A 144,179-nucleotide genomic window follows, 5' to 3' on the forward strand; every position below is an offset into this window, starting at 1 on the left:
TTTAGACTCTAAGGGCATGGCTACACTTGCAGACGTAGAGTGCTGTGAGTTAAACCAGCCAGGGCTGGCTCCAGGCACCAGCCCAGCAAGCAGGTGCTTGGGGCGGCCAAAGGTGAGGGGCGGCACGTCTGGCTCCTCGGCGGCAATTTGGCAGTGGGTCCCTCAGTCCCTCTCAGAGAGAAGGACCAGCCGCTGAATTGCAGCCGAAGACTGAAGCGGCAGCTGTAGAGCTGCAGATCACGATTGCGGCTTCCCCCCGCATCTTTTTGCTGCTTGGGGCAGCAAAAACCCTGGAGCCAGCCCTGAAACCAGCCCTCGGAGACCACTGCAGGGAAAGCACTGCCATGTGTTCACACTGTCAGCTGCAAGCTCACTGGCGTGGCCACATTTGTGGCACTTGCAGTGGGATTGGGAGAGGTGCATTATGGGCAGCTATCTCACAAAGCACCTCTTCCCATTCTGGCGCTGTGGCTTGTGGGAAGGAGGTCTGGGCGGGGGAGGGGGTACAAGGCATTCTCGGTCCTGTCCCAATGTCCTGTGATGCATCGCTTCGCATTCCAGCAATCCCTGTGCTTCCATCCACATTTGGGGACATTCCGGCACCATCTTTCAACCTTTTTTGGTATTACGTGCTCTGTCTTCCCTTTCGGTCTGCGGGAATGGATCCCAAACTGCTGAGGAATATGCTGATGGGTCTCGCCAGCACATCACGAATTGCAGTGGAGTTACTTCTTAAGCTACAAACTGACAGTGAGGAGTCTGATGACTTCGACTCACATAACGCATACAACACGAGATTGCTTGTGGCATTCACGGACATGCTCACCACAGTGGAACGCCGCTTTTGGGCTCGGGAAACAAGCACTGAGTGGTACGATCACATTGTCACGTAAGTCTGGGATGACGAGCAGTGGCTACAGAACTTTTGGATGAGGAAAGCCACTTTCATTGGACTGTGTGCTGTGCTTGCCCCCACCCCGCAGCACCAGGACACAAGACTGAGAGCTGCCCTGCCAGTGGAGAAGCGGGTGGCTATTGCAATTTGGAAGCTGGCAACTCCAGACAGCTACTGATTGATCGCTAATCAGTTTGGAGTGGGAATGTCGTCCACTGGAATGATGTTGATGCAAGTTTGCAGGGCCATTCATTGCATCCTGCTCAGAAGAACTGTGACTCCAGGCAACGTGAGTGACATTGTGGCTGGCTTTGCACAAATGGGTTTCCCTAACTGTGAAGGGCGATAGATGGGCCACATATTCCAGTTCTGGCACCAGACCACCTAGCCTCCGTGTACATAAATCGGAAGGGGTATTTCTCTATGTTTCTCCAGGCACTTGTGGATCACCATGGGCATTTCATGGACTTTAATGCAGGCTGGTCTGGAAAGGTGCATGAGGCATACATCTTTCAGAACACAGGCCTGTTCAGGAAGCTGCAAGCTGGGACTTTCTTCCCAGACCAGAAGATCACCATAGGGGAAGTCGAAATGCCCATTGTGATCTTTGGAGACCCCGCTTATGCTTTAATGCTGTGTCTCATGAAACCCTACACAGAGAGCCTTGACAGCATCAGGTGTGACAGATTTCTGTTAGCAATCTGCCTGAGGTGTCAGGTGATCACGCTGAGGCCACAGGATCATTGGGGAGGAGATGATGAAACCCACCAAGTGTCTAAGTTTTAAAGCTTTATTAATAAAATAATAAAATAACAGTGGAGAGTGATGGGTGCTCCCCACATCACTCAGAGGAAGGAAGAAAACGTTAGTGCCCCAAGCCCTAACCAACTTTCATACTCACACATGCTCTATCCAAGGGTGGCCAAGGCTAGGTGTAATGTAAGAAGGGGTGGATGGGAGTTCTTGCCCCATGCATGGGTCATCCAGGGTCCACTGCAATCTCCGATTTGCTTTGGCTCTTGGGAGGGTTTTTAAATCCTGGGTTCTTTTGGGGGTGTTTTTGTTCAGGGCCCTTTGTTCCTGGTGCTCTTTCTGTGACCTTCTCAGCTTTTCCCAAAACACACAGGTGGCCATGAGATGGTTATTTTTCCCTCGTTGACCTTGTTGTCTCATTTCTTTTCGCAGCCCCCGCAATTTATTCAGCCACTCTCCTTTTTCAGGGCTGGCTAGGGGTGGCGGCAGTGCAATGATTAAAAGAGCATTGCTGAAGGTGGTTTCACCCAGCAGAATGCTCTGGGACCCAAGTCCCAAAGTTGGTCCTAGCAGAGCTATTTGTACCCATACTGCCAGCAAAAGGCCAGCAGCGGGTGCTATGGCATCGCCCCAAGTCATTTTCGGAAATGGGGCAGCTGATGGAAATGTTCTCAGAACTGATGGATCACTAGAGATGGGGCCCACGTGGCCTTTGCCACTCATCAACTAGGGCCACTGATGGTACTGGCTGCCTGCCAGGAGATGATAACCCAGAGCATGATGGAAAACATGTACAAATCCCACCCCAGCAACCTGAGCTACTCACAGTGAGAGGCAAAGACCTTGCCAATGCACGGGGCTGAGCTCAGATGAAGTATCACCCAGATAAACACCCAGTGATGTAAACAAGTAGGCTGGTATCCTTGAGCTCAGACACAGGTTCCCTCTCATAGTTGAAACCTGCTCCCTGCCAGGAAGGAGTCTGCAGGAGGGAGCTCAGTTACCTGCTACTCCTGTGGGCAGCAGAGGCATATGAGGGAAGAGTGGCCAATGGCAGAATGCAAATACACAGAGGGCTGCTCAACCAAGCAGAGGACCCCTAGGAGGACTCCCCCAGGTTGACAATCTCAGTTTGAACCCAAGGGAAAAGTAGTACTGGGGCTTTTAGATTCATGATGTAGACAAATGGTGATGCAAGCTGCCCTAGCAGGTGAGACAATCGCCCTGGAGGAAAATGTTTGCTTGCAGCATATACATGTAGATGACTGGAACTGACAGTGGGGACCCACACTGACTCAATTATAGTAGCACTAGCAGACAAAGTAGTGTACCCGATGATAATGGACCAAGATTGTCCCTCCTTTTGGCAAATTAATAACAAACTGAACTCCACTACCGTTGAAACCCATGACAGGCCCTGGGTTGTGAACCTTGCAGGCCTGAGGGATTCCATAACGGACATTCCAGTGACCAGGGCTGGCCAGATTGATGCAGGAATGGCTGGTCACTGTGGTGGACCTCAAGGACTTACTGAAGGGGGGTGGAAGGAACTTCATACAAAAGCAGCATGATGACACAAGTCTGAGCACGCCTATGAACAAGTGACATACATTAATGGGAAGGCAGCAGACCCCCAGTGCCTAGGATGGTACCCCCACTTCATGCTGGAGAAAGAGCAGCAGTATATTGTTGACATAACCCACAGCTCATCTACTGGTACCCCACAATCCTGCTGACACATGGTATTTCCTCCACAGGGCATCTAGGGCATGAGAAGACAGAGGAGCAGGTATTGGCTCACTTTTTTTGACTGAGTGTGCACCGTGAGGTTAGGGGCTATTTCTCTTACAGTCCTGAGTGTCTGTATGTGGCAGCTAAGAATGTCCTGAAGACCCCCTTGGTCCCAATACAATTAGTGGAAACCCCATTTGACAGAATAAGTATACACATGGTGGGGCCTTTAGAAAATCGCTCCTTGGGAAACCAGCATATACTTATAGTGCTGGACTAGACCGCTCACTACCTGAAGCCAGCCCCTTGCATTCAGCTAAGATGGCAGAGAATGCTCCTGAGATTATGAGACTGTTTGCCCAGGTAGAATTCCTGCTGCAAATACTGACCGATCAAGTCTCCAACTTCATCTCACAGGCAATGCATGAGCTATGCTTGTTCCTTAAAATCAAGGGCCTGATAACATTGGTGTACTATCTGCAAATGTACGGCCTTATAGAAACATTTAACAAGACATTGAAAGAAATGTTGAAGTGGTTTGTGAGGACCAAACCTAGGCACTAGGATCAACTCATCACTCTGCTGCTATTTGACATGCAAAAGGTGAAACCCAAGCCTCCACAGGGTTCTTTCCCTTTAACCTTCTCTATGGATACCACTCCCAGCCCCAGGGAATGTTGGATGCATTGTGAGAAGGTTGGGAGAAGCAAGGCACAAACATGCTGGATTCAAGCCAATACATTATCTGACTATAGGAGCATTTTAAGATGTTAAGCATTTTCTCAAAAAAGAACTTCATCTGGGGTCCTGGTCCCCAGGGAGGATGGCACAATCTGATTTTTGCATCAACTTTCATAAGGTCAATTCCATCCCAAAGTTTGATGCTGTCATAAACAGATAAGTAAGAGTTAATAGAACAAAAGTGCTTCGTATCTCTTTTGCCTGGAAAGGGTTAACAAGAACAGTGAGCTTGGCTGTCACCTGACCAGAGGACCAATCAGGGGACAGGATACTTTCAAATCTTGAGGGAGGGAAGTTTGTGTGTGTGCTGTTAGATTTTGTTTGTTGTTCACTCTGGGGGCTCAAAGGAATCAGACGTGCAACCAGGTTTCTCTCCAATACAGGCTCTTATAAGTTCAATAGTGAGTACTAGGTAGATAAAGCAAGTTAGGCTTATGTTTGTTTTCTTTATTTGCAAATGTGTATTTGGCTGGGAGGAGTTCAAATTGGTATTTTGCTGAAAAGATTTTAATTTGTACTTGTATACTTAGGCTGGGAGGGTATTCCCAGTGTCTATAGCTGAAAGACCCTGTACCTATTCCATTTTAAATTTACAAAGATAATTTTTACTGTTTTTTCTTTCTTTAATTAAAAGCTTTTCTTGTTTAAAAACCTGATTGTTTTTTTATTCTGGTGAGATCCCAGGGGACTGGGTCTGGATTCACCAGGGAATTGGTGGGGAGAAAGGAGGGAAGGGGGAGAGAGAGGTTAAATTTCTCTGTGTTAGGATTACTGTCTCTCTCAGGGAGAGTCTGGGAGGGGGAGAGAGAAGGAGGGGGGAAGGTGCATATTCCTCTCTGTTTAAGATTCAAGGAGTTTGAATCTCAGTGATCTTCCAGGGTAACCCAGGGAGTGGAAGCCTGGGAGAGGCAACAGTGGGGGAAAGGGTTTACTTTCCTTGTGTTAAGATCCAGAGGATCTGGGTCTTGGGGGTCCCTGGGCAAGGTCTTGGGGGGACCAGAGTGTAGCAGGCACTGGAATTCCAGGTTGGTGGCAGCGCTACAGGTTCTAAGCTGGTAATTAAGCTTAGAGGAATTCATGCTGGTACCCCATCTTTTGGACGCTAAGGTTCAGAGTGGGGAATTATACCATGACAGATGCTTACACAATGCAAGGATGGATGAGCTGTTAGAGCAGTTGGGTCCAGTGCAATACCTCAGCATGATTGACCTTACAAAAGGTTATTGGCAGATCTCCCTGTCTCCATCCTCCCAGTAGAAAACCATATTCTTGACGCCTTTGGCCATTTCCATTGCAAAACCATGCCTTTCGGCCTGCAACAAGCAGCAGCAACTTTCAAGTGCCTGATGAATTGACTCCTCAGACCCCATCAGCAATGTGCTGTGGCTTACCTTGACAATGTAATCTATAGGCACATGTGGGAAGACCATCTATGTCACCCAAGAGTGGTACTGACATTCCTACAGGAGGCCAGCCTCACAGTCAAGTCTAAGTTGGCCATGACAGAAGTGATGTATTTAGGGTATTGGGTAGGAGGAGGCTTCATGAAACTGCTGTTAAAGTCCATGTGTTAAACTTCTGCCCTACATGCTGGACCAGAAGACAGATATACCACTTCCTGGGCCTGACAGGATATTATTGCTGGTTCATCCACCAGCTCAGGGCTGTCCTTAGGATTTATGGGGCCCTATGCAGTATTATTAAACTGGTGCCCCTATGCCAGATGGCAGCCCAAGCTCACAGCTTGGTGGGGGAGAGGGAGGAGGGACTTGACAGCAAAGGATAATGAGATGCCCAGCCTGCCTCATGGTGGCGGAGAGTCACAGTTCCCCGCAGAGACTTCCATGCCCTCTCCCTCATGCAGAATGGACATGAAGAAAGTACCTAATTAAAAGCACTAAAATTTGGGAATAAAAAATGTCAATCACAGGTTTTTTGATATGCCCTTGTCATAAACAGATAGCTAAGGGTTAATGTCTCTTTCACCTGGAAAGGAGTGTCAAAAGGCCTTTACCCAACTTAAGGCAATGCTCATGTCTGACCCTGTGCTCAGGGCCCCAGACTTTTGACAAGCCATTCCTAGTAACCATGGATGCATCTGAGCGTGGTATAGGTGCAGTTCTCATGCAGGAAGCAACGGATCACAACTTCCATCCTGTCGTGTTTCTCAGCAAAAAACTGTCTGAGAGGGAAGGTCACTGGTCAGTCAGTGAAAAGGAATGCTATGCCATTGTGTACGCCCTGGAAAAGCTACGCCCATATGTTTGGGGACGGCGGTTCCAGCTACAAACTGACCATGCTGCGCTAAAGTGGCTTCATACTGCCAAGAGGAACAACAAGAAACTTCTTCGTTGGAGTTTAGGTCTCCAAAATTTTGATTTTGAAATTCAGCACATTTCAGGAGCTTCTAACAAAGTAGCTGATGCTCTTTCCCGTGAGAGTTCCCCAGAATCCAGTAGTTAAAAAGTGTTCTTAAAATGTAAAAGTCTGTTAGTTATATACTTAGTGGTATATGTAAAGGTGCATGTGTTGTATTAATCTGTTTATTTTAAAGCTCTAGGAGGAAATCGCAGCCAGTGAGGTTCCCCACTGTCTGCAATTTGGGGGGTGTGTCATAAACAGATAGCTAAGGGTTAATGTCTCTTTCACCTGGAAAGGAGTAACCAGAAACACCTGACCAGAGGACCAATCAAGAAACAAGACTTTTTCAAATCTGGGTGGAGAGAAGTTTTGGGTGTGAGTTCTTTGTCCTTTGTCTGACCCTCTCGGCTATGAGAGTGATTTTTCTATCTCCAGCTTTCTAATCTTCTGTTTCCAAGTTGTAAGTACAAAGATAGGAAGACCATAGGTTTATATTGTTTTCTTTTGTATTTACATGTGTATAGTTGCTGGAATGTGTTAAATTGTATTCATTTTGGATAAGGCTGTTTTTTCATTTTTTTCTTTTAAGCAAATGACCCTGTATTTGTCACCTTAATACAGAGAGACCATTTTTATGTATTTTTCTTTCTTCTTATAAAGCTTTCTTTGTTAGACCTGTTGGAGTTTTTCTTTAGTGGGAATTCCAGGGAATTAAGTCTGCAACTCACCAAGGAATTGGTGGGAGGAAGAAGTCAGGGGGAAAATCTCTTTGTGTTAGATTTACTAAGCCTGACTTTGCGTACCCTCTGGGTGAAGAGGGAAGTACTTGTGTTTCCACGACTGGAAACGGGGAGGGTGGAGTCCCTCTGTTTAGATTGCTTCTGTGTATCTCTCCAGGAACCCAGGGAGGGAACACCTGGAAGGGAGAAGGGGGGGGGGGAAATGGTTTATTCCCCTTTGTTGTAAGACTCAAGGAATTTGGGTCTTTGGGGTCCCCAGGGAAGGTTTTTGGGGGGACCAGAGTGCCCCAAAACACTAATTTTTTGGGTGGTGGCAGCTTTACCAGGTCCAAGCTGGTAACTAAGCTTGGAGGTTTTCATGCTAACACCCATATTTTGGACGCTAAGGTCCAAATCTGGGAAATATGTTATGACAGCCCTGAAGTTTGTCAGAGATTTATTTGCAAAAACTCCATAGTAAGGGTGAGTCAGCTGTCCTGCTGAATACAACATTACATATAATGGAATACATGATGCAGCTCTTCTCTGTTTTACATTTTCTTCATCATTATTTCTAAGTTGAATTTATATTTTAAATGTACTCAAATCTTAAGCCAGCATTCCAGATTACTACATATTTAACTCACTGAAACAAAGACATTCTTTTAAATTAATCAGAAAGGTTTAGTGTGTTCATAACAATGTTCATTGCTTTTAGAAAAAGGGAACAGTAATTTACTTTGTGTAATCTCCATAACAAGAGACATGGTTATGAAATTTCACCAACTTTAAAAAAAATATGTTTCCAAAGATTTTAGATATAACAAGGATTTTGTCTTACTAAGGTACTGATTTTGCTGGAGGGTTCTTTTAAAACTAGTTTGTTGGATAGTCAGAAGTAAAGAAAGGGAACTCCTTGTCCAGCTATCTGGAAGGGAAGGACTGTTGTCCCTTTAAGGGCTCTCTTCAGTGGGGAGTGGGAGGAGAGGTGGTGAAGGGATGGACAGAAAGGACAGGAAGACTTGGAAGCAATTTTTTTTTAACTATGGTAATTAAGATGTGTATTTTAGATAAGGGAGGTCTTTTGAAGGATTTATTTAAAGATGCGCGCATTTAAGGCTAAAGATGATTCTGCATCTAAAACTCTATGCAAGCATTTTTTAGAAATGTGATTTTATAATCTTCACCAGCTCACTAATGAAATATTTTTAAAGCAAATTTTAAACTAAGGTCCTGTAGACCGACATGTTCTGTGTAAATATTACATTAATGCACAACTGTTTTTGTCAGTAAAGTCAGAAACTGACAGTATAAAAATTTATTTGGGCATAAGCTTTCGTGGACATCTGATGAAATGGGTTCTAGTCCACAAAAGCATATGCCCAAATAATTTGTTAGTCTTTGAGGTGACACAAGGACTCGTCCTTGTTTTTGCTGACACAGACTAACAGGACTACCACTCTGAAACCTGTCAGTATATACCTTGGGGTTGGCAAATGCCTGTTAAATGGCTTTATTACCCCTTGAATGTCTCTTTAACAGTTTCAATGTTGTGCTAATAGGTCTGGCAGGCTGGAGGTTTTTTCACTTTTAACTACTAGATTCCCTCCCAAGGAAGACTCATCAGGCTAGAGCAGCCATCTGTGGGAGCCTGCAGGAAGGGTCAGAACAGGGATAGGAAAAGAAGAGGGTGGACACTAAGAACCAGTGGTGCCCCAAATTTTCAGGTGCCCTACGCAGCTGCCTATGTTGCCTATGCCTAAGGACGGCCCTGCACCAGCTTCACATTGTTCAGGGAAGCCATGATCCATCTATGGGGGGCAGGGATAGCTCAGTGGTTTGAGCATTGGCCTGCTAAACCCAGGGTAGTGAGTTCCATCCTTGAAAGGGCCACCTAGGGATATGGGGCAAAAAATCAGTACTTGGTCCTGCTAGTGAAGGCAGGGGTCTGGATGCAAGGTCCTTTCCAGTTCTAGGAGATAGGTATTTCTCCTATTATTATTATTTATTTACTAAAAGGCAAAGAGACAAAAAATGTCTGGTGGGACAACCAGCACAATGAAGCGTTTAATAGCCTGAAGACACCTGTTCTTGCCAACCTGGACTTCTCCCAGGAGTTCATTCTTTATACTGATGCCTCACACATTGGCCTGAGAGCAGCAATCTCACAGGACTTTGAGCACAAAGAGCAGCCTGTCCTCTATTTAAGCAGAAAGGTGCTCCAGAGGGGGAGAGCATGTTCTATTATTGAGAAGGAAGTTTTGGCTATCAAGTGGGTGGTGGACTCTCTCAGGTATTTCCTGCTGGGTAGTCTCATTTCCATAGTCACAGACTACATGCCCTTGTGGTGGCTACAGTCTATGAAGGACTCAAATCTCCAGATTATGTGCTGGTATCTAGCACCCCAGCCTAAGAGAGTCCGTGTGCAGCACCGAGCATGGAAAGAACATACAAATGCAGTTCCTCCCCCAAAAGAGATTGGGATTGCAGAGATGCTCGAGCAAGAAACATTTCTGGTCTTGAAGTGGATGGTATGTGAGGGGACATGCGCCTACCCCACTGATAGAAAGGATGGCAAGCATTCCTGTGCTCAGACAGCGCCAGTTAGGCACATCTGGAGAAAGGGAGATTAAAAAGGTGAAACTTGCCACACAGAGGGGGGAATGTCTCCCAGGAGGAGATGCTGCTCGAGCAGCAAGAGGAGCCCAGCCTGAAGCAATAGATAGCCTTTCCTTTTCTGCTCCCTTGTATGGGGATAGACTGACACTACCAACCTGATATGGGTGAAGGGCCCGGGAGGGCTGCTCCCAGCCAGCAGCTTGTGGCAGGACTTGGGGACTGCAGCCAGGGACTAGAAGTGATTGGACCTAGGATGAGCTGAACTCCTGCTGGGAACAGAAAGATTGCCCAGGATTAAGTGGCTTCTGTAGGGAACCCAGGGGCAAGAAAATCAGAGAGACTATAGCTGAGCCCAGGCTGAGGGTTGGCCCACAACAGAGTGAAGCTGAAGATGTTTGTAAAACATTTGCCATTGCTCAGGGATATAACAGAATAACTACGCTGTGACATCATTCTAGCAGAATTATGAACAGTTCATTTCTAGTATGAATAATGCTTTTTCTACAGGGACAAAGCATGGAATCCTTTATCAGAGCCCTACCTGAACAGAAGTAGCATTGGGACTTTGATATCAGTGAGGCAGAACACACAGAAGCTTGTCTAACAGTTTGGATTTTTAAACACGAATCATTCAAAGCAATTGCAGTTAATGTCTGAGTTCAGAGAATAGTGAAAGCACGTTACAGAGACTAGCAACGAAAAAAATGTCATGGGAAAAGGAGAAGCACCATATGAAAATATGGAGTACCCAAAAGTGTGGGAGCATACAGGAGAGATGACATCTGTCCAGCCAGTGGAAGGGTGTGCAGGACATGTCAGACTAATGGATAGTGGGAGTGTATCTGTAAGGAAGAAAGGAATCAGGGAGACTGTTCATGCAAAGCTAAATGACATCTATTTCCTGGGATACGAGTCTAAAAATAGTGTTTATAATCAGAACGGAGTGAAATTGGGACTTTCTGTCCTGCATGAAATTCTGATATTTCAATTTTTGTTTTTTATCCAATCAGTAACATTTGGACATTATAGATTGAAACAAAACCAGGGCTATCCTTAGGCATACACAGCATACATGTCTGCATAGGGCACTTGAAAATTTGGGGCACCACTGGGACAACAGGTAAGAGGTGGGTCGGCTCCCGTACACCCAGCGTGCGCTGCAGTCTCCTTAGGCAGGGATCGTATGCACCAACACACAGAGTCAAATGCACCAGCATAGCACTTTCCGCATGAGGGAGAGGTATGGGGGTGTCTGCAGGGAACTGTAACTCTCCACTGTTCTGAGGCAGGCCGGGGGGCTTGGTACCCTTTGCTGTCTCCTCCCTCCTCCCCCCTACGCTCCGGCTGCGAGCCCGGGCTGCTGTACGAAGCTCAGTGTGTCAGCAATGGGGTGGGGCATTCTTCTGGGGGTCCAAGGGCAGGGATGGTCACTGTGTCCCAAGTCAGGCATAGGGGCACAAGTTTAATACTGCATAGGGCCCCATAAGTCCCAAGGATGGCCCTGAACAAAACTTCGACATTCCTGAAATCAAAATGTTTTGGTTTGCTTTATTGACCTGATCCAAAACACTTCATTTTGAGTCAGAGCAACATTAAATTTCATTTCCTCATTGTGGTGCATAACCTCAGAGGAGTGGAAACTCATGAATCTGATGACCCGATTCTCCCGTTTCAGGTAAACTCCCTGTCCAGATTGTATTTCATGATGAAGCCAGAGTCACGTCACACCAATGACGCACCAGCATGGTCAGAAGGATTCTGTGTTGCATTTCAGAAGATGTGGTTCTCCAGGGAGTCTGTCTCACAAGAAAGAATTGGGCCCTGAACTGTAATGCCCATGAATTAATGTGCTGATAGGCAAATGCACTTTAATGCTTTGCTGAATTGATTTGAAACAAAACACTTCAGGTCAGTTACACAAACCAAAATATTCAGATTTGGACTAAAATGACTTGAAAACAATATATTTTGTTTCCATTTTCTAAATAGAAAATAAAATTTTCAGCAAAATTGAAATGTTGATTTTGTGGAAACTGCACTTTCCATTAGAAAAAAAATCATTATGGTAGAGAATTTCCAACCAGCTTTAAAGAATGGACTTGGATAACTAATTTCAATAGTCAGATTAATGTGATCAAATATAAGTTAGATTTAGGGTCAGAAACGACTGATTTGTAAAGTGAATTCTAAGGAGATAATCCCTAGCTCTAAACTGGAGCAGTCCAGGGTAGTGCTCCATAGCCCAAGGGGGAAGAATAAATTCAATTCAAAGGCATATTACCAGAACAGGCAATGCATGTGTATGACATCTTCATTATGAATGAGGCCACTGCAAGTAGCCTCCTAGACTGAACCAAAGCCATTGGGGTGGGGCTTACGTAACTGACAATGGGACTGTGTTCATCTGCTGTCCTGCGAGCGAAAGGAGAATTCCTTTACTTGTGAGAATATAGTAGTTTATATAGCCACTGGGCCCAGCCCCTAGAGCAGGGATGACCAACTTGTGGCTCCGGAGCCACATACGGCTCTTCAGAAGTTAATATGTGGCTCCTTGTATATACACCGACTCTGGGGCTGGAGCTACAGGAGCCAATTTTCCAATGTGCTCGCTGCTCAAGCCCTGACTCTGCCACAGGCCCTGCCCCCTGTCCACCCCTTCCCATCCCCTCCCCTGCACTTGCTCCTCCCCTTCCCCCCAGAGCCTCCCACACTCCACGAGACAGCTGATTGGCAGGGCTACTGGTAAGTGGGAGGCACTGGGAGTGGTGGGGCAGGGCTTGTGGGGGAGCTGATACGGGGCTGCTGACTTATTACTGCAGCTCTTTGGCAATGCATATTGGTAAATTCTGGCTCCTTCTCAGGTGCAGGTTGGCCACCTCTGCCCTAGAAGGATACACAATCGCACAGACTAAGCCACTGTATTACCATGCCACACACATAAAATCTCCAGTCTACCTTATGCTGAGACACAGAAGTAGTAACAGTGATAACAAATATTTATACTATGGTAGCCCCAAAGGCCCCAATCGGGATGGTCCTCCCATTCTGCTGGATGTTGCACAAATTTAAGAAAGACAACCCCTGCTGTGAAGGCTTATAATCTAAAGACACAAACAGATTAAGGGCATGGAATGGGGATACAACATACAAGCAAATGAATAAGGTAAGAATTGATATATCATAGCCTTACTATCCACTGCTCAAGCATTTACAGGATGCAGATCAAAAGGCGTCTCTGGATTATAGAAAGCAAAGTAAAAAGTATGTTTCAAAATAAGTTCAAAGTAAACTAAGCCCAAAGATGGAGATTCATATCTACACTGTACTGAAACGAGAGGAAGAGCAGCCTTCCCCAGGCTTCTGTTTGCTTAGAACATCCCCCTTTTTTTAGATTAATCAAAGAAGAAGCCTCACCTAAACAAGCAAGAGGATGAACTACAAACATAAGCAATGAGGGGAGATGAAAATTTACCTCCAGAAAAATTTGCTCAGCGGCGAGGGGAAATTTTGTTGTTCCTTTCAAATGAACAGAATTATCCATTCTTCAAGTAATGTTTTCTTTCTGTATCAAACAACAACATGTGTTTTTCTTTGGAGAGTAACAATCTTTTTAAAAAGCAATCATCTTTGGGCACAGATCAAGCATGGAAAAAATTTAGCCCAATAGGTGAATATGTCAGAAAGTTGTGGGCATTAAAAAAGGTCTATATTTATATATTGGAAACTGGTTTTCAACCTTAGCTAAAGCAGATCCAACCAGCTCTCTCTAAAATACCGCATAAAGCTATCAGGACCCACAGATTTCACCTTAAGTTTATGAACTGCACTTCTACTCTACATTTTTTAAAAAGAAATATTTTTCTTCTTTTGAAGTTTCTTGATTATAGTTCCCAGTTATGTGATCCTATCTTAGACAACTGCAGAGCCGACAAACATTCCTAGACTAATTAAATATAAAATGTCCTCCATTTTGTAGCTTCCATCTGTCACGGACATTTAAAAATATTGTTTTTACATTAAGCCCCCTGGCACCCATAGCAAGTGTTTGGCAGTACTGCTGTTTAACTTCATGCTATTCATCCACAGTTTTTGTTTCCTGGGACAGGACCTCAAGCCTAAAGGGCAGAAGAAGAAATTGCGCTAAAAATACTACACATAGGCCCCAGGTCTGCAGCTGACTCTGCACCAGTTGAAACTTGTGAGCCCTACTAAAATAATGAAATCATTAGGGCTATAAGCATCCATGCAGGCCCGGCTACAGAACTGGGGCCTAAATGTGTGATATGTTTTAATATTTCAGACACAGGACTGATGTGGGGTTTTGGACATGCTGTGACAGAATTACCATGTCCTGAGGCTACCAGGTCCTGTGACCCCTATTTTACATGAAAGAAGCTCATATACTTATTTGATCAGACTGGAGGGAAGTAGTGAACATTGGTTGTCATGTGGCCCTGCCTCAGCTAACTGAAGTTTCCTTTGGCAATCAAAAGAGGGCAACAAGCAAATATAATTACAGTATGCATATGTAATACGTCATCACTAATACACACAGTATACACAGATATTACTAAAATAATAAATCTCTAGTCTAATATATAAATAAGATAGCAAAATAAATCATGGTTTAGCATTCCAACTGTGCAAACATAAGCCATGAAATATTGAATTTTAATAAAGGAAATGTAATGGGTGTGGAAAGGCCTAAACCTTGATAGTCCTGGAGCCACAGAAGAGGTACAGCCTGGGCAGCAGCAGTGCAAGGATTTGTGATGTCTCCCCGTCCTACTCTCTCATGTTTCAAATGTGTTCTGGAGGGACCTCCTGTAGATATACTTAGATTGTAAATTCCTTGGGGCAGGGACTGTCTTTTAGTTCTGAGAACAGCACTTAGCACAGTGGGGTCCCTGGTCCATGACTAGGGTTTCTAGGTGCTTTGGTAATACAAATAATAATTAATAAGAACAATTCCAGATTCATTTAATCTCCATGTTAATTCAGGATGGAATTTTCCTGAAGTGTCTGTGAGGTGCAAAGTTCCCTCTTATTACTTATTGTTTGCTATGTACCAGTCTAGGAAGGAATTCAACTCTATAACATTGGTAATAGAGCTAGTAGAAAAATAGAGGGGGTGGGTATGGAAAATATCAATGAAAATACAAAACAATAACAACAAAATCCACATTTTTATCTAAATTTTCATGAGAAAGCACTTTACACAAAAACATTCATTTAATCAAAAAACCAATTTCCCACAGAATTACAGTTTTGACGGAAAAATATTGGCCAGTCCTAGTGGCTAAAAATCCAAACAGCCTTCCCACTTTCTAAGTGTGACTCTTCTATCCCCCAATAGCAATTGTTGTAATTTTCTCAAATAGTCCACACAATACCTATACCAAAGCTCCAAATCTGTTTCTGTCTCCCCTTCTTACCCTTCCCAAGTTATAAAGAGTATTATATGAGTTTGTCCACATTATATAACTAATAACAAAGCACTGACTGCTGAGGACACACACATTCTGTATAGACCTTTGGAATTTGTCCTGCTGGTTACATTTTCCCTGTTTATTTTATATTTACCTATAGTTTTATTCTCTACCATTTCTTCTTTCCCAGTGTTGGGTTGTGGATCAATGGAGACAATTCAGGCAGGAAGTATTCTGAGGGGCGGGAAGTGCCCCTTTAGCTTCCTGAGACATCATCTTCTTAAGGAGGAGTTGGCAGTTAAGCTAAGAGAGGGCTGGATAAATTTGGACAGGGGCTATTTCAGATAGTTCCAGGCTCTTGTGACCGATCACCCCAAAACTTAAAGACCTTAATTGACTAGAAGCCAGATAAACACTGCACTTTTCCATGCAGGACATTAGCCAGCCACCGAAGAGTTGGGAAATAGCCAATGAGAAGTGGATTTGGGGGGGTTATGAAAGCTAATCCTTCTCATCTGTATAATATAGCTATCACATTGTATTCACATGTCACAGTATATCTGATGTGGACATTTTAACACATATAGTTGTAACCCTTTAGCCAGGTGTTGTCAGCAGCAAGAAGTTCTGGGTTCAATTCTCTAAGAGTTCCTTCTGAAAATTTAAATAGCAGCAGCTTGAGCCTGCATCCAGAAACCTGGCAAACGATATATAAACCACCTTGGGTGCCCTTGAGAGGCAATACCTCCCCACTTGCCAGTGTTAAGTCCAGAGGGTTTAAAAGAAAGAGAACTTTATTAGGGGGATGGGAGAAGTGGGGAAAATAGAATAAACAAGGTGTCTTAGTGATAGTCACCATCCTCCTCTTACAGCTGTGACTCATTAATACATTCGAGCCACTTCCCTCCTCCCAAGGTTCCCCACTCACAGTTTGTTGTCTAGGGTGGGTGGAGTTCAAGAACTCTGGCAGAGCAGTCTCCAGCCCCTCAGGGAAGAGTCACTTGGGCTCTACCACCTGACCCAGCTGAACTGATTTCAGCTTTGATTGATGGTTAGGGAAGTCTACACTAGAGTTCCTCAGATAGGTTGCTGATCTCTGCAGTTTCAGTCCAAGACACTTCAGTACCACTCACTGTTTGGAAACTGCCTCTGTCCTGCATCTTTGAAGAGAGCTCAGTGGTGTTTATAACCCTTTACATAGTCCTTGCTACCACAAGGTCATTCCTAGTAAAAGATAGAAGTATCTCTTTTGCACCACCCAGGCTCCTTTACCCAACTAAGCCTGAACTACGGTCTCCATCAGGGTGACCCCAGGTACATTCGGTGTAGTTCTGTCTTTTCATTTCCCAGTAGAGATAATAGCATTTCATTGCCTCCAACTCAAAATTTCACTGAATTTTAACCAAATGCCCCCAAACTGTGACACATTTGAAATGTAAATGAGGTTTGATCCGTTCAGTTATTTCCCCTTGCTTACCAGCATATGCCAGCAGAGAGCTCCCTCGCCTATGGACCCCTGTCCACCTGAAGTTTTAAAACAGCTTTAGGCTGCTCGTCTCCCTTTTTACCAACAGGTGTCAATAGTTAGCTCCCTACAAAGGGCTTATATAGGTTTCTTTTTCCCTTTTTTTTTTTTTTTTTTTTTTTTAAGTTTGGCACTTAAAGTCTGCTCTGAAAAGCAACTAGTTACATATAGTATTATGGGGCTCCACTTTTATTGTGTTTTACTGATTTCCATATCAAACATGCTGAGTTCACAAGTACACAAAGATTTATTTTTCAAACTTCTATCCTGGCAAACTCAGGCTGAGCACTAAGCTGCAGGTCCACAAAGGTATTTAGTTTCCTACGTTCACTGATTTCAGGAGATCTGAGCCTATGTTTTTGTCAGACAGTGTGATGATTTAAAAACAAAGCATACTTTTCATGCATCAGTAATGAAAGTTTTGTAGGAAACATTAGATCCACTATCATGAAAATCCTGCTTCAGTGGGTTTAGCAGAGGGAAGCTCAGTAAAAATTCTGATGCTGGTACAGAAGAACAATTAAAATTCAACTAGCTCTCTCTTACTTATGCTAACTGTTTTACAATGAGAACTTGAGCTCCAGTTTTGCATTTCATCTCCTTTAGCTGCCCAGAGTTGAATCTGGCCACTTGTGTTATAGGTGGCTGCTTGACTTATACACCAATCTCTGGTTTGAAGCGCACATAGTTTTGTCAGACCTTTAACAAGACACCATTATTGTTAAGTTTGCCTGGAGAGCTGTGACACATTAAACCAAACGATTATATCTCTACTTGACTTCTACCCCATTTTCAGACAGGAAACAACACGCAGCAACAAGCTGAAGGACTGCTCATGTTCCAGGGAGGAATCCCACTCATGTTGTCCAGATGTGACACCACAGTTGATCTCCTGATACATCTTTGCTACTGCAGTTCACTCAGTCATGGAGAAGAGTACTACTGGCCCTTTACTGTGAACGGGTGATCAGTGCTTCCAGGGAACTGAAAACTACTTTCTTATAGAGTGGAAGGATTAGTGGGAAAGAGCCTACCACACTAAATAAATTCAGGAGTCTAACAACAGCACGTGACTCACTTGATCATAGATCCTGGTCTGGGTTCCACAGGCTACAATCTGGCTTGGCCAGAGTTGCTGTAACTATTCACTGGACTGGCCTGGTTTCTGTCCCACTCTTTGACAGTGGAGCAGCATGGAAAATGTTGACCAAAAAACAAACAAAATGTTCTTCTATGTTCTTTTCTTTTCTTTTGGAAGGATAGGGGGAGGGTGTCAAAAATCAAAAAGATTTTGGCATCCGAAGACCAAAACATTTCAGCCAAAAAGCATGTTTTTGGTGTTGGGTTCTTCCCTTTTTGTGAGGAGTTGTGCTTTTTTTTTTTGAAGGAAAAAACAAACAAGCCTGAAAAATTCAATTGAAAAAAGCCATTTCCCACAGGAATTTCCATGTTGACAAAAAAGCTATTGACTGGCTCTGTTGGTGCGGCTGGAGCTGTGGTACACAAACACTAACTCTTGGTAAGAGGAAAATGACTTTACCCCAAGCATATTTGGGACACTAAACCAGCAAAGCAAACCAGCATCAGCTACAGCATTATACAGCAATGCTTTCTCTAGTGCAGCTCTTTTGTCATCAGACAGATGCTTCCAACAGCTCCATGCAGCTGTAATCTCTGGTTTATTCCTAACTCTACTGTCACGTTAAAACATGAGTTATTTCTAAAAGGCTTGGTTTGTTGGTAGGTATTGAATTCCATACCCTCCTGCATCCTTATTTCACTACATCAGTGGGGCCAAAATGTGGAAAATCAATAATTCTGTGGTCAGTTTAGCCTGATTTGCTAGTGGTTACTGGGACCGTTCTATACGAGCAGGAAAAGAGAAGGCTGTGGTGCCTTTAATGCTGACCTCATGTAGGAAGACTGCCAGCACCAGCTGTGCAGTGATGGATTTGGAATGCCACCATCTTATGCTAACTGAACAATGGCATTATTTGCTTGTGCATGTGCAGATATTAAACCACCCTGCACAAGGGCGGCAGGAAGAGAGAAACATTGAAATAAAGAACCTACACTTCAGCCAGAAAATGCAAGAAAATACAGAGTTATGGCTGAAGCCCTGTTTTTAAATCGCTGACAAGGTTAGGATGTGCTGCTTGGAACAGAGCATTATATGGTCTTATATATAAAGCCAGTCTGTGGACTGATTGACAGACCAGTGCAGATCCATATTTTTGCTTCTTTTATCCAATTCCATTCAGATTCTTATGCACTAACCCTGGTACCTAAGTTCCTCAATAAAGGCCAAAATGGTGGCAGCAAAGTTTTGGAGTCAGATCCTCAGGTGGTGTAAATCAGCATGTCTCCATTCATTTCACTGAATCTTTGCTAATTAACACAACAGCTCTTAATTTTAATTTCTTTATTATAACAATCAACAAATCTTTGCAAAACATTTCAAAGTTAGCTAAGCTGCATTTTTCAATGGAAAATGGTTCAGTCAACATTTATTTGGCTGGCTCTCATTAAGAACTGGCTAAGTGACAAATCTCAGAAGTACTTGTTGATGGGGAAACATCATCAAATGGAGGTGATCATAGTGTTATCGGTTCAAGGCCTGATGCCATACAGAATTTTCACCAGTGATCTGGACATAAATCTAAAATCACTGCTCATAAAATTTGAAGATGACATCAACACTGGCAGAGTGGTAAATAATTATGGGGGCAAGGCAGTTATACAAAAGTATCTAGATTGCTTGGTAAGTGAGCCCACTCAAATAAAATGTGTTGTAACACAGTCAAGTGCTAGGACGTACATGTAGGAACAAAGAATGCAGGCCATATCGACAGAAAGACTGCATCCTGGACAGCAGTGTCTCTAAAAAGGATTTAAGGGTCATAGCAGACCAACAACTGCACATGAGCAACCAGCGTGATGCTGCTACAAAAGGGGCTAGGAGGACGATCAGCAAATATGCATCTAACTGTCCATGAATCCTGAAAGCTTCACAACTTTCAGCAGAAACTATTGTTAGTATAAATGCTTGTGGTTAGGACACTGGAGTGGGACTCATGACATTTGGGTAGGGCTGGCCAGATAAAAACAGCTCTATTTGTGCAAAAAAAAATAAAATAAAATTCAAGGTTTCAAAATTGGTTTCATTCTGATGGAGAAGGAAACTGAGAACTTTAAAATTTTTTCACAAAAACAAAAAGAGAAACATTCCAGACCTCAATAGTCTGATAGGATAGGGCATTCCCCTGGGGGTGGAGACCACGTTCATGTCCCTGCTCTGCCTGTCTGAGCAAACAAATGTGTATGCCAGCTATTTAATGCAGGCAACCTGGCATACATATTTGTTAACAGTGCAAAGGTGTGTGTGAATCAACAAAAATATCCCCATTCAGTCTGGCAAAGTCAAGAAAAAATATATGAATATTTCCCTACTGAGAACTGAAATGAAATCACTCAAGTAAAATTTAACGTATTGCATATTTCTGGCACTTAAAGTACTTTTCAATTTGCAACCTCCTAACACAAGCATATGACTTTTAAAGTGAAGTAGCCATAAATCAGGCTACTGTAAGACACTCCTTACAGAAAGCCTGACATGACAAATGATTACACTGTCCTTGATCTCATCAATTTAGTGCTGCATTTCATTTATTTTTCTTTAATCTGAATTACTCAGCCTCCTCCCCCAGCTCCCTTCTCCCACCTCCCTCTTCAAGGACTCAGTGACATGGACTAGACAGTGACAGGGAATATTTACTGCCCCACTAAAACCGAATATGCATTAACCAGCACCTCATTGTAGTCTCTACCACCCATCCTGATCCACAATCCACTGAAGTCGGTGGTATGCCTCCTGCTGATTCTGATGGGCCTTGCCCCAAATACTCTTGGTTTGTCTTCAAACTTTTCAAATGGCGCTTACTGGTGTGTGTTTGTTGCCTTTCCCCATCGCCCTCCAAACATAACTGACTCATTTTAAATAAGTAATGTCCAGTTGGAGAGGCTGAATGGAAATCTTCAGGCTCACACCAATCTTTTATTGCAGAGCATAAATACCAGTGTCTGGTTTTTATTTAACGGGCAGTTCTGTCATTAAACATGGGATTATCCTGCAGAAATTTTGAGGCACATTCCAGTAAGAACTTTAAAAATGTGAAGGAAAAATGCCAAAATAACCTAAACTACAGGATCCTGGGTAGCCAGAAGTATTAGTGTAACAAGTGCCAAAATCAAGAGGCTTCTCTGTCCCCAACATTTAGAGATAAAGGGACATCTTCCCAAGCTACCATTTTTGGGTGCCCAATTCAGGACATGTTAATATTCAGTGGGTTCTCAGCACTTTTTGAACATCAAAGCATCAAAGCACCCAGACAGCAGGGTACCCACAATCATTAGTCACTTTGAGAATGTAAGCTAGGGAACCACCATGAAATTAAGAAATGTTAAATAAATAATTTAGTTCATTTATTAATTTCCCCTCACCTAGGGTGACCAGAGAGCAGGTGTGAAAAATCAGGACGGGGCTGGAGGGTAATAGGCACCCATAGATCACAAAGCCTCAAATATCCAGACTGTCCCCATAAAATCAGGACATCTGGTCATCCCACCCCCACCCTTTTTTCCTCTGACTCATTCTTTTAATCTTTGTGCAAATTTCTCTTCTCTTTCATTTCCATCTACTCTTTTCTCCCTACACTCTCCTTAGGTCTACTTTCTTCGTTAGAGAGCAGCATCTCCATTTCTCACAAAGGTTCACTCTTCCTTTTTCTTCACCCCATTCCTGTGAGGATGTTGCTGCCCAGGATAGGAAGGCAAGCTCCCTTCTGCATATGCTGCTCCCTAAGCCAGCAGCTAAACCAGTTGACCAACATTTGTAGTTACAAAGGCAAAAATGAAGGGAATAAAGTCTCCTGAGTCAGCATATAAGATGCAGAAAGTCAAGAGGGACGGATTTTTTTCCTCGCTGTGGAGCACTGTAGTTAGATAGGTTCATTATTGTTAGTTTTGTTTGTTTTAACCTTCTGAAATCATGGGTTCCAGCCACTATCTGAGAGGATATCATACAGAGTGGGTCACTGATTTGGTTTATCATGCCAAATCCCATATACATCATGGGAGAGCAAGGCTTTTGTTCTAGAAGTTTCTCAAGTAGCATTAGCAAAGAGTCCTGCGGCATCTTATAGACTAACAGACATTCACCCACGAAAGCTCACGCTTCAATACATCTGTTAGTCTATAAGGTGCCACAGGACTCTTCGCTGCTTTTACAGATCCAGACTAACACGGCTACCCCTCTGATACTCAAGTAGCATTGACAGTCAAACCCACATCACGAAGTTAACATGTTCATATAGACAAACTAACAGTAGGTTACACGGTAGTTAGGGATGAACCTCAGATGATCTGTTACTGATAATCATTCATGGGCAGGGAAGCTTTTCTGAATGGACTAGGGTGTGAATAATTGGGCTGGAGAACAGACCTTCTGTGTTCTGACACCCCCAGCTTCAGAACCCAGAAATGCAAAAATGATTTACAAAAATTAAGTTATTCAACCATTTTAGAATCTGAAAAAGGTGCAGCTTTAAAAATGCATGAAGGCTCATGTTGGAGGTCAGGCGAGCAGAATGGCTCCTCTCTAATTGGCTGAGCCAAAACCTTGCCTTGCAGCAAGCCTAAACAGCGTGTTATTAGGCCCAGCTTTATTGCAGACCAGCTCACTCAACTGTACTATAGATACAGCCCAAAGGGAAAACAGGGCAGCAGCTGCTAGGAGGCTAAGGCATCAAGCCAATTTTAGAAGAAAATCTCAAGTATTTAAAAGGTCAAGTAACTGGTTAGTTTCCCTCTTTACATAGCCTTTTTTGTTGTTTTATTGAGAGAATATTGCAGGCAGGGGGAGAGAATATGCTGCTGTTTTTATAGTGCAGCACAATTGGCAAACCCTCACTTTAGAAAAGTGTAGGTTGTAGCATGCATGACTAACGATTAATGATGCTCATTAAAAAATGAAGTTCTGGTGAAATTCATTAATGCTTGGCTCAAGTCTTGCTAACAGTTACACAACATTAAGAGCAAGGCAATTACAGATCTTGGCAGCAACTTGTTGAGAGATAAAAGAGTACCTTTTCCTGTTAACACAATGTGGGACATGCTGTATTGCAAAAATAGGCTGGGTTGGAAAGTGACTGGAACAATGAGACACACCAACTACAACTCCATTGCCACCTATGGGTTAGTGCTGGCGTTTGCTCTCTCAAATGCCATCAGCTTCAATGGCAAGGAGAAATAAGCCTCTCGAAGAAAATAGCGGGTTTAAAATAAGGGCTGGTTATAAACCAAACTGTTTAGAGAGGGAGATAACTGTGTCCTTCTCCTGCCCTGTTTCAAGTGCTTAAACATTACAGGGGGTTGCCTGACATTTGAGGGCTTTGTGAAAAAATAAGTGTAGAAATTTTCATCCCAAAATCTAGTATAAATCCCTCTGCTCTCCCCCTCAAACAGAACAAAAAACCAAGCTTCATCCTCTCAAGGAAAATCCTTAGTGTTACAGAAATCTTTTGACATTGTGCCCTATTCATATCACTTTATCACACAGATCACAGCAGTTACTAACTGAACTGCCCTCACACTGTACCTTTATCAAGGTACCTCCCCCAACTTTTGGCTCATTAAGGGCTCCTGCATTTTGTGCGCACCTAAGGCTATATCTACACTACGGGATTACTTTGATTTTACAGAACTCGATTTTTGGCAACAGATTGTATAAAGTCGAGTGCATGTGGCCACACTAAGCACATTAATTGGTGGTATGTGTCCATAGTACCAAGGCCAGCGTCAACTTCCGGAGTGTTGCACTGTGGGTAGTTATCCCATAGCTATCCCATAGTTCCTGCAGTCTCCACCGCCCACTGGAATTCTGGGTTGAGATCCCAGTGCCTGATGGGGCAAAAAGCATTGTGACGGGTGGTTCTGGGTACATGTCATCAGGCCCCCCCTCCCTCCGTGAAATCAACGGTAGACAACCGTTTCACGTCTTTTATCCTGGGTTACCTGTGCAGACGCCATACCACGGCAAGCATGCAGCCCGCACAGCTGACCATCACCATAAGTCTCCTGGGTGCTCACAGACATGGGACTACATTGCTACACAGCTGCAGCTTATTGCCTTTTGGCAGCAGATGGTGCATTAGGACTGAAAGCCATTGTCACCATACAGAGATGGGAGTGACTCAGCCAAGCCATTTCCCATCTTCTGCCAAGCACCCAGGAAATGATGATGGCTAGTAGTCATACTGCACTGTCTGCTACTAGCCGAAGATCTAAAAGATAGATGGAGTGGATCAAAACAAGAAATAGACCAGATTTGTTTTGTATTCATTTGGTTCCCTCCACCCTCTGTGAAATCAACAGCCTGCTAACCCCAGGCTTTTGAGTTCAGTTGTTGAGGGGGCCATTCTGCCTTTGTAGATTTTAATTCCCTGTAAGCCATGTCATCAGTTGCCCTTCCCTCCATCAGAGCAATGGCAGACAACCGTTTCACATCTTTTTTCAGTGCAGACGCCACACCATGGCAAGCATGGAGCCCGCTCAGCTCAACGCAGCAGTCAAGAACATTGTAAACATCTTGCCCATTATTGTGCAGTTTATGCTGAACCAGAATCTGGAAAACCAGGTGAGGAGGCGGCAACAACAGCGCGGCGATGAGAGTGATGAGGACATGGACACAGAATTCTCTCAAAGTGCGGGCCCTGGTGCTTTGGCGATCATGGTGTTAATGGGGCAGGTTCATGCTGTAGAACGCCGATTCTGGGCCTGGGAAACAAGCACAGACTGGTGGGACTGCACGGTGTTGCACGTGTGGGACGATTCCCAGTGGCTGCAAAACTATCACGTGCATAAAGGGCACTTTCATGGAACTTTGTGACTTGCTTTCCCCTGCCCTGAAGTGCCAGAATACCAAGATGAGAGCAGCCCTCACAGTTCACAAGCGAGTGGCGATAGCCCTGTGGAAGCTTGCAATGCCAGACAACTACTGGTCAGTCAGGAATCAATTTGGAGTGGGAAAATCTACTGCGGGGGCTGCTGTGATGTAAGTAAGCCAAAGCAATCACTGACCTGCTGCTATGAAAGGTTGTGACTCTGGGAAACGTGCAGGTCATAGTGGATGGTGCTGCTGCAATGGGATTCCCTAATTGTGATGGGGCGACAGATGGAGCCCATATATCCCTATCTTCACACTGGACCACCAGGGCAGCCAGTACATAAACCGCAAGAGGTACTTTCCAATGGTGCTGCAAGCCTTGGTGGATCACAAGGGATGTTTCACCAACATCAAAGTGGGATGGGCAGGAAGGGTTCATGACGCTCGCGTCTTCAGGAACACTAGTCTGTTTAAACAGCTGCAGCAAGGGATTTACTTCCTAGACCAGAAAATAACTGTTGGGGATGTTGATATGCCTATAGTTATCCTTGGGGACCCAGCCTACCTTAATGCCATAGCTCATGAAGCCATACACAGGCAGCCTGGACAGTAGTCAGGAGCTGTTCAACTATAGGCTGAGCAAGTGCAGAATGGTGGTAGAATGTGCATTTGGATGTTTAAAGAGTCGCTGGCGCACTTTACTGACTCTCTTAGACCTCAGCGAAACCAATATTCCCATTGTTATTGCTGCGTGCTGTGTGCTCCACAATCTCTGTGAGAGTAAAGAGGCAACGTTTATGGCAGGGTAGGCGGTTGAGGCAAATCAGCTGTCCCCTGATTACCCTCAGCCAGACACCAGGGCGATTAGAAGAGCACACCAGGAAGCGCTTCACATCACAGAAGCTTTGAAAACCAGTTAAATGACTGGCCAGGCTGCGGTGTGAAAGTTCTGTTTGTTTCTCTTTGATGAAAACCTGCCCCTTTGGTTGACTATTCCCTGTAAGCCACCCACCCTTCCCCCTTCAATCACAGCTTGTTTGCAAAGGAAAAGTCACTATTATTTAAAAACCATGTATTCTTTATTAACTGATTATAAAAATAGGGAGATAACTGACAAGGTAGCCTGGGTGGGTGTGGGAGAGGGAAGGAAGGAAAAGGCCACTTCAAAAGTTGTTGAATGACAGCCTTCTGTTGCTTGTGCTGTCCACTGGGGTGGAGTGGTTGGGTGCCCAGAGCCTCCTCCTCCAGGGCCGGCTCCAGGCCCCAGCAAGCTAAGCGCGTGCTTGGGGCGGTACGCCGCGGGGGGCGCTCCAGTGGACCCTCTGCAGACGTGGCTGCGGAGGGTCCACTGGTCCCGCGGCTCCGGTGGAGCATCCGCAGGCACGCCTGCAGGAGTTCCACTGGAGCTGTGGGACCAGCGGACTCTCTGCAGCCACGGCTACGGGAGATCCACCGGAGCCATGGGACTGGCGAGCGGCAGAGCGCCCCCCGCGGCGTGCTGCCATGCTTGGGGTGGCAAAATGGCTAGAGCCAGCCCTGTCCTCCTCCATGTTCTTGGGCATCTGGGTGAGGAGGCTATGGAACTTGGGGAGAGGGGAAGGTGGTTAAACAGGGGCTGCAGGGACACACTGTGATCCTGCTGCCGTTCCTGAAGCTCCACCAGACGTGGGAGCATGTCCGTTTGATCCCACAGTAGCCCCAGCATTGCATCCTGATTCCTCTGATCTTCCTGCCACCATCTTTCATATCAATCGTCCCTCCTGTCCTCAGGTTTGTCCTCCATCCTTGTGGTCAATGGCCGCTTTCCTGTACTGTGATACTGTGTCCCTCCAGCTCTTTCATTGCAGGTCGACTGCATGATCTCGGAGAACATTTCATTGCGCGTGCATTTTTTTCGCTGCCTAATCTGAGATAGCCTTCAGGACGGAGGAGGGAAGCTTAAAAAATTTGCAGCTGTGGGAGCGAAAAAAGAGAGAGAAGTATTTAAAAAGATACGTTTTATAGAACAATGGGCATACTCTTTCACGGTGAACAACACTATTCACATTACATAGCACATGTGATTTCGGTACAAGGTCACATTTTGCATCTTAATATTGAGTGCCTGTGGTTTTGGTGTTAGAGATCACGGATGCAGGTCCAGGCAACAGAAATCGGATTGCATGTGGCCATGGTAAGCCATAGTCTTTCGGCTTCTGCAACCTTCATAAAAGCAGCACCCTCCTTTCTCATACCAAGCAAAGCCTGTTGAGTGCTGCGGTTTTCTTGTTTACGTGCAGCAGCAGAAACCAAAGTAACCCCTCCTCATCCAATTCTCTGGGATGATCACTTTACCCTTCCTCACACCCCGTGGCTGGCATCAGGGAAGATCCTTGCTAGCCAAACGTGAACAGCTCAGCGCCAATGCTCCTCCCCACCACCGCTTGGCTAACTGTGGGGAGGATTTCTTTTCAGCCACAGGCAAACAGCCCAGTAGGAACGGCCACCTCTGAATGTCGTCTTAATTAAATTCCCATATTTCAACCAGGTTACCGTGAACAATATCACTCTACTGAGGATAACACTGCGAGATAAAGATGTTGCTTGAATGCCAGCAAACACCGGGACCATATGCTGCCAGGCTTTGTCATGCAATGATACCAGATTACTTGCTACTAGCATGGTGTAGTAAAGTGTCTCACCATGGAGGATGGAATAAGGCTGCTCTCCCCAGAAACCTTCTGCAAAGGCTTTTGGAGTATCTCCAGGAGAGCTTCATGGAGATGTCCCTGGAGGATTTCTGCTCCATTCCCAGACACATTAACAGACTTTTCCAGTAGCTGTACTGGCCGCGAATGCATCCCAAGTCCTCAGGGCAAATTAATCATTAAAAAACCACTTGCTTTTAAACCATGTTTTATATTTACAAAAGGTACACTCACCAGAGGTCCCTTCTCTGGCTTCATGGTCTGGGATACCACCTTGGGAGGCTATTTCAGTCAGGGTGAGAAAAAGATTCTGGCTGTTGGGGAGAACAGTGTGTTGTGTGCTCTCCTCAAGCTGCTCCTCCTCCTCCTCATCTTCCCCGTCCGCAGAATCCTCAGGCATGGCTGAGAGTATCCCCTCCTCAGAATTCATGGTCAGGGGTGGGGTAGTGGTGGCGGCCCCCCCCTAGAATTGCATGCAGCTCAGCATAGAAGCAGCATGTCTGTGGTTCTGTCCCGGAGTGTCCATTTGCTTCTTTGGTTTTCTGGTAGGCTTGTTTGAGCTCAACTGTCACGCAGCACTGTGTGGAGTCCTTGTTGTGGCCTCTCTCCATCATGGCCTTGGAGATTTTTTCAAATGTTTTGGCATTTCATCTTTTGGAACATAGCTCTGCTAGCACAGAATAGTGTCCCCATACAGCGATCAGATCTGGTACCTCCCCTACGGTCCATGCTGGAGCTCGATTCTCAGACTGCATGGTTACCTGTGCTGATAAGCTCTCCACACTGGGCAAACAGGAAATGAAATTCAAAAGTTTGCGGGGCTTTTCCTGTCTACCTGGCCAGTGTATTGAGTTCAGACTGCTGTCCAGAGCGGTCACAATGGTGCACTGTGGGATAGCTCCTGGAAGCCAATACCATCGAATTGAGTCCACACTAACCCTAATTCGAACCGGCAATGTCAATTTCAGCGCTAGTCCCCTCATCGGGGAGGAGTACAGAAATCGATTTTAAGAGCCCTTTATGTCAAAGTAAATGGCTTCGTTGTGTGGATGGGTGCAGGGTTAATTGGATTTAACGCTGCTAAATTTGACCTAAACTCATAGTGTAGACCAGGCCTAAGGCACAAGTTTGGGGAAGGCCTGCTCTGCAGAAGTGGGCCCTCATTCTAGCAGTTTTAAAGCTTCCTCTGGTCCACAATGAAACTCACTTTTAGTAAAATCATGGAAGTCAATAGAAGACAAGGCACAACTGAAGGATTATAGAAAGCCATGAGGATTCCAGATGAGAGGAAAAAAATCAGTTACTGATTTCATAAAGCCCTTTCATGTGTAGATTTAACTCTAGTACTTAAGTTTATTATTAAACATAATAAACTTAAAACTAAAGTTAATAGTTTATACTACTTAGAATAAAATGTTCAGTGTTTATAAAAGTTATCCACTAGGAAACTGCAATATCACTACATTTGCAGCAAAGAACTGGAGGTAGTAAATGGTTTGTTCAGGTCAATAAAGGCCCAAGTGAAGCTGACACAGTTGATAATCTAAAACCACTTACTTCTGAGTATTTATTACCATGAGCATTATTATTGTAAAAGATGAGGGGAAATTCATTGTCATGTGAGAACAGTTAGGCAGCACTCCTTTATTGTATTCTTGTCACTGATTTGCAAATTGCATTTCAGAACATTAAACAATTCTCCCTGCGTGTTAAGCCCATTGTACAATGGGTACAGCTGCAACTATAGCATTCACTAGTGTGAACATACTACCACTATTTTCCTAATTCAAAGAAATATTCTGAGTTTATGTTCTTTTTGAGATCAGATGAAGGGCAAATAGCATAAAATATACATTTAAATTAAGTTTAGTGTCCACTGTAGGGTCATACACACAGCTCAAATACTGGACTTTGCATTTGCACTTTTTTTTTTTTTTAAAGACTCAACTGTTTTTTATATCTCCCCCTATTGGCTATACATAGGAAGTGTCAGACATTATTTCAAATGTACATGCATCTAATCGGAGGACAAAATGTTTCCCTCTTCAATCTTATTCTAAATATAAATCCCATTGACAGCAGTTGGCATTGCATGTACAACATAGATGGCAGAATTTGGCTCAAGGAATAGTCTTCTCTCCCCCCCCCCCCCAACCGCATATGCTCATTGCAGAGTTTGATATAAATAATTTGGCCACAACTGAAAAAAAATCATGCTTCATTTTTAGGATGAAACAATGACAGGGTGTTATTTGGTGTGTGAGGGGATGCCTCTCCAGTAAGATGATGTCAAGCTGCATTTTAACATGTCAACTGCTATTAAAGCCTCAGAACACAAAGGGCCAAGATTGTGTCATCAGTTTGGGCAGTAATCCCTACAGATATCAAAGGGGATTTAACACGGGTCTGATTTTTTTGGTGATAATCCAGCCCTAAATATGCATAGTGAAATCTACAGCATGTTTCTTGGAAGGTAGTTAACTATTGTATGTGCACTAGTCAGTTGCTCGACTGCTACTAGCAACAGCGGAAGTTATGAGGTTCATTCATACCTTCTCCACTCCCTCCCTCTTTTAAAACATGTACTGGTTAATGGCCCTAGCAATGTTTAATTTGTAAAATAGAAATGTTAATAGGCTTATAGTTTTTGTAAGCCAAGTACCAGCCCCAGGGAATTTTTACTTCCAGATGAGTCATGAACACCTGGAAATGAGTGTTTATAATAGAAATATGTAGCCTCGACAATAGTTAAAGATAGCAGCATGCGGTAGCTCAAGTGAGAAGCAAAATCAAAATATATGCTAATACTGCAGTTAGAAACCAGCTTTATTGTTACAACCAGTTTTAAATTATTTACACAATACAAATCTTTGAAAGATATATTCCTTCATTTAATCAATGGTAGAAGGCCTTTATTATAACATAGCTCCAACAACGTTTCATTCAAAAGAAACAGTTCACTCCAGTGAAAACTGATGAATGAACAGAACATATGTTAACTCTATGACAAAGAAATGATTTTTTTTTTAAAGATTGGGAGCATTTTATTCACAGGACCCATGACTTAACAGAAACCTAAAAATGAGAAAACAATGAAAAATGTTGTGGAACAATGAAACGACATTGGAAAGTATTCCTATAATCCCATAGTCCTATCTTTGCAAGTGTTACAGGGCTTTGGATAGCTGGCTAATACAAATTTGTGAACCAACAAATCTACTTCAAGTTATATTTGTTTAAGATACTGATACATTCTCAGTGCTGAGACTAATCAAAGCTCTTATGTACAACACTGCGTTACACTACCACAGACTGTATCTGAGATACACAAATGAAAGAAGGGTCATTGCAACAACAAAAAAAAAAAAACCACACTTCTGACTGAAGATTTCACAGCGATCAGAAGTAAACAACTAATATTATAAATTATAATGTTTGTTTTCCAGTTTATTTTGTGCATTTGACAATATTGCATTTGGTAATTTACACGTTTCCCCCCTGTAAGTCAGTTTCACATTTCAGTTTGTGTGCGTTTCTCCCCAGTTGCGTGAAAAAAAAATATATATATACACACACACATAAAAAGATAAGTGATTTTTAAACAAAAATAGTGAGGGCATTACATGAAACCACAACTCCTATCATTTTGCAAACATTAAGTTAATGCTTACACCATCCATGGGAGACATGTAAATTCTTCTCCATTTTTACAAGTTGAGGACACTAAGGCAGAAAAGCTAAACAGCTTTCAAAGGCCACAAAGGAAATCAGTATCAATTCCTGAATTAGGTGGTATTCATGGCTCTCAGTCCCATGCTCAGACCATTCCTCTGACACTACAGGACTCTTTTCAATCAACTTTTCTCTTGACAGTGAATGAAGAAGCTATTATTAAAGCATCTGAAGTAAGAGTATCTTCTAGACTATTCAGCATTTTAAAGAACCAAATACTTCATATTATGCAAACTAGCCAATTGTGCACAGACAAAAATACAATACAATAGTTTTAGAAGATTCCCTCTGTTACTGTAACTAGGAAACTGAAAAACTACACAAACAGCTCATTTGGTAAAGCCACTTGAAGTCAGACAATGGAATTTCCAGTCTCATCACACCACTAGACAGCACCACATAACTGGCATGTGAAAGCAATTTACACATTTTCTTTTCCATTCGAGAGGTCTGTAGGTCACAAAATTAGTCATGTACCCTCTGGACTTGTGCGGTTCTACCATCTTGAAGAGCCTCCCTCATTCTAGTTGTGCAGTTAGCAAAAGGAACACCTATATGGCACAAGAACACGGTCAGCCTTTTGTCATATCCTTCATAACCAGCAAATCCACAGTAGCAAATGTATAAAAAAAGTTTGCTGTGATAATGCACACCACCAGCACTAGAATCTCTAGAAATATGATCCAACTCTTACTGTTCAGCAACTGTAATTACATCCTGCATGGTATGAGGAATGGTGTAGGACTAGGTGCTAACTCTGCAAGTACTAAACTGGTACATTTTTAAGAGCCTTTAACAAAAAAGCATCTAAGAATCTATTAATCAAAATATAAAACATTAAAACCCACTGAAGAACCCAACTCAAATTCACAGCCAGGTAGGATGCAGCCAACCTTCCTGATAGCCTTCAAAACAAGCCTCCCCACCAAAAGGAATTACATTCCAACTGGTACAAAACATGAAGGTTTTACCAGGAAAATGCTGTTCTATTTCGTGACTATGTCTATTTTTTTTAAGTTGTTTTGGTGGGAAGGAAATAAGGGTGTACTTTAACGTCTCTTAACCACCAACTACCTTCTTAAAGAAATCCAGACTTCATCATGCTGAAATGAACTCCCTTTCCTTTATAAGCTGATCCAATCAATAAACTGCCTAAGTATAAGAAGGTCAAAAAACAGAAGTCTAAACACATGCTTCAATTGGATTATTTCCTCTTTCCTGTATTTATTCCCTTCCCCTCCAATATTGACCTTTAGACACTTAGGCCTTTGGGATCTAATTACCATCAAACGGCAACATTGAAGATCCTAGACAATACTAACATATATACCTTTTAAGTGTGTATGTGTCTTTTGTCTGGTATATTTCTATTTGATAAACAGGATAGAAGACTTGCACCAAGATGTGTTTGTGAACTTGACAACCAAAATATTTGAATACTCTTACCCTCCATATTTTATGTACCAATGTTTTCCAGCAAATCTATTACACATAGCAGTGGCAAGAGGCTCAAACCTCTTCTGTTTTCACTGTAGCTAGCTAAAGAACTTAGTCTAAAAATAAGATTGCAGTTTGTATATAATAAGATGTTCGAAGAAGCTGGTGTACAGAACTTTACACTTCACTTCTGAGATTAATTCTCTAATCTCCAGGGGACTGCCTAAACCAGAAACTGATGATGATACTAAGTCTTTATTTCTTTGTATGGTGGATACAGTGGCCATTAATTATTTGAATAAGGTTAAGTTTGATGGGACTAGTTCTGACTTGCAAACAGTGAAAGGATACTGCATCAAGAAAAAAGGAATTACTGTCCAAGGGAATTCAGTTAATAGATTACAGTAAGCACTCAAAGGGAACCAAGATACCTGTAGGTTGCCATAACTTCCCCTCAAAGTTGAAATACTGGCATCAACAGCTGATTATTTTATTAAAAGCGGTACCAAGTCTGCTTCAAACTATTGCTTTTGTTCAACTCGCATGCAAGACATCAATAAACTGTTTAATTTTACTACAAGTCCAGGGAAGGCTGCTTGTACATTGAGAGAGAAAGTTGTGTACTAGTCCTGTATTGTATCCATTTAGGCTTGGAAAGGATTTGGTGGAAGAATGTACCCAGTGGACACGTTTCCATAAATATGAATGGGCTACTAGTTAGTTGGTACCTTAGCTACTGTAGCATTCTGGAAACTGATAGTCAGAAGTATATTAGTGATTTGGCCTTTTATTATACATACACAGTTGCACAACACTAATTAATCCTCCTGTCATTACACAGCTTATGTACACTGGAAACTTCTAATTTAGGAATTTGTCTACATGTTCCCTTAACAAACTTCTCTCACAACAGGAACAACAATACGTCTTAAAGAAGTGTACTTAAATTGTCCATGTGTGTTCAGCAGATACTACTGGCTGCCAATGACACGTGATGTATGACAATGTTTAAGATATGAGTATCCGATTTAACAGTTTCCCTATGCTGAAAGACAATACATTTACCACTAATTAGCATTTTTCATTTGCCTTGTTACTAGAATAGCTTTTCCCCACAACTAAGTGTATTACTATTCATTTATCCCCAAAAGCAAGGGAACATAAAAACATATGGAAAGACAATGGCGGCAGTAGACTATAATGGATACCTTATTAACATGAAACATAAATATGCTCCATTAAAGGTAATGAATGTGATTATCACACAACACAGATGCCTTGAATATGGTCAATTTAACAAAAAAGTCAGCACACACAAAGTTGGACCTTTTTCTTTACATCAAAATTTCTACAAAATAGGAGAGAGTACAATGCAATACACAAGTCCAAATGCAAGATACGGTACAATTCACATTAATTTACAAATGGTTATTTACACTGTTGTATATACATATCCAGTCAGACCTGCTTAATGTGAGTCAGTTTGACAATTTCTTTTTCAAATGCAGAAGAACACTAGATGAATGAGTTTAAAATTACATGACACTGGTTATTATTTAATAAGCTCTGATGCTTAAGTGTCTTATTGAATCAGACATGGATTAACCTGGTCTGATTGTAGAAATGTGTCAGAAGAAAAAAATTCAAACAATTCTGCTTTACAAAAGCAACCAGGCCACTATAGGCTATTGACCGATGCTGCACATGCATGAATGCCATTGCTAACAACCTTCTTTATATTTACAATATAGGTTTAACTATACAGTAAAAGTTATTAATTTTGGCATTCAAGCCTTTAGCTTAACAGAAAGGCAACAGAATATCTTCTTGGCAACACAAAGCCAGGATGGATGTTTCTAGAGCTCGGAGACATTTTCCTTCTTTTTAAATAGCCTCAAATTACTAAGAATGAGGAAATGAATTAACAAAATGGGAGTTCCCTATTTTGAGGCTTCAATAGTTCACTCATGTTTAGGCGGTAGGGTATTTGCAGTGACAAACTCAAGTTTGCACCCTGCCATCCCAAGTTCCCACTTGAACATGTTTGCAGGATACCCTCTAAAGGAGAGGAAATTCTGAGTAGTTATGGATAAAACCGTTGAGGTGTGAGACTCCAGGTGACAGGCATTTCATTTTGGAAAAAGTAACTACTTCCTAATAACATCTCTCATGAACAACCTGATCTAGGAATTTGAAATTTGTCGCATATGCTAGGCTTAAATGAAAGCCATTGCACAGCTATGTTTTCTAAAAGGGATTTTAAATGTGCAATATGAAAATGCAAGTCTCTACTATACTGCAAAGTCTCCTATTATAACTTTGTGATCAGTCTCGTGCTTCTTAAAAATGGCTCAAAGATTACTGTATTTATAATATCTTTGCCTCAAAGTGTTTTTGAGGTCTGTGAAAGGAGTTCAGTGGAATTTAGCAGCTCAACATGACTGAGGCTGAGATCCAGTCACAAAAAGCTTACTTTCTTTTCCTCTGCAGAGATTGTTAGCTGCACTATATAAACAAACATCTCCTTTAAAAAAATTACAGTACAATTCCAAACTGAAATAGTACCAGCACAGGAAGAGCTACTAGCGCAGGGAGACAATGGAATTTGTAAACTGCACAGGAGACACCCTAGGTCTGCCCTCTCCCTCTTGCAGAAGGAATGATCTGCAGTGTCACCCTCTTTTTACCTGAATGGTTAGCCAATTTTCAAGTTCAAGCAGGCAGTTTCCAATAGGAGGAGAGATTGATGATGTAATCTGGTATTTCTTTGATGCCATCCTGTTTATAAAGTCCTGCTTCCCACAATAGGAATCGAACAGCAGCTGTTTCTTTGCTCACAGAATTAACAAGCCTCTTTCAGCCAGCACTTTACTCAAGAAGCTCTCATTCAGCTGTTTTCTCTGGGTCAAACTACTAGGGCTTCCTTGGACCTTGTGGTTCTCTCAGAGAGTATGGGACACCACTCTTGAGTAGCCAAAGAGTTTGAAAAGAATTAGGGCTAATAAGAGCTGGACTGTACTTCAGAATAAACAGACACTGCTGTATATATTTTAAAACAGTTCCCTCTGGAATAGTTAGAAAGGGGGATCTGGTAAGTGTTCCAATTTACCAGGTTAAAAATACAATTTTGAAAGCTCACTCTCAAATATGTATGTGTTAACACCACTAGAAATTAAGTTGTGACTTTATCAGGAAAAGGAGTTGTTGTTATTTTTATTTTGAAATAATTTTTTTCAGGATCCAACACTGGTACTCACACTATATAGCACCTTACTCCAAGAGATGTCTTGCTGAAATTAAAGGGACAACTTATGGACCAAGATACTACTAAAGGTGGGTAAGTGTGGCAGAATAATACTCTTAGCGAAGAGAGAACTTTTCGGGTACAAAGATTGAAAACCTGTTCCCTGTCTGTCACTTTCATGAGCTCTAGCAACATCCTTGATAATGCTACAGAAGGAAATGCCATTTCAGTTGGTCAGTTTTATTTAGACTATGAAAAGAATCTGTCCAATATAACAAACTAGTTTAGTAAGTACTAAATAAGACTGACTCAGTTTCAAGTTTTTTTTTATGACAAGTTTATCCATTTATACTAAAATTTTAAGAATGTGATTGATTGTAAGAAATCCACAGCTGGAACGGAACCACCAGGTGATGAATGCAAACTAGTTTTAAGGAATAAAACTTGCTTTTGTAAAATAACAGAGCACTATTTAAAATGGTGTATACGGTGAAACCATGTCATTGCTTTAAGCATTCTGAAACAAGCTATGCTTTTGTAAAATCCATTTGCATTTGACAATATGCTATAAAGCAATTTTGAATAAATATTCTTGCCAAGTCTGCAATTGGCTCCCCATAAAATCTACTCCTAAGGTGAGTGTGTGTTTGCACATACTGTATGTGCATACACGCAGATTTTGTATGTTTGGGCACTTCAGTGACCAAAGTGCAAAGTTTTTTCAGAGTAATAATCAGAATTGATTGACTGCTCAACGACATAGCAATTTCCAAGATTTAAAGCATCATCCCCTCTCTCAACCTCTCTCAACATACAGTCACAAAGTAAACATTTTCTTTTCCATTCACATTTTGTACTTCAAAACATTCTTGGTATAATAGCTTTTTAAAAAACATTGAGGATGATCAAAGCCCCACTGTTCAAACCTCACACATTTCAAGAACATCCTTTGAACTTTGGGCTACTAATATTTTTGTCATTAGTACAGCAAGAAAGCCAGAAAAAAATGTAACAGAATCTATAACTACTGGACCTAAGTATTTAAAGACAAGAATCCAAGTTGGAAAGATGAGGAAGGAAGGAAAAAGGTTTAAAATCTATGTATCTTTTAACTGAAGCGGTACTGTTTTGCTCCCAAGAGCAACAGGATTTCATGTTCACTTTTAAACTCAAGAGTCTATCTTGCTGCAGTAATATATATATAGTTCAGAACATAGAAGAGTTAAAAAAAATTGAAGATTTATTCCCTTCCATAAGGAATTTCTTGAGATTCTGGAATAGCAGTCTTTAAAATAAGTGGAAAAATTTAACAAACAAGAAACTCCCCCATACAAGTTAAGGTTGGTACATTTCCTGTCAGATACTATGCACGTTCCTAAATAATCAGGTGGCGATAAAGCCTTCAGACTTCTACTATGTAACAGTAGCAGAAGGAAAACCAAAATGCTGATATTTAACCCTAATAAGTAGATAGGCCTTGCTATAAAATGTAAAGTACTGTGATGTGGAAAACTGCTTTTATCCTCAGCTTCCTTCCCTCAATTACTTGGTACCAGTGATTGGCATTTCAAGAGTAAATTACCACTACTCATTTATTTTTTTTGTATACAGTTAAAGATTAAGATTCCCTACTGACCATGTACAGTCTTTATATAAGTTAATGTCACTTTAATAAAATAAGTTGTGAAAAAAACAAACCCTTTGGAACAGTTTCACTGCCTGAACTCAACCTTTACAGAAATTGATGAAAGCAGTAATGGAATCATGTTAAACTCATAATAAATAAATCACATACAACATATGTTAAATTACTTAGGTAAGGATTAAATTGCCATCTCTACAGCCTTATAGATTTAGCAAATTTCTAATCCATTCTATATCAACAGTAGGTATGCTCTTCTTATTAGATTTAACATTAAGACTTGTTTAGAGGCATCATTTGTAAAGCAAAACAACCAAGTGAACATTACAGAACTTAAACAAAATGTTTAGCTTTTTCGGTATCTGTTCTCAGAAAGGATTCTAAGGATTGCTTATCCACTTGAGGATAACTGAAGTTCTTTATTACTCAGGAAGCTTTAATGCTGTGACCTCTGGCTTCATTTTGAAATACTGGTTAAAACGAACAATTGCGTACCTATTAAAAGGACAGAATTGAAACAAAGTTACAAAGAGCTGAGAATTCCTTAAGAGTCTGATCATGTTTATGGCAAGAGTCTTGAAATCTTACTGAAAAATTTCTCAACAGCAACTTGCTTTTGTGGAGTATCATGTGATGCTTTTGTTTAGTTTATTGTGCCATCTACTGGTTACTATCCAGTGTCTTTTACATTTGAGAATCTTATGACTGATTCACTAGTTCAGTGTGTTTCAATACCACATTCAAGTGAACAAAGTATGATCTTAACATAGTATTTCATCAGCTTAGTCACAAGTTACTAGTCTGAGTCATATTAAGTATGAACTATGCTAACATCTTAACTGCTACAGCAAAATTTCCAAAAAGATGCACAATCTTGTCATGATAAACTTAATAGGTTCTTCTTCACATTGCAAGGGGCATTCATTTGACAATTTTAAACATTTTTCTTTTGATGAAACCCTACAATAACATCAGCTAGTATCTCAAGAAAGGACACTAAAAAGAAAAATATTCAGAATTTATTAGACTAAGTGTCCCTTGCTATTTGGAAGGAAAGATTTTTATTTATTTTTTAAATAGGAACAGATCCTCTGGTTCTTAAATCTGAGCTCCATTCCTTGTTCTGCCATAAACACAGTGTATGACCAAGAGCAAGCCACTTAACTTTTGTGCCTCTACTTCTCCCACACAAATGCCACCTACCAAACACATGCTCGTGTGGCTTAATCCATTAATAATTTTCAAGTGCTTGGATAAGGCATGTGTGGAAGACACTATATACTGGAGAACAAGATTTTTATTTTATTTTTTTAAATAAAATACAGGGTTAACTTTTTCCCCACAAAAAGCACAAATAAATTTTAAAAATCCAGACTTATGGATGAACTGACATTACCCAGGCATCTTGATTGTCTTAACAGAATCCCACTATAAAAATAATTGTGTACGGTCATCTCTGGAGCATCCTGCTTGAACAACAAAACAGGATCAATTCGCTCAGACTTAGTGTAGTTCTGAAAGTCAGGATTTCAATGGAGGAAAATAGATTAGCTATTTATAGACAGTACAGTCACTTACCCTAGAAAATCAAAGTCAATGGTGGAATATTTTGCTTGAATCAGAGCCCACAATCCCCAAAAGAAATGAGAGGCCTAAAGAGAAAATAATCGGTGAAAGATTATTAGCTTAATGTTCTGTAAAACAAGTATATGTTAAAAGGAATGAGCAAAATGTGCTTGTCTGAAGGACTATTCTATAATTACGAAAATAGAGCCAAAAATGTAATTTTATAAATTAAAGATTTTGTTCTAAAAATGTAAGTTTTCTGAAACCAGATACCAGCAAGTCTGTCTATGAGTCTAATGCTGTCAATGAGATGTGTAGAAAAAACACCTTGACGTGGAAATCACTTTCTAGAAAGGGTCTTGTTCAATAGCATTAACAAATGACCTATGCTTCAGTCTGATAAAGAGAATTCCAGCAGCGTACAACCATTACAAATCAACACACTTGTTTGATTGTTTCAGATATTAGATATTATTTGGCACCAGAATGCTTCACTTTCCAGTGCTGCTAATGAGACTAACCATTTAAAACTCAGCATTTCCATAAGGTTCAAATCTATTCTTCCTGTTAAAGTTTAGATAAGCAGTTTGTAAGCATATGTTCAATGTCAGACTGAAGCTATGGATTACATGAATTATACGGTTGCTAATGTGTTTTAATAAACATTGAAACTTGCATGCTGTGGCCATCAGCTTCACAATCCCCTTGTGAAAGATGCATATGATTTCTGGACCACCCATGTTGCAAGTGACACATCATACCTCTATTTATGTTCTGTAAATAAAAGCTTACAATAATGACCTAAATTGTTTCCTGAAGCATCCACATAATCCAAGTATCGTACTTAAATTCCTTTACTAAGGCTGTACAGTGTGAGTGCACATCTGAAAATATCTCAAAGCACAGGCATGTTAACATCTCACTAAGACATTTATTTAAGTTTTGATCAATTTGTCTAATGGTAGCAGTTTGGAATTTTACACTAATACTCATTCATTCTAGTTCCTGTTTTTTCTAACATGACCCCACACATTAATGAAGTTTAGTCAACATTAAAGGAACCCTTATTTTTTAACTTTTACAGTATTTGTACAACTTGTGTGGTCTACAGATCGGTCTTAAGCTGTTCAGTAAACAGAAACTCCCCCCCTCACCTCCCCCAGCATTAATATGTACAAAGTTTAGAGCTCATGAAACAATGCTATATAGTCTCGGGGGGGAAAAAGAGTTATATAGCTGCAAATCTAGCTTTACTAATTGAAGTGAATGGGACAGCTGAATATAATTACCACACGTGGCACTAACAGCGCTAACAACAAATGAGCAGTATTTTCTAAAAAAGACTCATCTAGTGGAACATCCTCTCGGAAAGCCAACCAAAATTCCTCACTGTAACTACCAGCCTTTGCCAGAAAATTGGAGAAGCCATGTCTAGATTAGTCAGATATATATGGGCCAAGAAGTCAGAAAGAGTACTGGAATCAGAAGGCCAAACCAGCTGTCCAGAGTTGCACATCCACTGGCATACCAGGCATTATAACTACACTTGTAAAGACTTTATTTTAGCCTAAGTAAACGCAGGGTAAGAGGCACTACTGCCATGACACCTCATGCTGTCATCTCCTATACATAGCATGAACAAGCCTGGACAGTACTTAAACTGGACCAGGGATAATTTAGAGCTTTAAGAAGTGGTGTTGGGAAGTCAGTTCTAAGCAATATTTCAGCACTGTGATAGCAGATACAGCTTTTCAGAGGCAAATCAGTGGAAGGAGAGGAAGGATGGAAGAGCATCTAGGACCAGAGAGCCAAACATTCAGCTTCTTGCTATACATCAAGACATGAGTGTCCTATGTACAGTCTTCAAAGTATGTTTGATGCAAAGAACTTCAGTGTTCCTTTTATTTTTCAAACACAGAATTTGTCTTTGACAAATTTTATTTACTGAAAAGTCCTATATACACACACTTACGTTACAAAAAACCCCCAAAATCAACATCAAACTCTTGAGGCAAAGCCACATTAAACTTTCCTCAACATTTACAAACCAGAGTGCTAAAATTATAGAAAAATCAAAAACTGATGTTGATTTGTTGAGGAGGAGGAATAGCTCAGTGGTTTGAGCATTGGCCTGCTAAACCCAGGGTTGTAAATTAAATCCTTGAGGGGGCTATTTAGGGAAGTGGAGTAAAAATCTTTCTGGGGATTAGTCCTGCTTTGAGCAGGGCGTTGGACTAGATGACCTCCTGAGGTCCCTTCCAACCCTGATATTCTATGATCAACACAGGGTGACTGATTTCAAACTATCGAGTTAAACCTTAATGCTATTTAGAAAATTTCTATGGAAAGACACACTTACTGCTCCAGATACATGTTACACAGTTCAATATTCTATTACTCAGATTCTTCAGTTCTCAAATTAAAAATAATCTAGGATAAGGTCTGGTAAGGCTCATTTCACTCCATATGGGGTCAGTTCAAATCCTGATATCTATTCCTCCAAAGCCAGGAGGACTGGGGTGTGTTGAGAATCTATCACACCAGCCCACCTTTATTGGCCAATATGAAAGATCCCTCCATGACTTAGGCCTGGGCTACACTAGTGGGGAGTGGAAGGGGGTTGAACTAAGATATGCAACTTCAGCTACGCTATTCACGTAGCTGAAGTCAAAGTATCTTAGTTCGACTTACCCGGCCGTCCTCACGGCAGCGAGTCGAGCGCTACGGCTCCCCCATCGCCTCCACTTACTCCTCCTGCTGAGGTGGAGTACAGGCATCAATTGATCACATCTAAACGAAATGTGATAAATCGATCCCCGATGCATCGACCACTACCCACTGATCTGGTGGGTAGTATAGACGTATCCTTCTTCCTTGAGACTGAGAAATCTCTCAATCAAATTGACTTTACTTATACTACTGCTTGAGGGAAGCTATATCCTATGAAGAACAGTTGCTCCTCCACAGAAGATGATTAAACATAGGAGTGAAAGGAAAGTTTGCAGTGAACTTAAACATGTTGCTTCTAGATGATGGATTTTAGTTGGCTTTACCTCGTCTCAAAGGCCCTGCCCTACGGAATAAAGCCACTAAATGTATCCAGATAGTAAAGGCCTAGCAGTGAGTCCATTTACTTTCTGAAGATCTAAACTGAGTTAGTCTAACACATAAACAAATAGAAATTGAACAATATTCATTGCATAATGGTTTCCATCAGTAATAGTAAGAAAAGCTGACACTTCTATTGTATTGAAGATTTCCTGCAGGTACTGCATAATCTGAAAACTGCAAGTTCCTTGGGACAGGGAACTCCGTATCATTTGGCTGGAAAGTCGTAAGCATACCTGGGGTGTTGTATGTACATTAATAATCTTGAGAAACTTACCAGTGCAAATTGATTGACTTGCACATATAGGACTTCTACCTCTTTCTCAGTAACATCTGTACCGAAACCTTTATATTCCTTGTATGCCTCAAGGTAAGATCTCAGCCACTGCTCTTGTAATTCTCTATCTGGATAAAGACTGTAGTCTACCTCACTCACTCCTTCAAAAACAAAAAACAAACAGAAAGAATTAACATTTTTTTTTTTTTTTTAAAAGTCAGACGTTTGACTTCAATTATAACCTATGACCTATGCTTTTCAGAAACTTTGCAAATGTGTACCATATGTAAACTAAATATGAACAGATTCGGATACGCATATCAATGAATATCCCTCAAATCAAAATGAAAAACTAAAGAGGACACGAAGATTCTGTGCTTAAATATTTGACCACTGCTAACATACATGTATATTTGTGGTCCGGTATAATCTGAACATCAGAAAGTTACAAGTGTATGGGGAAAGTCTCATGAAAATAAAGCATCTGTATTATGAATTTTTTCCCCAAAATCTTCCCAGGGAAATTCAAAGAGAGCTATAAGTTCTAGTGAAAGAAGAAAATAGATTTGGATGCAATCTGAATCCTTGTTACAAAACATGAGACATTCAGGTATACTTATATTTCATCACAAATTAAGCTAATATTTCAGAAAGAAATGTATTCCTTACACAAAAGGAACCGAACCTACTCAATCACGACCCGATTCCCTTTCCTTCTCTCTCTTTGGAAAAGACCGTTACTCACCTTTGTAACTGTTGTTCTTCGAGATGTGTTGCTCATATCAATTCCAATTAGGTGTGTGCATGCCGCGTGCACGTCCGTCGGAAGATTTTTACCCTAGCAACACTCGGTGGGTCAGCTGGGTGCCCCCTGGCGTGGCGCTGCTATGGCACCGAATATATACCCCTGCCGACCCATCCGCTCCTCAGTTCCTTCTTGCCGGCTACTCTGACAGTGGGGAAGGAGGGCAGGTTTTGGAATGGATATGAGCAACACATCTCGAAGAACAACAGTTACAAAGGTGAGTAACCGTCTTTTCTTCTTTGAGTGCTTGCTCATATCCATTCCAATTAGGTGAATTCCAAGCCTTACCTAGGCGGTGGGGTCGGAGTGAGATACTGCAGCGTGTAGAACCACAGAGCCGAAGGCTGCGTCCTCTCTGGATTGTTGCACCAGGGCATAATGAGAAGTGAAGATATGTACTGAAGACCACGTAGCTGCTCGACATATCTCCTGGATGGGTACTCGAGATAGGAAGGCGGCCGATGAGGCCTGAGCCCTGGTAGAATGAGCGGTAATATGTCCCAGAGAGACATGAGCTAGATCATAGCAAGTACGGATGCACGCCGTTACCCATGACAAAATTCTCTGAGAAGAGAGAGACGGGTAGGTCTTTCATCCGATCTGGCACTGCCACAAAAAGTTGGGGCGTTTTGCGGAAGGGTCTCATTCGGCAATGTAGAAGGCGAGCGCCCTACGGACGTCAAGGGAAATGCAACTGCTGTTCTCTACGAGATGTATGCAGTTTGGGAAAGAAGACCGGGAGGAATATGTCCTGGTTGAGATGGAAGGCCAAGACTACTTTAGGGAGGAATGCTGGATGTGGACGTAACTGCACCTTGTCTTTGTGGAACACCATGTATGGTGGGTCCACCATGAGAGCCCGAAGCTCAGAGACTCTCCAAGCCAATGTGATGGCCACAAGGAAGGCTGTTTTCCATGACAAATACAGGAGCGAGCAGGTCGCCAATGGCTCGAATGGAGGAGTTGTAAGTCTCGTCAGGACCAAGTTGAGGTCCCAGGAAGGGGCGGGGCGTCGTACTAGGGGGTATAGACACTCCAAACCTTTGAGGAACCTCGAGACCATAGGGTGGGAGAAGATGGAGTAAGTACCTTCTCCGGGGTGGAAAGTAGAAATAGCAGCCAAGTGCACTCGCAATGATGAGATAGCGAGGCCTTGCTGTTTAAGATACCAGAGATAGTCCAATATAGTGGGAATGGGAACCTCTGTGGGCATTACATTTAGTGTTTGACACCAGCAAGAAAATTGCTTAAACTTGGCCAAGCATGTAGACCGGGTAGAAGGTTTCCTGCTACCCAGGAGTACTTCTTGCACTGGGGCAGAGCAACGTAACTCCAGCTGGGTTGATCATGCAGGAGCCACGCTGTGAGATGGAGGGATTGCAGGTCCAGGTGGTGAAGCCTGCCATGGTCCTGAGTTATAAGATCCTGAAGCAGGGGCAGAGGGATCGGGTTGGCTATCGAGTGGTCCAGCAACGTGGTGTACCAGGGCTGTCGGGGCCACGCAGGGGCGATCAGGATCAGGTGAGCCCTGTCCCTGCGGAGCTTTAAAGAGAACCCTGTGCACCAGTGGGAAAGGTGGAAAGGCGTACAGCAGCTGGTTCTTCCATGAGATTAGGAAGGCGTCCGATATCGAGCCTGGGGCGAGACCCTGGAAGGAGCAGAACTTCTGGCACTTCCTGTTGTCGCGGAAAGCGAAGAGGTCTATGTGGGGAAAGCCCCACTTCTGCAAGATGGAATGCAGAATGTCCAGGCAAAGCGACCACTCGTGAGACCGAAAAGATCTGCTGAGATGGTCTGCCAGGGCGTTCCGGACTCCCGGGAGGAACGATGCTACAAGGTCTATCGAATGAGCTATGCAAAATTCCCACAATTGACAAAGGGGGGAGGATTGAGTCCCTCCCTGCTTGTTTATGTAGTGCATGGCTGTTGTGTTGTCGATAAGCACTGAAACACAACAACCTTGCAGATGTTGTAGGAACGTCTGGCACGCCAGGCAGACTGCTCTCAGCTCCCGGACGTTTATGTGCAACGCTAGCTCTTGAGATGACCAGAGGCCCTGCGTGCAATGATGGTCTAGATGAGCCCCCCAGTCGAGAGACGACGCATCCGTTGTTAGGGACAGCGAGGGCTGCCTCGGATGGAACGGCAGTCCTGCACAAACCAGGGAGGGTGTTAACCACCAGTTGAGGGAGTCTAAGATGCTCGGAGGAATGGTGACCACCATGTCTATGGTATCTCTGCCTGGACGGTACACTGAGGCGAGCCAGGTTTGAAGAGAACGCATGCGTAGTTTTGTGTGCTTGGCTACAAAGGTACATGCGGCCATGTGACCAAGGAGGCTCAGACAGGTGCGAGCCAAGGTCGTCGAAAAGGTTTGGAGGCTTTTTATAACAGAGACTAGTGCCTGAAACCGGGGCAGTGGCAAGCAGGCTTTTGCAAGTTTGGAGTCTAGAATGGCCCCAATGAATTCTATTCTTTGAGTGGCCACGAGAGTAGACTTCTCTAGATTGATCATCAGGCCCGGTCTCTTGAATAGGTCCGTGATGATGGCTACGTGCTGGGTGACCTGGGCCTCGGAGGTCCCTCGAATAAGCCAGTCGTCTAGGTAAGGAAACACATGTATTCGTCGACGACGGAGGAAGGCGACCACTACCGCCATGCGCTTTGTAAAGACATGAGGGGCCGTAGAGAGGCCAAACAGAAGGACTGCAAATTGGAAATGTTGGTGGTGCACCGTAAACTGTAGGTACCGTCTGTGCGAGGGATAAATAGCAATATGGAAATATGCATCCTTCATGTCGAGAGCAGCGTATCAGTCTCCGGGATCCAAGGAAGGGATAATGGTCCCCAGGGATACTATGCGGAACTTCAACTTCTTTAAAAACATGTTGAGTCCTCGCAGGTCCAGGATGGGTCGAAGACTTCCTTTTGCTTTGGGGATTAAGAAATATCGGGAGTAAAATCCCCTGCCCTTTAATTCCTCTGGTACCTCCTCTATAGCTTCGATCGAGAGGGGCGTGCGAACCTCTTGCCAGAGGAATTGCTTGTGACAGGGGTCCCTGAAGAGGGACGGGGAGGGGGGGTGAGAGGGAGGGGGCGAAATAAATTGGAGGTGGTATCCAAATTCCACCGTGCGTAGGACCCAATGATCCGAGGTTAATTGGGACCACGCAGAGAGGAAGGAGGAAAGGCGGTTGGAAAACTGAAGGGGATCCTGGGGAAGGACTGGTGCTCTGCTCTTGGGCGCACCTTCAAAAGTTCGCTTTCAGGCCCGTCGCTGGTTTGGCGGGACCGGTATTGTGTCTGCCTTGGGACCCAGGTTGTCGTCTACGGTTCCCACGACCGCGCCTTCTGCCAAAGTCTTGTCGCGGTCTGGGTGGGGGGTAAGGGCGCTAAGGTTGGCTACGGAGGGACCTCCGTTGGGTTTGTGGAGTGTGCAACCCAAGGGAACGCATGATCACCCAATTGTCCTTAAGACTCTGTAGCCTAGGGTCTGTTTTCTGGGAGAAAAGACCCTGGATGGTGTGTTGCAGTTCAGGAGGTAGACCTGACACTTGCAGCCACGAGATCCTCCTCATCGTAATTCCCGAGGCCACGGTTCTGGCTGCCGAATCCGCAGCATCAAGGGAGGCCTGCAGGGATGTCCACACCACTTTCTTTCCTTCCTCGAGAAGGGCTTGGAATTCCTGGCGAGAGTCTGGTGGGACCAGCTCAGTGAACTTAGCCACCGACTGTCAGATGTTATAATTATATCCACTGAGCAGGGCCTGTTGGTTCGACACTCTGAGTTGGAGGCCCCCTGCAGAGTAGACTAAGTCCCAACAGGTCCATCCGTCTAGCCTCCCGCGATTTTGGGGCGGGGGCTTACTGGCCATGGCGCTCTCGCTCATTGATGGATTGAACCACCAGACAGCATGGAGGAGGGTGGGTATATAGGTATTCATACCCTTTGGAGGGTACCATATACTTTCCACCCCTCTGGCCGTAGGAGGGATAGACGCCGGGGATTGCCAGATTGTGTCCGCTTTAGCTCGGATGGAGCGTATAAATGGCAAAGTCACGCGGGTTGGGGCATCCGCCAACCGTATGTCTATCACCGGGTCTTCAACCTCCGGGACCTCGTCCACCTGGAGATTGATATTTAAGGCGACTCGCCTCAAAAGGTCCTGGTGAGCTCGGAGGTCGATAGGGGGCAGGCCCGAGGAGGATGTACCGGCCACTGCCTCGTCGGGTGAAGAGGACGATGACAGACCTGGTACCAGTGGTTCCTGTAGGGACTCTTGGTCCCGAGGTACACCAGGGTCTGGGAGGACCTGAGGGTCCGGTGCCTGAGGAGAGTGATCTGTACCCGCTGGAGGGGGGGCGGCTAACAGTGGCCTCCGGTGCGCAATGTTCCGACGGGGAGGAACGTGATGGTACCATGGTTTCGCCTTGGGCCTGGTGATATGCCCAAGGTGTCCAAAAGGACCACTGATGAGGATCTTGGTCTGGACCTTGAGCCTCATGGAGAACCCGGCTGTGTGGCTCTGAATCGGGATAGATGGCACTATCAGTGTGCGATGATTCAGACGCGTGCCTCGATGGCCATGGCGGAGCGGAGTCCGTTTGAGAATAAGCCCTGTCTCTAGGGTACCGTATTTCGTGCCGCACCAGAGAGCGGTACCAGGATCGCGACCGGAGCAGTGCCGGGAGGTCGACAGGGATCTTGACGCTCTATGATGAGAGCGGCTGCGGTGCGAATGGTGCCGGGAGCTGGACCAGTGCCTGGAGTATCGGTCCGGTGAGCGGGACCTCAAGTGGTGCCGCGAGTGCGACTGGTACCGAGGAGGAGATCGGTACCAGGACTGTGAGCGGCGCCTGGATCTGGAGCGATGACAAGATCGAGAACGTTGGCGGGACCTCGATCTTGAGTGCTGTCTGCCTGAGGTGCCGATGGAAGGTGGTCTTACCATGGCAGGCTTGCCTGTCGATTGAATAACCCGCACTGGCAGTGCCGAGGGTTGAGGCAGGGCGGGCTCTGTTAACGCAATAAGTTCCCTCGCCGTAGCAAATGTCTCTGGCGTAGTGGGAACGAGAAGCTCTACCGAGGCATGTGCCGGGGAGCTGTCATGCACTGGACTCGACAGCTCTTGCACGGCCGGAATCAACGGTCCAGACATTGTCGGTGCCGTGGCAGTTAGTGGTGCCAGGTGGCTCGACTTAGATTGCTGCTCAGACTGCAGTGCAGATAGTGGGGCCGCAGGAGCTTTAAGCCTCTTGGCACGCGGGGAGAGGGAGCGGTGCTGGGCCGGTTTCTGGGCCGGTGACAGCTGGTGCTGAGCTGTCTTCGCAGTGCCGGTGCTCTCCGGTGCCAATGAGGCACTTCTCCCCTGCGCGGATTGTCCGGCAGCCGGTGCCGAAGGTGGAGGAGTGAGGGCTGCCTAAGACAAAAGTCCTGTTCCTTTTTCGTCCGTGGCTTGAACAATTTGCAGATCCGGCACTTGTCTGCAAGGTGGGATTCCCCCAAGCACTTGAGGCAGGAGTCGTGGGAGTCTCCCGTGGGCATCGGCCGGCGGCAGGCCGAGAATGGTTGAAACCCGGTGAGCCAGGCATGGGCCTGGGCACGGGGAGAGGGAAAGGGCTAATCCCCGAGCCTCTGAACTATATACACTAACTATGTTTACAAAAATCTATTAACTAGAACTACAGAGAATAAACTATATATACAATAAGTATTAGAACGAGTGAAAAGCTAGGGAGGTGGAGATCAGCTAAGCTGTGCTCCACTGTTCCAACGACCGACACGGGCGGTAAGAAGGAACTGAGGAGCGGACAGGTCGGCAGGGGTATATATTCGGTGCCATAGCGGCGCCATGCCAGGGGGCGCCCAGCCGATCCACCGAGTGTTGCTAAGGTAAAAATCTTCCGACGGACGTGCACGCGGTGCACACACACCTAATTGGAATGGATATGAGCAAGCACTCGAAGAACTGTGAAGTTTCATTTGTGTCTATTGTCTAACCTTATCATCATCCTTGATCCAAACCCTACAATTTTGCCTTATATACTACTGCCTCTGCCTCAACTCCTCCCCCACACCTTCCTCTGTCCCCTTGACTAAGTTCAAGTTCTCTGGAATTCGTATTCTGCACATGGTAAAATATACTCTTCTGTGTATAAGAATGACACCACAACACTTCCATTTCAGGATCCAGTTCAACCTTTTTAAAGCCCTCCTTGGATTTGCTCCTGTTAAGTTCCTGACCTTTGTCAATCTCTGCTCACCCAGCATTAGCCCTATGCAATATTTACTCACTGGTGGTAGAAAGCGGTTCTCTGCATTTTTTACCATGTGTTAAAAACGTCTCCCTACAGCACTCCTTCACCTGAAATCTTGCCTATACCTCTTCAAGAACAACGGGCAAGATTAACTCTAAAGTGTTTGGGGGACAATTTGTATAAAATGCTCAACAAAACAAATTGTACAAACAGGTTCTAAGAGTAAGCTACATTGTCATCAAGGAATTAAGAATTCTGAAAGTGAATTACCATGACCACTTTAGAAGTACACAACCTGGAAAACACTATGACAAATAGATCAAGATTACTTAAACTTTTTGAACTGTATTTACATTGCTGTACTGTAATCATTATGGTGGAATTCCCACTATAACCCCATTCCCAAAGTAAATAGCATACAGGGTAAGAAAAACAGGAGTACTTGTGGCACCTTAGAGACTAACAAATTTATTTCAGCATGAGCTTTCGTGAGCTACAGCTCACTTCTTCGGATGCACAGAATGGAACGCACAGACAGGAGATATTTATACAGAGTCTACTCAATTGAGATGAGCTAGCATCAGTGGATGATAGCTCATCTCAATTGATTAGACTCTTCCTGTTGGTATGCATACTTCCACCTTTTCATGTTCTCTGTATGTATAAATATCTCCGGTCTGTGTGTTCCATTCTATGCATCCGAAGAAGTAAGCTGTAGCTCATGAAAGCTCATGCTGAAGTAAATGTTAGTCTCTAAGGTGCCACAAGTACTCCCGTTCTTTTTGTGTATACAGACTAACACGGCTGCTACTCTGAAACCTGATACAGGGTAAGGTATGTCAGGCACACCTATTTAAACTCTCCAAGATGAGAGTACTGTTGAGGGACATTCAATGAACTAGACAAGCCACTTTTTTTGCAAGTATAGTCTTTCCTATGTTCTTAAACCTTAACTTCTCCCTATCATACAAAAATCTGCACATTAGCTTTGATTTCTGTTCTGCTCTTCTCAGTTTGTCAAAAATCAAGTCAAAGCCAAGACTCAACTGCAAGTTGTGCAAGGAATCACAAGACTGTCATTTGGCAGTAGAGCTTATTACATATGAAGGCCACTGTGAATTTTCCACACTGTATCTGCACTGGGAGGGAAGGAGCATCAGTGCCCCTATGATATTGTTTTTAATACCACAGAGAAAGGATGATCTCACAGTTAAGGCAGAACTCAGGAAGTTGGCAGTTCTAAGTCTATTTTTGGCTCTGCCAGACTTCTTACATGACTTTGGCAAAGTCACAGCCTTCCGACATCTTAGGCTGTGTCTACACTACACAGCTTTTATCAACATGGCTTTGTTGCCACAGCCATGCCACTAAAAGTCGCATGTTGTAGCTGCTGTTTGTTGACTCTCCTGCCGACAAAAAACTTCTACCCACAACGAGTGGTGTTTGCGCTGTTCACACTGGCATTTGCTGTGGCAAAACGTGTGTCTTTCGAGGGGCACAGGGGCTAACACTTCTGAAAGACAAAAGTTTTGCTGTTCAATTGCCAGTGCAGACATAGCCAAAGTTTCCACAACTGCAAAGTAGGGACATAACTAGCCCACCCCACAGAGATTTTAAGTTGAATTCATCAGTGACCGCAATACATTTTTGTGACACTTTCCTAGGGAGCCCAGGACTGTGAGTCGCCTTGTTATCTGCTTGCCACCAGCGAGAACAAGATTTGCCTGTGCTCCCTGACCTCACCAGTCTGTTAGGAACCCAAAATATTTCCTCAGGCTATACCAGCCCTTACTTTGTCTTGCCAGTTATCAGTAGGTGTACCCAAGCTCCACTGAAAGAGTCCCTCTGTAGTATCCAGCCCTTATCATAGGACACTCACAGAAACTACCAGCTAAGATGCTCCCAAAGGATCAGTGTATACCAGGTTGGCTGGTATACAGGATCAGATTCTTTATAAAAATCACAGAACTGAAATATAGGCACAGTGAAACAATCATAAGTATATTATCAAAGATTAAGATTTAAGAGATAAGGCTAATAAGTGTAAATGGAAATGGTTACATATAAAACAAAGTCTAACACACTTCTTACTAGACTTAACTTAACTTTAACAAGCTAACCAGCTGTCTAAAAGCTTTTGAGTGAGATAAGATTGCTATCTTGCAAAGTTTCCAACCAGGACAAGTTGGGATCCTGTTTTCATGAATGTAACTGCGCTGCCTGATTACTTCCTCAAGTACAGGATAACAGGGTGCTGTCCCTGTCCCGTTATACTCCAATAAACCTTTAAAGTATGCAAGACAAAGCTCTTCCCCCTCCCGCTGTTCCTCTATTTTTCTTAAATCTCACAACTGTCCATGTGCACGTGGTTCAGACTGGTGATTGAGGATAAGACACTACTCAATTTACATTTCAAACAACAGATGGATAAACATCTCAGGTCTGGCAAGAAACCAGTTTCTCACTTCTCCTGGAGAGTAACCTTGCTACAAAACTATAGGGCCTAGTCTATACTGGCAGTGCTTTAACATGCCTTGTGTGGTCGTGGCACAGCGCTGGGAGAGAACGCTCTAAAAAACACCACATCAACGAGGGGCGTGGCTCCCAGTGCTTTTCAGTGCTGCAACTTGCTCTGCTCAGGGGGTGTTTTTTCAACCCCCTGAGCAAGAAAGTTGCAGTGCTGTTAATTGCCAGTGTAGACAAGCCCTAAGAGCATATTTTCAGTATACAGACATATCAGTACACACATTTCACACCAAATGTGACCAGCAAGATTCGGACTTTCATTTGAGATCTTGTGACAATATTTAGGGATAAATGTTATAAAAAAATTTATTACGTGTAGTGAGTTTGACAGGCATATAGGAGCTGCTATTACAGAACAATGAAGCCTTTGCCAGTTGGAACTGAGGGGTTCCTTATGGTCACAGTTTTGAGATCCTCAGATGAAAGGCACTATATAAAAGAACAAAAGACTCACTGTTTTATTACTAATTAACTTTTAAATGGGCAATTCATTTTTACCTGCAAACTCATTGAAATGATTTCCAATATCATAAGCCAGGTAGTTGTATCCAGAGTACTCATAGTCAATGAACTGTACATCACCTATATGAGACACAAACACGAAAATGTAAGAATCCATAACAAACAAACAAATGCCCTAATTCCGTGTTGTCCCTAGATATCTGCCAACATTTCAGTCTCACTGTTTGTGCCCATTTGCATGCATTCTTGAGACACTCCAGGGTAAGGCTGTGAATTTTATGGTATGAGCTTCACTTGACAGAAGATAGAGAGTCTGATCAACAGCTAGCTTCAGTATTTTACTATGTAATTTAGAATCAAAATAGCTATTTCTGGTTTCCATTTCTACCACAGGAGGGAGTCAGTTACCTTAGAAACTCAGATTCCACTCTAATGAGAAATACTATATAAAAAGACTCTTTTAGTTCAAACAGTAGCTAGAAATACAGATTACTTTCTATCTTTTTAACTTACAGTTATAGGTACAGTATAAGTAATCCAATCTACTTTCCTGACAAGCAAGTAGTGCAACCTGACTACAGAATACATGTAGCACGCAGTCACTTTTTGCAAGACAGCGTTTCCCCAGTTATTCAACAATCTTCTGATTTTGATGATGGCGTTATGAATTTAGTGTTATTTCAAGCAATGGCATGCCATGTTTGAATACCCATCTCAAAAACAAAGTGCCTGCAGATATTAAGTAACAGAAGCCTTACAGCATAAAGTAAGCGTGAACAAAAGGAATAGCGCTACCCCAAATGCTCCCTTGCTGCTTGATGGCTTTTTACAAGAAGTTTATCTGGCCAACTGGAAGGGAAGTTGTGGGGAAGTGCATCACATTCAGATTGTATGGCCTTTGAGTCTCCTCTGGTAAATCCATTCCACAGCAATAGTCAAATGGACACCTGGAAGTCAGGTTTTAATATAAACTAAACTAGACAGGATTGCTACTGCTCTTGCTGTCTCAGAAAAAAATATACTATAAACTACTATAACCATCTGAGTGCAGGTGGTATATATTTCTGGCTACTCAACAGTACCTACCTCAAATGTGTTCAGATTTAAATTTTGTATTCCTCCATATTGACCTTTAATAACTACTAATGGTCACTCAATTAAACTCTATTTCTGAAATATGTTGTAACTATTAAACTCCTTCCAAGCTGCATGATTATTCCTCTATAGGTATCTAGTTGTGCTGTCTTTCTACAAGCTTACCCTTGCTAAAATGTTGTACTACAAATTTCAGAGACTCTAAAGCAATGATTTTAATACATATTAATCCATAATAATGAAGCAAATAATTTTACACTTACTAACATTGACTATTCTCTCTCGAAGCCAAAACTGAAAGTTTAATCTCTGAGCAAATTTAACACTAATCTTAAATTAGAAAAACATTTTAAGTTTGATCTGAATTATAACCTTTTAGGAGATATGGGGAAATATTTTAACCCAACTTTACATTGCAGTTGTTATTTCCTTAAAAGACTGGAGGAGTTTAAAACTGGACATTAAGGACAAGTTAAAATGCGTTGTAAGTGTTCACGAGCATGCATCTCTTGAGTTACCTTCTGCACAGATAGAGTGCTTTGGTAAATTTTTTCAGAAACTGCATGCAACAGCAAGTATTTAAGATTTCAATCAGTGCCATTACACGTTGCCACCCATGCCACATATTTATTTATTCAAATGTATAAAATGTGTCAATAAGCACCCATCCTTTAGTCCAGGTACCTATCTCATACAATTAAACAGATAATAAATATAAGAAGATTATTTAAATATTCACCAATCCCGCAACCCTCACTTCATGCTTCCCTGGGGGGGGGGGAGGTGGGGGGGGAGGAGAGGAAAAGAAGTGGGCTTTGCAACCTGCCTGGAAGGTTAACAAATAAGTTCTTGGTCAGACCAACCCAAGGAAGTGACTAAAGCAGAGCACCCTTCACAGAGAACATTCAGCCAGCAGTACATGAGAAGAGGTTCCCATGACTTAAAAGCTGTTAAAAGTATTGAAAGCACTGGACATTGATTTTACAAGGGCTGCAGTCCAAGATCTCACAGCAAAGTCACAGGTTAATTGGAGTTACCTGCGTGGCAAGTCCATGAAACAGATAACATGTTTCCTGCTGGTTCCTTAATAGTGCTGTAGATTTAAGCACATAACACCTCTAAAGCTCATCTGTTAAATATAAACCAATAAAAATGCACAGCCCAACCCTGGTTAATGTTTGTTTTGCCATACGATTGAATTAGCTAGTACAAAATCCAATCATTTAAAAAGTCTCTTATATTCAAGATTTTGCATATAAAGCAGACAAAAATAGCAGGTAAAAAGCCGGCTTGCAAAGTGTCAACTTAAGACATACTTTAAAAAGTTTTTAACACAAATTTTATCTCAGACTGCAGTGCCATTATTTTGATTATAGCTAGCCTTTATTTAAAAATGTTATTTCCAGTTATAGTTAATGGTTTATAAAGAAAGAATATGAAGCTAACAAGATACAGATGAGGCTGTTACCAGGCTCTGTGCTCTCCTTTGGGGGAGGTGCACGTGAACAAATGATGCGATAAACCTCCAGTCAGTGCGTTTAAGTAGCACGGTGCACGCCGCCACATGGCAGCAACAATGGCATACCTAATCTGTAGCAGATGAAGAAAATTTGGCACACTCACATTTGAAATGACACAAAACTTTAAAAAGAAAAGTTCTGCATTTTACTGCTCTCCTTTTTCAGACCCATTCTGCAGTGGAACTCAACCTTAAATTTAATTTTTGCAACAAGTATTAAGGTTAAAGATGCACAGTTCCCATCAATTTTGTGTGTCAAGAAAGTATGAACAGACAGGATCACTTCATTAATTTTTATTATAAAACCTTTTGCTATAAAATAAGGCAAGTGATAAAGAGAAAGTGAACTGACTGACTTGTATGATGTTATCACTGCATTCTTTCGATTAATTTATGTTTAAAATTATAGGAATATACTCTTTAGAATTAGTAAAGATGAATTCATCCAGAAGAGCAACTAGTTCCCAGTATGATGAACTCTGAGCTACTAGGAATTTATTAGTCTTTTAGTTGGGATTTTTAAAAATGTCTAAGTCTACTCCCATTGACTTCAATAGGAACAGCTAGGCCAATGCTAACTAGTACTAAAAACTTCTCCCTAAAACAGAAATCTAATACATGAAGCACACCTGTGGAATGTGCAACCTAAAAAAGTGTTATATCATAATTGTGTACTATTGTCCACTGTGGAGTTCATCCAGACTGAAGTTATTTCAAATTGAAGCATACAGTAGTTAAGCTCTCAAATTCTCCACTCCATATCTGAAAGGCAATTATATGTATTTTATCCAAGCTTTAATGCTGAAAGCTACATACTATTTCACTGTTCATATAAAAATGAATGTATGATCTGCAATATGCATGTCATTTCATGTGTGATGCATATAAAATTGTGTTCATTAACTGAAATCAGAGGCTGGGTGATCCACAGGGGATTTGCTGACAGTCAAGAAATGATGACTCTCCTGTTTCTAGCTGCTCTTTATTGCACTGTAGATAGTTCAACAAACTTTTAGATAATGTTTTCACCTCTTAGCTCACTCCCCTGACATAAGCCATTGCATATTACACAATATTATGTAATCATGAACAGAAAGAGAGATAACTTGTGATAGTACAAGTGAATGGAAGTGCCCTGCAAGATAATCTCTTTATTAAGAGCGAGTGATACTACAAAAAGTAGTGAGAAAGCCTGAACTAAACAAAGCTTAATGTAGCAGGGTGCATCACCTTGCTGTGATGAGAACGTCACTACAAAACCCCCATCATAGAACAGATAGCATCTCCGAGATGCACACTAAAATACGCTCACCAAAAAGTTTAAAACAAAAAAAGCAGAACACTTAACTTCGGCACCTAATTACAATGACCTGATTTCCAGAAGTGCTGAATAACAACCGTCAGTGGAATCTGTTAAGTGGTCAGCACTTTTCAAAATCAGGCTGCTTATGCAGGTGCCTAATGTTAAGCTATTTTTAAAAATATTTTTCACGATTAAGAAAAGTGAGGAGTAACTGAAGATATTCTAGAAGTGTTGGAAAGAAATCGGGTGCCGACAAGCATTAGTAATAAGATATCTGAGCATACTGGGATAGTCTAGAAGAGACTTTGGAAACTCCTGCTCAAGTTTAAAAAAAAAGTCAAGAGCATCACGACAAAAAGGTTATAAATAAATGCCTTCCAACTGTCAGTTACTTAAATTTAAAACCATAGTTCACACATTAAGATATATTCAAGGGCAAGAAATGAAGTGAAACTGTGAGCTATTTCTTTCAGAGAACAAGTCTTCTAGGCAATTATAAATCTGTTATGTAAGGTAACACTATTGAAACTTTTCATATCCGGAGTGATTAAACAAAGCAGCAAGAGGCAGATTTATCTGAGCCACAGCATGAGAAAATTCAACTCATCAAATGAGTGATGCACTCCATTTAACCATGCTAGTGTTCAACATTTTATTTCAGTTAAGACCAAAGCAGACTGTGAAGAACTTCAAAAAGATCTCAGAAAACTAAATGATTGGGCAACAAAATGGCAAATAAAATTTAATGAGGATAAATGTAAAGCAATGCACATTGGAAAAAATAATCCCAACTATACATACAATATGATGGGGGCTAATTTAGCTACAACGAGTCAGGAAAAAAGATCTTGGAGTCATCGTGGATAATTCTCTGAAGATGTCCATGCAGTTTGCAGAGGCAGTCAAAAAAGCAAACAGGATGTTAGGAATCATTAAAAAGGGGATAGAGAATAAGACTAAGAATATATTATTGCCCTTATATAAATCAATGGTATGCCCACATCTTGAATACTGCACACAGATGTGGTCTCTTCATCTCAAAAAAGATCTACTGGCACTAGAAAAGGTTCAGAAAAGGGCAACTAAAATGATTAGGGGTTTGGAGAGGGTCCCATCTGAGGAAAGATTAAAGAGGCTAGGACTCTTCAGCTTGGAAAAGAGGAGACTAAGGGGGGATATGATAGAGGTATATAAAATCATGAGTGATGTGGAGAAAGTGGATAAGGAAAAGTTATTTACTTGTTCCCATAATACAAGAACTACGGGTCACCAAATGAAATTAATAGGCAGCAGGTTTAAAACAAATAAAAGAAAGTTGTTCTTCACACAGCGCACCGTCAACTTGTGGAACTACTTCCCTGAGGAAGTTGTGAAGGCTAGGACTATAACAGCATTTAAAAGGGAACTGGATAAATTCATGGAGGTTAAGTCCATAAATGGCTATTAGCCAGGATGGGTAAGGAATGGTGTCCCTAGCCTCTGTTTGTCAGAGAATGGAGATGGATGGCAGGAGAGAGATCACTTGATCATTGCCTGTTAGGTTCACTCCCTCTGGGGCACCAGGCATTGGCCACTGTTGGTAGACAGGATACTGGGCTAGATGGACCTCTGGTCTGACCCGGTACGGCCGTTTTTATGTTCTTATGTTTTATGTTCATTCTCTCTTTGGAAAGAGGGTTAGATGTTCAGGTTTAAGAATTCTTAAAGCCATCGGTGACAAAAGTATGTTTTTTCTGTATGTTTATATGTCAATCTTTTTTTAATATCTAGGAAGTTTTAAAACCCTGTGTAGACTGGAAATTAAGTATAGTCTTTGAAAGGGTGGAGTTAAAAAAGTTGGGATAAACAATGGTCGGATTATCTACTCTGAGCAAGCTAGTGTAAACTGACCACCTGTAGCTTTTTAAATAATATGATTTACATACTACATAGTTTGATTACACTTGGCCTAAGCATGACTAGACAACATGCTGATGAAAGTGCTACAAACACCAATGGTGAATTATGCATTCTGTTTGTGCGGGTTTAGATCCGGATTCTTTAGAGAACAGATCAAGGTGATATTGAAAGAACTAATATGAATACTGCTGCATAATCTGAACTTCTATCTACCTTCCTATATTTATGCCAGTAACAACTCCAGAAAGCGAACTGCATCTTTAAGATTGTTCTCTGTGCTCCTATTAAAGCAGCTTCAAAGAAGAATTCATTGCATGACGATACTTAATTTTTAGAGGTTGTTTTTTTTTTTTAATGATCTTTATTTGGCTGAACATACTTGACCTGATTAATTTTTATTTGCAGTTAAAGTTAAAGCTGAGTTTCCACTTCAAAAATAAAGATGAAGCTCCTCCTTCTAAGACTGTATTATGTAACACGGGTTTATAAAGTTTTGCACTGTAAAAGTGTACGGAACAAAATACACAGCTTTCACAATATACAAATACTTATTTTGCAGATGGCATTGAGGTTTGGTTACTATAAGAATAGTACCTGTTGTATCTCGGTATTGCAGAGTTCTTACAACAACGTACATGATGTGCTGCAACATTCAAGCATGTAAGCTTTAATGGACACAGTCTAGCTATTGCATATACTTTCAAATCTTTTCCCATTCAGTTATTTACAACCAGCTCAAAGCCTAAGTGCTTTACATTCAGATTCCTCCCTCCTCCCCACCTTGTCCCCAAACACTAAACACTCACACACTGGTTATTGTAGGTTTGCTCAAAAGTGATGCACTGCTGGCATTGTTTTTTTCCTCCACTCTGTTTATAAAAAAGAGAAGGATATAGCATTTGTTTTCAAAGTGGGAATGTTAAGCTTATCAACCGTGAGAGTGAACATTTAACTGAATTATAGTTTTTGTTTAAGCATTTTACACTAAAGCATGGTTCTATTATGAAAAGTGACTAAAAATAGCATCTTTTCTCAGTAGGTCTGATCTATGTATTCAGAATCAGATCTGTTGACTTTAGTGACAAAAAATAATTTTTTACCTCCTTTTTAATTGCTGTTAGCACTGCAGAGTCAACAACTGAAGTTTTTTTCCTCCTTTCAAAAACCTCAACAAAATTGCTTGCTAACTCCTACTCAATAGTTAGAACTAACTCAATAGTTAATTAAAATTAATAGACTTGCACAGGTATCCAAGAGTATATATTGGAAGGTGATGGTGCTGCAAACGTGTAGCTGATGGCTACACTGGCCTGCAGAACATATAGTACTAGTATTTATGTGCAAGAAGGAAAGACCTAACTCAGAAGAGAGGTCGTATATATACGGATTGCAGCTAAAAGATCTTTTACTGGTACACGTCGAAGGAGCACAATTGATGTAGAAATGATGTACACAGCCACTTTTCAAATCAGAAACAACTTCAATATTTATTTTGTATCAAATTTTATGTGAGCTGAAAGGCACAAACTAAGACACGAGGCCTCAATTGTTGCTGAATGTCTGATAGAGAACACCTTAAATGCTGTTCACATTCATTTTAATGATTTCAAACAAATATGTTGGCTTTAGTGGTAAGCTAATTGTCAATTAAGTGATAAGTTACAAGATAATATTAAATTACTCAGACAAATCTGAAATTAAATGCACCTCTACCCTGATATAACGCAACCCGATATAACACAAATTCGTATATAACGCAGTAAAGCAGTGCTCCGGGGGGCAGGGCTGCGCGCTCCGGCAGATCAAAGCAAGTTCAATATAATGCGGTTTCACCTATAATGCGGTGAAATTTTTTGGCTCCCGAGGACAGCGTTATACTGGGGTAAAGGTATACTTCTCTTTAAAGAGAAAGTCTTCACTATCTCAATTGTAAGCTTCCCTGCAACTACCAACATGCTTCTACAAAATTAACTTACTTTCAGTTCAGCTCACAGACTTCTGGGGATTTGGGATGAGGTATGGGAAATTGAGTTACTAGTCTCGTTAAAGCATTTTTCTGCACTATAACAGCCATGTTTTCAGTGTCCCAAATTTACTGTTGGTTCACCATGTTTGCCTGTTGAATGTATCATTTAGTAACCGAACCTCAAACCACTAAACAACCAAACCTTAAAAGGAATTAAGGTTTTCTATGAGAACTTTTGATAGTTCCTAGTTCTTTTGGTTTTGTTTTGTTTTTTAAATACAAGGATTTCTTTCGAGGGTTCAAGTATTTACAATATCTGAAAATAATGAACAAAAATTTGATTTGCCATTTCCAAGATAAGCCTACTCCCTACCTCTGAGTTAAAAAATAATATTTACAAAAAAATCTTCAACATTAAGATGCCTATGTACCTCACATGCAGGATATAAACTGAGCCATTGAAAGTAGCATAAGTATCATGATACTTCACCCTGGGGAACTCCTCCTTGGCACCAATGTATCTGACAAATCAGAACAATACATTGATAATACAAAGTAACCTGGAGACATTAGCGCCTAAGGTTGTTGAATGCATGACAACCTTTTACACATGTATATGAGATTTCTATTAAATTACAAAGACAAAAAGACAATTTGATAGTCTGTAAAAATGGATTTCAAGCTAACTCATTACAGTGAAAATAAGAATATAAAGATTTTTTTCCACATGCTAAAAACATTTTAGAATTAAAATTATGGTTATAGCTGCTAAGACAGTTCATATATTTATACAAATACTGCTACCATTACATTGATTTCAAGCAGCAAATTTACTTCACTTACTACCATTAGTAAAAAGTCATAAGTGATTTAATGAATTTGAATTATAATTCTACACCCACCCTAAGACAATTGCCACAGAATACAAATACAACACAGGTATGGAATGAAACATTACTTACTGCTGTGTTCAATACCTACCTTGTTTCTCGTTGTAGATAATATTCTTACACAACAGGTCATTGTGGCAAAGCACCACTGGGGATCCTAGATTTGACAGTCTCTCCTTCATCCAGGACATCTCCTCCTGAAGGATTTGAGGACTTGGCACATCACTTAAGAACCTTTTGGGGTTCAAAAAAATTGAAAAAAAAAGTTTCTCTTCTGAGCATAGTGTTAATAATAAAGGAATCATACAGAAATTTATACATTAGTGTACTTGGTCAGTTATTTTCTGTATTCCCATTATTTCAACACAATTGAGTAAGCCATCTTAGTCCAGATTTCACTGCTCACACTTGTAGTGAAGTCACGGAAACATAAGATGGGAAGCAAGAATTCCTACTACTTTTCCAAAGGTGACTTCTTTAAGAACAACTTGGCTCTGAGACATGACAATATCATAGTCCTAGTTGTGGGAGAACACAAGTCTAGCAATGCATACTCTTTTCAAGTGGAAAAGAAAGGGCAGATTTAGAGGAAGAATGTGGCTAAAAAAAATAGAAAGGATGGTCAAACCCATCACTTTATTCTGCTTCTTAGAAGCATTTACAAGGAAACTGATACGGGGTCGGGGGGTATAGGGTGTCTAAAAAACACTCCAGTTATGTTTCCCCCCCTCAGCTGGTTAATAAGGTATGTGATGAAAACTGAGACAATTAAATGAGTTATTAAAAAAATAATCAAATATTTAATAAAATAACACTTGCCGTTTATTTACTTCCTCATCTGTAAATTCTGTAGGTATGAGTGAGAAATATTTCCCCATCTTCAGCCACAAGTTAGATTTGGGGATCCATCCATTGTGTGCATGAATAGCATGGATTTTAGCAAGTTGCCTGGCTATGAGTCTGTAAAATATAAAGGTTACTATATTACTACATTCTTACTTTTGAACTGGTTACAAGCAGATTGTCAAAAAGCATCTGGCAGTTAATTATTGCTTTCTTGACATTTAAATCTCTTTTTTTAATATTTGCCTTATTGGTGACTTTTTACTTTAAAATTTAAAGTTTCAAAAGGGAATACACAGGTCACACAATTTCCTTCAAAAAGTCTGTTTCCACAAAACATATATGTTTTATAACTGAGAGGAGCAAGGGAGTGTGGGAGGCAGGGGGGATGGCTAGAAAGAGCTGAGCACTGGCAGACAAAGCTCAACAGCACTTCCTTACTCCTAAAATGGTATCCTGTGGTCTGCTGGCGGAGGAGGGAGTAGACTACCTACAAGACCCAAGTCTGATCCTTCCAGACTGGATGGGAAACACTGAGCTATAATGGCTACGTGGAGGCAGAACACTAGATTGTTGCAGACTACATGCAGAAGAGCATTTAGATACTAAAATGCGTACACAGTCAGTCACCTCCATAAGTTCTTCTGTGTATGGTTATCAATAGCATGCTCCACACTGACAACTTTCCTATGCATAAGGAGGGCCCTACCAAATTCACTGCCCTTTTTGGTCAATTTCATGGTCCTAGTATTTTAAAAATTGTAAACTTAATTATTTCAGCTATTTAAATCTGAAATCTCACGGTGATGTAATTGTAGGGGTCCTGACCCAAAAAAGGAGGGTTTTTTGTGGGGAGGGAGGTCTACAAAGTTACTATAGGGGGGAGGATGCAGTACCGCCACCCTTACTTCTGTGCTGCTAATTGTGGCAGCTCTGCCTTCAGAGCTGGGCAGCTGAAAAGTGGCAGCTGCTGGCCAGGAGTCCAGCTCTGAAGGCAGAGCCACCATCAGCAGAGCAATGCAAAAGTAAGGGTGGCATGGTATGGTATTATGACCCTTACTTCTGCCTTGCTGCTGGCAGGGCATTATCTTCAGAGTTGGGTGTCTGGGCCAACGGCCGCTGCTCTCCGGGCACCCAGCTCTGAAGGCTGCGCAGAAGTAAGGGTGGCAATACCGTGACCTCCCTAAAATAACCTTGTGGCCCCCCTGCAACTCCCTTTTGGGTCAGGACCCCCCAATTTGAGCAATGTTGGTCTCCCCCATGAAATCTGTACAGTACAAAGTAAAAGCACACAAGAGACCGGATTTCATGGTGGGAGACCAGATTTCACAGTCCATGATGTATTTTTCACGGCCACGAATTTGGTAGGGCCCTAGACATCAATTTCCCAAAATGCACTCTAGAGTTTTAATACTTTGGAAGATGTTTACCTGAATATATCTGGGTTGCAGACGTGCTCTGGATCCAGTGCTTCTCCTTGCATGAACTTGTAGCATAGACCATTACTGAAAGTACAGTAGAGTTGTGGCGCACAGCCATGGGCCTGCAACACCCGGAAACTTTTCACTTCCTCATCTCGATCTACTAGCAGCTCGGTCTTGTTTCCATAGATTCTAACTAAAACCACATCATCCATTGCGTCACTCACATAGCAACCAATAAGCTTATTGGTGATTCCATCTGTGAACAGCTGCAATGTAAAAATAATACATAAGCTACTCAATGATTCTGTATTTGCCCATTTGTATGTACTTCAGAAAAATGGGAAAGTTCGGTGGAAGTTTTTCCACTTAATGGATCACCTTTAATCCTGTGGATTTTTTTAGTGAATTATTTGACTCAGGTTGAACAGAAACAACTGTTATAACCAAGATATTTGCTAGTCTGTACATTGTAAACAATCTTTTAAAAACACAGAAGTGGGAAACTAAGTACTGTGGAAAGATGCATATTTCTTTTTTAAAGGACATTTCATGGTATTTTCGGAGTAACAAGCCATAAGGAGAGAGAGAGGAGAAAGAAACTAGAATTAAGAAATGCTATATACATCAAAGTAGGTCTGTAATATGAGTTTTCAGATAAGCAACTGATTTGAGATTTGTTCAGCAACCCCCCCACCCCCACCAAACAAAACAGGATTTCATGACATTTTATTGAATTTTTCAAACCAATAAGTAGAGCTAGGCAGAGACCAGTAATTCCATTTTGAGGAGAATTTTAAGATTTCAAAATTTGGTTTTGTTCTGTCAGGACAAAAAAACCCTGTTACTTACATCTAGACGGACTGCAATTACTGTAAGGTGTTGTCCATACACATTCCACTTTGGGTGTTCATGTACCCCAGTTCAGATTGTTTTGGTCAGCAATGTCTCTGCTGGGGCCGTTCCTGCGCCTTAAGTGTCCTTATGCCTCCCACCTGAAGGATGGCCCCAAACAATGCAGAATGCTTGTATTTTAGGACTCTATTAGCAGGGAAGGAAGGCAGGCCACAAAATACATACGGACAACCATTCATTCAAGTGCTTGTCCACATTATATTCCGCTGCTGTTAACTCAAGCAGCAACCTAGATCATAAGTAGTGGGTGATAGGAGTCTACCTGAACTATGACTGTGAGACACCCATGAAAGAGTGAGCATCAGATCTCGAAGCTGCTATTATGGAGTGATGTTGGGTGAACATACGTACTGAAATCACAAGTACTTGTCTTACATCTCCAGTATTGGAACATCCATCAAAGAGCTTCAGAAGCTGCTTGAGCTCTTGTGGAATGAGCTGTAACACTCAATGGGGGGTCTTTGTTGGCTAAATCATTTAATACAGGTAGAAATCTAATTAAGTCTTTGTGCCTGACCTTTCATCCTATCTAGAGGATATCAAAAATGGCTCAGGTCCTGTCAAAGTAGAAGGCAAGTGCTCAAAGTACATGGAAAATGTGATGCTTAGCTCCCCTTTGCTGGAATGTGGCTTGGGAAAGAAAACAGGCAGACATATTACCTGACTGTGATAGAAGTCAGGGGCTACATCCAGCAAGAACTCTGGGTGAGATATCAAGGTGACCCTGTCTTTATGAAATTCTGTGCATGGAGGTCCTACCGAGAGTGCTTGCATCTTTCTCACCCTCCTAGCAGATATTATTGCTACTAAAAAGGCTGTTTTGATCAATAGATGAAATAGAGAACATGCAACTAAAGGCTCAAAATGGGAGGCATAAGGACACTCAAGACATAGGTGCAACCTCAACTGACATGGATGACAAACAAATAAGTGCTTGGGGTAAATGTGCATCAACATGGATAAGCCTTTAAGAACCACCAAACATTTTCAGAATTCTCCACGAAAAAGGAATTACGGTTTTCTGTCCAGATCTACTGGGATCCGCATTACCAGAACAGGCTGCTCAGCAGGCTGCCCTGGCTCTGAAGTAGCCCACCTGGCAGGAGTTGTGTGGGCAAGCTGGCCAAAAATCAGGCAGACAGGTTTCCAGTGGAATCTCATCAAAATCAACAGGGTTACGTGGAATACTTGGTCTGACAAATCAGCAAACTCTGGCAAGATGTTTTGTTGATTTTCATAATGACTAACTCTATAAGTAAGGCTTGCTTCATTAGATCCAACTTCTCAGGGAAATGTAGAGAACTATTTGAAAAGTAAAACTTAAATTCTCAGGTGATGTGCAGATTTTTTCCTAAAACTAGGCCTAACAAATGGAAAAGCGATTGGAAACAGGATTTTACCATGAATACAGAACTTAGTGCAAAGTTACTGCAATTTCAAATGAAAAAGAGAGAGGCAAGAAATTTGAAGTCATGGGCCCACAGAAACCATAATCTGTATGTACAGAGAATTTTGTATTGCTGTTTATGCCATTACATTTATATCTTCAGGTTACCACCCACCCCGCCAAAAAAGTCCAGTTTACCATAGTTAAGCTTGCTACAATAAGCACTGATAGAAAGGTTTTCGTGAATTTTTGAAGTGAAAACACATTGGTCTGAATTCCCCTGTAATTTTTGCAAGCCACCTTTCACATCATTGTGCAAATGCATAAGTTGCAAGAAAACTGATTACTAAGCTATTTCATTTTCTAAGATGAGCAAAGTGCAAAAAAGAATAAAGAGCCAACACAAGTGATGTATGCTAATCAAAACTAAGAGTTCACGTGTTACTAATAACAACTGACATTCATTTTAAAACAGTAACCTGACACTGTTCTCCTTACAATTTTCCATTTTAAAGAAAGACTTTACTCCCCTATTGGTTCCCGCATTCAAATAGAGGAATGCAGCTGCATACTAATACATACTACTTTCCTACACACCTGTGGTGCTCCACATGTGCGTGTTGGTATGTACACTTGAAGCCCACTAAAGAACAAAAGTTTCAGCCCAATAAGTAATTTTCTCAAGATGTTACAAGTGCTTGGAGAAATAACCGTTTATAATGCAAGTGTCCTCTCAAACGTCAATACAGTATCTCTAGAACACTACAATAAAGTGTTAGTTGAAGACTTTACAGCTTTCAAAATGAACAGCTTTACTTAATTCTAAGCATTGTTTCAGAATAACTAAAGACAGAACCAACCTTACAATTCTGTATGTTATAGCAATATGCCTTAGAGACTAGATTCTTCTTGCACAATTTTTTAAGTGGAAAAAATTAGGGCTGTTGATTAATCGCAGTTTTAATGGCACTGTTAAACAATAGAATAGCAATTGAAATTTATTAAATACTTTGGATGTTTTTTTAACATTCATATAGTATTCTGTGTTGTAACTGAAATCAAAGTGTATTTTTTATTATAAATATCTGCACTGTAAAAATGACAAAAGAAATAGTATTTTTCAATTCACCTCATACAAGCACTGTAGTGCAATGTCTGTTGTGAAAGTGCAACTTACAAATGTAGATTTTTTTTTGGTCAGGTTACTGCACTCAAAACCAAAACAATGTAAAACTTCAGAGCCTACAAGTCCACTCAGACCTACTTCTTGTTCAGCCAATCGCTAAGACAAAAAAGATTGTTTACATTTACAGGAGATAATGCTGCCCGCTTCTTATTTACGTCACCAGAACATGAGAACAGACATTTGCATGGCACTTTTGTAGCCGGCACTGCAAGGTATTTACATGCCAGATATGCTAAACATTCGTATGTCCCTTCACACTTCAACCACCATTCCAGAAGACGTGCTTCCATGCTGATGGCGCTCATTAAAAAACCCCGCATTCTGCCATATATTTCATGTTATAGTAGTCTTGGATGATGACCCAGCACATTGTTCATTTTAAGAACTTTCATTGCACATTTGACAAAACGAAAAGGTACTAATGTGAGATTTCTAAAGATAGCTAAAGCATTCAACCCAAAGTTTAAGAACCTGTAATGCCTTCCAAAATCTGAGAGGGACGAGGTGCGGAGCATGCTTTCAAAAGTCTTAAAAGAGCAACACTCCACTGCAGAATGTGAATCACCAAAAAGAAAATCAACCTTCTGCTGGTGGCATCTGACTCAGATAATGAAAATGAACATGCACTGGTCTGCACTGTTTTGGATTGTTAACCCAGAACCCGTCATTAGTATGGATGCATGTCCACTTGAATGGTGGTTGAAGCGTGAAGCGACATACGAATCTTTAGCATATCTGGCACATAAATGTCTTGTGATGCTGGCTACAACAGTGCCATGAGAATGCCTATTCTCACTTTCAGGTGACATTATAAACAAGACGCGGGCAGGATTAATTGCCTGCAAATGTAAACAAACTTGTTTGTCTTAGCGATTGGCTGAAGAAGAAGTAGGACTGAGTGCACTTGTAGGCTCTGAAGTTTTACATTGTTTTGTTTTTAAGTTCAGTTTTGTTTGCACATAATTCTACATTTGCAAGTTCAACTTTCATGATAAAGGGATTGCACTACAGTACTTGTATTAGGTGAATTAAAAAGGACTACTTTGTTTTTTACAGTGCAAATACTCGTAATCAAAAATAAAGTGAGCATTGTACACTTCATCTTCTGTGTTGTAACTGAAATCAATATATTTGAAAATGTAGAAAACATCCAAAAATATTTTTTATTGCGTGATTAATTTTTTAAAAATCGCTTTACAGCCATAGGAAAAAAATAAATAGGAAGGGCATATCTAAATTTTCCAATTACAAAGGCCTTTGTGCAACCACAGATCTAGCAGAGTTGGGAATTTTGACCTAGATTTTTAAAGGTACTTAGAAAGTTGCTCTATTCAGCACTGCAAAGCCCAACTAATGTAGGAAACAAAGTTTCACTTTCAAAAGCGACTTATGCACCTAAGTCAGTCAGTCACTGCAATGCTCAGTATTGCAACATCCAGATTCCTATAAAGTCTGGACCTTTGTACCTTTAAAAAAAAGAAAAAAAAGTAAAAATTAAAAAAAGCAGGAAACATACATTGTCTCTAAAGTTAAGAGATTGTTGTGTTTTCCAGGTCAGGCATTATCTAAATTCAGAACACAACAAAAGGGTTATAAATGGACAAAAATGGAGAAAGGGAAGAGGAAGCACAATGGTTACAATAATGAGATCACATGATTACTCTAAGGTGTACATATCTTCATGGTTAATGAAATGTCTTTTTTTAATTCCCTTCTTACAAGTGATATTACATAAACAACCTTTAGATTCGTTTGCCGTTTCACAACAAAAATTTCTAAAATGAGCCTATTTAGTTCCGTATACTGAAGATGAACTCCCACCCTATGATAAAATTAGAATTAAGGGTGAGATGTACTGTTTGCTGGAACAGGGAAAGAGAAGCCATAGCCTTGATTGTTTTCTTATAACTCATTTTCTTTACTACAGACATACTGTAACTACCAAATTGTACGGCAGCACTTCTGAATAATTAGCGATATCACAGACAGTACTGGAGGATGCTCTAAAGATGTGGTTGCTTGTATAACAGCAGCCTCTGTCAAGTTTCGGCAGCATCTGAGGGGATGCTGTGACAGCAAGCTTATCACAAAGCTGCAGATATATAGATCCGCATGTATACAAGTACTGTTGTACAAAAGTGAAATATGGGTGCTGAGGAACGATGAAGAATACTGGATTGATGTTTTTGACTCTCACCATCTTCATAAGCTGCTCCATGTTATGGGGCAGGACAAGATCAGAAATAAGGATATTCAAAGCCAAACCTAGCAATTGTCTCTATCAGTATTAGTTTGGTTTGATGGCTTTCTTGGTATGGACATCATATTAGAAGATCAACAAATTCTGAAGTGTTTACACCAAGGAATGCCACTACACTACCGGCAATAACGTGGGCACCAAACGATGCAGTGGCACAATAAGATTGCCAGTGACGGAGAAACTGAAAATATCTAGACCGAACACCTTAAGCACCTAACCAGAGGTCGACCCAGTTGGCACAGTCTGCAAGGAGGCCACATCCCTTTGAGATCTGCCACGAGGTTTACAACTTCTAAACAGTCTTTCTTACTTCAATCCCTCTTCTTCCTGCTAATGGCAAATCCAACAGGATAAATCAGAGTTGTACTTAAGAGTCACAGGGAGGACTGATGGTCTAGTTGCAGTCTCTTCAGCAGGGCCGGCTCTGGCTTTTTTGCTGCCACAAGCAAAAACGCGGAGGGGGGGGCAGCGCCGGAGCATCAAAGCATGGGGGGAAAAAACCAAAATACAGTGCAGCTGGAGCGACAAAGCGGGCAGTGAGGGAGAGGGGACAACGGCACGGCCGGCAAAGCAGGGGAAAAAACAAAACAAAAAACCCTACAGGGCAGCCGGAGCCAGGGTGCAGGGAGACTCCCTGTGCTGTAGACTGCGCTCCCGGTCTAATGGGGGGGGAAAAAGGGGGGAGGGAGAGAGCGAAAGGGGGCGGCCAGGCTTAAGTGGGGTGCTCGCCACACGGCCCCGACCGCTGCACCGCCTGGCAGGAGGGCTCCATGCCGCTCCGGTCGGCGGGGAGGGAAGGACGTGGGTTGCCCTGCCGAGTTTGCTGCAGGGCGCTCCCCTCCTCCGCCCCATACAGGGCGGCCAGAGCAGCGAACAACAAAAAAAAAAAAAAGGCCGTGCCGCCCTAGGTTTGGGCAGAATGCCGTCCCGTAGAATCTGCCGCCCCAAGCACAAGGTTGCTCAGCTGGTGCCTGGAGCCAGTCCTGCTCTTTAGGATGAGCAGATATGCACTATTTTCATCTTGGGTTTCCAATCTCAACAGACAAGATTGAAAAAGGAAGTATTATCCAATTTTACAGATGAGTAGGTACAAAAATACCTAAAACACTTACTAAAGCAGAGGCGGGCAAACTTTTTGGCCCGAGGGCCACATCTAGGTGGGGAAACTGCATGAAGGGCCATGAATGTAGGGCTGGGCAGGGGGTTGGAGTGTGGGAGGAAGTGCGGTGTGTGGGAGGGGATGTGGTGCACAGGAAGGGGCTCGGGGCAAGGGGTTGGAGTGTAGGAGGGGTGTGGAAAGAGGTTCAGGGCAAGGGGTTCTGGTGCAGGGGAGGTGCGGCGAGGGCTCAGGGGAGGGGGCACACAGAGGGCATTCTGAGAAGGGCAACAAAACTAAGAGGCTTGTTGGAACTTCAGTAGGAAGATAAAAAAAATTATATATAGTGAGGCTAAGCAATGTCCAAAATGGGACACAACAGACTACAATTACTTGAAGGGTACAAACACAGAGGACGAGGAATTACTTAAGGTGGTATAATTAGTATTCCTGGGGGAATTCTGTGACTGTGCACTCGCAGAAAACAACCCACCCCCCCTTGCAAAATTCCTGTGCTTCCATGCAGAAAACAAGGGGGGAAAAGGGGGAAACAGGATGAGCATGGGTAGTTTTCTGGGGAGGATTGCTTCCCTCCCCCTCCTTCCAACAGAGGTGAGGCATGTGCAGAGCTGCCTAGCTGAAGGAGGCTGTGCCTGGGCTCCACTGACTCTGCAGCTGAACGCCGCCTCCAGGTACCTAGTGCCAGTCGTGCTCCTCTTCTGTGTGCTGGGAGCCTTCCTGTTTTTTGTGCAACACTGAGTGCCCATGGTGGGGCTGGGTAAGGGGGGGTGGGAGAAATGAGAGGATGAGGGGAAGAAGGAGGGGTGGAATAGGGCAGGGGGAGGCAAATGTGGGAGTGGAGAGAGGGGAATGGAGAAGGGGATAGGAGAATCGCAGGGGGTGGGGGAGGAGTGAGAGCCTGGCATGCAGCCTCCCCTTGGCAACAGCTGGGGCTGCCCTGTTAAGCAGGCCCATCGAACCCTCAACCTGAAAAGCCCTAGCCCCCTACACCTGGACCTCTCTGTTGAGCCTCCACCCCACTGATCCCCAACCAGCTGCACCTGGACTAACACCTCATCAAGCCCCACTCCTCCAGCACCCAGCCCCCCCCTTCCCCACCGAGCCCCATCTCCCAACACCCAACCTCCCTCCACCCCCCACCATTGAGTCCCAACCACCTTCATCTGGATCCACTGCAAAGTGCCATTGCCCCTGCACCAGGAACTCTCCCAACGAGCCCCTTTGCATTTAGATCTCCCACTGAGCCGCCTGCATCCAGAGACCTCTCAGCCCACACCTGGATCTTCTCACACTAAGCCCCTCCACACTTGGATCCTGCTGGGCTGAGCGCGCTCTCCTACACCTGGCATGCCTGGTACAGAGGGGTGTTTCTGGGAAGGCCCAGGTCTTGTACTGTGTCAGGATTGGGTGCGGCCTCACTGCCAAGTCCTCATACTGGAGGAAGTAGGGGCTTTAGGGTGATCTCCCACCTCAATGCAGCCAGTGGCCTGTGCTCCCCACTGCCATGCTGGAGCCACATTTATGTACTGACAAATAGAATTGGCAGAATTTTAAAATATCGTGCACATAATTTTAAATGTTTTGGCATAAATTAATAACAGGATGAAAACAAGAGTGGCATTTGGGCGGAGTATCAAGGAAACTGGCAGTGAGATATGTTAGATCATTGACATTGTTCTCACCTAGATGTCATGAGATGTTTACAACCATACTGGAAAACCACCAAACACTGAAAGTCTACTGTAATCTTGCACTGGCAGTGTAATAGACACTAGAGAAAGAACAGACCAAGAAACACATCTGTTCTGGTGCACTGAGATGGATAACACACTACTGGAACCTTTCTCTCTCCATACGAGAAGCCGTGGGGAAGAAAAAGGGATCAGGGTGGAGGGGAAAATAAAATAAATAAATAAAAATTATGTTTACAAATAAACCAGTTTAAAATTGAATCTGAATTTAAAACTATGTTAAGACCTAAACTTATTATAACTTTTAAAACAATCATATAAAAAGTAAATATGCTGAATCTATAAGCCTGTATCAAAAACACTGTGTGTTCTATACAAAGAAAGAACCAGAAGGAAAACATTTAACTTTTGAGGTCAAGCTATATTAATATGGCACAACTGGTCAGATACCACATTAAGGGCTTATTTTGTTTAATAAAATTAAGTTGTATATGCTGTTCTGTGTTTAAATTCCAGTTACCATCCTAATGCAGTTTGACACAAATCATGAGCAAAAAGTTAATTATCTAGTAAATAAGCAATATATCATGTATCCGACGAAGCAGGTATTCACCCATGAAAGGTCATACTCCAATACGTTTGTTAGTCTATAAGGTGCCACAGAACTCTTTGCCGCTTTTACAGATCCAGACTAACATGGCTACCCCTCTGATATAAAGAACACAATAGTAGTCAGATATCAGCTCTGACACACAACAGCATAAATTCCATTTATGTTACTGATAAAAACAAATTCAGGATAAATGAGAATGAAAACACGGCAGCAGATTTTAAGTATGCATTAGCAGAAACACAACTAAGTCTACTGATTTAATCCAAACATTTCATTTACATAATGCTATTTTAGCTATATTAAAAAATGCATGTTTAGTCACATGAATGTCCTGAAGATCCCACAATACATGAGGAAACAGTCTGTGCTGACATTAAGACAGACCAACCGACCACAAAGGTTTTCATATTGCTGTCCTCAGTCTTCTGAACTGCTATATAGTTTTCTCATGAAGTATTTCATACCTATTGTGTATTCCCGCCCCTCAGTGCAAGTCTCATTAATGTTAATGGAAACTACGTACATCAAGGAAATTAGATCTTGCCACCTGATAATTTAGAAATTCCACTCAAGGTCCTTATTAGCATCTATTTGTAACATGCTGCTATAAATAATTATTTGCAACCAGAAGTCTTTTAGATTTAATAAGCATTCCTCATGAGCTCGTTTGACAGTTTTAGAGGTAATTTTCTTGTCCATCTGAATAATATTTTCCATTTTGTATCATGAAATGAAAGTAAAAATTAAAAGGCTGCAAAACTAGTACAAACAAAAATTAAGTGCATGGAGACAAAATGCATTTTATATACAAGTTTCTTTCTTTAATAATGATGTTCCTAATATAGTATTAGGAAAAAAGTGTCATTTGTAAACCAACAAGAGATTTTAAAATGAGGTGCAATGAGGAAAAAGGATTCCATGGCAAAGAAAAAGCATGAGATGGGCATCATAAATGAAGAGAGCAGCCTGTGACTAAGGAGAGACACGTAAGGAACAGAGGCCTATGCAGCAATGCAGAATGATCAAGACAACGCATAGCCTAGTGCGGGCTGAAGTTGAAAGACTTCACAGAACGTTCTGAATACCAGGAAGGAAGTTCCAGAAGTATATTCTGAAATAGGAAAGCCGACATAGGTGACAAAGTGCATAAAATGCACTGTAGCAGATAGTTTGGCAGGAAGATTCTGGATCCCTGGAAGTATTTTAGTCAATATGAAAAATTAAAAATTTCAGTTGAAGGCCAAGATAAAATCTGACTGCTTTTGGAAATAGTAGTAACTGGGCTCATGCTACCACACAAGAAATGTGTTGGGGAAAAGAGTCTGAAGTAGAGCTGTTGATTTAATCAGTCAACTCACGTGATTAACTTAAAAAAATTGTGATTAATCGCAGTTTGAATTTTTTCCCCCTACATTTTCAAATATATTGATTTCAATTACAACACAAAATACCAAATGTACAGTGCCCACATTATACACCAATGTGAGGAGACTAGGTAACAAAATGGAGGAACTAGAGTTATTGGTACAGGACGTGAAACTGGCTATTACAGGGATAACAGAAACATGGTAGAATAGTAGTCATGGCTGGAGTACAGGTACTGAAGAGTATGTGCTGTTGAGGAAAGAGAAATAAAGGCAAAGGTGGTGAAGTACTGTATATCAATGATGAGGTAGACTGTAACGAAATAAGAAGGGATGGAATGCATAAGACAGTCTGTCTGAGCAAAAATCACACTGGGGAAGAAAGCTACTAGAGCCTCCCCTGAGTTAGTGCTTGGAGTGTACTACAGACTGCCAGGATCCAATTTGGATATGGATAGAGACCTTTTTAATGAAGTAAATACCAATGGAAATTGTGTGATCATGGGAGACTAACTTCCCAGATATAGACTGGAGGACAAGCGCTAGTAAGGGCTCAGATTTTCCTAGATGCCCCGCTCTGTGCAGCTCCCAGAAGCAGCGCCATGTCCCCCCTCCAGCTCCTATGGGTAAGGGCACCCAGGGGGGCTCCACACACTGCCACCCGCCCCAAGCACCACCCCCACAGCTCCCATTGGCCAGGAACCGTGGTCAGTGGGAGCTGCAGGGGTGACACCTGCAGACAGGGCAACGTGCAGAGCTGTCTGGCCATACAGGAGCTGGAGGGGGGACATGCCGCTGATTCTGGGTGCTGCTTGAGGTAAGTGCCTCCAGGAGCCTGCACCCCTGCACCATCTGGTCATATTATGTAGTTTTTTTTAACTGTAGGAAATTAAGGTATTCAAGCAGGGAGTCCAGTGCCCTAACTCCCTACCCCAGCCCTGATTCCCCTTCCGCCCTCTGAACCCCTCGGTCCCAGCCCACAGTATCCTCCTGACCCCCAACCCCTCATCCCCAGCCAGAGCCCTCATCCCCACCCCACACTCCAACCCCCTGACCAGAGGCCCCCCCCCTACACCCGATTCCTCATTTCTGGCCCCACTCCACAGCCCTCATCTCCAGTCAGAGCCCTCACCCCCAATTTCATGAGCATTCATGGCCAGCCATATTATTTCCATACGCAGATGTGGCCCTTGGGCAAAAAAGTTTGCCCACCCCTGTTCCTGATCCTCTCCTTGTATGAGGGACAGACTAACATCAAAAGCACAGCTCAAAAACAAAACAAACAACACAACTCAAAATATTAAGGTGCCAATGTTTCTGTAAGTTATTTTTCCTGACACAGTGATTTAAAAAAATCCTTATGAATTTAAGCTACAGTGCAACAACCCATGTTTTGTAATTTTTATAATACTATGCCATGTGTGAATGAACCATTGGTGCATAGGTCCAAAGTCCTTGTCAAATATAATACAGTCAAGCTACACAGTAATGGTCTAGGAATGCACACCCTGATTTGGCTGATTTTTTTAACTGAGACTACAAGGCACGTGTACAGTTGCTGCTCCATCTGGTCATATTATGTAGTTTTTTTTAACTGTAGGAAATTAAGGTATTCAAGCATTGTCAGGTGATCAGAAAGTACATGCTAACTCAGCCTGAAAGATATCATCTGTTGCATAAACAAGATGCCACCACAGGTGTGTCATTTAGAGCACACCTTCGGTCATTAGTGCTTCATGAAAAAATGTTCTGTTTAGAGGTGATTCAGACATGTTTTCTATTTTCTTCTCCATTTTTCTTCAGTCATCTTTATCAAAAGTATTTGAAGGCAGCCATCACTGTGATATTTAAGTTCCTGAAGCAAGCCACAGTCCCTTTATAAGTAATATCAAATTCCTCCACAACAACTAACTGTGCTGCCAAGAAGAGCATTATGACTAGGGAGTCTAGAAATCAGTTTGCAATGGAAAAAACACAGCATTTGTGTTTTTACAGAGAACCTTTATTTTTTTATATTTTATGAAAAATTAGCACATTAGGGCTGCCAACAATCTCAGTTAATGCATGCGAGCAACGCAAAACAAATTAACTAGATTAAAAAATAGTCATGATTAATCACACTGTTAATAAAATAATTTAAATTTATAAAAATATTTTGATGTTTTTCTACATTTTCAAATATATTGATTCCAATTACAACACAGAATACAGCATGTACAGTGCTCATTTTATATTGTTTTTTATTACAAATATTTGCACTGTAAAAAAGATAAAAGAAATAATATTTGTAAAAGTCACCCCTAAAGACCATTTCACTGAGTTTGGTGAGGTCAAATTTCATGTTGATAGTAATATGCTGTTCTGTACATTACGTTTGAAGGCAGACAACTGTAGAACACATGGAAAGCACTAAACTGAATGAAAACTAAAGAAAACAAGGAGGCTAAAACAGCATGGCCATCAACAGCAGCAAAAAACAATACATTGTGTCTGGTTCATTCTATTAATTTTATTATAATGACTGATGGCACTGGTAGGCTTCAAACTTGCTTAAAACTGTAAATATATCAATAAAACACGTACAATTGATATTTGTGTGTGTATATATGTAGTGACTAAGAAAACTAAAATACAGTGTTTCATTTTAATTGTGGAAAAACATGGATTTTTATGCTGTATCAGATGGAAGGGGGGGGGTCGGGGGCTGTTAAATCACAAAAAACTAGGATCCCTGATTATGACTTAAGGTGATGGACATACAGATGAACACAGCCTACAATTTGTTCTCATAAAAATGTCCTTAATAGTAATAAAATGGGAAATATGATCCATTAGTAGAAATGTTGTTATTTAGAGTTTAGATTTCCCAGGAGACATCAGCAGATCTTCAAGTGCACTGCAAGGGACAAGACCAAAAATATTACCAACAATCAAAACAAAACATGCTTAATATCATATTGCAAGCTGTTTAAAATGTTTTAGTATTTCACTGATATTCACTTGTGAAAAATTAAAATGAAAAAATGTCTAATTTTCTTTTTTTTACTATATATAAGGGCTGTCAAGCGATTAAAAAAAATTGTGATTAATTGCACTGTTAAACAATCACAGAATACCATTTCTTTTAAATATTTTTTTGATGTTTTCTACATTTTCAAATATACTGATTTCAATTACAATAGAATACAAAGTATACAGGACTCACTTTATATTTTTAATTACAAGTATCTGTACTGTAAAAAACGAAATAAATAGTATTTTTCAATTCACCTAATAAAAGTCCTGTAGTGCAATCTCTTTAACATGAAAGTTGAGCTTACAAATGTAGAATTATATACAAAAAAAGTGCACTCAAAAAGAAATAAAGGTAAAACTTCAGCGCCTACAAGTCCACTCAGTCCTACTTCTTGTTCAGCCAATGACTAACACGAACAAGTTTGTTTACCTTTGCAGGAGATGATGTTGCCCGCTTCTTGTTTACAATGTCACTTGAAAGTGAGAACAGGCATTCTCATGGCACTCTTGTAACTGGTGTTGCAAGATATTTATGTGCCAGATGCACTGAAGATTAATATGTCCCTTCATGCTTCAACCACCATTCCAGAGGACATCCATTCATGCTAAACGACAGGTTCTGCTCAATAACAATCCAAAGCAATGCAGATTGACGTATGTTCATTTTCATTATCTGAGTCAAATGCCACCAACAGAAGGTTGATTTTCTTTTTGGTGGTTTGGGTTTTGTAGTTTCCACAGAGTGTTGCTCTTTTCAAATTTCTGAAAGCATTCTCCACATCTTATCCTTCAGATTTTGGAAGGCACTTCAGACTATTAAACCTTGGCTTGAGCGCCGTAGCTATCTTTAGAAAACTCACACTGATACCTCCTTTGAGTTTTGTCACATCTGCAGAGAAAGTATTCTTAAAATGAGCAGCATGTGCTGGGTCAGCATCCAAGACTGCTATAACATGAAATATATGGCAGAAAAAGTGCAAAACTGAGCATGGGACATACAATTCTTCCCCAAGGAGTTCAGTCACAAATTTAATTAACACATTTTTTAAATTAATGTTATAAGCATGTTCTCTGGAATGGTGACCGAAACATGAACGGGCATATGAATGTTTAGCATATCTGGCACGTAAATACTTTACAATGCTGGTTACAAAAATGCCATATAAATGTGTGTTCTCATTTTCTGGTGACATTGTAAAGAAGAAGCAGGCAGCAATATCTCCTGTAAATGTAAACAAACGTATTTGTCTTAGCAATTGGCTGAATGAGAAGTAGGACTGAGTGGACTTCTAGGCTCTGAAGTTTTACATTACTTTGTTTTTTAATGCAGTTATGTAACAAAGATTGCACTACAGTACTTGTATGGAGGTGAATTGAAAAATACTATTTCTTTTATCATTTTTACAGTGCAAATATTTATAATGAAAATATACTTTTATTTCAATTACAAACACAGAATACAATATAAATGAAAATGTTGAAAAACATCCAAAATGTTTAATATATTTCAATTAGTATTCTATTAACAGTGATATTAAAAAAACAGTGATTAATTTTTTCGAGTTAATCGTGTGAGTTAACTGTGATTAATCAACAGCCGTAATACACACACACACACACACACTCTGCTGTCCCCATTCTACTTTTTAAACTTCAGAATAAGCCTGTTTAATAGAAGAAAGTTCAAAATAGTTTAGCCACAACCAAAACACTTAAAATCTGAAGCCAGACAATAGCCATAACACACACCAGGAAAGTTCCAGAACAGAAAAGGAACACAGATGAAGACAACCAAGGAAAGGAAGTAGTGGCCCAAATCAAGACAGACAATCAATCCCATGGGTGATGGAAGGAGAACAAGGAGGAACAGGAGTACAAGTGGCATGGGGTATAAAATAGAAAGAAAAAGGTTATTTCAGTAACAAAAGTAGGAACCTTACTAGCAGAGTCCTGGCTTAGGTGGTTGTACTTGGTACCAACAATAGAAGAATTACATTCTTGTGCAAACTATGAAGCCTAAAAAAGCAAATATACTGATGAATGCAAGTAATCAAGCATCGGTGGGGGGGAGAGGGTAGCTCTATGAAGTAAGTGGCAGATCGCTATAAATCCTGAAGAGATCTAAGACACAGGTGCTTTCAAGAAGATCTAGAGGAAAGTGATGATGACTTTATGATACAAGTGCTTAGGGCCTTAGATAGGTGTATCAGGTATCATGCAAATCTAAACAAAAAAAGTGTGTAAATAAATATATCATTTTGATTTACATTAATTGACGCTTGCTGTTAAGAGAGTTCAGAAGATGAGAGGCTTTCATCGACATCCTCACCACCCTATAGTGGAGACATGAGGGACACTGCATTGAAATAAGAGAAATGGTGGATAGATACAGGGGGAGCTACCCACTGCCCCAGAATGTTAAACTGAGTGGTGGTAACAAAGGTAAAATAATCAATTAAATCTTCTAAGGCATCCCTGTTATGAAATGATCCAATACTTATGGCACAGGTCTTTGACAAGATGCATTATGGGGATTTTGAGATGACTTGTCAGAAGGGCAAGTGGAATTTCCATATTGGAACAGACTCATGGATCCATCCTGAGCTAATGAGGTAGATCAGTCTCCTGTACTTATTCTATCCTTGATCTCTGTCAAGATTGGTAACAAGGATTTCACTTGTGGTGGGACAGCTGGAAAGCAGATGAGATGACCATCTTTATGTTACATTGGCCACCAAAACCTGTGACAAAGGTTTTCTCATTACTAATAAGGGAGTGACCGAACAGCTAGCTGAAGGCACTAAAGAACTTAAAAGGAAAGTGGCAAGATTCACTCAGTCTCACAACCACACAGCACAAAGCCTAGGAGGTGAAAAGTTAATACTAGACAAGTGAAACTTCAAGTTTCCTTATGAAGTCATTATCAAATTATCATCTTTTCTAAAAGTCTACATTTCATTTCATCCTTAATACTGACTCCAGCCAACTTCAGAATGAAACAAGGAAGACCAAAATCTGCTGTTAGACCAGTGGAACTGGAGATATTTATGCTGCTTAAGCTAAATTTTTGATGACACTGCTCTGGATTATTGTAACCAAGGCCAATGAAGCAAGAGGAAGAGCAGTCTTAAGTATTTGGAGGTAAAAATAGAAACAGTTCTACATTGCTCCTAGCTTTTTCCCAGGTGCCACTCTTCTCGTCAGATTTAAACACAACAGCCACATGAAGAAAAATCTTTAGTAGAGGACTTTGTCTTTCCATATACTGCTGGCAGAAAGAGGCAGTTTGATCATTTACTTTGGAATTCTTCCCTGTACGTGGATAGGGACACAGAGAAGCAGTACAGAATGATTATTTCCTTATTTCGGAACCAATTCTGTATTATGCAACACTTATCACTAGACTTTCTAATAAAATTATGCACCCATTCTGAAGCATTACAGTGCATACGTATAAATGGTTAAGCAGGGGTTCTCAAACTGGGGATCGTGAGGTTATTATGTGGGGGGTCGCATGCTGTCAGCCTCCACTCCAAACCCTGCTTCACCTCCAGCATTTATAATAGTGTTAAATATTTTTTAGGAGTCTTTTTAATTTATAAGGGGGGCGGTCACACTCAGAGGCTAGCTGTGTGAAAGGGGTCACCAGTAAAACAGTTTGAGAACCACTGGGTTAAAGGATTTTCCTCCTTTGCCCAAATGTTAAGCTAACAATTATTTAGAAAAAATAATTTTAAATGGACACACTAGTATAATATTTATAAATACAACTAATTACAAATCTTAAAAGAAGGAATGATTAAGCAGCAGCAGACTATTCTAAAATGCAAAGCAACTGGAAGACACACTAACTTGGAATGGTTTTGCCCATTTCACTTTACATTCTTGCAAGTAAAAGTTAGTAAATTTACTAAGTTAAACTTTGGACTTTCTACTCTTCCAACACACTATACTGACAGTATGAATATAAAGAGCAAAGGTGGCTAGATGTAGAGTTCAATTATGAGAAAATCCACACTACTGACTAGTTCTGTCCACTCAACAAGTTCCTAGGCTACTCTGCCACAGTCCTACTACATTTCAGACTAGTCAAACCTGTATTCCACTATGTATCTCCAGCTTTTAATTTCTTTGCTAGATGTGTGGTCCTCCTCTCTCTTCTGTCCCAGTAAAGCCAATACAGACTTCTCTCAAAATCTATTTTGGTCTAGCACCCCACTGCACTGATCTTTGGAGCAGAAGTTTGTGAATGCACGTTCTCGCTTCTACTGTTACTTGTGTGCAACATTTTAAAAATATACTAGACTGCAAAAGAATGATGATTGAAGGAATCTCAGTATGAATAAAGTTCAGTTGCACAAAGGCACAGAAGAACAAAATGACAAAACCTGCATACCTATTTTTAAGACCATGACTTTTCTACTTGGCTGAAAAATAATTTCTATTAGTTTCTTAGAGCAATTTTTATAGTTGTCTAAAAATATATTTATTACATTAGTTATAGCATGTTCATGATCAAAAGAACCAAGCATCAGTCTACAGGGGGTTTCATTTTGTGAACTCACAGCTTGGAACAGAGGCAGAATTATGAATGTGATATTCCACCGCTATAAACAGCACTAAAATGTTACCAAGAAAAAGCGTCAGTTGCTAAGCAATAAGGTTTCAGTTTCATTTACCTGTTCTCCTGTGCATGAAAAGAAATACATGAAACTGAAATGTGGAAAGGCAACTGGACTTGATGGTGTGTCTAATTATTATTCCTTTGGGACAGGAATATAGAAGTGGCTGCTTGTCTTCTTTAACTCTTGCATGGAGACAACGCAGATACCCAGGCTGTGGAGCAGACAAGTGGCTGCACTACTCAAATCACATAAAAAACCTTGACTCTGCAAAGAGCTATCACCCAATATCCATATATTACTCAACCTACAAGCAATATGAGAGGATTATAATGCATACAATATCACAAATAGTGGAAGGGTAGCTGACTGATGACCAAGCTGTTTTCTGCTTCGGATATTCATGCTATGGCAAAGTTGCAAATCTAACTCAATACATCTAAAATGGTTTAGAATCTTGTTTCTCTGTTAGCTGCTAATGAATCTGCGAACCACAGTGCAGTCTATTGAAATTGGCAAGAATTCTGAGAAATAGCAAGATGGTCCAGGTCATCTCCTCCCTGCTTGCGGATAGACTTTTTTGTTGAGATGGATGGTCAAAAAATTCAACAGCATGCTCACCAGAATGGACTGCCCCATGATTCTATCAGCCTTGCTGCTTAATGTTTACACAGAATTCCCTCAACATGTGAAGATTCATTTATGCAGATCTTTGTATCACCCCCCAATCAGAAAGATTTGAGGACATTGAGCGCATTCTAATTGGCTCTCTGAGCGTACCTGGAAAATATTATCACATATGGTTCCTGAATGCCAATCTTAGGAAGCCCCAAGTGTGCACCTTTCACATGAAAAACCCTCACCATGCAAAAACTTCAGATATCATGGGATGGAACAATACTTGAGCATTATGAGTATCTGGTGTAGCTTGGGCTCAGATCAGACTGAATGCTGACATTCAAAGACCATCAAGAAGCTAAACAAAAAAGGGAATTCCAGGAGTTGTGTACTGCATAAACTAGCTAATAAAAAAGAGGAGCTGACCCCCAAAAAGTCTGAGCAACCAGTCTCACCCTGTGTTACTCAACTGCGGAGTATTGTGGTCCAGTATGGTCATGCTTCAGCCACACATACAAAATTGATACTGAACTCGATCGATCCTGTAGGATCACCACAGGGACTTTGAAACAGACTCCCACACGGTTGCTATGCTGCCTCAAGGGGACTGCAACACCATCAGTGAGGCAGGATGCCTTGAGTAAAAAGGAGACAAAAAATCAAGTGTCCATACAGTGGATATCTTAGATCATACATATTCTACCACCCAAAAGGCTGAAATTCAGAAAGATCTTTGCCTCTGAAAATCTCTTACCCCAAAAAAACCACTGTGGAAAGTTACAGTGAAACAAATTGAAGGGGAATATTGATCATCTTGGAGAACCTGGTTCCTTTAGAACTCTCTTGCCTTCCCCAAGGCACTGACATTGTACGAACATACTGGTGTACTCTAAACTGAGACAGAGCTGGGGTGGCAAAGACTGGTCATAATATGACCAAGTGGAAGCTGAGGAATAGCCTCAAATGTCAATGTGGACAGCCTTGGCAAACACTTTAACATTACCTGTGCCCTGTCAACATCCTGTACTTTTGAAGATAAGCTATTGAAATAAGTGACACAATCATGTCAAACATAAGAATGGCCATACTGGGTCAGACCAAAGGTCCCTCCAGCGCAGTATCTTGTCTACCAACAGTGGCCAATGCCAGGTGCCCCAGAGGGAGTGAACGTAACAGGTAATGATCAAGTGATCTCTCTCCTGCCATCCATCTCCATCCTTTGACAAACAGAGGCTAGGGACACCATTCCTTACCCATCCTGGCTAACAGCCATTAATGGACTTAGCCTCCATGAATTTATCTAGTTCTCTTTTAAACCCTGTTATAGTCCCAGCATTCACAATCTCCTTAGGCAAGGAGTTCCACAGGTTGACTGTGCGCTGTATGAAGAACTTCCTTTTATTTGTTTTAAACCTGCTGCCTACTAATTTCATTTGGTGGCCCACAGTTCTTGTATTATGGGAACAAGTAAATAACTTTTCCTTATTCATTTTCTCCACACCACTCATGATTTTATATATCTCTATCTTATCCCCCCGAGTCTCCTCTTTTCCAAGCTGAAAAGTCCTAGCCTCTAATCTCTCCTCATATGGGACCCATTCCAAACCCCTAATCATTTTAGTTGCCCTTCTCTGAACCTTTTCTTCTAATGGCAGTATATCTTTTCTGAGATGAGGAGACCACATCTGTATGCAGTATTCAAGATGTGGGAGTACCATGAATTTATATAAGGGCAATAAGATTATTCTCTGTCTTATTCTCTAGCCCTTTTTGAACAATTCCCAACATCCTGTTTGCTTTTTTGACTGTAGCTGCACACTGCGTGGCTATCTTCAGAGAACTATCCTTGATGACCCCAAGATCTCTCTCCTGATTAGTTATAGCTAAATTAGCCCCCATCATATTGTATGCATAGTTGGGGTTATTTTTTCCTATGTGCATTACTTTACATTTATCCACATTAAACTTCATTTGCCATTTTGTTGCCCAAGCACTTAGTCTTGTGAGATCTTTTTGAAGTTCTTCACAGTCTGCTTTGGTCTTAACTATCTTAAGCAGTTTAGTATCGTCTGCAAACTTTGCCACTTCACTGTTTACTCCTCTCTCCAGATCATTTATGAGTAAGTTGAATAGGACTGCTCCTAGGACTGACCTTTGGGGAACACCACTAGTTACCCCACTCCATTCTGAAAATTTACCATTTATTCCTACCCTTTGTTCCCTGTCTTTTAATCAGTTCTCAGTCCATGAAAAGATCTTCCCTCTTATCCCATGACAACTTAATTTACGCAAGAGTCTTTGGTGAAGGACCTTGTCAAAGGCTTTCTGGAAATCTAAGTACACTATGTCCACTGGATCCATGTTTTTTGACTCCTTCAAAGAACTCTAAAAGATTAGTAAGATATGATTTCACTTTACAGAAACCATGTTAACTTTTGCCCCAAAGATTTATGTTCTTCTATGTGTCTGACAATTTTATTCTTTACTATTGTTTCAACTAATTTGCCCGCTCTGTAAATGCTGGGATCACCATTAGAGCCCATTTTAAATATTGGCATTGCATTACCTATCTTCCAGTCATTAGGTACAGAAGCTGATTTAAAGGGCAGGTTACAAACCATAGTTAATAGTTCTGCAATTTAACATTTGAGTTCTATCATAACTCTTACGTGAATGCCATCTGGTCCTGGTGACTTGTTACTGTTAAGTTGATCAATTCCAAAACCTCCTCTAATGACACTTCAATCTGTGACAATTCCTCAGATTTGTCACCTACAAAGGACGGCTTGGGTTTGGGAATCTCCCTAACATCCTCAGCCATGAAGACTGAAGCAAAGAATTCATTTAGTTTCTTCGCAATGACTTTATCGTCTTTAAGTGTTCCTTTTATATCTCGATCGTATAGGGGCCCCACTGGTTGTTTAGCAGGCTTTCTGCTTCAGATGTACTTAAAAAAAAAATTTTTGTATTACCTTTGGAGTTTTTGGCTAGTTGTTCTTCAAACGTCTTTTGGGTTTTTCTTATTAAATTTTTTACACTTAATTTGGCAGTATTTATGCTCCTTTCTACTCACCTCACTAGGATTTGACTTTCACTTTTTAAAAGACGCCTTTTTGTCTCTCATTGCTTTTACATAGTTGTTAAGCCAGGGCGGCTCTTTTTCAGTACTTTTACTGTGTTTTTTAATTTGGGGCACAAATATAAGTTGGGCCTCTATAATGGTGAAGAGTGTCCATGCAGCTTGCAGGGATTTCACTCTAGTCACTGTATCTTTTAATTTCTGTTTAACTAATCTCCTCATTTTTGCATAGTTTCCCTTTCTGAAATTAAATGACACAGTGCTGGGCTGTTGAGGTGTTCTTCCCACCACAGGAATGTTAAACATTATGATCACTATTTCCAAGCAGCTCTGTTAGAGTTACCTCTTGGACCAGATTCTGCACTCCACTCTGGACTAAATGGAGAATTGCCTCTCCCCTTGTGGATTCCTGTACCAGCTGCTCCAAGAAGCAGTCATTTAAAATATTGAGAAATTTTGTCTCTGCATTTCATCCTGAGGTGATATGTAACCAGTTGATATGGAAATAATTGAAATTCCCCACTATTATTGAGTTCTTTATTTTGAGAGCCTCTCTAATCTCCCTTAGAATTCCATAGTCACTATCACTGTCCTGGTCAGGTGGTTGATAATAGCTCTTGGGTGCAGTTCTGGAGCAACAAGCTATGATGATCATGGGCAAGAACAAAAATATCCTCAAAAGAATATTTTTCTTAAGATTCAACCCACAAATAACAAAAGCAAAATAAGGAATTTTCTGGAACAATATTCTTTTCCATTCTTAAAAACCTGAAAGTTGTTTCTTGCACAACTGACCAAAATATGTTGCACTGTGAAAGGATTTAATGAAACGGAAAGGGTTTTTAAATCTTTAAAAATTGCCCACGTGGATCCTCCACTCCTGGAATAAGAATGCCATGTTGTTGCTTGTCGTGAGTGCACTTATGCCAGGAAGCCACAATCTAGAAGAACCACTGTAACTATTTATTAACTAACTGTTCTTTAAGCAAAAACTAATGTTGAAAATAACTAGAGTAAACGTGTAGGCAATTTCAACAAGTATAGCTGTTACACATTAATCTTAAATTTACAGCTGATACTATCTGATATAATGCATGTTTGCCAAATTTATTCCCTTCTTATGTAATTTAAAATGATTTCAGTCAAATTAAGATCCCATTACTATAGAGCAGTCAGCTTTTACGGAGATTTATTTTTGCATCTGTTTCCTTGGGGAGTATCACTAAAATTAAGTAAGAAATTTCCACACATTAACAACATTTGGAAACTATGATTTGAAAATGTGTATCATAAATGCTGAAATATATTCAGGCTGCAACTTGCAACTACAGAGGCAGCGAGTGTTAAAACAAATCTCCAGCAAACTCCTGAGGCTAGATTAAGTATATTCTAGAAGCATAAGCTTCAGTAAGATTAGCTGGCCCCAGACAAATGATTCGTCATACCTACGAGCAAAGGCCATATAACTAACTCAACAGGCAAAGTGCTGGATTTTTTGAATGCAGAATTAGGAAAGAGGCTAGGCAGGCTCAATCAGCAACTTGGTTTTAACTACGTCAAATAGGGACGATACCCATCCACTTATCAAAAGGGTGAGATAACCAGTACTGAGCCAAAACACAGAAACCTTTCAATATCCGTCTAACCGACCGTTTAATTTCAAGTGTACTGAAACTGAAAGCGTGTGACGGGAGAGAGACTTGGCAAATGGTGGCGTTCGCTACATCCTGCCTGCGGCTCAGCGCTGGAGGAGGGTGTCTCGGGCCCTGGCTGATAAGCGGCCTCCATCCTACCCACCCTGCGCGGCTCCGAGGAGCTGGCACCCGCTCTCCCACGCCCCGAGCTGGCCGGGCAGCCGTAGCCAGCGGGAGGCTTTGCACAGAACAAGCCCTGCAGGCCGGGGCCTGTCCCAGCCGGGCCCCTCCTTCATTAAAGCCCCGCACGAAGCAGGGGCTGAGCCACGCACAGCGGATGGGCCTTTTAAACGCGTCGCCTGGAAGACGGTCGGGGGCAAAAAAACAAACAAACCCTCCGCCAGGAAATGGGCGTATGGGGGCGGGGAGCCGGGGGAGAATTGGGGGGATCGGCGCGCATCGCGAGGGGTGATTGTGGGGGGAGATGCTGGGGGCTAATTTTGAGAGGGGAGAAACTGTGGCGCCAGGAACTGATGGGGAGGGGCCGGGAAGGGGTCGGCGCTGCACCCACCTGGCTGGGCTCCCTGGCAAACGGGACTCAGCCCCAGGCCCGGTACGGGGGGGATTCTCCGCGCCCCCAGTGGCCGCCCAGCCCCGATCCGGGCCCCCCGCGGGGCCCCGCTATCCCCCCCGGCCGATACCTGCAGCGTCACCTCCTCGGGGCTCCAGTGCGGCCGCAGACGACGCAGCAGCTGCAGGGCTCCCTCGCGGCAGCCGGGCCCATCCACGTCGCTCAGGGCGATGTCCAGCTTGGGCACCTCGGGCGAGCCGGGCGGGACGTGGATGTAGTTGGCCATAGCGGGTGGGCGGGCGGCGCTGGGGTCCGGCGACAGCTCGTGACTCTCGGCAGAGAAACCTGCGGCTGGTGCTGGGGGGAATTTCCACTTCGGTCCCGATACAGCAGCTGCGACTCCGCCTCCCCCGGCTCCGTCTGAGGCGCAGGGCAGCCTGGGAAAGTGGTGGGCGGGGTCATCTCCCGGGGCTATAGCGGCCGGTTCCCCCTCCCCCCACCCCTCCTGCCCCGCCCGGGACAGCGCCCCGCGCCCTCCAGCTTGCGTCACCTGCAGCGCCACCCGTCCTGCAGCTCCCTCCATTGTCCTGTCTGCATCTTTCCTTCCCCCCTCCCTCATCATCCCCCCCCATCTTCATGTCTGGATCTTTCCTTCCCCACTTCCCGCTCATTCCCCCCCCCATCTCCCAGGCTGCATCTTTCCTTCCCCACTCTCCCATCATCATCCCCATCTCCATGTCTGCATCTTTCTTTCCCCATTCTCCGCCCCCCACACACCCCCATCTCCCGGGCTGCTCCTTTCCTTCCCCACTCCCTCATCATCCCCCCCATCTCCATGTCTGCCTCTTTCCTTCATCACTCCCTCTTCATCCCTCCTCCCCATCTCCATGTCTGCATCTTTCCTTCCCCATTCTCCCCCCTTCCCCCTACACCAATCGCCCTGGATGCATCTTTCCTTCCCCACTCCCTCATCCTCTTCCCCTGTCTCCCTCCCAATCTCCCTGGCTGCATTTCTCCTTTCCCTCTCCCTCAACTTTCTGGCTGGATTTACTCTCTGCTGCCCCCAGGGAATTTTTTTTGTGTGCTTTAATGAATAACCCATCTACATAACATCCCTCTTTTTACCTGCCTATATCCATATGAAGCATCCAAGGAAGTGATTAATGAAAGCAGTTCATTATTTTAATGGAAAAATCAAATGCAAAAGATTAACCCTAAGGTATAAGTCACCTTGCCTTTCACCTCTTAGTTTAGCTCTGCTTAATATGAGGTAATTTACAACAGAAGTGAGAACACCGTATCTGTGTGGAACAAAGGTCAATTTGTGGTTAAAGGAGGGACATTTGACACACCCTAGTTTACTTGCTGTTGTCCTTTTGCATTGTGTTCATTTTTCCTCTAAGGTGTGTGCCATTTTCAAACTTTATTTTTCCCTGAATATGAGTTATTCTCCTAACCAACTTTTTTCCCCTCACTCTTTTCTCTTTCTGTAGTTTCAACTGTAACTCTGTGCAATAGCGTTTACAGACTTAGGCTTAGATCCTCATTGGTTTGTAGGCTCCTAGCTTCCATTGGTTTTAGTGGAAGTTAGAAGCATAAATACTTTTGAGGATCTGGGCCTTAGCCAACCCTAAAAGCCACTTCCAGAGAATTTACCCAAATTTCAACATCTGCCTAATAATCACCCTACCTTTCCTTAAGTAACATGGAGGAGTTATGCAATGTGAACCTTGCTTTTGTCAAGGTTTACAAGCCAATTTGAGTTAATTCCATGTCTTTATGGGTTGGAGTGCACATTTTCAAAGCCAGACTCTCCATCACAGCTTGACTCTTCCCCAAGTTAGAAAAAATGTGCTTTTGGAACCGGTAATCCTGTTTTCCAGCTGACTCTGATGTTATCCTGTAAAGATCACCATAAACAGCAGTCCGCATAACATTTTCAAAATTAATGATTTAGAGAAACATATATAGGCATTGATCAGTTTCCCAGTTCTTGTTACTATTGTATAGGGATGGACTACCCCAATGCAGCATCTTGCAGCCCAAGGCAGTTTTCCCTAATTGAGGCAGCAGTAGGTTCACTTTAACAGGCCAGGGCAAGGAGAAGCCAACATATAGTAACAACATAGAATGTCCTATTTTAATAAAATTTCAGGACAGGAGCAATTACAACACACAGTTCATAAGGTCCTCACCTCTGAACCCTCCCATTACCTAAAATTCACAAAAAAAAAGTCTCTGAGTCTAGTTAGGCTACTCTGAAGCTAAAGAGAAACCACCACCCACTGCAGCCTACATGGGTTCTACTCCCTTCTGTCTTGCTCAGCTTCCTGATCCTGTATAATACCCAGCTCTAGGCTGAGGTTGGCTGAAGCTACTTGAAAAACTCACGTGAAAAAGTAGCATATACACCTTCACAAATTTTATTATAAAGCACATTTACTACAGCAGTGACTAAGGATCAACAAAGAATAGGGTCCTGTTGTGTTAGGCAGTATACAAACACAGAGTAGTACAGTCCCTGTTGATAGACTCAAGGTACATTCTTTTCATCATGCTGGACCCTAAACCTGGAACAGCCTCCTTGTCAACCAGTAAGTAACTTCTCCATCCTCTTTTAAATCCTGCCTCTTCTCTTCTCATCAATAATCTTTGTAATCTCCCTTCACCTGAAGATTTGTTCTTACTTTTCTCTAGAGTTTGTATTGTGTTTATAATGTAAACACTCTAGGGCAAAGATATATTTATCTATACAAAACATCATATAAACTAAATGGGCATCTGCTGTGTTTTAAGGGACAACTCAGTGTGTGTGATATAATGTTATTTGTGTAAACATCTTATTCCATGTAAATTGCCTATTTTCCATAAAGTCCTGATAATACATTGAGATCCTTTCAGGGTTGCAATGGTGGTAACTAGATAGACATGGGCCTGAATCAAAATCCTAAATCCAAACACTTCAGAAGTCTGAGTAATTTAGAATCCATATCTAAATGTCATAGTTTGATTACTGTTAGAAATGCAGTCAACTTCTGGCCTACCCTTTTGATTACTTCTAAATACATCCACTCACACCCCTTGATTTTTTGAAAACTGTTTCCTGCTCTTCCCCATCCCATCTTTTTTTCATTCCTCCATTTTCTCCATTATTCCTCACCATCATTTCTCTTCAGTTTCTCCTTTTTCTTTATATCTATTTTCTAAACTCAAACCTGGCTCTAAATTTACACTGTAAGAAAAACTTTTTCTTCTAAATGACATCAGAACAGTTTTAAACATGTTTGAAAAATCTCATCCTTCATACACACGAAGTTTCCTCTGGAAATGGCATGACAAATGTCAAAGGCTGAACCTGCCAGCATGCTTATATGAGTTCTTAATTTCAACAAGAGGGTTCATTCTAAATCAGGGATCTGGTCCTGCAAACTCTGGTCCTGGTGCTTGCTATCATAAATAGCCCCAATTTCAGTTGTTGATTATGAGTAGTCTCATTGACTTTGCAAAGTCTCACTGACTTCTCAAAAGTAGATTGTGAGGATACTTTAAGCAGAAGGGATAGTGTGAAAGACAGCATGAGAGCTCAATTTGTTTGAGAGCTAGGGGAATTGAGCTTCCTCTTGTGAAATATTTACCAGAAGATCCCTTGTTTTCTAGGAAGAAGTAAGAAGTTTATATATAAGCATAAAGCCATGTCCCCCTACACTGTACCTGATTTTTGCTTGGGAGTGTTTGGGGTACTCCCCCATGTTAAATTGGTTAAACTAAAGTTGTGGCTTGGCCCTTAAACCCATCTTTTGTGTGCTGTGTATATGTAATCTCTGCATGTCCAAGTCAATTTACAGGAAACATTTCCCACAAAACTGGGGTATTTGTCTTAAAGCTTCTAAGGGCAATTTCTTTTGGTTTTTAGCCTAGTCCCAGTGGCCACTACTATAGTCTCCAACCAGTGAAATCTATAAATAAGGATATTTGAAGAAAAAAGTAATGGCACTCCACTGAACTTCACTGGATTAGAGGAGTTTTTCTTGGAGGGGCAGAGACAGAAGATGATTAATATTTTTTCTAAAAAATAAAGTCCGTCCCATCTAAGCAGCGACACTGGCATGTATGGTAACTATGTGACTGGCTTTTGGTCATAACTTTGCCACTCTCCTTCCCTTCCTTTCCAACTATTCAGTAAGCACTTATGCATTCTGCTCCCTCCCTCTGCTCATTATCTTTCCTGCTTTTAGGTTATATGACCCTCAACAATAAACATCTGGGTTGTTTTTTGTTGGTTTTTTTTAAGTAGGCCCAGAACTGGTTTTAGCCTCCCAGACTCAGTTCTCCTGGCTGTTTTCCAACATCCGATAAGGAAGAAATTGCTTTAAAGACAGCCTAATACACAAGATTTGATTGCAGCTGGTAAGTGAGTTTAACCTTTGTAGCCCCAATTAATTATTATAATAATAGTTTGCACATCTGAGGACCTCAAAATGCTTCACGTACACTAACAAATTAATCCCCACAACATTTCTGTGCGTTATGGGTAGAGAAGTATTGTCCTAATTTTACAGATGTGGAAACCGGGTCAAACAAAGGTGACCCTGACCCTAACTTGTTATTAGGTCACACAGCAAGTCAGTGGTAGAACTGGAATAGAACTGTGGGCTTTGATTCCCAGTGCAGTACTTTAGCCACAAGGCAACCTCTCTCTAAAGAACATATAATCTTTATTGATTATTCAGCATCTGTTGCCTATGTCAAGCCAACTCATATCTCTGTACTAACATTTTATTCTCTTACTCAACTCCTACACTTATTATATTGATTTCTAAAGGGCATAGTACCCTAGCATCCATATTGATTTGCCATCTGGAATTCTAGATGCACAGGGATATTATAGCTTTCTGATCACTTTGATTGTTCTTTATGATCAAATTCTGATCTTGTTAAATACTAACTTAAAATATATCATTTTATAACTATTACATCTTGTCTGGCTATAAATGTCTCCAACATGGATGCTGCAGGATCACATTTCTTTAATGGCAGAATCCTTTTTCTTGTGTAAATTGCCCAAAGGTTGTGGATTACAACTCAAGCAGGTACATTTTACAGAAGATACATATGACAGCAGAATAAGACCTTGAACTCTTTGCAGTTTTATGATTTAATTTTGTAGTAGTCTAGTAAGTGCCAGTAGGATGTGAGACCAATTAAATGGTTCAGTTTTGGATCCCCTATTTCCCAATCTTTTTAGCATAGCTGATCCAATAACTGTTATGTTAAGCCAGTCTCAATTTCTCCTGGGCATGTCAAAGATCCTATTACACATTCAATATCCAAACTCCCATTTTTGTTGCTCAGCTACCCAGATCTAAACAAAAACTGTGGGGCTGATACTTGTAACTCTAAGCTTTGCCCCGTTAGCTTTGTGCCCACCAATTTCCTGAGCAGGGTGAGGGACTTTTGCTAGACATTTGTGATGCTCTGTCCTGGCCAGCCTTATATTCCCCGTTTTTGTCAAGTTTTTGTACAGTACCAGCATTTAGCTGAACGGCTTCCACAGTAGAATAAACTTTCCTACCAAACAAATTCAACTTTTTTGAGTCTTTTGATTTTGGGGTTGCATCGTGATGTCCTGCCTTTCTCTGTCATTGGCAGCAGATACCACTGAGGGCAGGGGATGGGAGTAAAGAAGCTCATAACCCTGGGAGGGTACATAAATCTTCCACTCAGTCCTTTTTGAAGTTGGGAAAAGAGATGAAGGTGTCTGCTACAGTCCCTTAACTGGGTCCATAATAGCCTCATTTAGGGTATGACGATCGGCGGATAGTGATTGATCCATCAGGGATCGATGTATCACGTCTCGTCTAGACACGATACATCAATCCCCAAGCGCGCTCCCCGTCGACTCCAGAACTCCACCAGGGTGAAAGGCGGAAGCAGAGTCAACAGGGGAGCAGCGGCCATTGATCCTGTGCCTTGAGGATGCAAAGTAAGTCAATCTAAGTCAATTTAAGATACATCGACTTCAGCTATGCCATTCTCGTAGCTGAAGTTTTGTATCTTAGATTGATTCCCTCCCCCACCCCCCAGTGTAGACCAGGCCTTAGAGTCAGAGCCACTCTGGAAGGACCTGCACTGGCTAAAATATTGATCAAGCGGTGAGAGGATTCTTTTACTTCCTCCACCTGTATACTGAGATGTAAAACAACCCTCTTTAACAATTCCTGGTGCACCGTATAGTCATCTGGGGGAGGCAACATGCCCCCCGCCCCAAGACTGCATCATCAAGGGAGGAGGAAGAGAAGGTTAGCATTGGCAGCGGATGCTCTTCCTCCCTTTCTGGAGGGTTCTGTTGAGCAGGCTCTTGGAGTCCATTACCAGGCATGGTAATGGACTCAGGAACAGGTGCTGCCTGATGGGTAGGTACTTGAATGCCTTTCTGAGGTCACTGAATAGGAGTACCAGGAATACGATCTAGAAATTGTGTAAAAGCCCCACAGATTCCAAAAAGGCCACTGGACAGGCATGTGCTCCCCCCCCTCAACCCTGTGACCACTTGGCCAACCACTCAATGATATTCCTGTGATAGGATCCATGGAAGGCTGGAAACGTTTGGAGGAGGGGTAGCGAGAGCAGCTCTGCGGATGGGAAACTTAGTACCCGACCTCTGATTTGGAAGACATCATCTCTCAATAAGCTGACCAGAGGTGCAGTTCCAGATGGTGCCAGTGACTGGTGTGGAGGTGGAGAGGCCCACAGAGAAGCGAACATTGCAGGTTTCCCCTCTGAAGGTACCGAATGGTGAGCTGTCAGAGGTACATGAGGCTGGCCTAGTAACAAGCATTGTACTGATCTTGCAGGTTCTCCCATTTCCGCCAGCACCAATAGCATCAACTCTTGCACTGCCGGTGATACCAGCACCAACAGAGTCAGAAGGTCCCTGGCACCTGCAAACATCTCCAGTGACCAGTACTGAGATGGTGTTGGTACAGTGTGGTGCTGCCGATGCGGAGTAAGTTCCTTCTGGCTCTGGACTTGACGTCATCTGCCTAGGCACTGGGCAATGGTGCCAGGGATCTTCCCATTTTGGCAGCCTGCTTCTTATTCCTCTTCTTAGGCACTGGAGATGGTGAGCGGTGTCGGGACTCAGGTACAATAGGAGGAATGCTCCTTATCCATGCCAAGTCACTCTGATGATTTTGACTGACCTTGCTCAAATGGAGGTCTCAAGGCTGCCTCTATGAGTAGAAACTTTAGCCTGGCTTCATGGTCTCTCTTTGTGCAAGGCTTAAAAGTCCTTAAAATTTGGCAACGCTCTCCAATATGAGCTTCCCTGACGCACTTCAAGCAACTTGAGTATGGATTGCTCACGGTCATCATGACCTTACTGAAGGAAATGCCAAGTTTGAAGCCTGGAGACCAAGAACTGAGAGTCAACCAAAACCCTGAGTTGTCTTTAAAAAAATCTAATAAAAAAGAACACAGTCCACTGAGAGAACTTGCAAATGCAAGAAGAGCAGTTCCAGCAACTGTCACAGGTGGGCTGCTCTCTTCTCACTTCTCCTGCTTTGCAGAAAAGGGGCAGGAGGCTCAGGGTCAGCTGGGCCTTTTATACTGATGCCAGCGGCATGCAGCAGCAGAGGGCACTTGAGCCATACTGACGGATAACACTGACAGAAAGAAATTCCAGCAACTGTGCATGGGCACATGCACCTCAAGAGTGGAATGCACATGTGCAATCACTCAAAGAAGAACTTTTACATTCTTCTTTCATTTTGGTAAGTAAAACCTACTTTAGTAGCAATGATCTATCTCCTCTTCATGAAGTTACTAAGCTTTTTTTAATTTACAGACAAAAAGTACTCTAAAAGGCAATTTATAACCAACTGTGCACTCTCTAATTAGTCTTATTATTCCAGTATGAGCTTGGGACCAAGCACTATGTAAGCATTCAGGGAGAGACAGCCTGCCCCATATTGCATACAATCTATATAAATTAGCCATAGGATAGATAAGAGGGAAAATAGAGGCACAAAGAGGTGAAGTGACTGGCTACATAGCAGGCTAGTGGCAGAGCCAAATATAGAACCCACATTTCCTGACTCCTGTGCTAGTGCCCGATCCACTGGACTATGTTGCCTCTCCAGTTATTATGTTATGGTAAAAATGTATATTCTACAACTGGGGCTTCTTTGTGCTGGGAACTGTACATATGCAGAAAAGGGACAACTCTGCCCCTGCTTCATTATGATGATTTTCAGTCAGACTTGCAGAAAGCCCACAGGATGGAGACTTGATTAAAGTACATAACTGCAAGCTAATGGCTAATGATTCCATTTTGTTATGAGTCATGCTGTCTCTGTACCTCTGAGCATTTGACATAGAGGACCTTTTGATCGTGACAAAAAATGATTTGGAGTTTTGTGCATGACCTTGAACAGGCATGAAATTTATTTGGCTAATTGCTTGGCAATAGTTTCACTAGGCTTGCATGATTTAGAACCTGCTTCTTTCCATAGTGGGGTTCCTCAGGAATCTGTATTATGTTGTCTGCTATGCATTTACATGATCCATCCTTTTTCATTATATGGAAACCTGAAGTACACTTCCATTATGGATAGGTGAAGCTGGTTGAGCTGCAAAATCCAGTTGTTATGTTGAAGAATTGCCACTTTGAGGTCTGTTATTGAGTGACCAGAGAGATTGAAGTGTTCTCCTACTGGTTTTTGAATGTTATGATTCCTGATGTCAGATTTGTGTCCATTTATTCTACGCAAAAGACCTCAAAGTGGCAATTCTTCAACAAAAAAACTTCAAAAACAGACTCCAATGTGAACTGGAATTAATTTGAAAACTAGATACCATCAGATTAGGCCTGAATAAAGACTAGGAGTGGTTGGGTCATTATAAAACCTAAATTTAATTTCCCCAATACTAATTTCTCCCTACTGTTACTCACACCTTGTCAACTGTCTGTAATGGGCCACTCTCTTACCACTTCAAAAGTTATTTGCTGTTAATAGATTTATCTTGTTAGACTAACCTAACACTTGGTAAAGCACCTCCATCCTTTCATGTATTTATACCTGCTCTTGTATTTTTTACTTCATACATCTGATGAAATGAGTTCTAGCTCACGAAAGCTTACGCCCAAATAAATTTGTTAATCTCTAAGGTGCCACAAGCACTCCTCACTTTTTTTATCTAAAACTTTAATTGACCTAACTGCGTCACTCAGGGCTCAGAAAAATTTCAGGCATTGTACAACATAGTTAGGTTATCTTAACCCCAACCGTAGATGCAGCTAGGCTGACACAAGATTTATTCTGTTGACCTAACTGCCACCTCTTCAAGAGGTGGATTTATTACGGCGATGGAAAAACCACTTCCATCACTGTAGTAAATGTCTATGCTACAGTGCTGCAGCTTTGCCACTATAGCACTTGTAATGTAGGCATACCCACAGAAAGTCATATAGCACATCTCATCCTTCAGTCCTCTCTAAGGCAAAACTCTCCGTGAAATCAATGGGAATTTGGCCTGAGTAAGGACAGCAGGATTTGGAGAACAGTGGTTAAATTCTGCTCCTAGATACATAAATATACCCCCAAAGTGAGTTGCATCTGTGCAAATGAAAGCAGAACTTGACCTTGTGTATTTTAAAAGCTGCAGCACACTGATTTCAATGGGACTACCTACCTGCTTACAATGATGTTTCTACTTAAGTGCTTTGCTGGATTAGGTTTTAAGAGTCTAATTCATTTCTCTTTGTAGCTAAATTAACCCCTTGAATAGGAATTAATGTAGATTGTTTTACTAATGTAGCCTCCCTGTTTCTCACGTTTGGATTCATAAATTGCATCTTGCTGCTTCTTTGGTTGAAATGCTGTCACTTTTCCAAGCTCTTGATATTTACTGCACTTGTTTTTTGGAGGAGAGAATGCAAAAACTGTATCTTGTTTCTGCCTGATGAGTATGAAGGCTAGTTTGAAAAGACATCACTCCTTTTGGATCTTTTAATGGGAGAAAAAAGAATTAATTCTAGTAAAACTAATGTCCAGTAAACTTACAATAAATGAAAGGAAAACATTTTTCACCTCTCATAGGCCTGGGGAACACACTGCCCCAGGTGTTTTGTTAAATTCTGTGGCTGGATAATTTTATGGCTAATAATAACATCTGCAGTTACTGTACACAGCACCTGCTAAGATAAGGATAATTAAATCTCATTCTTTCAGGACATAAACTAATCTCCACAGAAATCAGGTGGGAATTTTTTCTCCCAATTATTTATTAGGTGCAGCAGTGCACATCTGCTTAGGTTCATTATAGGTTTTTCACTTTCTTTTGAAGCATTTGGTCCTGGACACCACTGTAGCAAGTGAATAAATGTGATATACCTGGTATTTTGGTCTCCTTAGTGGAAATCTTACAAGACCCCCCAAACCTTTGTTAATTTCACAGCTAATCTATCTTTGTACACTGTCAGTCATGGAATGTTACTTTATTGTGGCTTCCTGAAATAAGCTCCTTGCTCCAGAAAGGCTTACTCTCCCCACCTCACTAGAGGCAAATGCAGACTTATTCTGAAGGTATAGGGAACTAAGACAGATCCTGTATTTAAATACAAAATAAAAAAATTCAAGGGAAGCTAGTGTAACTTTAATGGCATTACCCCTAATTTATACTGGTATATATGAGAGATGAACTAAGCCCATGGTTTTTAGTTCAAAGCATATTTGTGTCAACACATCAGTGCACAGTGCCAGCTAGTTGTATACTGCACAGGGTCTTCAACACCATGGCTGAGGCTGCCTTACCTGCACCTGTGGGCTGTGCAGGGCCAGGTGCCGCCACAAGCTGCACAAGCAGCCTGGCCCTGGAGGTGGTGGTGGTGGTGGTGGCGGCGGCGGCTGCTGCTGTGCTGCCTCCTTGCTTCCGCTTAGGATTGCCACCTTTTCCACAGATCAAAAAACCCAGACATCAGGGCTTGTCAAATGGCATCTGGACACACAAGATGAAACCTGGATTGTCCGGGTGAAAACTGGATAGGTGGCAACCCTTCATTGGCCATAACTATATAACAGTGAAGAGAACAGGATGGATAAAAGTCTAGTGCAGAAGTTTTACGTTATGTGTAAGGCCAGGTCTACACTACAACTTACATCAATGTAACTGCATCCTTCGTGGTACGAAAAATCCACACCTATGAGGGAGGCAGTTATACCAATCTGACCCCTGGTGTAGACAGCGCGGTGTTGACGGGAGGGCTTCTCCCATTGACATAGCTAACAGCTCTCACAGAGGTGGATTAACACCAGTGCAGCTGTGCTGCTGCAGCGTTTTAAGTGTAGACCTGTCCTAAAATAAAGTATGTAATAAACCTCAGAGAAAATGGCTCGGTTAAAGGAAAACTACCATTCTGAAATTGTTTAAGGGTCAAATTCTCTAAATTATACTGGTGTAAATAAGGATAAACTATTGACTTCTAGTGGAAGCACACAAAGAATTCGTTGTGAGAGCATTATATATTATATATTCAAAATAACTCGTAAAACATTTATGTATACATACTTACACACACATGCAAATAATTTTAGTGCAAGCTGATTTTTCTATACTGCAGTGTGAAAATTAGAATCTATTTCCACATTATGTATTCAGAACACGATTCCAATCTCCATTTTGTAGACCAGAGAGAGACAGTTCTTCTGAGACTGATGCAACTTTACAGTATCTTCCCTAATAAGCTTGCCAGCCGTTCATGTGCCCACTGGGGAAATCCTGATCATCAGGGAATTATTTAGTTCTCAGTGTCATTGTGCACTCTATTCCAGTTGTTTAAGGTGATACTGCATGTGGTACATATTAGCTTTCACTTTCTATGCTTTCTTTTCATAATCACATTTCTGTATAATCTTTTGCTATTTAACAATTAAAGTTGTTATATATCTTTGTCTGGATAAAAGTCACCTATACCTTAAAAAATATAACTGTGATTCCTAGATGTGACTATTTCTGGGTGGCTTGCTTGTGGGCCTGAAGGGCTGGGGCTAAGCCAACCCTGATTACTGAATGAACCACACCTGGGTTGAATCAGGTGATTCTGATATAAAAGAGCAGGAAAGTGTAGGGAAAGGGCAAATCAAGGAGATAGTGGTGATGTCTGTAGAAATTGCAGGGAGTAAGAAGGCTCCTGAGTTACTAAGGAAGAGCAGGAGAGCGAGTGTGTGAGTTTGTGTTTGTTATTTTTGGATTAATTTGCAGAGAAACACTGAGTGAGGGTTGAAACCTAGAGGGCCAGAGTGAACCCAGAGTACTCAAAGTGACCCCAGACGGGATTTGTTTGAACTCCCTGTAGGCTGAGAGTTCTTAAATGGGCCAGAAGAGGAGGAAAACATAGGCAGGATGCTGTACAGTGACCTCTAGCCATAAGGGGGCACTAGGATGGTGGCCAGCTGTATTACAGTGACCTTGAAGAATTCTGTATCCCTAATTGCCTTTTCCCCTACAGGAAATGGAGTATGTTTTAACTGTGAACTTGCCCACCACCCCTATAGAAATCAGAAAACCAATGCTCATGGTTACACCAATTTTGTACGAAGTGAGTAGTAGTAAGTAATTTCATATAAAATGCAAGTATCTTCATGCAGCCACTTAGTAGATGATGATGATGGCTATTAAAATGTTAAGTATCAGAGGGGTAGCCGTGTTAGTCTGGATCTGTAAAAGCAGCAAAGAATCCTGTGGCACCTTATAGACTAACAGATGTTTTGGAGCATGAGCTTTCGTGGGTGAATACCCACTTCTTCAGATGCATCTGAAGAAGTGGGTATTCACCCACGAAAGCTCATGCTCCAAAACGTCTGTTAGTCTATAAGGTGCCATTAAAATGTTGTAATTTCCCCTAAGATTTTAATTCCAGCACAAATTTTTCTGGGGGGAGGGATAGCTCAGTGGTTTGAGCATTAGTCTGCTAAACCCAGAGTTGTGAGCTCAATCATTGAGGGGGCCACCACTGCTGAATTGCCACCAAATCCACAGGACTGGCAGCCCTTCTACAGGCATACCACCAAAGGCTGCCTAACTGCCACCCTCACAGGGACCAGCAGGGCACCCCCCCACCAGCTTGCCACCCCAGGCACACACTTTGGAGCACTGGTGCCTGGAGCCACCACTGTAGTGAAGGCAGGAGGCTAGACTCAATGACCTTTCAGGGTCCCTTCCAATTCTACAAGATAGGTATAGCTCCATATATTATTACCAATTTCCTGCAGAAAGCACTGCAATGATGGTCTCCCTAACTGAGATCAAATGTTACTAGTACAACTTCCCATGTCCTATTTCAATAAAAGATGTTATTGTTATGGTGAAGGCTGGGTGAAACCATTGAAGCTCGTGGGTATGATAGCTGCCCTTTATTAAAGATAAATGCAAAAAGCAGATGAGTTCCTTTGTGGAGTAAGAGCTGAAACAATAAGAGCTATTGCCAAAAACACAAGGCCATATGCAAGGCTGGTCAGAAGCTGAGCTATGCGGGTGGAGGGGTTAATGTGGGGGACTGGCTAGTGTTTGGTGGAGGTGTATCTGTATGTAAAAGCAGACAGCAGGAGAAGCCAAGTGGGAGCAGGGTTTTTTTGGTCAGAGAGCTGGCTGGAAAGAACCTTGAAAATATCAGCAAACTGTCTCCTGCTGTAGGATCTTCTGTACATTCTTTGTAAATAAACAGGCTTGCATCAAATAAACACCTAACTCAATCATTAACTTCTCCTAACAGAAATATCCCACAACACCCTGAATATTGATTAACTGCATGGGTCAAAAGGGTGAAACTATATTCTAGTCATTCTTTCCTCTTGCCTTAAAGATACAGCATATCTTGAAAATGGAAGGACTGAAATATTGTGGTCAGAGCAAGAGGCACAGTCAAGAGTTATAGACACTATTTCCTGATTCTGCCATTCACTTACAGTGGGGACCTTGGGCAAATCACTTAACCACTCCCTACCACCATTTCTCCATCTGTAAAAGAGGCATGATGCTTACTTCCTTGCAAGGGTAACATGAGAATTCATTTTTTAGCACTTTGGAATCCTTGGATGAAAGATCTTGGATAAAGGGTCAATCCTGGAAATTTTATTCATCCCAAACTCCCTTTGGTTTACATTTAAGTTTTGGCTCTTAAGTGCAGTACCATTTTGAAAAGAGGAAACATCTAGCATCTCATTTCCTCTTTTTTTTTTTTTTTTTTGGTCATCTCTCTCTGTGGTATCCTTTCCTTTCTCCATTTCCTGTGAATGAAATGTGTACTGGAAAAATTCAATATAGTAACAGATTTTTCATTTGAGTTTGATACTGATAAGGAGAAGGGGAAAGATTCCACTCTTCCACCACTCTAACTCTGGACTAATTCAACTGACTTAATTAAAATATAATGAAAGCCAAAGTTCTGCTGTTCGGTTATACTGTGTAAATCTAGAATAGATTATCTAACAGTAGGCTGATCATAGAATTTAAAGTGAGAGCCATTTTGTCATTTAGATTAGTGATGTATAAACCTCAGATGTACTGAGAATTTGTTTTGAACAGGAATCCAAAAGTTAATCAAGCATTTGAACTTTATCTGAACTTGTCTGGGCCGGATATCTTATCACTCTCTCTTGCAAGGTTACCAGTACTGTCTGCTTCTTGCTTATTATGAAATAATAATAAAAAGACCCTTTAGGGATATGCGAGCACTTCTACTTGCAGCTTTCATTGAAAATGAGACTTGTATAGGGTTCAAGTAAACACTTAAATAAGCAATAAATTGGACACCTCAAGGGTTTGGTTTTGGTTGAATTTTGGGTGAAGATTTAGGTTGGCGGTAGCGGTCTTTTTTCCCCAACATTATAATTTAGCATCATTTTTGATAAATTAAACAGATTTTTGCACACATACCACACACACAGAAGAGAGGAGAAATCCACAAAAGCAACACAATGTTAAAGAGAAGGCCAGACGTATTTAGTTGCATAGCTGAGAATTGAAGCTAGAAATCTCCTGGTCTCCCTTTCTCTTACCAATTTGAACATTCACTTCAGTTATATCCAGTATCTACCATTTTCTTCAGCACAATACTATAAATTTAGATATTTTAGCAGTAGACCTATACCTGCTTAATCCATACATGCTTTGTAGCTGTGTCTATCCTTATTCTTTCAATCCCTAGTAATTACTCAGGGTAGATTCTTTCTGGCCCCTATGCTAGTGTGCAGTGGATGGCAAGGGCCCAAAGGAACCTTCCATTGTCCTTGCACAGCCTGTGTAAGGGGTGGGTAGAATTGCAGTTCCAACTCTCTGGGAAGCATAAGGACTGCTCCCTCCCTATGCTCTCCAAAGACAGCAAGGAGGAAGTGAGGACATGACTCCACTCTTCACACTGGCCCAAAGAAAAGGACCAATGTGAAGTGCAGGGATCAGGTTGCACCCCATACTGGGTATAGCTTTTCTCCAGCACGTTAGTGAACTCCTAGAACCGTACTTCTTCCTTGAGGCAAATGCCTCTTTAGCTGTTTCATCTGAAGCAGTGTGCAGCTCCGGATCACCGCTTCCTATGTGCTGTACCTTAAAGGCTAAAATCACAAATATTTGTTTTTAATGTCTCTTATCATGACCAGTTACATCTTCATACCCACCCCCAATCTTTCATCAAAGCACATCTAGTAGAAAGAAGGCTGTAACAATGTAGCCAATCACAATTTGAACAATTGTATTAAATATTGTTGCTTCTTTTTGACCTGAGCAGCTACAGAACTGGAATTATAGACTCTGGGGATGTTCCAAAGGGGAGTAGAAATAGGTGACAGGTATTTCTTTGATGCAGCTTTATTGACAAAGAATGTACAAAGTTTGCACTGCAGAAGGAGCCAAGAACAAAAGGAGCAGTTTCTTAGTTTAGCTGCCAAGCCTCTTTAGCCAACAGACTCAAACGTTCTCTCTAGGGTCACACTGTGCTCACAGGCTAATGAGGCTTTTTTGACTCCCCTCCCCCTTTTTTTGGCCTCTGCCTCTCCGTCTCTGTTTTTGTCTGTCTTCAGTTTCTGTTTCTTCTCCCTTGTCCTCTACCCAAAACAATACTCAGCCAAAAGCTTCGGCGCAGGTTCACACCCACCTTTTGCCTTAGGAAGGGGCTTATGCTTAAATAAATTAATTGAAGGGTAAATTCACACTTATCAATCCCAGTGGGATTTTAACTTAATTTACAAGGTTTTATCTAGCTCTTAACATCTTCCAAAAGGTCTGCAGGCATGATTAAATTACAAGAAACATGATACCTCTTCCCTGCCTTACCCCATCACAGGTTTATTTGATACCTATTAAGGCTAAAATGCTCTGTATGGTGCAGTAACTCAAATACATCCACGTAAATCTATTCTAATCCAAGGGAAGCAGAGAACATTAGCCAGCCACCTCTCTCTCAAATCTAGTGCCTACTAATTGCAACTCTAGCAGTAGGGAATAGGAGAGAGGTGGTCTCTCAGGTAGGAAGGCACCAAATCACATAGATCTCTATAGATTAAAATCAATATGTTAAATTCATTCCAGAAACCAGTGAACAGCCAGTGATGGTAGATGTTCTACTCAGAAAGCACCAATTTGTTAATTGTGGGAGACCTGAATATTTCACCATCTTAAACTTCCAGATGGATTTAGAATGTAGCCCTATGTATAGTGCATTACAGGAAGTCAGTCTTGAGGTCCAAAGGGAATAGGTTATAATTACAAGGTCTGCATTTTAACATGACAGTCGCCATCTTCTTGCCGAGTGCACATGGTAAAAAATATTCCTGGAGACTGCTGCTCTTTGATCATGCAACACAATCCCAGGTTATGAAAATAAATTACAAATAGCAGGTACAAACACCCTCAGTGGCAGGTGAAGTAATTGTCATCACCATACTAGCAGGTTGGGCAAAGCAATGGGAAGGTATCACTTCACTCTTTTATATGGCTTGAGCTTCAGCCAACTATCTTCCATTCATACTCCAGTCTCTCAAACATTGGTTTGGGACCTCAGAAACAGCTTCTAGGTCAGCTTCTAGGTCAGCTGCAATAAAGATATTATAATAAATAGCTAATGTGTGTATAAAGTTGTGTGTGCATAGTGACAATGCTGAAGACCATAAATTAGTTCCAATAGAAGATCATATTAGTTAGTGGCCACAGATTAATGATAATGTATCACATGCTATATAACTACTCCTTTTTAATCCACAAATAGTAAAGTTGTAATAATATTTCAAAAAGGACTATTTAACAAAACAAAACAAATCCTTGACTGCATATTGTGTTTTCATTATCTGGGACCCTTAACATAGGAGATACCACAAGAAAGATGTTTAGGATGTTATCTGCAAAAGTTCATGCCCTTTTAAATTTGTAAATCAATGCTGTCATGCTTTTCTCACACACACACAAAATATCAAGGGTAAAACAATATAAGTTCTGTTCAAAATCCACAAAAACAAACATCTGAGTTAAGGCTGAAACTCAGCTCTTAGTTTACCCTGCTGAGCTAGGCACTGAAGTTCATGTGGTATTTAGAAATCATCCTGGTCTCAAAGGATGATCTGTGGTTAAGGTGCTTAACTGAGAGTCAGGAATCAATACCTGGCTCTGCCACAGACTTCTTGTGTTACCTTAGGCAAGTCACTTAATTTCTCTGTGCCTCCATTCCTCAGCTGTAGTATGCGAATAATAATACTTCCTTCCTCATAGGAAATACTTGAGAAGTTGTCAGTTATTATGGTGATGGAGGTCATCTAAAAGTACTTGGAAAGAAGATACAACACCAATGCACAAATAAGAGAGTTAATGCTTTTGTGGCCATTGATTTCAACTGCATGTATTTCTAGCAGCAGACATCATGCTGGGAGAATCTCAGTCGCAAAGTAAAAGAATTAAGAATGGCACATCAGCCTTTGCTCTGAGTTTCCTGCCCTTGCAGCTTTTAGATAGATTTAGTGTTTTAACCTTAGCTTCCATTCTTTACATTTAATGTAAAAAAATGTTATGAGAGAAAACAATCTCATGCAAGCATTTGATAATTGGACTGTTTCTGAAGCTTCATAGCCATGATACTTTCATATTGATGAGTTAAGGACTCTAAAACAAACTACTTCCTTTTTTAATGAAGTAGACGCTTTAATATTCTTCTACAATCATTAGATTTTGAGATGTCTCTACTGAGGGATGTTTTTTAAATTGACTCTTAAGGGCACACACGAAGGTCCTTACCCTTGACCACCCTGGGATTCCATCCTTTGTTCCATTCTTTTTTTTTTCTTTTAAACTTGGTAATCTTTCTTCTTACTGTATGCATTAATTAGGAATTGTCTTTCATGTTAGTAGAAGCTTTCAGGTAATCATTCCTGGATTTGTCCATCTGCTTGATCCTTTGGTTCTGGCTGGTGGCCTATTCACCTTTAGTTTTGGTTTTAATATTTTGTATGTTTTTTGTAAGCCACTTCAGTAATGTCAATCATCACCTTAGAGAGGTATTAAATGTGATAATATTATATTCCTGTTTAGGCTTTTGAAGCAGTCCCACTTAATGATGTTTGCTAATAAAATCAAAGTAAGTGTCTACCAACACCACTGTCAAATGGTTAGATAGTCCAAGATCATGCTCATAATTTTCCTGTACAGAAAAGCAAAGGAAGGAAAGATCAGGACTGATGAATGAGCATTTTTCATATCTTGAAAGCAGTTTGGGGGACACTATGCTCATATTTCAAAGTGCTCCATAAATTTCTGTTAACAGGGTCATGTGTATCAATGAACATAACTGTGCCAGGGATGAATTAAGACTAAACAGGGGAGGACAAGCATGGATGTTATCTGAGACCCAGGAAGGAACAGTGAGACCAAGGATCCTGCCTTAATCTGCCCAGTAACAAGGTTTCTACTGTACAGTAATTTGCAGTTAAGATGTAAGCATTACATAAATGTCAAGAAGTGTTTACAATAAGAGTTTGAAGCATTGAGTAGCTAGTTGTCAGGATGGCAGGCTAGATTAATTCACAATAGCTGAACATGTGCCAATAAGTCAGATCACCCATCTCCTCCTCTCTTTCCACCACGTATGTGATATATCTAAAACTGTGTCTACCCTAGAATTTTCTGCAGTGAAAAGAGATGTAGTGCTAGTGGGTCTGCTGGGTAGTGGGTTCCAAACTCCCGCCCCCCTTGCCTGAGCATGGAGATATCTCCTATCATCTTTGGGGAGGCAGGAGTTCATCCAGAAATCACTATACTGTTGTCAGCTTTATCAACTGCAGTCACCTTGATCAGCAACTAAAAGTCCCAGTGCCAGCATCAGTCATGGGTCAGGGACATCCCTTCCTCTTTGGGCTCCAGCTGAACCTCACTCACATGTCAAGGATGTCCCCTGGGTCAGCTCTCTAGCGTAGAGTTCTGATTCACAGCCTGCTGTGTCCAGCAGCAGCAGCTACGTTGCTCTCTAGCCAACCTGCCCCACCAGTGACACCAATGGCATCATACATACATCTCTCATTGCCTTTTCTTCTTCCCAGGAGCGTCTGCAAGAGGACATCACCCTCCCTCTATTCCATCGGGGATTTGTGATGAAGAGGCCAATGTTTCCAATTTGCTCACTCCCCCAGTCCAAGCTTCTGGGGCAGGCTTTTCAAAGCACTGCTCCAGAGGGGCGTCAAACAGAGTTCTTTCCGCTGTCTTCCCCAACTGGTGTTTTCATGGTATGATGTATCAACGCTTGGTTAAAATAAGTGTTGAGCTTCGTTGATCTTTTCTGCAGCAGCAGGACACACACATTTAACATTACATTGGGGCGGAGGGTCAAACATGTATAATCTGCTGTCAAACACAATTGAAGATTCTAGTATAGACAAAAGCCTACATGAGATATTCCGGTGAAAAGTTGTGACTGGCTGGAGACAAGGCATTGCAAACCAGGGAGTCATGTCTGACGGCTGAAAGTGAAACCTCATTGAGTTTCCTTGATGAATGCTTTAAAAAACATAATAGCTTGATACATCTTGGCCATTCCAGAGGAACACAAGAAGCCTACCCATCACATGGATCTTAAGAACAGCATTAACTGTAAGTTTTAGAATTCACAGCCTTATTGTTTAGCTTATGAGCCAGCTAAATATCTTTAATGCTCTAAGAAATAGCCTGCATAACCTGTAAAGCATCATGCAGACTACGGATAAAACTGTATGTACAGCCACTCTACTGAAAATAACCTCCCTCTGAAAAAAAACAGGACTGGTTGTCGTGGAAAAGGGGAAGCAAGTTTTTACTCTTGCTGCCCAAACTATACCTGTGAGCTGGATGAACAAGGGCTGTCCACTTTTCACAAGCACTACATTGTTTTGAAGCTGGGGTATCATCATCTTTGACCCTGACAACACTTTAAAAATGTAAAACTTCAAGGCTAGTAATACCCCCCAGCCCCCTCCAAAAAAAAAAAGAAATGGAGGAGGGAAGGGAGAAGGAGGCATTAATTTTTGATTGAATTTACGATAGTGCAGAAAAAGTAGGCATAAAGTACTAACAATGCTAAAGACAGTAAAGAAAAACCTAGCAAATGTAGAATAGTTGTTTTAGTTTGACATATTGTAATACTCATAAAAGGGCTAATTTCTAGACATTTGTCCTGAGAAGTTGCAAAGGCAACAATGTTAAAGGATCACCAAACAACTAATGAGAATGTATGTGGATGTAAATACTGTTAACATAGTTTCATATGATGTAATTATTAATATAGGTGTTAATTACTGAGCGCGTTGGAAATGTGAAGTGCTGTATAATGGCTACTAGTGTATTGCTTGTAATGTCCTTGTTAGACTGTATGTGCCTGTGCATGTAGAGAATTCAGAACTAGTCTCCCTTGTTGAGAAAATAAATCATCTCTCCAGCCTTCCCATTTGTATCACTGCTCTAATTCAACTGTTCATAAATACAGTGAAAAACAAAATACTAAGTAGTACAATATTGTTGTTTGCCTCATACACAGACATAAGACTACAGAACTAGTTCAACTCCTATTCAGCTTCAACATGAAAAGGAAGATAGAAATCAAATATTTTGTTTTTCAAAATACTGAAGTCTAATTATCTTCAAACTTTTCTGTGTTATCTAAAAACGTGAATCTTGTTCCATAAGTAAATATTGCTTTATTAAGGCAATCTACTTATTTTATAAGGGTGTAGCTTTTGTGGTTCAATTCTTTAGTGTGTGAGTGGGTTGGTGTATATATAATATTTTGCAATAGCTAAGAATATACATTTCTATGTTAGTGAATCATTTAAAAAAAAAAATCACAATTCTTTGTTCCCCATTCCTACAGGGAAATTGGAATTAAGTAGAGTGGATAACCACAAAACAGAATATTTTTTATTTTATGGCTCTCCATCTTTGTAAAATGCATGGTATGGGCCTAATCCAAAACTTGTTGAAGTCTTTCCATTACTTCAATGAGCTATGGATTGTGCTCTAAGAGGATGGGAAATAATCATCAATATCATGTGAGCCTGACTCAAAGCCTGCTGAAGTCAGCAGACTCCCATTGACTTCAACGGGCCACAGATCAGGACTTAGATACAGGACAAATTATCGAGATAGAATTTTTAGCACGGCTTTGGAGCAGAGTCCAGAGCTAGAGTGCGGACCAGTAGGTTTTTGCCCAGAGCTGGAGCAGCGTTGGAGCAGAGCATTTCAAAAAATTTGATTGCTCCAAATCCCGGATTTTTAGTATAGTATTGTTCTGTTTGGGTCCAAGTGAAAAACTGATCCCATTTGTTATCCATTTAGTAAGATATTCCACATGAGCTGACCAGAAATACAATTGTCTATCTGGAAAATTGAGGGGCCTCCTTGTTTTTTCCCTAAACATAAAGGTTTTCTGTTTTTCCACAAGAAGTCAGTGAGAGCTTTAATTGTTTTAGTATACCAAATAAATATTCCCACAGATTTAAAAGCCAAAGAAAAGCATTTATTTTCATTAGAGCAGCTCATCTCATAAGTATTATAGGGGTATTTGCTCAATTATCTAGATCTGTCTTTATCTGTTGTATCATAGCTTCAATATTCAACTTTTGGAGATTTCCGAGATCTCTAGAAACATTAAGGGAAATTGTGAAGCAATTCTGTATTCTATTCTTCCATAAAACAAAGCTTCTGATTTGGGAACTTTTGATTTTATATCCTGAATATGAATCTTAACAATTTTCTCTGTTCCATTCATTTGGAAATGGATTAGAATGGACTTGACAAATAAATTACTGTGTATAAGGCTATTTTATTATCCTTATTTTGATTCCATAAAGATTCACAAATTCTTTTAAGGCCAGGAAAGGCCATTCTGGTCATCTAGTTTGACCTTGTGCATAGAAAAGGCCACTGATTTTTTTAATTGCTGAATCAAGCCTAATTACATGTGATTGAATTACAGCACATCTCTTGGAAAGACATCCAGTCTTGATTTAAATATTGCAAGTAATGAGAATTTACCACACAGTCAGTAGCTTGTTTCAGAGGTAAATCACTATTAAAAATGTGTACCTTATTTCCATTTTGAATTTGTCCAGCTTGTTATGTCTTTGTCAGCTACATGAATGAATCCTATATTAGGAGAAATCTTCAGTCCAGGTAAGTAGTAGCCTGCAGGGCCGGCTTTAGGAAGTGCGGAGCCCAATTCGAACAGTTTTGATGGGGCCCTGGCAGGGATGACTTTAAAAAAAAAAAAAACACACAAAAAAACCCCACACATGTAAAACAAGTTTTTGGCGGCACTTCAGCAGTGGGTCCTTCACTTGCTCCAGATCTTCAGCGGCACTGAAGGACCTGCCACCGAAGTGCCGCTGAAGACCCGAAGTGCCACCAGGTGAGTAAAAATTAAAAAGGCACCTCTAGCCAGGTAAGGGATTCTTACTGGGAGCGGGGCCCTCTTAGGCGTGGGGCAAGATTCGGGGGAATTGGTGGAATAGGCCTAAAGCTGGCCCTGCCTGTGATCACACCATCTCTTAAACTTTTATTGAAGCTAAGTGAGCTTCTTCATTACAGATCAGAAACCTCGAGGGTGAAATCCTGGACAGACTGAAGTTAATGGCAAAACTCCCACCAGTATCAATAAGGCAGGATTTCACCATGTTTTCTGATCTAATAAAGATGATTTGGTGTTTCAACACTATATCATATCAAATAGATGGAGAAAAAATGAGCACTAAATAGTGGTTGGGGCTTTGCCCCCTTTTAAATTCTTGAATGAAGGCACAAGGACAGAAACAGTGTGTGTGTGTATGTGTGTACACAGACCCAGTGGACATAAGATTTTCTGGATAGGTCACATACTGAAAGCATACATATCACTCAGGATGGAGGCATCCATGCAAGCAATGCATAAAGAAGAATAATAGATTTTTAGATTATAAGGTGGTAGCTTTCACTCCAGCCTCATTCAAAACTTATGTAGCTGTGTACAGAAATGGTAGGGTTCAACCAGAAATCACCATTTCTTTGGAATACTAGGTTTCCTGTGCTGATATAGTTGACAAAGGTCTTTTTCACAGGATGTTGCTAACCAAGAGACTGTTAAGCACAATAAAACTAGAAACGGATCCAAGATCCTCTAAATGTTAACAAAGAAAAATTTACTCCTGGGGGAATTCTGAACCACTGTGCATGTGCAGAATTCATGTTTCGAAACAGATTTTTTTTTCTTTGCAGAAAATACATTCTGCCAGTGAGACATTGCAGTTACACCTTTCATTCACTAGGGGCTGCTGTGGCACCAGAACAGAAGGCAGCCCTGGACAAGGAGGCTGTGTTCCTCACAGCACCCTGGCTGGAGGATCAGGTGAGAAGACATGGGATATGGGGGGGACAGACAGAGCACGGCACACAGGATTGCTGGGGTGTCACACAGATTGGGCTTCAGAAGGGCTGTGGGGGGGCAGACTGGGGTGGAGGCATAGGAGGTAGTGGGGTGAAAGCATTGAGTCAGGGGCTGAAGGGCAATGGCGGTGCAGGGAACATGGGGACAAGGAGAGGAAGCAGCTGAGTGAGGGTGCAGGGACACATGGGGCTGAGGGGAAGAGAGTGACTGAGTGTGGGTGCAGAAACACATGGGGATGTGGGGAGCAGGGTGCAGGGACTCATGGGGATAGGGAGAAGGGCGTGGCTGAGTGGAGGTGCAGAAACACATGGGGATAGGGGCAGATGTGCCTTACAGAATGGGAGAGGCTAGGGGTCAGCCAGGGTCTGCATGGCAGAGGCTTCCCAGCTTCCTAACACCCACCTCCTCCAAAAAACCACTCTTCCTCTGTATTTCTCCCACCCACAGCCAACCTTCCAGATTCACTCCCAGGATCCTTCCCAACAATTACTTCCTGCTACCTGAGATCCTCTGTTACCCCAGCTCTCCCAAGCTTTTGCACTGTTCCTCAGAGGAGTGGGAAATATGTTTCTGTATTGTAGTTTAAATGAACTATTACTCAGAGTTCTATATAAATATGCCTAGTAAGGCTATCTTATTTTTTGGCTGTATTGTTACAGACATAGGTGCTGACAGGTATTTTGAAATAAATTACCAAAATAATTGAAACTGGCATGACTATATTATGTTATTTTGACAAATAAAATATGCAGAATTTAAAAATATTATGTGCAGAATTATTTATTTATTTTGGCACAGAATTCCTCCAGGAATAAAAACTGTTTTTAGACAAATATTAGCAAGATATCTGCTTTGAAAGTCTTAGGCCTTTTCTTGATAAGTGAAAAGAATGTTTATCACTACTGTTAGCTTAAGGTGACATGACTGAAAAGCCCTCTTACCACTTATTCAGATACAGCTTTGAAGCCATGTTGTAGACTGGGGGTAACCTTGGCTACAACATGACCCACTAATAAAGCTTCAAAACACTTCAGTTTGCATTTTAAAAAGAGAATTAAGAGGGCATTTAAACTCAAGGGAGCCAACATGATTCAAACACATTTTTTTTTTTGTCTGGCAAGACGTACCCTTGTGGTGCAAACGACCGTAATTTATTTGGCTAGTACTGCCTCCAACTATTTCCTGATCTCTCTCTCTCTAATACAAATCACTGAGAGTTTTTTCGTTCAGTGGTTTAGAAGTTCTTTGCCCAAATATGAATTGGTCTTTTATTGAAAAAAAAAAAAACCCCACAAAACAAAATAGACAGGGAGTTGACAACAGGGCCAATAGTCCTTAGGAAAATGTCTTCTCATTTAGTAGAGATTAGTTTTCCAATAGAAATATTAAGCTTGCCTGTAGAATTTTTTTTGCAGGGATATAACTTTCAACTAAATTCTAGAAGATAGAAAAATAATATCTTTCTGCAGAACTTTTAATTAAATTTTAGGTATTTTAGCATAATTTTTATAAAACTATTCAATTTCCACAAAACCTTATTAACTTCTCTTAAATATCATAGATTGTATGTTGCATAAGGGCAGTATTTATAAAAATCAACTGTGTCATATAATTATATAGAAAATATACATGCTGTGACAGTAAGCATGTATGACTTAACTTCTTGGTTTAGCATATCCTGATGGTCAGTGATTGAGTATAAGGGTCTACAAGAATTCCTAAATTGATGATGCAGGAGAGTTACTACACATAGGCAGCATGGAACACCAGACTAGGATTCGGGGATATGGATTCTATTCCTAGCTCTGCCATTTCTTCACTGTGTGACCTCAGACACTTCAGAAACAGTGGGTATGTCTACACAGCAGCAGGGAGGTGTAAATTCCAGCACACACAGACATACACATGCTACGTGAAGCAGAGCTAGTGCACTAAAAATAGCAGCGTAGCTGTGGCAGCATGGGTAGTGGCTCACGTTAGCTGCCCAAGTACAATTCCACCTGACCACCTGCGGATGTAGTCGGGTAGCTAGCCCAAGCTGCCACCACGTACTATATTTAGCATGGTAACTTGAGAGGAGCTACAACATGTATATCTACCCAGGCTGGGATTTACATTTCCTATCCGCTGTGTAACACATAGTTGCACAGCAGTGGTATTTTACAATAATATACACATAAAGTGCCTTGGGACCCTTTTGGGATAAAAAGTGTTATGTACATTTAAGACTGCATTACATGATATCAGCAACTCTGCATTTGAAAATGAGATAGAAAATTTCATTAAAAATTAAACAATTCACATTTTTGGCTCTGTTATTTATTGGTCTATATTACTTTTGGTTCTGTTTAAGAAATCTGGAGCATCCCATAAATAACTTTTAAAAAAAAAATCCATAGACATACAATATTGCCAATCCTAAATGTTCAAAAATCATGAGATTAAAAACCTCAAATTTTAGAATGACAAGGTAGGCGAGGTAATATCTTGTATTGGACCAACTTCTGTTGGTGGAAGAGAGATGCTTTTAAGCTTACACAGAGCTCTTCTTCACGTCTTGAAAAGGTAGTCAGTCTCACAAGGTGAAACAGATTGTTTAGCATAAGGAGTTAACATACAGTAAGACTCATTCAAGGTGAAGTGGTCAGTTAATACCTCTGCAATCATAGGACAAAGGAAGGTTAGGGGGTTAGATTTTTGTAATAAGCCATAAATCCAAGTATCTTCAAAGTCTATGATTTTTAGTGTTTAGCAAAGTTATCAGGCTCATCTTATGAAGGTGTTGTGCAGGTTTCCTTTGAGGATGAGGACTGAAAGGTCCAATATAGAGTGACTGTTTTATGCAGAAGTGTCCACCCGCAGGTGATATGGTATTTGTCTTTTATCATTTTTCTATGTTAATTCATTTGACAGCATACTGAATATCTTGTTGTATGTAAAGTAAATAAGGTTTTTAAAATGTTTAAGAAGCTTCATTTAAAATTAAATTAAAATGCAGAGCCCCCCGGACTGGTGGGCAGGACCCAGGCAGTGTGAGTGCCACAGAAAATCAACTCGTGTGCCATAGGTTGCCTCCCCCTGGCTTAAAACAAGCCCAGGCAAAACTCCCCAGTAACAGAGGGGCAGCTCACATCTCATCAGGGCACGTATGGGACAAACGCAGCCCAGTCTCACAAGAACAAAGGACACTGACCTAAGCAGCTGCAAAGGATCTGTTGGACTCTCCAGTGAGTCACCCCTGCCCCTTCCCTTGGTCTGTTTGGGACTGCAATGAGGTAATGCCCACCTGACCCTGAAGGGACGGAGGTAAAGCCAAGTGGGAAGAAAGAACATGATAAAAGGGAGACATTTGCCATGCTGGCTCTCTCTTCACCTCCATCTACAGACACCATCACCAGGCAACTGAAGTGCTGATCAAAGTGGAGGGCCTGGCTGAAGGGCAGCCAGCCAGCCTGTGATGAGACGCATGTAAGTTTGTAAGGGCACTGAAAGTGTTAAGATCAGCTTAGAATGAGTTTTGCTTTTATTTCATTTGACCAAATCTGACTTCTTGTGCTTTGATTTATAATCACAAAAAAATCAATCTTTTGGAGTTAATAAATTTGTTTATTCTACCTGAAGCAGGGCATTCCATTTGAAGCCTGTCAGAGACTCCCCTGGGGATAACAAGCCTGGTACATATCAATTTCTTTGTTAAACTGACAAACTCATATTAGCTTGCAGCATCCAGCAAGCATAACTGGACACTGGAAGACACAGATTCCTAGGGTTGTTTCTGGGACCGGAGATATTGTGTAGTGTGATTTGGTTGCACAATCCAAGCAGCAGCTGGCTAAAAGCGCCCACTCACATAGTTCAGAGCACTTTACATGGCAGAGGCTGTGTGTGAACAGCCCAGGAGTGGGGGGTCTCACAGCAGAGCAGGGTAACACTGGCTCCCAGAGTCGAGGACTGGAGTGACCTAACAGATCACCAGTCCATATCACACCAGTCGAACATCACAGACGGATAAAAACTGACTGGATCTTCTGGGGTTTACTTCTGTGGCACCCACAAGCAGAGATACCGCTCACGGCCTGGCATTTCATGGGCCCTAGGGGCACCGAGGCTCTTTTGCTACCTGTGCTATTAGCATGCGGGAGGCTTAGGGACAGCAGGGCTAGAGCCGAGCTCTCTCTGCCAAAGAGCACTGGGAAGGGGACCCAAGCGGGGACCAGATATGGAAACATCCTTCCCCACCCTTCACCTGGCCTTGCCGCATCCCACCCTCCGCACCGGCTCGCGTTAGCGTCCCGGAGGCTGAGCCGTGTGATGTTCCATCGATGATGCGGCGTTCAAGCACATCGCCTGTCTACCCAATAGTGTTAGCCCGAGCCTACCTCACGGCCTATCGACGATTCGGTACTCGACACCATCTAACTAAGTCCGTACGTAGGGAGGCCGCCATTTTGGTTCAGAGGAGGAGCGGCCCCTTCGCTCCTCCTTTCTGCGGAGCACGCCGGGAGGAGGCGAAGGTGAGCGGTGTCTCGGCATAACACAACGGTGCGAAGAAAAAAACCTTCACTAACCGTTGGGCGCGATTAGCAGGTTCTCTTTTAGTATCACCCAGCAACGCAGGCGCATGCGCCCGGAAGACGACTTTTTCTCCCAATCGGTCTTAGAACATTGGCGCATGCGCGCGGGTTCACGAATCCCCCCCTCCGACTATGCGCATGGGCGCTCCGAATGGTGGGGAGTGAGGGAGTTGCGTACCGTTGCCCAGCTTCGCGCATGCGCACGTCGTTTCTTTACCGTTCCTTGGGACACAAACAGGCTGCTGTTGTTTTCTCCTTGCAGCTGGGGGCAGGAAGATGCCGGGGAAGTTGAAGGTCAAGATCGTGGCTGGGCGCCATTTGCCAGTGATGGACCGAGCCAGTGACCTGACTGATGCCTTCGTGGAGGTGTGGGGGAAGGGCAAGGGCGCGGGCTGCTGTTGATCTCTGGGGTGGGGTGGGGTCGTGCCTCGTGCCTCCCACCCCAAGGCCACGCACCTATGCAGAGCTGGAGGTCTCCATCTCCAAGCACCCGCTGCTGGATTCACCTTGCCCAGTGCTGCGCCCTCCACCCCAGCACGGTCACACCTCGGTGTTTCTCCCGGTGCATGGGGCACCCACCTGGTGAAGCACGGTTGTCGCAGCTCCCACCCCACCCATTGCTGTGTCATACGGGTGGTGCCCTAGTGTGTCACCAACTGGTGAAGCTCCAGCTCAGTCTGTTGATGCCCCAGTGGGCCACAGCGTTTTGTTGTCATGCAGTCAGTGTATCACCCCACATGGATGTTGTGATGTGTTTTCCCCGTGTCACACTGAAAGATGTGATGATTTTGTGAGTCCTGAAAGTTTTTTGTTGCCTGTTTAAAAAATGTGCAAGTTTGGCTGCAGGATGAGGCTGTTGAATTCAGGATGGCCCTGGAGCAGAGGGAATGGACTGACATCTCTGCCTAATCTTTTGGCTTTAATGTGGTACTGATCTGAACAGTGGCTTTAGAAATGGGTTTGTAGGGTTCTAGGCCTCCTGTCTTCTCAGTAGTTTCTAGGTTAGTAAGAGGATTTGTTCTTTTAACTGTCAGCCTTAGGGGATAGCTCAGTGGTTTGAGCATTGGCCTGCTAAACCAGGGTTGTGCTGTCAATCCTTTAGGTGGCCATTTAGGAAACGGGAGTAAAAATCTGTCTGGGGATTGGTCCTGCTTTGAGCAGGGGGTTGGACTAGATGACCTCCTGAGGTCCCTTCCAGCCCTATTATTCTAACTCTAAATGCAGTCTGAAAGGCATGTTGTGTATGCTTTCTGGCTCATGTGTAAGGCTAAGATTTAGGCATGGATATTGTTAGTCCTTGTCAGGTCACGGACAATAAACAAAAATTCATGGTCCGTGATCAGTCTATGACTTGTACTATAAATATGCCTGACTAAATTTTTGATGCTCCTAGGGTGCTGCTGTTCTGAGAGGGTCCTTGTGGCACCTTAAAGACTAACAAATTTATTTGAGCATAAGCTTTCGTGGGCTAGAACCCACTTCATCAGATGTATGAAGTAAAAGATACAGGAGAAGGTATAAATACCTGAAAGGATGTGGGTTTCTTTACCAAATGTTAAGTCAGTCTAATGAGATAAATCAATTAACAGCAGGATACCACGGGAGAAGAAAGAACTTTTGAAGTGGTAAGAGAGTGGCCAATTACAGACAGTTGTCAAGAAGGTGTGAGTAACAGTAGAGAGAAATTAGTACTGGGGAAATGAAGTTTAGGTTTTGTAATAACCCAGCCACTCCCAGTCTTTATTCAGGCCTAATCTGATGGTATTTGCCTTCATGGATCTCTTTGCAGTCTTTGGGCCATAAGACCTGATTCAATATGGTGCTTAAAAAGTGCCTAAAGTTAGATATTTGCTTTAGTATCTGTTGAATCAGGGCCTTAAATTAATACTAGAGGAAAAAAATGAAAATCTTGTTTACTTCATTACAATGGTCTTTATGGACTTGTTCAGTTATATTGTTTAACTCTTTTAAATCTATGAAATTATTTTTACTTTTATAGTTTGTTAGTTTCACTTTTTAGTTCCTAGTGCTGCAATGTTTGAGTTTCAAACATTGCATGAGTATGATTAATTTATGAGCAACTATTTATATGGGAGTTTAAAACGGTTTGTGAAACATTATTGTTGGTTATATACAAGCCTGTTTTTGCCAAATATTGGGACAAATTTACATTAGTGTTCCTTTCACTTAGTGGAGAGTCTTATATGTTTTATGATATTCCCTAGTAACAATAATTTCATTAAATTTCATTTTCAACAAGGAAGGTAGGAAAAAAAATACTACATATATTGAACTTAGCAAACTTAATAATGTTGCTGAAAGCTTTTAGTTTTCTTTTTAATAATTGTATGCTTTAGTGCTTGGTTTTGTGATGTCAGTGTACAGTTGATGCTAGTCTTCTGTTTTTAATTTCTCTGAAGATTTGAATTAATAAAGCGAAAAACCTGGAGCTATTGCTATTCCTTGTGCTCACTTTACAAATTACTTAGACTTTGCAAGCAGAGCTTTTAAAGACTTTTTTGTGGCTGTTTGGCATGTTTTCTTCAGCAGATGAACTTGTACACTTTGTGTTACTACAAAGCTGTGCAATTAACTACTTGTATGCATCTATGTGGTACATCCGTTTTAATTGATAGAAAATTGATTTAAGGTTTCACTGCTCAATCTTACATTTTCTTAGAACCATAGCTTTAGTTATTTTAAAACTTGTTTTAGAAGTATTTTCTGTTTTCAGACAAAGCCTATGCCACTCACTAAGTCTTTTAGTTGAGGGTATGGCTACACTTGAAACTTCAAAGCGCTGCCGCGGCAGCGCTTTGAAGTGCGAGCGTGGTCGCAGCGCCAGCGCTGGGAGAGAGCTCTCCCAGCGCTGCACGTACTCCACATCCTCTGCGGGTGTAGCTTGCCGCTCTGGGAGCCGTGCTCCCAGCGCTGCGGCACTGTTTACACTGAGGCTTTACAGCGGTGTTTTCACACCCCTGAGCGCGAAAGTTGCAGCGCTGTAAAGCGCCAGTGTAGCCATGGCCTGAGTCTTATCTTCCTGTGAGCTTTGAATTGGCAGACCCTGCATCCCCCTCACCCCGCTCATGAAGCCCCATTGATAGGCGTATGGGTTTGTCTCTACAGAGCTGACTGTGGGAACAAGACCCAGTGTTGTGATACTGCATTTATTTACAACTACTGTACAATAAAACAAAATTAGTTTTGAGTTACCATATAGAAAATGTAGTAACAATATGCTGCGCTTTTTTTGGTTTTCATACAAACATTTCACACAGAGATATAGGAAGAGCTGTTTAGAGCTTTCACAGTGAAGATGAGCAGTTTGAATTAGATGTAGACAACATTGTAAAACCACTGAGTGATTGAATTGTAAGTGATGACAGAGTGGTGGAAGAGGAAGATGAGTTTAGCAGTGGCCTATTGCAGTGGTTCTCAAAGCCGGTCCGCTGCTTGTTCAAGGAAAGCCCCTGGCTGGCCGGGCCAGTTTGTTTACCTGCCGTGTCCACAGGTTTGGCCCCACCCTCGTCTCTCACCGCTTTCCACAGCCCCCATTGGCCTGGAGTGGCGAACCGCGGCAAGTGGGAGCCATGATGGGCCGAACCTGCGGACGTGGCAGGTAAACAAACCGGCCAGGTCCTCCAGGGGCTTTCCCTGAACAAGTGGCAGACCGGCTTTGAGAACCACTGGCCTATTGGATAGACAGGGAGGGGACAAATGAGAGTCATGTAAACTAAGGCAGTGGTTCTCAAACTTTTTTTCCGCGGACCATTTGAAACTTGTCGAGGCTCTCGGCGGACCACTTAACGATCTTTCCAAATATTGTTTGTACTGTTAGCTAACTATTGTAAAGTGCTTTGGATAAAAGTTTATAGTTTTTTTGTTCTACAAATAAAGCACACAACTCATATTTTAATATCAGCAGTCTTACCTTTCTAATGCGATGGATGTGCCCCTCTTACCCCCACTGCAGCAGCCCCTGAGCTGGGGCTTGGAAGGAAGGGGAGATCTTTCCCCTGCCACAGCAGCCACAGAGCTGAAGTTGGGAAGGAAGGCCGTCTCTCTTTGACAGATGCAGCCCTGGAGTTGGGGAAAGTCGCCTCTTCCTCTGGTCACCGCAGCCCTGCATGTCCCATATGCCCTCCACCCCCTTGTCTCACCTACTGCCCCCTCCCATCTACCCCCATTCCCCCCAAGGCCACCTCAGCTTACATGTGCATCTTCTCCAGGGTCCAGGCACCTAATTAATGGAGCCATGCCTGCACGGCTCCACTAATTAGGTGGATGGCCAGCGTGCACCTTAGAGGGAGCTATCCACGGACCCCTGAATGGAGCTAGCAGACCACTGGTGGTCTGCAGACCACAGTCTGAGAACCTCTGAACTAAAGAATAGGAGGTTGTAGTAATTCAGGCAGGAGATTACCAAGACATGAATGATGGTTTTGGCAGTAGAGATAGAATTTGAAGAACTTCTAGAAGAAGAAATGAAGATTTATCAATAGCCTTGAAAAGCAGGAGGAGGAAGGAGAGAAAGGAGTTGAAGATGGCATTGGGGTGGTTGCTTTTTGATATAGAAAGGATGGTGTAATTATTTGCTGTGATGGAGAAAGGAGTGGGGTAAGGGCTTTGGGGGAAGTGGATTCTTTCTTTGCCATGTTTAATTTGTGTGGGTGGGCATCTAGGAAGAAATGTTAGTGAACTCATGGGAAGAAGCCATGAGTAGGGAGGTAGATATGGCAGTTGCCAATGGAAAAAATGGTGACTAAAATCACAAGAGCAGATATTATTTAAAAATAAGAAAATATACTTAACAGAGTTAAACACAGCAGTTTGGAATAACAAAATAACCAATGTGACAACTGATATTCAGAGTTTCAGTTCAGTGTGACTTAAAACAGCTGAATTATAAACGCCTGAAAAAAATTGGCACTATATCATTAAACCACACTGTTAGTAAACTGAAGCTGCAGTAATCAGTAGAAATATAGAGAATATTAGTTTACATTCCAGTGATAGGTATTTTACAAATATCTTGCATCCACGTGTCCATGGTTGCCCTTTGTCCCTGCTTTTTGGGATAATTAGTATTATGGACAGGTGAATGCTGTCTGAAAAGAGAGTTATAATGTCTCTTACTCCTGTGACTTTTGTGTTGGATTGTGATTGTATCAGGAGTATAATTCCAGAGTAATCACTTTTAATTATTTTGGAAAATAGGTTTGTGGAGATAATATATTTACATTCAGCATAAGGGTGGATTTGATTTACTTCACTAGTCAGAAAGACTCGATTTAGTCATGGATTTCTACACAAAAGTGCATTCTTATTGGTTGTTATAACCTTAATACATATTCTTCACAACTCAAAGATAGATGTAGGTTTCATTTTTAGAAGGTACACACTATACATTTTTAAAGTGATTTATTTTGAAAACTTTTCAGATTAGTTTTACAGCTGTATCAGAAAATTAATGATTGTTTGGATATTTCATTTACCAGAGGTAATTGAAGCAGGTATTTATGAAGTCATTGGGATGTGAACTATCTCCAGTTCAACAGGTTAATCATTAATATTTGGAGGATTTTCTTACCACGCTGTATTAGGAGGAGAACATCACCAGACAGACATTTACATTGTTTTATTTAACTAAAAGAACAACGTTATGTATTCTGGATTTTTTTCTGCAACAGCAAACATACAATATTTTAACAAAACAAGCATATGAATTTTTGAATTTAGTAAAACATTCAAGTTTTTTAAAATCAGGTTTGTTTTTGTTTTGAACTAAAATAGTTAATTTTCATTTAAAAAATTTCATTTAAATTGACTGTCATCCAGGTCAACATGAGAAATTTAAAATATTTAGTCGTCTTCACCTTCATTTTCCTGTTTGTTCATAATCTGGAAAAGAAAAACAAACTTTCCTGCTTTTTCAGGTCCCAAACGACTTCTCAGTTTGGAATGAATTAGTCCAAAGGAAGAAAATATTCTTTCTATACTTGCAGAAGAAGCTACTGCTGTAAAAAGTGAGATTACCACTTAAACAGTCTCTGAATCCAAGTGCTTAAGTGACTTCCACCAGCTCACTGGTGTGACTTCCTTTAAAACATCATCAGCAAACTTATATTTCTTGAATGGTTCTCCCTTAGCTCTGAAGTTTATTATAGTTGGCATTATGGAGGGATGATTGCTGGATGTCCATGTTGTAGCCCACTCCTCTTCTTCAGCAGTTAAGGTTTGAGTCTACTATCGAGTATTGAGAATATTTGCAAGAAAATGAGCTGGAGATAGTGCTTGTCCCGTTCGTTTTTTTTTAATCCTTGTAATTTAACTCTGTCATTGCATATTTCTCTTTCTAAGATCTCACTCAGTTCCTTCCAAATTTCAACAGCATCAGCAATAAAAGAGCTATTTCCCTGCATTTTGTTCAAGGCTACAGAAATAGGCTTCAGGGTACTTAGCGTATGTTCAACATTTCTCTTAAGCCCAATGTTGAGAACTTTGTCTGTGACAGTGCCATCTGGATACATTTGCAGCATCGTCTGTGACCAAGGAGTGTACTAGACATTTGAATTGTTTTTCACAGTTTGTTACAGTTTTTACTGCTACTTCTTGTCAGTATTCTGCTGTGTGTGCATTTCCTGATGTATCAATTGTTTCTGTAAGGAAGACATTCCCTTCTTCCATTGTCACACAAGCACATATAGCAGGATCATTGTGGACATTGCTCCCCCCATCAAGACTCAGGTTAACAATTTCACACTCTAGACCAGGGGTCAGCAACTGTTCAGAAGTAGAGTCTTCATTTATTCACTCTAATTTAAGGTTTCACATGCTAGTAATACATTTTAACCTTTTTAGAAGGTCTCTTTATATAAGTCTATAATATATAACTAAACTATTATTGTATGTAAAGTAAATAAGGTTCCAAAATATTTAAGAAGCTTCATTTAAAATTAAATTAAAATGCAGAGCCCTCCGGACCAGTGGCCAGGACCTGGGCAGTGTGAGTGCCACTGAAAATCAGCAGGTTGTCTACCCCTGCTCTAGACCTTTTGCACACTGTTCAATTTCTCTTTCATACACTTTATCCAGCAATTTGCCTGCGACATTTGCTCTGCTGGGTGGACTTTATCCTTGTCTTAATGACCGAGCCATGTTAATGAAATGTGGGTTCTCAATCATAGGGAAAGGAGAGTTTGTTGCATAAACAAACTGGGCAATTTTTTTATCAATTAACTCTTTTTTTAATCTGCTGGTTCTTATCACAAATTTATCTATGGTGGTTTCTGGATGATGGAAATCTTTTTTTTTTTTTCTTTTTGCTACAGTTGATATACTGTGGCTATATGATGTACATGATGTAACTGAAACACTATCATTGGCAGATAACACTGAAACTATAGAATATGATGGTGATCTTGAAGGTGGATAGTCTTCAGAATCCTTTATGTTGAGGATGGATTCTCCTAAAGAAAATAAGTCAATGCATTTATTTAATTATTATTACCATACTGCTCATTTAGTATTACTCATTGCATTCACTGACACTCAGTACTACTTTAAAGGTGAAATAGTAAAAGGAAGATCTGCCTATTTCAGCTATTTATTTTTTTATCACAGCTGCATCTAAAATGATAGTACCATAGAGTAACAACTATATATTTTGCTCAAACATGAGAATTCAAGAATAGTCCAGAAGGAAGACAGGCAGTCCTTAAGAAAGAATATGAAATTAAAAAGTTTACCAACCTGAAGATCCTGGATGTTCAGACATGTTCCCTTCATCGTCTTCAACGTAGCTTCCTCCTGAGAAGGAATACTTCTCATGATGTTGTTTCATTGGGGCAACGAGGTCTTGCATTTCTTTGTTGCACTGTTTGCATTTTGCACGCATGCCTCTCTTACCCATAGGTAGAGGACTGTCATTAAAATATTCCCAAACTGGGTCTCTTTTTACGGCCTATTACCATTAATGGTTTTCTCTTCTAGTAAGAGAATGGTATGGTAGATCTCAAATCAATGAAGGCTATGCTCAGAAAGACCTCAAGATTCCTGGAATATGCTGCTCAAACAGTTTCACTTTTGTTTCTACTGCCTGTCCCTCCCTTCTCACATTTATCTCCAGACTTCTTCACCTTGTCCAGATCTATTCCTCCCCAACAATCTCCTATTCACTGAACTTTTTGAAACTTTGCACTTTTAGAGAGAGGTAAGGGATTGACTCCGTGTACACAAATTTGCAGAGGGACAATAGCGTTGAGGTTTGTTGTTTTTCACCTCTTTATATTATTTATTTATCTAAAAACATTTTTGCTGTTAACAAGAATGTTATCTCTGGAGACACAAATCCACAGTTTGAGAACTGCAAAACTAAGCATCTTTGATGCTATCTTCTAGACCAGAGGTGGGCCATATCCAGCCTGCGGGACTGTCCTGCCCAGCCCCCGAGCTCCTGGCCCAGGAGGCTCGCCCTCAGCCCCTCCCCTGCTGTTCCCCTCCCCTGCAGCCTCAACTCGCTCGCTCTTCTCCCGGTGCAGTGCTCTGGGCGGTAGGGCTGTGAGCTCCTGGGGCAGCACAGCTGCAGAGCCCGGCCTGACCCGCTGCTCTGTGCTGCGCGGTGGTGGCGGCATGGCTTGTCTCCAGCCGGGCGGTGTGGCTGTAGCACCACCAGCCACCGGAGCTCTAGGCAGCGCGGTAAGGGGGCACGGGGGGGGGGGTTGGATAGAGGGCAGGGGAGTTTGGGGTGATGGGTGGGGTAGGGGTATGGATAGGAGTTGAGGCAGTGGGGGGGAACGGGGTTGAATGGGGGCAGGGGTCCTGGGGGACAGTCAGGAAGAGGGAGTGTTGGATGACGCTGCAGGTGGCAGTCGGGCAGGGGTCCTGGGAGGGGGCAGTCAGGAAGGAGGGGGGGTTGGATGGGGCGGCAGGGGGCAGTCAGGGGTTTGATGGGACAGGGGTTCGCGGGGGGCCGTCAGGAATGAGAGGAGGGTTTGGGTGGGGTGACAGTGTTGTGTTTCAGTTGAATAACAAAGCCTCCTCTGTTTTAAAAATGCTGTGTGGCGCCACTGTGAATATTTCCTGCGGTGCATTAGTTCTTGAAGAGGGTACAAGTCGTTAACCAGGAGTCTGTCTAAACTGGACTGTCTGGGAAGAGCTCATGGTGTGAAGCAGTAGCCCCGAGGCTCAGTATTGGAGTCAGTGAGGCTGCATGGCCTACTGTGAAGAAAGAGTGAGATGCCTTGGGGCTTTGACACACTAAAGGGGTTCCTCCAAAAGACTGTTAAAAACCTGAGGTACAGCGCAGATCCTGTGGATCTGTTTCAGTAGCTAACTAGGAATATACTTGGGAATAAATTACTAAGTACTAATAAATGATATTCTTTTATTTGTCGTTGAATCTTTGCTTGTATTTTTAGGTAAAATTTGGAAATACCACATTTAAGACAGATGTGTACCCCAAATCCCTCAATCCTCAGTGGAACTCAGAATGGTTTAAATTTGAGGTAAGTCTTTTTGTAAAATTTCATCTGTGTATATTTTATATGGATATTTGATTTGGAATGTTTTAGTCAAATAATTCTGGTCTCAAAATAAAATGTGCGCATTTGGGAGTCAAAGTATTGTAAAAATAGTTGCTAATATAGAAACCTCTCCTGCAAACACTTCTTAAGGTAGTCCTCGCTTGCAGGAACTGTCCCATTGACTTCATTGAGAGTTTTGTGTAAATACAGGTTTGCAGGATTGGCTCCTTGGATTTTTACCAGTTGAACTGAGCATTATGCCGTTGATACTGTAGTTCTAGAAATCGGTGAAGTTGAAATAGGAAAACAAATTGTAAGATACTAATTAAATAGCCTTCTTTCAAGTATCCACATAGTTAAAAATGCAATAAACAGGAAGATTTTAATTTGAATATGAAAGTGAGTTTGCTTTTGGAATATGTTTGATTTACTAACATTATAGTGAAAGAAGCAGGCAATTATCTATCTTCCGTATTATTTCTTTATCAGGCATCACATTTTAAAAAGTTACCCAATTATAAAACATTGTAATGTTGGGGCCTGATTGCATAAAGTACTGAATTTTCCCCACTATTTATCAAGCATCCTCAACTATCATTGTCTTCAAAAGTTGCTATGAACACTCAGTACTTTTCAGTAGGTCTTCATCAACTCGCAGAACCATACCAGTTTACTTTAAGCTGAATACAGCAGCATCATAGTTGGCTTTTGACATTCTGCTCTGAATAAAACACTTGTGTTGCATTCTTGTTATTTCAGTAATGCCAAAATAAAAAGAGAAAACATGATTACACTTGAATGGCATAGCGAATGGTATTTAACTGTTTAAAAAATGATTACCCTGTTTTATGTCCAGCTTACTGAGTTTTTCTGTAGGATGCATAGAAAGCCTTTTACTTACTTACTTACCAACCACTAACCAGTTCAAAAATGCAAAAATGCTATGTAAAATCAGAACATCAGTACACATTTTTATCTTTATCATGGTATGTAGTACAGCTGTTGTAGTTGAAGGTGTGAGAATTCTTATTTACGTTATTGATGCTTCTGTCAAAAATAATTTTTTGGGGTAAAGGGAGTGTGTGGAGACTATTAATAAAAATGATTGAATGATAGTTTTAAAAGTGTGCGTGATTCATGCCTTGCCTGCCTGTGGCTCTGATGTCCTTTAGTAATGTGGTCACTCTGGGGAGAGAAGAATCCATGAGTGTATTGTTTGTATACAAGACGCAATAGTTACAAATTTTATGTGTAAACATATTTTATATAACTCAACTCTCATACTTTTGTTTTCCCCAATTGTTTTCCTGCAAAGTTTCCTTGTGTTGATTAAATACTGAAGTTTTATGCATTTCTAGGTAGATGATGAAGACCTACAAGATGAGCCCCTGCAGATCACGGTTCTTGATCATGACACCTACAGTGCTAATGACGCCATTGGCAAAGTGTACATTGATATTGATCCTTTGCTCTATAGCGAGGCAGCTACAGTTATCTCTGGATGGTTTCCAATTTATGATACCATACATGGTAAGCCTTATTAACTTTTTTAAAAAGGAAATTGTTTTAGACATAGTTTCTTTGAAAGGTGGAATATCTTCTTTTTAAAGATGTCTTCAACAAGTTTGTAATATCCTAGCATTGCTGTCTGAAGTGCTGCTCCTTTTGACATAATTTGAGACACAGTTCCTGTGTAGTCTTTACAGTCTGGTAAGTAAATATGATTTAAAACCAATGACAAATTACATTGTAGGATACTTTTCTTTTCCTTTTTTTATTGCAATAACAATTATACAGTACAGCTGAGATGTCTCAGATTATGTCACAGGAATTTATTATTGGAAGATAGCATCTGGCAGAATGTCCTTCATGAAATTTCAGAAAAGTGAACAAATTGACAGAAAATTATTTAAATGGTCACCACTAAGGTAGTTAATGCTTAAAAAATCAACAAGAACAACAACCCAACCCCCTCCCCCCCCAAAAAAACCTTTGCAATTACCAGGCCATTGCTGAAAACGTGTATTTTTAAGAAGGCTATCTGTTGTGTGTTCCTTCTGGTATGTTTGGACAAGCTTTATTTGGGATGAAGGGAGAGGAAGTGACAAATTTTCAACAGAAAGTACAGCATGAAATTCCCCTTTCCCTACAAAAAGTATCTTTCTAGTCCTACATGGATCTGTTGAAAATATTTTAAAATTGGATTGAAATGGAAGTTAATAGGAATTTTGCCATTGATTTCAGTATAGCCAGGATTCCACTCCAGGAACAGAATGTAAGCATAGACTGTAGAGTTTTTTGTATAATGTCCTTTTTTTTTTTGTTTTGTTTTGTTTTAACTACTTTAATAAGTTTTACATGATTGTCAATTTACAGCCAATTATTGTTCTCCACCAAAAATTGGTATATTAAAAGAACTGGTTTTGGAGATTACTGATGTAAAAGTCTGATACACAGTATATCACTGTTTTACACTGGAAAATAAGCAAAAGGCTGAGTTAGATTATAACAGTGAAAATGTAATGGAGTTCAGATAGATGTTTGTGCATTGGCGTGCCAAGCCTAGCGTTGTGAGTTCAATCCTTGAGGGGGCCATTTAGGGGTTTGGGGATCTAGTTAGAGATTAGTCCTGCTTTGAGCAGGGGATTGGACTGGATGACCTCCTGAGGTCCCTTCCAACCCTGATATTCTATGATGTCTGGATTTGTGGTCATCGTGAATATGTGAAGAAAAATATATGAAGATGCTATTGTGATGGACGTTCTGTCTGTACCAGTGTAGACATAGTGACTTCTGAGAGAATTGGGTCAGGAGGCCCGATAGCAAGAAGATCCCATTCAGTCATTTACATCTAGTGTTTTTGTTCACTTTTTTGATACGGTGATGTCTTCAGCACGTGAAAAACTATAGTGATGTGAAGTGGTATCGCACAAAATGATTTTGTTAGTCAAGAAAAAAATTAATAAGAATGAGGAACAGCTCAAGATTGTGAACCTAGGCACTGTAGGTAGGAAGAGAAAAGAAATCAAAGCTGATGATTGTACACTGAAGAAATATAGCTTTAATAAAAACTTTATATTATGGCTAAAAAATTAATCTTTGTTTGAAAAACAAATTGCCAAAATAATAGTTCTTTTCATGTTCAAGTGTTGCAAAAATATTAACTAATTTTTAAAAGCAGCAAAGAATCCTGTGGCACCTTATAGACTAACAGACATTTTGGAGCATGAGCTTTCGTGGGTGAATACCCACTTTGTCAGATGCATCTGACGAAGTGGGTATTCACCCACGACAGCTCATGCTCCAAAACGTCTGTTAGTCTATAAGGTGCCACAGGATTCTTTGCTGCTTTTACAAATCCAGACTAACACGGCTACCCCTCTGATACTTAACTAATTTTTAGTACAGCATTGTGAGTAGGTGTTATAATTCTGAAATGAATACTGGGTACATTGACTAGAATGGACTGTGGAGAGTATTTCTATTATGGTCTTGAGACCATTTTTGAGAGGAAAATTCTAATATGGGATTTGAAAACATTGTAACAGAAATATTTAGCTTCAAGTTCTTTAGAGAAAAAATATATTAATATTTTGATTCGTTATGGAATATACCTAACTTGAATGTATTTGACATTTTAATTATTAGTTTTGAATAGTTGAGAAGATTTTATTCTTTCTATTTCTTCTTTCTTATATAAATTTCACCTTCCACCCCTTTTTTATGGACAGGTATCCGTGGGGAGATCAATGTGGTAGTGAAAGTAGACCTCTTCAATGATTTAAACCGTTTTAGGCAGTCATCTTGTGGAGTCAAATTTTTTTGCAGTGAGTAAATAAATAAATCAGTAAATTGTTTTGTGTGGCAATGTGTTTGGTTTTTTTTTTTAATATAAAATACAGGACAGCTGAGAAATTAAATATTCCCAAATTAAAATTAGTGTCTCTTCTAAATAATAGTATGGATTTATCATTGTTAATTGAGTCTTGTGCTCTGTTATTTGTATCTTCTTTGGAGGTAACGTTTCTTGAGGAGAGGAAATGCAAAGTGCATTTTTTTTCCTTCCATCAGTCAGAAAAAGATGTTGTTTTTCTTCAATAAAATATTTATTCACAGTAGTGACACAAATCATGGTGTATTTGCAGTGAAGCTGTGAAAATATGTAGTTTTCATCATCCTCTTATCTTATCCTCTAATTGTTAAAATGTTTATTTTCTGGTAGAATGAACCACAGCAGATTTTGCCTAGCCAAGTACCAGGTCATTTATGTATCAAAAAACTGATTTATGGCTTGATACAAATCCTGCTGAAACCAGTAGAGAGTGGAAAACTCATTATCTGCAATTATCTTTGTATCAGGGCCCTTATTTGATCTATTGTATAAAGCCCCAATTCAGCAAAGCTTAAGTCGATGTGAGTTAAGCACAGGCTTAAATGTTTTACTGATTTGGGGCCTAATAGTCCAGTGAAATCCCAAGACACATTTTGAGGCCCAGATAGTCCTTGGTACAAGTCTATGTGATATGCCAAAACTAGTGAAAAATAGAGTTTTGAGCAGCTGCAGGTGTGTGTCATTCTTTTCACGGCTCCTTTTATATCTTTCTAGTTTCTGTTCTCTTTCCCCATTCCTCAACTCTCCTTCAAGGCCCAGTCCACATCGCACTAATGCCAGTGGCAAAACAAAAAGTCTAATTTGAGTTTAAAATTGCATTACTGTTTGGTTATATAAGACCATCTGCAGCAGACCATTTCTTTTTTAAGCAACTCCTTTAAAGTATCTCAAATTAATTTATTCATCTAATATTTTTTTCTGGTTACTTAAGATGCATACATTCTCAGCAAAGCCTGTTTGTCAATATGTGCAGGTAATGTTACTTTGTGTGCATATTCATAAGTGTACTATTGAAAGAGCCTTATGAATGTATATGTTGAAACAAGGGTACAACTTCAGGCAGTAATTCCAGCATGCGCCAGTAAGATTCTTAGTAAAACTCTTTAGGTATGCTCTAAAATCTGTTGTGAAGAGAATCACTCAGATGGCTATCTAGGTGTATTTTTCTTTTATAATTCCCATTTAAATACTTCACTTCTAGACTTATATATTACATATTTATGTATCTTTTCAACAGCCACATCTATTCCAAAGTGTTATAGAGCTGTAGTAATTCATGGATTTGTGGAAGAGCTGGTTGTTAATGAAGACCCCGAATACCAATGGATAGACCGAATCCGTACACCAAGGGCATCAAATGAGGCTAGACAGAGACTTATTTCACTAATGTCAGGTATTAATAAATAAATTCAACCTGTAATATTGATTTGCTGCTATTTTTTAAAGTCTATAGTTATTTATTAATTATTAAGGGAGAAGATGTGTATATTTAAGTTTTATTTTAGGTGTAATTTATTGACCTCTATCAGTGACAGTCACCGATGGCCATGCCCACTGTCGGTTCTGCCTTGGTGAGAGCCATGTGCCAGACTATTGCTCAGTTTGTCGGTCATTCTCAGTGAGGAAAGGGAAGTCCCAGGAACACCTGTTCAAAGCTATACCTCCCTGAACAATACATGAGGGGAACTGAAGACACCAAAGAGAGAAGATTCTATTCCTAGAAGATCTGACTCTGCTGAGTCTCTGTCAGCCTGTGCCCCATCAACTGGCATGCACCTCCCAAGGTCATTATTGACGGAAGATCTTTGACCCCACCAGACAAAGACCCAGCATTGAAAACCATCTTGGTATTGGCTACCACCGTGGCACCAAAGTCTGGTACCATCTTCTCTTGGCAAGGGGAGTATGACCATTGTGGAAAAATCATTGCTTACAATTCCTTTCTTTCCATAGGGAGAGAGCTAAACCTTTGTTATGCATGGAACAAAGTGCTAAGCCCACTCACCAAATAGGGGAAAATGATGCCTACTAGTTTTCTGGTTTGGTACTGAAGAAGCCTATATAGGCCAAATTCAACACCCATGCCTGAAAATGCCACTAACCAGCAAATGTTGGTACCAACATTGACATCGGTACTATCAATGGAATCCCTAGCGGTACCTCCTGATTCTAGGTTGGAGAAGTTAGCCACATCCCTGGCACTGTTGTCAGCACCAAGGTCTCCACTCTTCGCACTGGTGCATATTTCTGACCTCAGGACTGAAGTCACCTCATAGGTTGGCACCGCCTCTCCATGATGTCCATTCTTCATCTGGGATACACCCTTTCTCCGCCATCCAGTAAGGAGCTTTCTCCCCTCACATCACACAGGATACCTCCGCTGATCAGAGTAATTTTAAAGTTCCAGTGCGTCCATCTACAACATGGCAATAGCCTGATCATGCCCATCTCAACCAATTTTACCAATATACCACTTTGGCATTATTCGGAACATTGGAGACCTCCTTTGGAGCAATCCAGGAGATGGTCTCATTCCTATCATTCAAGCCCCTTTGGCATCTACTTCCAGGTTATGGATGTGGGTGACTGGCAAAGTGATGATGTCCATGGTGGTTGAAAAAGAAGTGGGGGAGGGGAAGGGATTGGGGCAGAAGATCAAGAGCTTTGTTTCATTTACGTTGAGCTTGAGCTGCTGACTAGATATCCATGAGGAGATATCAGAGAGACCAACTGAGATTTTTAGTTTGGATAGAAGACAAGAAAAATAGAGATTTTAGACTTTATAGGGGCTGTAATTGGTGCAAAATCATGGAAGGCATATTTTCCCAAGGATAGATTTCTCTCTCCTTAGAGGATAATCACCATAATCAAATCAAATCCAATTACAGTAAGAAACTGCCTCAAACTTCTAGACCACACATCTACTTGCTTGTACGCAATCCCACTTGTCAGACTTAACCAACATTCCTTACAAGGTTGGCTAAAGTCAGTATCTCACCCTGCAAGGCATCAAATGTGCATACCAGTTGTGGTCCTAGCTCTCATCTTATCAGTACTGAACAAGTGGGTAGATCCTAAGAATGTCCTTCATCACCTCGCTACTATAAAAAAAGTGATCATAGATGGATCAGATTCCAGTTGGGGCACCTATTGAAGACCTAACCACCAAAAATCTTTGATTATATTCTGCATTTAATAAACTCTGGACTCTCATTCGGTACCATCAAAGTCCACCTTGCAAAACTTTGACATACCACCCTGTCATACAGTCATGCTCAGCTTTTTCCCCCAACACCATGGTTCTGAACTTCTAACTGGGTTTCTGCACACCTTCCCACCAGTGAGAGAGCCTTCTCCAACCTGGGATATCACAGACAACAACATCTCTAAGAACCACAGTTGTTATTAGATGAATAACAGTTTTAAATTACTGTCACCCATGTCTTTCCTCACCCTTTCCACCTCATTTTTCTGTTTGCCACTTACTATGTCATTTTAAATTTAGATTGTACTCTCTTCAGAACAGGGGTAATGTCTTCACTTGTTTGTGAGGGGCACAGCACATTTTGAGATACCAGAAAAATAATATTGTGATAAGACTAATACATGTCTGCACAGTGTTTTTTTGTACATGTGATTGATAAAGAGGCAGTGTGTGCAGCATTAGAATAGAAAAGGCACTTAGTGGGGATCTAATCAGTGTTGGTCAAATTGTAATTGTGTCCTGTTTGCTTTTTTAAAATGTAAACTATGTTGTGGGTGAATATATGAATAAATCAGTCTTTTACCTGTTAGGGTATGGCTCATGTCCAGTTTCTGATTAGAGCTGGTTTGATGATTTCAATTCGTTTCCTCTAGGATGACCATTTAGGTCATAAAACGACCATGTATCATTTGGTACTGTTGGAATTTCAAAGGTCATTTTGGATTGCCCAGCCAAGTGAAAGTCCTTCTCAAAAAGTCAAATGTAGCTAATGAGTGTGAAAACATAGGACTAAACTGTTTGCTTAGTGGTGGTCTTTGGCATGGCGGTGGTGTAAAACAGCCCATAATAGTAGCAGTCCGTATTGCATAATGTTTCATAGTGCCATCAACAAGCTACGTGCTATAATGTATGTGGTTCAGATGTACTACTAATAAGATCACAGAATTAAGAGCCTTCAATTTGCAGGAGAAGGTTGTGGCCATGTTTATGGTATAGTCATGTGGGATGTTATCTATTAGCCAGTTTTCCTACCCGGAAATTATTACAAATATGAAGAGGGTCAGATCCACAGAAGACAATAAGAAACATTCTCTTTAACACATTTGCCCTAAATCTAAGTGAGATGTCAGTTAACTTGTATTTATTTTTTGTAGGTGAACTTCAAAGGAAGATTGGCTTGAAGGTACTTGAAATGAGAGGGAATGCAGTTGTTGGTTACTTGCAGTGTTTTGATTTGGAGGGAGAATCTGGACTAGTAGTACGAGCCATAGGAACAGTCTGTACCTTGGATAAAATAAGTAACACAGCATTCTTACCTGCATGTAATTCCCCATCTAAAGAAATGAAGGAGTAAGTATGAGTTAATAGATTGTGATGAAGTGAATTTCATTTCTTTTCATATTCATTCAGTTTTACATATCCAGTGTGTTTTCCCAGCGTTTATTTCTCCTTTACTGTTTTTTCTTGTCCGTAACTTGGTTTATGTTCTGCAATTTTGAGAAGATGGACATTAGATGTTGCAGCAGTAAATCTTGGCGAGAAAGATGTTTTTCTATTAATTCCATAACTCTTGCATTTGTGCAGTCATAGCACTGCACATTCCCGTGTTGTGAGCCGCCAACCTCTAACTGGTAAATAGTTTGCACATGCAAATAACCTACTTTTTGTTCATGGGGATCTTTCACAATACTGTGCATTTCTTAAGGGATTTCTATTTTTAGCACTTTGAGTGTCTTTGCTGTATATTCATGTAAGAAAAGATAAGTATATTTGAGTTCAGATAGATGAGTGGCTCAGGAGATGCAAGGACATCCTTGAAGTCTTTTAATCATTTTAGTCTTTTGTTTTTCTTTGTAAGCAAAACAAATTGTACACTGACTGAAAAAGGTTTCATGATGAGGAGTGTGGCCTATTTCCAGTTGTTCACTTTGGCTAAGTCAACACAACACAGTTTGAATTCAAATTTTTAACAGGAACAAATCAAATAAAATTAGGAAAATTCCAGTGTCATTATTCTGAGAGTGGAAGCATTTACAGTCCTCAGTTGCCACTGTGAATATATCAATTTATTTGTTATGGCATCTTATGTATATTTTACACAATTACTAGATGAAAAATAGAGTACAAAAAAGTATACTTCTGTGTTACATGTCCAGATATATATTGTTCGTTTGAATTAGGTCATTTTATTTTAGCACACTAGTCTTGTAATTATTATAATGCAATCAGAGCAGTTTGTATGAGGCAGCAACAGTACCACTGTAAAACTTCCCTAGCAGTGGGATACAGTTCTTGGTCTTATTTAGAATTATTAATTTAATTTGTATTGACTTGTGAAACATACAACCATCATCACAGAGCTTCTGGGCATATTAACAACGTTAAAAACACAATTAAAAACTACACACTGGCTGCAATAGCTAGCAATTTAAACATCACCCATAAATCAGTAGTATTCAGTCTTGAACAGACGACAAAAAACATTATCTTAACCCATGTATGTGCAAGGTTGTTTAGCAACTTGCATGCTGGATTTTGATAAGGTTGTCTTAACCAATCTGTATGGTCCTGCCCAGAAGTGTGGATGGGTTTCAAGACCAGCAGATTCTGCTCACATCTTGTTATTCTCTTTATTAACCTTAGCCTTTAATGCCAAAGATTCAATAATATGTTAACAAGTTAATACTTAGCTGTTCCCCTGCTCCTTTTGATTTCATCTTGACTCTTGCATGCTAGGAATTATAACTCTTAGAATCTGCTTAAAGAATAAGAGATCTCCGCTAACTAGCACTCCCTGAAATCATTTTTAACATAACTTTGCAATCTGTTGTATGTATTGTTTTCTTTTCTTCCACCTTGGCTGCAAATTCTCTCAGGTCTCCGCTGGTTCATCCGCCAAGCCATGGATGCCGCTCGACTCACAACAGCCCAATTCACACTGCTTCTGGCTCACGACTTACCCAGAACTTCTCTCTGTCTGTTCCCACTCTCATCTACACTGGTACGAGACTACTCAGACTCAGGAGCTGGGGAGAGGCAGGCCACAGGCACAGTGGTCGCAAAGTGCAGGCAGGCAGGCAGTGTAGGCAGGTACCACCAATCTTTTCTCCCTCTTTTTCTCACTGGGAGTCCTTCTGCTGTCAATGGAGAACTACTGCTATGTTCAGCTGCTGAAACAAACTCAGTAGTACTTGGAAGAGTGTGCGTTTCCTCAAAGTCTCTTCCACAAAGCTATACTTTTCATTTCCTTTAACTACTTGAGATTACCTTTAAAAAAAAAAAAAAAAAAAAAAAACCTCGCAAAAATCATACATCTGAGTTTAGTAACATCCATCAGGTACAGTTTATAAGTCTTTCTTACTAGTCATAATAGGAAACCATGATTGGGCTTCAAATTGCTTTCAAGTGTAATCCAAGTGTTACCTGAATTTTTAAAGCGTTAGGAAGGGTTTGTGTCGCTTTGTGGAAAAGACAGGACTGGAGAACAGGTAAGGCAATCTGCACAAAGCTGACATGTTTGTCAATACAGTTGTATTCCTTAAGGTTTTTCTCTTTGCTTTGTTTTTAGCTGTGAGCACACTTCTGATGCTATAGGATAAGGAAACATTTTTTTTCTTAAAATGTGTATGTATACGTAAATATACGTGTGTGTGTGTGTGTGTGTATATATATATATATATACACATACAATTTTTTTATATATATATATATATAAACACAAATATAGTTTGAGATCATTTTTTCTTTAATAATCTAACTCCACAAGCATTGTGTAGTTGAACAATTTTTTTTAAAGCCACCTATTTTGAGTTTTATTTTCTTTTGCATGTATACTTTTTCCCCCCCCTTGGTCTGACATTTCATGTCTTTCATTTGGTTTAACTGTTTTAGTGTGGATAATCAGCATCTATCTGTAGAATGCTGAGTGGGTAAACATCATTTCTTTGCCTTTGGCCTCATCCCCAGCAACACACTTAAGGAATAACTGCTGGCCCTACCCCAACCCCATCCTGGTGTTCGGATCATGCTGCTGTCAGCCAGGTCCTTTGGCACAGGATTACTGAATATGTTTCCACCTTCTTCTGGCAGGATTCCTTTCAATGAAGATCCCAATCCCAATACTCATTCATCAGGACCCTCCACCCCTCTGAAAAACCAAACCTATTCCTTTTCACCTTCCAAGTCCTACAGTCGACAGTCCTCTTCTTCTGACACAGATTTGAGTTTGACACCCAAAACTGGTAAGGTGCTTCCACCCACTCTTATTTTTTTTGTTAATTTGTATTTCTGTTTTATCTTTTCATTCAAACCCTTTTTCCTTTTTGGCATGTAAGTTATCAAAATGATGTGGAAATTGGATATTTCAAATAGCTCCATTAAAGCATGAAAGCATTTGCATAGTGCACTGATTTACTGTACTTTTGTTTTCCAAAGCTTTATAACCATACCATATAGGCAATTTAAGAGTAGCATTTATAATATAACCATTTAGAAGCATCTCAAAATGTTATAAAGAGAGTCCTAAGGAATTGTCTTTTTCTTTTAATTTCCTCCACTTCAGATTATAAATTATGGGGGTACATTTTCACCATAACATAATGGGAAAATGAGTGATCAAGTCCTACTAGTATATGTGATTTTTCTAAGACTAATCTCTGCTGAAAATGCATCCATATTTTTGTGTAGATTCCACATGTCTGTATGCAAATTGATTCTAGAAATACAATTGCTAGTGTCTACTGAACTTCTTCAGGGTTATGGAAGTGGCTGTGGTAAATCAAGTATACTCTGTTGTGTAATTTTTTAAAAATAGTTTTAAAGGTTATTAAAGAATACCTTTTTAAAAGCTTAAAAATTTTCTCAACTGGCTTTTCACAATTTAATTGGATGCTGATTCCTCCCTCCACCCCCTTAATTCCTTATGGAGCCCAACAAACAATAATACTGTAGGCCCATGTATAAAAGTGTGGCTGCTGTTTTAAATGTTTTTTCTAAATATAATGTTTAAAAATAGTATTTGAATCTGAGAATGTTCCCATCTCCCTAATCATGACAGTTTTAAAGTATGTTACATTTTTGGACTCAGTTATTGTACTTGATGGGTGTCTCAGGAATACTTCAGATTCAAGATTTACACATGGAAATAGGTTGTAGATTCTCAAGAGTTAATTTTTCAAACTTAATCCAAAAGCCTAAAAATAAGAAGCTATCAAATTGCAACTTTCCCTCTTCATTTTTTTTTTTAAAACCTTTTTGTCTTTTCTTTCTTTCTTATCTTTTGTGTAAATAGTGATTATGTCTTGTGGACAACCTAGGGTGACCATTTATGTTTTAAAGAAATTGAGAGCAAGTGTATTTAAAAAACAAACAGGCCAATGTTTATTTTTAAGAGATACCACCCCGCAAATTCATACATTTGTATTATTAAATTCCTGATGATTGTTTGAAAACATACATGTTGTCTGATTAAGTTCCAGGATAGGTAGCCATCTTACTAGACATCCCAAAGGCACAGGAGAGTGATAATAGTCTGCAGTGAAATTGAGACATTTCTGCAGTAGCTACATTAGATTCTGATCCTGCACCATGATCTGGATGGATGGACTGTTTGCACCTACACTGAGCCCCATTGAGACGATGGACTCTGTGTGGACACGAGTGCATCTGTGTAGATCAGATTGCAAGATAGGGGCCTTTGTGGTGGGGAATTTCCTGATATGTCGAGGAAGCTGGGCCATCTTCATCAGCTTCAGTTTTTTGTTTTCAAAGTTAAGCTAGTAGCAGTCAGAAGAACAGCCATGCTGGGTCAGACCAAAGGTCTATCCAGCCCAATATCCTGTCTTCCGACAATGGCCAATGCCAGGTGCTCCAGAGGGAATGAACAGAACAAGTAATCATCAAGTGAGCCATCCCCTGTCACCCATTCCCAGCTTTTGGCAAACAGAGGCTGGGGACACCATCCCTGCCCATCCTGGCTAATAGCCATTGATGGACCTATTCTCCATGAACCAATCTAGTTCTTTTTTGAACTCTATTGGCCTTCACTACATCTTCTGGTGAAGAGTTTCAGAGACTGACTGTGTGTTGTGTGAAAAAGTACTTCCTTTTGTTTGTTTTAAATCTGCAGCCTATTAATTTCATTTGGTGACCCCAGTCATTTTTATTTGCTAGGGCAGTATTATGTAGCTGCTATCTTTTGGCAATATGTTCAGCTCTCTGTTGCCAAAATGTGTCCCAATCAGAAGGCTTGCTTGTTATGTCTAAAAATTTTACATACACACTGAATTTTGAAAAAATAATCACTTAACAACATAATATATAATATGTTTGAGTCACGTTTCACCTTGATTTTTGTGGCTCTTCAGCTATAGTTGTTCTGAGAGGAAAGCATCATAATCACTTTATAGTTAGAATTAATTCAGGGATATAACTATAAAATATCCTTAATTAATTAAGAATTAGTCATCAACAGAAGGAGAGGGAATACTATTGAATGATATAAATTGTGTTAAATATTTTCTTCGTGCAGGTGGCAGTTCTAAACAGACTTTACCAAACATATTTGTGGTGTTTTAAAATAAAAAAGATAGCATTGTTTTCAAGGATGGCACTAGCATTTTCTTAAGGTTCTGTAATCTAAATTAACAACTCATACTTAGGACACGAACTGTTACAGGATTCTTGGCTCATCAACCCTGATTAAAGCTTTGTCCCTATAAAGGATACTATTTAAAAAAAAAAAACAACAAATTGAGACTTAGACTAACTTGGTTTAATTTTTCTTTTACTGCTTTATAAAATAAGTTCGGTCACTGTTTACTAAAGTAAGTGTAGTATGGCTGAGATGATGTGGCTCTAGTTTTACTTAATGAAACCTGTTCTTACAGATTATTTTAATAAAGTTATGTTTGGCCTTGTCTCTCAGTTTTTTTGGGAGTTTTGCTTAGTAGAGGGTATCTTAGTGTCAGAGCTCTTTATTCTAGTGCAAGGGCCGGCAACTTCTGGCACGCGGCTCCCCAGGGTAAGTGCCCTGGCGGGCCAGGCCAATGGGGGCGCAGGAAGTAGCGCGGGCAAACTATGTGCTGGACGCAGCTTTCCGCTGCCCCCCTTGGCCTGGGACAGCAAACCGCGGCCAGTGGGAGTTGCGATCGGCCGTACCTGTGGAGGCGGCAGGTAAACAAACTGACCTGGCCCGCCAGGTTGCTTACTTTGGCGAGCCATGTGTCAGACGTTGCTGACCGCTGTTCTAGTGCATGACGATGATCTGATTAATGGTTTGGCACATATAAAAAGATTTGAAATTGAGAGTGTAAACTACTCAAGCCATCTGAAGAAGGGAAAATTGAGATTTTTTTTTTAAGCTGTCTGAGCAAGGAAGAGGAATAGAGTGTGACTGAGGAAGCAATGTCAATATCTTGACTTCAAATTGAGACTTTAACTTTCATAAGAAGCACATATACCACATCATTAAGGTATTTATACCATGATATAAAGAGAGAGAAACTTGGATTTGCTTATTAGTCTTCTGGGTTGGAACTGTTGGAAGAAAGTTTACCACCATTTCTTTTATAAAGTAGAATATGAGGATACAGTGTAGAATGGGCTGTGTCAAATTCTCTGTAGTAAAAGGTGAGAGGAGGAGTTTCAAAATGCACTGAGAAAGTTAATTCTGGTTTGGAATTGGAGACTTCCTGTTGTGAGTGGTGCTACTTTTCATGTAATTGTAAACTAACAGAAGTACCTGACTGACAAAAGTTGTTACATATTACATATGTAACATATATTATATATTTTAATAAGTTTGGGTTATGAGAGAGAGAATAATTAATATACATGTGGAGGAAATTGAGAAGATGGGCACTCCTTTTTTTATGTGGGAAATAAGTAAATATGTATATATACAAACACCATTATAAGATTTAAGACTTTAAAAATAAAATTTTTAGGTTTCTGGATAATGGTCAACTTAAATTCATAGAACTTTTGGAGAAGAGAAGCTGTTACCATGTCAATTTTTCTTAGGCATGTTGGAAGAGCTGTTTTGAATAGATTTTATTTAGAAGTATTCATTTTAAATCTTTGTGTAAAATGTAATTTAAATATGAAATAAGTACTCAGTTACTTTGGCTCTTTAATAGAACTAAATACATTTTAAAACAAAGTTAACAAGTTCATACTCAGATTTTTGATAACGTACCTCTAATCCACACTGTGGTGCTAAATTGTCATTTCATTTCTTTGTATGCTGGTAATAGCTTTTTCATATACTAGCAGTATATATCTGTTCATTTGAAAAAAAAAAAGTCTGTTTTGTTTTTGCTTCATTTTGCTTTCCTCCTCCTATTTCTTCAGTCATCTTGTGAATCTACATCTTTTCTCTCTACTACTTTCCTCCACAGCACCTTCCCCACAGGGGCCTAGGATTTTCCTGTTTCCTAGCTCCCCTACTCTGTCTTGTGGTTCGCCACATCTTAACAAGTCCTGTCTCCTCCTCCCGGGGTCTAGCCTTAACCCTCTTCACTCTAGCCATGTCAGCCCATTTGTTCTGAGGAAAAGTGTCTCTTTCACTGAAGAGCTGCTTCTGGCTGCTTCTGGTAGGATCAATCTATAATCACCTTTTTTAAAATGCCTTTTAAGAAATAAATGGAATGTTGTTGTTAGTTAGGGGGCATTTAATACCTAGCCTTCTATACCTTTTAATTAAAATACCCTCTGAAAACTGCTGGCTACATGACTATTACAGGATAATTTTTTTCCACCTGGAGGCTTACAATAATTTCTAGAGCCTCTTCCTTAAGTTGATCAATATTTGAAACAAATAGCCTACCTTATATTGCAGAACTCTTTCCTTTTTCAAAAAAGTCTCCACTTAATATTGGTAATTGGACTTACTGCCATTAGACAACTACTGAATACTTATATTCTTTTCATTCTCTTCATTATAATAATGTTCCTATATTTTAGATGGAACAATCACTCCAACATCCTTGCCAACTCATTCATATTCTTCTGTTGAAATCTGACCATCATGTGGCTAGCAACCATATTTATTGTACTGTTTAAATTGGTTTGTTTCATTCTGACTGTACACAAACTTTGTATTTGTACTTCCTCCTTTTTATGTTTCATTGACAGAGATCACTAGATTGTCCTCTTAAATTAAATACTAGAAATCGCTGCTTCTTTTCTACAGATAGTGCTTTGATTATTTTGTGTTTTTTAAGAATGTGTTTCATCTCAACAAATATTCTTCATTTCATGTCAGTCTGTTTTTAGTATTGTATAGTCCCTTGAAAATGCTATTTAGGTCTAATGCAAAATAACATAACATAACTTAATTTTATTAATGGGACTATACAGATGCTAATCTTTGTTTCCTTATCCAAGAACAGCTAAAAATATTTCATTTCCTGTATATAAATAATATTTTAGACATGATAGCATTTGTCAGTTTTGAAATGAGTGAATAAATGAAGTGCCAACAACAACAGTCCCTGAGTTTGTTTAAAACAAAAAGTCCTCACACATTTACATGGAAAAATATCTTCCGTTCTTTATTGTTACTGGATTTTTTAGCAGAAGAAAGGGGACAGGGAAAGTAGCAATGTATTGTCTGTTTTAAAATAGCAGTTAAGGTAACTTTAAAAATATTCCCTTCAATCATAACTTCATTCGCCTTGTTCCTGATGCTTTTTTTTAGTTTTGTCCTTCATTTTTATTAGTGTTTTTTCATTGATATCTCTCAGAGTATTGAAAGGTATAATTGCTGATACACTGAAACCAAATAAGTATCGATTTAGTTCTGAGGCACGTAGGCAGATCCGACTATAAGAAATATCAGTGAAGTATGTTCTTAGGTATGAAATGCCACCAAGTGAATCTGATTCACCAAAATTATAATTATTGTAGAAAAAACACAGCCTTAGTATATGTTTTCTTCCTGGATTTAGTAACTGCAAAGCAACAAATGTCTTTTAGCAAGCAAATCACAGATAAATTTGGCAGTTTAGAATGCTCAACAGTAGTCCATGGCTGGTCTGAATGATTCAGATGAGTGAAAGTACTGTACATAAATGTTAGACTGTCCTTCAATTCTAAATTACAGTATCTTTTTCAGAGTTAAAATTTAAATTAAAAGATGTACGTTTGTTATATACTTGCCCTTACAGTTTTCTCTTTGGGCCAAATTTTATAGTGACTTCAGTAGGAGTTGTGTATATGTGGAAACTGGAGGTTTGAGTCCCAACTCGTGAGGGAAAAATGATTGAGCTACTCTGAAACTGTATTAACCTCACGACATGGAATCTTTTTTAACTGCTACTGTAAATAATTCTTGAATACAGGTCCATAGTTGGCTTTATAGCAGAAATCTTGGCCAGTTGCACTAGTAGGATTACTTCTAGTTTAGCACTTTTGAGTTAGGACTGATCCTACAATATACACTGATGTGAATTGAAACTTTGACTGTAACTGCTTGTGAAAATAAGGATTACGGAGCTGATCCTGTGCCTATTGAAACTGATTGCAGAAACACTCTTGCATCCATGGGAAAAAGATCAGGCTATACTATAGAACTAAGAGCTGCAAGTTCAAGCCCCTAGGCCCTTATTCTTATTTACACTAAGGTCCTGTACACCACTCTGACACTGTAAAGGGACTTCAAGTGCAATTTATGTTCACCCTAATGCCCCTTTACACTGGCACTAAAGGGAAATATAGTATAAATGTGAATAAAATCCTTAGTCTTCAGTGTGCCTGATTGGTAAAAAATAAACTTTCAGAAGTTTCTAACTATAATTGATATCATAGGTTTAAAAACAAATCGGAGACTAATAAATACAGTCTGTAACTTTTTTCTCTGGATGTTATTTATGTGCTGATTTTCTTTAGGAATGGGCAGTGGGAGTGCTGGAAAAGAAGGGGGACCATTTAAAGCTCTATTACGACAACAGACGCAGACAGCTCTGGAGCAAAGGGTAAGGAATACGTGATGATCATATTTTATACTTTATATTTCTAATATAAGCTTAGTGGAGATTTAACTTTTAATGAAGGTAAATATTTCCTTTTGACAGAATTATTTTGTAAATATTTGTTTTATTTTGCATCTGCCAAACTTAATAAACCTCTGTTAAACACATTGTTTACTAGCCTTTTTTATAGGCAAATTATATTGATTGTAATATTAAATATATTACTGGAACAACATGAAAAAACTGCAACAAATCATTCTAATCTGTCTAATAATAAAATGCTGTAGTTATTGTTGTAAGACACAGTGATAACAAAAGAGAATTGAGTGTTTGTTTAAATGTGTAGATTATCGATGCAGCTGTCATTGCTGTAATAGCTTTATTCTTAATTGAATTTTGGCAAAAGACGACTTGATTTATTCAGAAATATTGGGCCAGATTTAAAGATGCTGAAGAGGAGGCTTACTTAATTTATAGATAAAAATGGAACTGATAGCGTGACTTAACCCATATTGTATTATTTGAATAGGTTTTATTTTTTAGTTATCTTTTGTAATAAATCCCAAACTATAAAGCATTGCCATTAAAATCACTATTAAGGAGTATTGGATTAAAAATAACCTTCTG

General features: G+C 41.1%; 2 protein-coding genes and 1 long non-coding RNA gene across 3 annotated transcripts in view; 1 reads left to right on the forward strand and 2 right to left on the reverse strand.

Annotated features, from left to right (window-relative positions):
- Window positions 1-33,045: 33,045 nt before the first annotated feature.
- ETNK1 (ethanolamine kinase 1) lies at window positions 33,046-87,902 on the reverse strand. The gene is made up of 8 exons (XM_050969163.1): window positions 87,598-87,902; window positions 63,405-63,664; window positions 61,951-62,091; window positions 61,223-61,365; window positions 52,496-52,579; window positions 42,409-42,569; window positions 39,036-39,109; window positions 33,046-37,952 (listed from the first exon to the last, which is right to left on the reverse strand). Exons 1-8 carry the CDS (start codon window positions 87,751-87,753, stop codon window positions 37,880-37,882), a joined length of 1,092 nt encoding a protein of 363 aa, XP_050825120.1. The 5' UTR covers window positions 87,754-87,902; the 3' UTR covers window positions 33,046-37,879.
- On the reverse strand, window positions 75,316-81,597 carry LOC127030178 (uncharacterized). The gene is made up of 2 exons (XR_007768322.1): window positions 78,884-81,597; window positions 75,316-76,824 (listed from the first exon to the last, which is right to left on the reverse strand). It is a non-coding gene; the product is annotated as an uncharacterized LOC127030178 (long non-coding RNA).
- A 28,219-nt stretch (window positions 87,903-116,121) lies between the features above and the next one.
- The window catches only part of C2CD5 (C2 calcium dependent domain containing 5), a 109,210-nt gene continuing 81,152 nt past the window's right edge, over window positions 116,122-144,179 (forward strand). The window contains exons 1-8 of the mRNA XM_050968788.1: window positions 116,122-116,324; window positions 125,378-125,464; window positions 126,841-127,012; window positions 129,214-129,309; window positions 130,612-130,767; window positions 133,734-133,929; window positions 136,669-136,820; window positions 143,470-143,555. Of these exons, the coding sequence (XP_050824745.1) occupies window positions 116,235-116,324; window positions 125,378-125,464; window positions 126,841-127,012; window positions 129,214-129,309; window positions 130,612-130,767; window positions 133,734-133,929; window positions 136,669-136,820; window positions 143,470-143,555 (1,035 nt within the window). The 5' untranslated portion in view covers window positions 116,122-116,234. The remainder of the gene's footprint in view (window positions 116,325-125,377; window positions 125,465-126,840; window positions 127,013-129,213; window positions 129,310-130,611; window positions 130,768-133,733; window positions 133,930-136,668; window positions 136,821-143,469; window positions 143,556-144,179) is intronic.

This window comes from Gopherus flavomarginatus, chromosome 1, assembly GCF_025201925.1.
Source record: "Gopherus flavomarginatus isolate rGopFla2 chromosome 1, rGopFla2.mat.asm, whole genome shotgun sequence".
In the NCBI taxonomy this organism is placed as follows: Eukaryota; Metazoa; Chordata; order Testudines; family Testudinidae; genus Gopherus; species Gopherus flavomarginatus.

Bases quoted from the DNA above. Each gene is read 5' to 3' on its own strand.
- ETNK1 (XM_050969163.1), bottom strand. From the start codon at position 87,753: ATGGCCAACTACATCCACGTCCCGCCCGGCTCGCCCGAGGTGCCCAAG. The intron at 62,092-63,404 runs GTAAACATCTTC...TATATTTTACAG, and splicing joins TGCAACCCAGATATATTCAG to ACTCATAGCCAGGCAACTTG. The intron at 42,570-52,495 runs GTAAAAATGAAT...TTGTTTTTGAAG, and splicing joins TCATTTCAATGAGTTTGCAG to GAGTGAGTGAGGTAGACTAC.